The 135,304-nt window shown below is 37.6% G+C and overlaps 2 protein-coding genes and 1 long non-coding RNA gene across 10 annotated transcripts; all 3 read left to right on the top strand.

The window, feature by feature from the left end:
• The first annotated feature begins 7,831 nt into the window (after positions 1 to 7,831).
• LOC136262009 (uncharacterized) lies at positions 7,832 to 9,464 on the top strand. 6 transcript variants are annotated; one of them, XR_010704078.1, is made up of 8 exons: positions 7,838 to 8,076; positions 8,131 to 8,197; positions 8,243 to 8,354; positions 8,403 to 8,503; positions 8,553 to 8,792; positions 8,848 to 8,904; positions 8,960 to 9,021; positions 9,077 to 9,464. It is a non-coding gene; the product is annotated as an uncharacterized lncRNA (long non-coding RNA). The 6 variants fall into 6 exon arrangements; XR_010704079.1 differs by having other exon boundaries at positions 7,832 to 8,081; positions 8,131 to 8,354; XR_010704077.1 differs by having other exon boundaries at positions 7,836 to 8,076; positions 8,131 to 8,354.
• Positions 9,465 to 13,991: 4,527 nt separating this feature from the next.
• On the top strand, positions 13,992 to 62,080 carry LOC136261994 (mucin-5AC-like). 3 transcript variants are annotated; one of them, XM_066056115.1, is made up of 10 exons: positions 13,992 to 14,189; positions 27,004 to 27,264; positions 29,375 to 29,695; positions 31,016 to 31,092; positions 42,302 to 42,512; positions 47,392 to 47,544; positions 51,155 to 51,355; positions 54,266 to 54,316; positions 56,127 to 56,258; positions 61,411 to 62,080. In XM_066056115.1, exons 1-10 carry the CDS (start codon positions 14,090 to 14,092, stop codon positions 61,674 to 61,676), a joined length of 1,773 nt encoding a protein of 590 aa, XP_065912187.1. In that variant the 5' UTR covers positions 13,992 to 14,089; the 3' UTR covers positions 61,677 to 62,080. The 3 variants fall into 3 exon arrangements, with proteins under 3 accessions (XP_065912187.1, XP_065912197.1, XP_065912206.1); XM_066056125.1 differs by having other exon boundaries at positions 27,082 to 27,264; positions 61,411 to 62,079; XM_066056134.1 differs by lacking the exon at positions 27,004 to 27,264 and having other exon boundaries at positions 61,411 to 62,076.
• A 10,356-nt stretch (positions 62,081 to 72,436) lies between these two features.
• On the top strand, positions 72,437 to 122,670 carry LOC136261987 (uncharacterized). The gene is made up of 10 exons (XM_066056102.1): positions 72,437 to 72,584; positions 81,397 to 81,669; positions 92,393 to 92,713; positions 97,659 to 97,735; positions 99,831 to 100,041; positions 100,633 to 100,785; positions 105,610 to 105,813; positions 110,244 to 110,294; positions 113,279 to 113,425; positions 122,039 to 122,670. The coding sequence occupies exons 1-10, from the start codon at positions 72,515 to 72,517 to the stop codon at positions 122,302 to 122,304; spliced, it is 1,773 nt and encodes a 590-aa protein (XP_065912174.1). The 5' UTR covers positions 72,437 to 72,514; the 3' UTR covers positions 122,305 to 122,670.
• The last annotated feature ends 12,634 nt before the right edge of the window (positions 122,671 to 135,304 follow it).

Genomic DNA, 135,304 nt, shown 5'->3' with positions numbered 1-135,304 from the left:
TACAAAGAAACCACCATGTAGAGAATTCAGCTGCAAACAAATCACCCTGTAGAAAATACAGCCACAAACAAATTGCCCTGTAGAAAGATCAGTTAGAAGAAGTTACCTTCTAGAGAGTTCAGCTACAAAGAAACCACCCTGTAGAGAGATCAGCTAGAAGAAGTTACCTTGTAGATCGTTCAGCTACAAACAAATCACCCTGTAGAGAGATCAGCTAGAAGAAGTTACCTTGTAGAGAGTTCAGCTACAAAGAAACCACCATGTAGAGAGTTCAGCTGCAAAGAAATCACCCTGTAGAAAATTCTGCCAAAAACAAATTGCCCTGTAGAAAGATCAGTTAGAAGAAGTTACCTTTTAGAGAGTTCAGCTACAAAGAAACCATTCTGTAAAGAGCTCAGCTGCAAACAAATCACCTGTACAGAATTCATCTACAAACAAATCACCCTGTAAAGAGATCAGCTAGAAGAAGTTAACTTGTAGAGAGTTCAGCTACAAAGAAACCATCATTTAGAAAGTTCAGCTTCAAACAAATCACCTGTAGAGAGTTCAGTTACAAACAAATCTCCCTGTAGAGAGGTCAGCTAGAAGAAGTTACCTTGTAGAGAGTGAAGCTACAAACAATCACCCTATTGAAAGATCAGCTAGAAGAAGTCAACTTGTAGAAAGTTCAGTTACAAAGAAACCACCATGTAGAGAGTTCAGCTACAAACTAGCCACCTTGTAGAGACATCAGCTAGAAAAGTTACCTTGTAGAGAGTTCAGCTACAAAGAAACCATTCTGTAAAGAGCTCAGCTGCAAACAAATCACCTGTACAGAATTCAGCTACAAACAAATCACCCTGTAGAGAGATCAGCTAGAAGAAATTACCTTGCAGATAGTTCAGCTACAAACAAATCTCCCTGTAGAGAGATCAGCTAGAAGAAATTACCTTGTAGAGAGTTCAGCTACAAAGAAACCATTCTGTAAAGAGCTCAGCTGCAAACAAATCACCTGTACAGAATTCAGCTACAAACAAATCGCCCTGTAGAGAGATCAGCTAGAAGATATTACCTTGTAGATAGTTCAGCTACAAACAAATCACCCTGTAGAGAGATCAGTTAGAAGAAGTTACCTTTTAGAGAGTTCAGCTACAAAGAAACCATTTTGTAAAGAGCTCAGCTGCAAACAAATCACCTGTACAGAATTCAGCTACAAATAAATCACCCTGTAGAGAGATCAGCTAGAAGAAATTACCTTGTAGATAGTTCAGCTACAAACAAATCACGCTGTAGAAAGATCAGTTAGAAGAAGTTACTTTGTAGAGAGTTCAGCTACAAAGAAACCATTTTGTAAAGAGCTCAGCTGCAAACAAATCACCTGTACAGAATTCGGCTACGAACAAATCACCCTGTAGAGAGATCAGCTAGAAGAAATTACCTTGTAGATAGTTCAGCTACAAACAAATCTCCCTGTAGAGAGATCAGCTAGAAGAAATTACCTTGTAGAGAGTTCAGCTACAAAGAAACCATTCTGTAAAGAGCTCAGCTGCAAACAAATCACCTGTACAGAATTCAGCTACAAACAAATCGCCCTGTAGAGAGATCAGCTAGAAGATATTACCTTGTAGATAGTTCAGCTACAAACAAATCACCCTGTAGAGAGATCAGTTAGAAGAAGTTACCTTTTAGAGAGTTCAGCTACAAAGAAACCATTTTGTAAAGAGCTCAGCTGCAAACAAATCACCTGTACAGAATTCAGCTACAAATAAATCACCCTGTAGAGAGATCAGCTAGAAGAAATTACCTTGTAGATAGTTCAGCTACAAACAAATCACGCTGTAGAAAGATCAGTTAGAAGAAGTTACTTTGTAGAGAGTTCAGCTACAAAGAAACCATTTTGTAAAGAGCTCAGCTGCAAACAAATCACCTGTACAGAATTCGGCTACGAACAAATCACCCTGTAGAGAGATCAGCTAGAAGAAATTACCTTGTAGATAGTTCAGCTACAAACAAATCTCCCTGTAGAGAGATCAGCTAGAAGAAATTGCCTTTATAGAGAGTTCAGCTACAAAGAAACCATCATGTGGAGAGTTCAGCTGCAAAGAAATCACCACTGCCCAAATTTCAAGGCAATAGCTCTTTCCAATCTGAAGTTATCAATTGTCAAAGTTGGAAAATTGGATGTGTGTGAAAGGCCCCTTTTTGCAAATCCGGTCACATATGTATTATATATATAATTTGTACATTTACTGATAAAATATTTAAAGTATATCTACTTCATCTTTACTTCTTCCTGTAGTAAAGAAAAAAAACATAGGTTAAAAAAGTCCCAAAGCTGGCCATAGGCCGGCTTTGGGGTATACAAATACAAAAAGAAATGAAATCTAATCCAAAACAGCCAAGCTGTAAAAAAAGTGTGCGGCCCTGAGAAAGGCTATGGTGAAAAAAGATGTGAAATCAAAGGTGGCGGCCAAGAAATGGCTGTGATGGTAGGTTAATGGTAAAAATTTTAATAATGACAATTCAGGTGAATTTTTGTGCCGCTTCACAAAATTTACCTGAATTGTCATTATTAAAATTTTTACCATTAACCTACCATCACAGCCATTTCTTGGCCGCCACCTTGGATTTCACATCTTTTTTCACCATAGCCTTTCTGAGGGCCGCACACTTTTTTTACAGCTTGGCTGTTTTGGATTAGATTATATATATGAGCACATATGTGTAATTTAATCCTCTATAAATGGTGGCGGTTGCCACTATTCCCAGGGGTGGCCCCCAGCAACCAACATGTTAATGTACTGTATGATACACTTTAGTAATCAATACCAATATTTATGTGTTATTTGACGAATAATAATGTCTTAAATATTGCACCTGTGGCATATTTCAGCTCTATTCATCCACCAATACGGTTGCATCGTAGCTGTTATACATGTATACCATACAGAATTGGGACAGAATTGGGACAGAATTGGGACAGAATTGGGGTTGTTACTCTAAAAATGCAACTCGTTGCATATTACTTGTTGCTTCGTTGCATATTACTCATTACTTCTAATGCTATAATGATTTCAATTATGTTTCAGTTCATACTAAAGTGATTGAAACATAAAACGATATAGATTTTTTTGTAGCGCAAGTTTTTTTACCCAATATTTTGTTGTTGCAAAATGTATTTTAGAGTTTTTGTGGAAATGGCTGATTTTAACTTGGTGGGTCACACATACACACGTATAATGTATCCATAACTTCCATTAATAATGACTCTCTGTGTCACTAGTAGGAGGTTTCATACATTTTAAATCTTTCATGAGCACTGTATGAAAAATGATGAAAGAGCAATTTCTTACATACAGTACATGCATACAGTACAGTAGCAACATCTGCACATGTACAGTGTATGTGTCACTTATGTGATACAACCAGTATGAGGAATTCTTTAATAAGTGCAATACGTATATACAAATTGGGTTGTCAGTTATTGAGACCAGTTTGTTGCTGCAACACAATGTTTTTATTACATTCTAGGCAGCTTTTAGGTGACTATTAGACTGTTCTATTGTAGTATATTAATGTTTAATGTCAACAAATTGTCTCATTCTTGAACAAGGTTTTCCATATCAATGAATAATGGCTAGTAACTGTAAATTGGAATGGCATCAGGTAAGCCTTTTCAGACAAGGTCCTTGCTTGGTCCTGTTGTACAGTATTTACTGGATATACGTACCAATGCTGCTGTTATGGGAAATAAAATAGCAAATGACAGTAATGGTATAGTCAAAGAGCTTTGCATGTATAAATGATACAGCACCTTTACTTTTAGATTCACTACTGAATAATAAAATAACTGCCATATGCTTTACTCTGTATTTTGTATATATAGTCCGGTAGATATAACTGAAAAAAGGAGTGAACCCGGAAAAAATTCGAAGAAAGCTGAATTTGGTATCATTAGAAAGCAAATTTTTCATACAATAACATATCCAAAATCCTCTAAAATCCACCTCGGGGAAAATTTTTTATAGCCAATTTAGTATTGAGGCATATATGACTGGATTCAGGAAAGTGGATCTTTCATGCATATCCAATTTACCAACTTTGACAACTCATAACTTCAGTTTGGAAAATGGTATTGACTTGAAATTTGATCAGTAGTGAGCACCAGCATCACTTATTAGTTGCAGAAAATTTCAGATTGATATTCAACTTGAACACTAAGTTGTAGTTTCTCAATTGGATGTATTTGCAGACCCATTTTAGCAAATCTGGTCATTTGTAACCAACAAAAATGTGCTATCCTTAAATTATTTTTTCACAAGAAACAGTTTCCTTAGCATTTCTGCAACTCTCTCTTCCACATTTTACAACACACTAATAATCCATGTTTGCAACAAGAGCATAATATTGCTACCACATGGATTTGCAGTAGAAAGCTAGAATTTATATTGTACAGAATTAATTATATGATCTATAGGACTGGTCCCATGTCTATCATCATTGGTTGCTTCTAGTTTCAGGCCTCATATTGAGTTCCCTCCAATGAATAACTTCTTGCATCAGCTAAAACCATTGATCCTGAAAGCTCCATCCAACTGCAAGGGTTAGCACACTTTCATAGCTCGCATATGTAATAACTTTCTGATGCCACCATTACCATGTACTTTGTTTTGTATACCTGAGAATAAATCAGACTGATTTCCATCAAACTCCAACTTTTCCAACATGTGCAATTGTTACATTATATAATCCATCATTAACTTTTCAATTGTTTGTACATCATTTGATTGCTGACTTTACCTAATCAAATGTTGCGGACATTGTATCACAGCCATCCAGGCATGTGAAAAGAGGACCTAAATATGTGCCCAATAACATCATTATTTTTCCAGATCTTCAAATGCTTTACAACCTCTGAATGAAAAGAGATATGTACATATCTCAAAATTAGCTAAAATGAAAGGAAATTCACAGCAGAGGTACCCATTCAACACCACAGAGCTGTACAGCCACATACAGTCATCCCCAGGCTGACCAGAGCTCCATTAAGGCCCCACACCACACGTACGGATCGCAACTGGCACTCAAGTCTAGCTGATTTTGATTGTGGAATTAGATAATTTATTCATGTAGCTTTGTGTCCTGGGTGAAAAATCGAATCTGCTGACATGGGCGATAAGACTGGTTTTCTCAGACTGGGTCACATATGAGAATTAACAAGGTTTCAAGCTGGCTATGCATGGTCACTTTCTTGGAGAGTGAAAATATTTGGATTTCTTTCCCAAATTATGTGCTTAGTGCTGTCTTTTTTCTATAGTTAGCCATGCAAAACATTACAAGTTTCCTATTGGCACTGTAGCCTATTGGCTACATTCAGGAAATGTAACCAGATCAGGAAAAAGGGGTCTTAAAGCCTTTCCAATTGCATGTACTTAACAATCCATAACTTGACTTGTGAGTATGGTACCAGCCTGAAATTTGGTAATTTTACACTCCTAACATAGCACTATAATTCCTGGGTGTAATTATCATTAAGTACGGTAGTACTTAATAAACAGGGATCAGTAAGAAATTATATGGCTTCATATTTTTGCACCTTAAATAGCAGTCTTGCAACACATTTTACCTGAAAAAAAAACACCTGGAATGCACTAGTACTGCTGTAATAATGCTGCACCTTGGTTAAGCAAAGCAAATAGTCGAATGTTTCGATGTACAGTGAATTTTAAAAGCTTTGAAGCATTTTGTCTGCCTGTGATAAGACTTGGTAGCGCTAGGTGTACTGCTCCAGAAAATTCAGACAGCCAAGGTAATGACAGTGGATTCATAAATCTGTTGTTCGATAATGTTTTATCCACTGCACCATGCTGCTCATCATTCCAGCCTTTCTTTTTCTTCACGAAGGATAATTGATAGTTCTGGCACTTGACAGTTGCAGCATGCGTTACTTCCTGAACATGTGATATTTTAATGAACTGTGTCTTAAAGCCAGTCAAGGAGTCGTCTCTAGCATTTATTCATGATATATAGTCATTTTATAGATTTACCAGTTTAGTTATTTGTGAAGTAGCTAATCATGCCTTTCAGGGGTGGATACAGTCTTCTAAAAGGGGAGTTCCACTCTTAATGATAAACTCTCATGCGTTGTTTCACTGTTAAATCTTACCATTTAGGCCTTTAGAAATGTAGTTGAAGCCTTTAACAGTTGCTGTGATGGGTTGAAAGACAAAGACGATAATTATTTTAGAGGCACTTATCACATACGAAAATGAGTGATATTTGTACTATGTATGTGGGAGTGTAAAATAGCTAGCTAGCTAGCTGGGCATAAAAAGTAAACAAACTAGTAAATTTTAAATTTTAAAGGAAGTTGGGATCGATATAATACACATGCTACAAAAAGTAAGGAAACAAGTTCAAAAATGTTACAGCTGAAATGAGAAACGATCCACGCAACAAAAGTAAGGAAACAAGATTAGAAGGCTACTTGCTAAAATGAGACACATTTTATTCCCTAATTAATATCTTGAAATGAGACTATCAAATTAGCCAAAAGTAGGGATTAAAATGTGACTCATTTTAGCAAGTAGCCATCTAATCTTGTTTCCTTACTTTTTGTAGTGTGGATTGTTTCTCATTTCAGCTGTAACATTTTTGAGCTTGTTTCCCTACTTTTTGTAGCACGTGTATTATATCGATCCTACTCCCTTTAAAAATTTTTAAATAGCTAGTAAGATAAAAGGTTAAACACATGATGAGTTATGAGTCATCAAACTTGGAAATTTGTAAAGGCTATATAAGACCCCTGTTTGCAGATCCAGTTACAAATACTGATGGCTATTTTATATAATATAGAGCACACATTTCAGATCACACAAAAATTAGTGCATTATATGGTACTACAATACTTAATGAAGAGTGTTGCATGCCGGTATTGATTATAGCAATGCTTTTAGTCCTGCATACAGAAACTGCTAGAATTATATCATTGTCACTGATATAAGATTATATAGCTACCAGTGCTCTGGAGGGATATTATAATCAGAGAATCTGTGAAGGCTTAAAATCATTAGTTTAAAGTGACAATGGTCTCTCACCTTCATATGATTTGTCATCTCTTTAGAATTTGAATAGTGGAACTGCAATGTATGCACATTATTTTAGTGATCATTATATATAATCAGTGGCGATTCTAGACATGGCCTACAGGGGGGCCAAGTAGGGAACAGCATGACTATTGTTGTATGGCTGTAATATAAAGTAGAATTTTAGAGGGGTCTGGGGGTGCAACCCCCAGAAACTGCAGAATTTTTGCAATTTGAAGGCTTAAAACAGCCTAAAATTTATGCTAAAAACATGAAAAATGCTAAAAATAACAATTCCAGTCTATACTGCAACTTTTCCCCAAGAATTTTAAAAAGGTATTTTCAGCAGGGGGTCCATGCTCCCCCCCTTAGAATCGCCTATGATTATATTAGTGCAATTATAAGGTTGAGCTTGTTTGTAACCCTAAGAAGTGTGAAGGGTCTAGTAAAAAGGCGTTCTGTGTACAGTAGTTAGTCAGTGTAGTGTAAACATAGAAATAAATAACAGGCTGATAATTATTTTGCAAGCCTTTTACAAATAGCCATGTTTAATTTAAGAGATTTTAATTTTTGCTAAATGAATACTTTTGTTTATGCCATGTATCTTTGATACAGAGCCATATTATATTTAAAGTATGTCATGGACTGCTCTCTCACAAATAGTAACTATTAGTCTTGGGAGTGTGTTTATGAAAAAAGATCATTTAGTATATAGTACGTTGGCGTTGAGCTGAATCCTGGGTTGTTGATTAAGAAGCCATACAAGATCAAAGGCTTTAAACATAATGTTTATGACGCATTTATTCGTAAGCCCATGTTACGGGCGCGCACTTAATTGTTGTGAATATGGCGTCCAGTGCACCGTCAGCGAGTGCGGAGAGAACCCCCCTTGGAAAGAAGTTAAACAGCCAAACGAAGTATCTACTTATGAAACTATGTGAGTACTTTAAGCAAGAAGCGAAGAAATGTAAAATTTCTATCAACATCACGGAGAGAATCTAGAAGGCCACCGGTATTGTATGTAATGCCTTCTTTGCTGGGTTTTGGCATACATTACGCCATGCAGGGATTTCAAGGACATCTATTAGAATGGAGCACCGCAAGAAAGGTGGTTTATTTACGCCAAGAAAAAGGTGCAAAATGCACTTTGCACAAGCCCGCTCAATTGTAATCGTCAGGTACAAATGTTCACGAGTCCATGTTGATGCAGACAGTTTTGACCCAGATACTGTCAGACAAGATCCATTCATTGTACGGAAGGAAGGAAATCTATCGCTCTCAAAGATTTTGGTAAGTTAAATTTTGAAACCTGCAACTTTGTCACGTACTCCGTCTTAGACCAAACTTAAGAATGATGGTGTTTTCTCTGGGGGTAGAACATTGCTTTAAAGAGTGTTGAGTGATATGGGATTTAAGTACAAGACGATTAATGACAAGAGGTTAGCATTGAAATTGTTTGTGCTTTAATGTCACTACACGTATATGCAGGGTATGCTATGAGTAGCCCTGCACAGTCCATCAGCATCATAAATATTAAAGACGAACGAGGTGCAACAGAACTGAAGGAAGACCGGTTGTGTATTTGGATGAGACTTGGGTAATGAAGAACTTCTAGAGCAATTCCTCATCCAAATCAGCAGTGATAGTGAAGATGGTGATGGTGGTATTAATGAATCTTCCACTAGCAGCAACGGGTCCAAGTCTTCTTCTGGGCTTACTTCATCTGATGTAAGATTGTTTGATATTTGCAGCATTGGTGTTACAACTTGATTTTGTTCCCCAGGAGTCATCGGGTAGCTGGGATTAAACTCTGTGAAGTACATGAAAATACAGATGAAGTGTAAGTGTGTGCACTTTAATAAAAAATACCATTGCTTTGTTGTGCTATATAGCAGAAGTTGAACATACCATCCCTTGTATATTAAATCAATGCAGGAGTGTTTGGAAGTCACTACAGGTACTATCAGCCCAAATTCATACAAACAGTGTTATTTCATTTGTTGAAATTTTAGAGTTTTTTGGGAATGTAACTTCAAAAACAAAATGCTGGCTTTAAAAACTGTGTACATGTGTCGTGAAGTGATGAGAAAAGGATTAAAATGACAAATTGACTAAATGGGAACAGAAGATGATAGTCAGCTGTGGTGAATGTGAAATAAAATACATGTTGTTTGGCTCATTTGCAGGAACACCAATGCTAAATAACAGATTTTGAGCTGTTATAATTTGGTTTTTTTCTCTTTTGAGGCTGAAGAAGTTTTTTACCTGAATATAAGCAGGCCACTTATCTTCTAAATAGTGCAACAGTGGCCCCAGCTCTTCTACTTATGCAACTCTGTTTTACACACACAAAATCTGTTTTATTTTTCTTGTAAAAGTGTATTACAGCCTCTTACATAACGGATGGTGAAATCATGCGTGTTGAGGGCGGGTGTGTGACGTCTGGCTTGGCCACAAACATGTGTCAACATGACCATCAAAGGGCCGCGCTTTAGAGGCTTCCCCATTGAAAATGTATGGCGAAACTTTACAGTGTCATAACTGGAGTGTCTTACATTCGAATGAAGCGCTTTTAATATATTTTTAGCGGATCGAGAAGCGCTACGTATCGAGCAATACAGGAGGCCCATGCGATGTAGCAATCATAAGTTATTAATCGTTTTTGAGGGTTCAGCTCAACGCGAACGTACTATAGTAAGTGTGGTGGGTTTTAATTTTGTTAATTATCAAAGTTAGCTGTCGTACAAAGGGGTTACCTCCAATAATGTTTACTTTTAATAAGTGATGAGTTCATATGGCAAGTTTATGCTGCTGACCACTTAGTTTCAATGGAAAATGAAATTTTTACTTTTTACCCTGCATGAGTAACTCTCTCACCATTCTACCTGGGCTGATCCAAAAGCTAGATGAAGCTAATCTTTTTCAGAGAAATTATGAACCACGATTTGTTGAGATTGCCACACTCCACAAGTGCAGATTTATGTCAAGTGCTGGCCTAATAGTTGCAATGTTAGATGAATCTATATTGATGGGGTATTGTACTGTTCTACAGTTTGACATGTACAGTGTAGTATTCTTATAAGCTCACTCATTTGTAATGTATGTTTAAAATACAGGGACACACTACATGCATTAGTTTCCAGATTTAAAAAGCCCACTATATCAAGCGTGCATACAAATGTTAAATGTCTTAGAACCCCTAAGAGAAGTATGTATATTAAATCCCCCCAGTGGGTTGTTCAAACAAAAAAAACTGACAGATAATTAAAATGGTTAAAGAAAAAACTGAAACAGATAGTGAACTCTGAGGTATGCTTGGAACAAGATGAAAAATCAAATTATAAAGTTATTGAGAATCACAAGAAAAGAGAAAGATATGATTTCAAAAGAATATTTGGGAACAGCAGGTACACAGGTATTTTAATTGTAATATTTCTGTATGTATATATGATACTCTGAAGGTTGCAGCTAACAAAGATAAGAAGAATGGAATCAGACGGCATCCCTTGTTTATTCATTGGTACCTTTAAACTTTAATTTCAGCCATGCCTTGTATATTATGTACCATAACACATACAACTGCATGCATCATAAAACTGAACTAATAATTATTTAACTCTTCAAATTGTATGCATGATTTGGTTGAAGGTATGTATACCTGATGCTGCAATAGTGAAACCACAGCCCTTATGCATTGCAATGTACAACCACAACGGTTATTGTAAAAGCAATTCATTGCACACAAGAGTATATATTCAAATTTGGTAAGTGACAGCAAATAAACACACATGACTTCAAAGTGTTAATATACAAAAATTATAATATGCGATAGATAAAATTTCAACTTGTCAGTGTTAATGATTTGACTGTTATTTCTTCAATCATGAGTGAGGTATAGATGGAATTTACAGTCAACCTTGCACTGGTATAGCTAGGTCAGTTATACTTCAATTAGACCACGAGTGTCACATGTACACAGCAGGTCAAAAAATATAGGCTACATGTCAAAAACTGTTGGACATGAGAATTCATCTACAAGGTCTAGGACTAATACATTTGTGCTAACAAATATTTGTATACAATCAAGAATAAATTTCTTATTAATGTACTCTTCAATGTCTGTCTTTGTATTATGTATTTTTGCTATATAGACCACATCCCATTGTGTTATGTTATATAGTAAAATTCTGACAGTGACAGGTTTGAAGTCAACAATTCACTTGCACAAATATTCAAAAACATCCCTATAAAATTTTACAGTACTCTGTAGCTACTTTTAGTACAAATTTTAAAGCATTTTAGTCAAAATACTTGTCAATGATTGTCTGGTTAGTCAATATTCCCATGTTAAATATTTGCACTATAGCTATACAGTACCTATACATATAATAGTACCTATACATGTATGTATAAGATAGGCAACATTGATTCACAGTTTAATGCAATGAATAATTGTTGTGCTTTACACTGGCAAGAAATTATGGGAGACTATTTCGTTGACCTAGACTTAAAGGAAGCAATGAATCAAGGTACACACAATACCCATATACAAGAGTTCAGTGATACTTGGGCAACAGTACACACTCATAAGAATTAATGGTAGATATAGTAGGGTATTTGCTGCACTGAGTACCCTTTATACCCTTGAAATATAGACATTTCTTCATGGCTAACAAGCCGCTATTGTATGGTTCCATTTTGGGGAGGTGTGTTACCATATGCGAGTAGCTAGTTTGTTAAAGTTTTACATAGCCACATACAGTAAATGCTATCTTCCCTAGCTAATCATTGTGCAGAAAGATGGTAAAAACTACAGTGGCTACATGTAGCTACAACCATCCCATCCAAACTGATGTTGAATCAAATAAAAAATCACCTCCACTATACACTATAGCTAGTTGATTAGAACTTACAACAAATCTCAACGCATATCTCAGGAAACTCATAAATGCATTTTACGCATATATGCATCAGAAGCTGCCACTGCTCTGACTTCATTTGTGCTTGGCAGCACAAGACTGTCAAGCTAGGCTGCAGGCCTTTGAGAGTGCCCAGATCCTCCATAAATTATCAAGATTCTTCTTTATAGTGCTATACCATTGGTGTAGAAATAACATATGCCAGCTGGTGAAAAAATTATGCCTCACTAGCAGCCAAGATCAAAATTTAAAGAGTTTATGGTGGTGACCTCTGGTGTAATCCATATTACTCAAATTAGAAAATGAGGTAGTCATAGTAACCATTCAATATCTCAGTTGTAGGCCTCGATTAGATCTCCCTTTGACGTCTACAGTACAGTGAATATAAGCCACTGAAGTCTCTCTAGATGAGGGTTCCAGACCTGGATGCAATACTCCAAGTGAGGTCTGACATACATTTTGTACAAAAAAGTCAACAAGTCAACAGAAAAAAAAAGTTGGAGTCAGGAGTCCAGTCTCAGGGTTACCAAGTTATTATAAGTATGGATCTCTGGCAAGACCAAAAAAAAAACTACATACAAAACTAAACAATTATACATGGCTTCTCAACAGGTAAACAGATCAACTACATCCCAAGTAGTGGAAGCACGGGAGTTAAAGATCCTGTATGAACAGGAGATTGCAACACGAGCTGCTTGCTGAAGAATACAACGAATAGTATTCTTCGGTAGATGGCATACATTGCTTAGTTTAGAGACAATCTGTGGCATGAAATGGCCCAAACAGCCAACCTCAATTGTCACAAGATTAACTGAAAATCCAGCCTGTTGAAGGTCAGTCAGTAATGAACCATAGCGATCTTCTTTACGGTTCCGTGCAGCTAAAAGGTGATGTTCAGTATTAGTAAGTTCTAATAATGTAATGGAATCTGTGGAAACTACCACAAGATCAGGTCTACTTAAGGTAGGTGTAATATGAGGTGGAATAGTACTAGGGGGACTAACACTTGCCTGGTAGCCAGGAAGATCTGCATAAATCTTATAACATGGTGGTAAGTCTTTCTTAAAGTTGCAAACAAGAACCTGCAGAACAGCGTCATGACGCCAAGTGTATCTGCCTTGATCAAGTGCAATGGAACAACCAGTTAAAATATGGTTAGTTGTTGGTTGAGTACAGTGACAAAGGGTACAAACTGGACTAGTGATTATATTCCAGCAAGCCAGATTCATAGGTGTTGGTAAGGTGGCACGCAATAAGAAAGAAAGTTGCTTTTCAGGTAAATCATACATTAATCTCTTCCACAAAGGACAATTTTGTTCTAGGGCAACTATATCCAGGAATTTATTCTGTACAGTCGATGGTTCAAGAGTGGAATTCCAATAGGGAAGCACCCTTGTACAGGCTATGCCTTTTGGTGCCACCCTGTCATTTTGACAAATTAGATAAATAATAATAATAATAGCAAACATGAGAGGACCGTAAACTGGTACGAGCCTTGCTTTAAAAGTAGAGGAATGGATGTTAGAAACTGAAGATTTAGCAGCAGAAAGAGCATCAAAAACAACATCTGGTGCATCCTGAAAGACATTAGACAAGAGAGAATGCCGCAATTCAACAATAATTGGGTCAACAGAGCGTTCAACAGCCAGGATATAAGATAGCTTAGCAGATTCCTTGAGATCAGGCAAAAAAGGAAGGTTTAAAACATCAGGATGGAAAACAGTTCCTGGGTTGCAATTACGAGGTAAATTTAGTCACTGTTTCACAAACCTCAGCACAAATGATTGAGCAGATTGAATGGATGACACTGTAAGCCTCTCCACAACAATATGAAAGTGAAGTCTCTTTTTCTTCTTCCACTTTTGTGATTCCAAAGGGTAAGTTGGCGGGACTGTCCAGCAGAACGGAGCAGAGTTACCAATCCGCATCAGCTAGCTTAATACATTTTAATCGCGAAACGCGCATAGTGGCAATGCAGATTATATTGTGGGTATAGGCGCGTAAGAGTTTCCAATCCAAGTGGGGGTATCTATCAATTGGTGTCTATCTATTAATGATTCGAGGGATGATTTGTGACTAGAAAATACTCGTAACATTACAGTAGAGATGGAAATCTCCGGAATCCACGCTAAACTACGCGGACCATGGAGTGCTCCCCTGATCGTGTTAATCTGTTTATTAAGCACCAAACTTAGCGATTCACAAGGTACGGTAGTGACATATAAATCCGTTGTTAGGTGAAGACTGGCGGGAAACTGGCTACAGTACAGTAAACATGTAACTACACTCGTGCACCTAGCAAGGACACTCACTGTAGGTAGATCTGCGACCGCGGTCAAAGTCTTGACCCACCGAAATTTCGCTTTGACCTGTGACTAAGCTCTTTCAGTCTTTATTAAACTGGTAACCTAGCGACGATATTTCAGTACTTTTCAATTGTGGGTTGGAAGTTTTCACCCTTGATCGTTGACTTGGCACGAATTTGGTGGCCTTGACTTTTGACTTGGGCTTTGACCACGGTCGCAGATCTACCTACCGTGAGTGCCTCGGTGTTACCCCCTTGACCTAGTCAGGATCTAGAAAAACACTTTAATACAAGCCTGGCTTGGCCACAAGTTTATTTGTGTGGGTGCTGGAGGTCAGGCCATCTCTCTATTACAAAAGGCCTTACAGCACTGATTAAAGGGTGGTGGTTAAATCATCTGTCCCGGTCAATTCTACAGTTACTGCCCACTAGTATGAATCACAATTATGATTGATGTTGTGTGCCATAGGGTTTTCACTCAAAATAGGACTTCAAAGGTGCCACTTTACATTGTTTCAAATGATTTTCACACACTAGGATAATAACAGTGCTTTTAGCATTTGATCAGGGGCGGACCCAGAGTTTGTAAAGGAGGAGGTCACCACAATAATGGCTACCCTTTACCAAAAATGCATTTACTATAAACTATATATAATCCAAAACAGCCAAGCTGTAAAAAAAGAGTGCAGCCCTCAGAAAGGCTATGGTGAAAAAAGATGTGAAATCCAAGGTGGCGGCCAAGAAATGGCTGTGATGGTAGGTTAATGGTAAAAAAATGTAATAACAACAATTCAGGTAAATTTGGTGCCGCTTAGTCTTGGCACAAAATTCACCTGAATTGTTGTCATTTAATTTTTTACCATTAACCTACCATCACAGCCATTTCTTGGCCGCCACCTTGGATTTCACATCTTTTTTCACCATAGCCTTTCTGAGGGCCACCCTCTTTTTTTACAGCTTGGCTGTTTTGGATTAGATTTCACTTCTTTTTGTATTTGTATACTCCAAAGCCGGCGTATGGCCGGCTTTAGGGCTTTTTAACTTATTTTTTTCTTTACCACAGAAAGAAGAAAAAATGAAGCAGGGTGATTTCTTTGTAGCTGAACTGTCTACAAGGTGATCCTTCTAGCTGATCTTTCTACAGGGTGATTTGTTTGTAGCTGAATTCTCTACAGGGCGATTTGTTTGCAGCTGAACTCTCTATGTGGTAGTTTCTTTGTAGCTGAACTCTCTACAGGGTGACTTGTTCTAGCTCATCTCTCTACAGGGTGACTTCTTTCTAGCTAAACTCTTTACAGGTGATTTGTTTGCAGCTGAACTCTCTTACATGGTGGTTTATTTGTAGCTGAACTCTCTTCAAGGTGACTTCTTCTAGCTGATCTCTACAGGATGACTTGTTTCTAACTGAACTCTCTACAGGGTGATCTGTTCATAGTGGAACTTTCTACTGGGGGATTGTTTGCAGCTGAACTCTCTACACGATGGTTTCTTTGTAACTGAACTCTCTACAAGGTAACTTCTTCTAGCTGATCTCTCGACAAGGCAATTTGTTTGTAGCTGAGTTCTCTATAGGGTGATTTGTTTGCAGCTGAACTCTCTACATGATGGTTTCTTTGTAGTTGAACTCTCTATTAGGTACCTTCTTCTAGCTGATCTGACTACAGGGTGACTTGTTTGTAGCTGAACTCCCTACAGCAATGTAATATAATTCTATAATGGAGTAAATTATAAACGTAGCTGAATGCTCTATTAGGGTGACTGTTCTATTAGAGTATCTCGATCTTGCATATGCTACACGTAGTTAGCTTTGCAATCATAACTCAGGGGTTTGTAATCCGATTCTTCTGTTCTACTGCAAGGACGTTCTATGATAATTATTCCAGCTACACACCGATTTTCAGCTCACTGCTCTGAACGGTTTGCCTGGTAGACATGAAAACTAATAATTTTTTTTTTAATTCATAAAAATTGATCACGTAATTTTGACACAGGTCGGGTTTTGTGTCATATCTCGATGGCCTTTAACTGGATTCCTTTAAAACCACAAAAAGGCACTCCTACGATAGTTATTCCATCTACATAGCAATTTTCAGCTCATTCCTTCAAGCGGTTTACCCTGTGGGCGTGACAGACCTTCGACATAATTTTACGCAAATAATTGGTCATAACTCCGTACATGTTCATCGGATTCCTACCAAACTTGGTACTAAGATTCGCCTTAATTTTTTTTTCGATTGTGGGAATCGTAATGGTCGATTCTCTCCCTGGTTTCCCGGAGAGTCGCTCAACTCTGGAGGCCGTCGACATAGTATGTGGGACTTTGCAAGCGAAGTTGATAACCAAGGAACTGTCCAGTGGCACCAGTCGTTGTGTTCGGCTCAATGGGGACCTTTTGACTCCATGTGACCTTTAACGCAAAGCGGGTAAAGCTTCTTCTAAGAACTGGAAGACAACCATTCGCTACCAAGACCAGCCCATATCGAAGTTTTTGGTGTCTTATCGTGATGAGATGGGCAGGCGTCGTTGCCGTTTTGAACCAAATGCGACACTCCAGGCCAGCTCGAGGGCCAGTTTGGATCCACAGAGTTCAATTCTCCGGGAGGAAAGTCCCTCATCCGTCGCGCAGGTTGACGAGGAGGAAGAACCTAACGCCCCCTGCTTGACTTCTAACAACTCCAACGACATTCTAATGAACAATTCGTCAGTTGTTGACCTACCTGATTTTCAACCTGTAGTTCAGCCTAACTTTCAGTGGGGGAATCTTGATGGAAGCTGTTTTATCTCAGAATTGGATAAAGTTTATTTGGAAGTGATACATTGGAAGAAGAACAGTTTTGCAGTTCCACGGGGTTCAGATGGTAAGGCTTTTGTACTTGAACTGGCTCGTTTGTTTCGTGCTGTAGGTGAGGGTTCTTCCCTGGAATCTGTCGCCCTTAAGGCAATTGTTGTGGTTTGTATATTACTGCTCCAGAAGCCAAGCCGCACATCTAAGGACAAGGATCACACTCTCCTATTGGAGCAGCGGCTGAAACAGTGGAAGGATGGGAATCTACTTGAACTGGTTACTGAGGGAGGAGCTATACAGGGTCGTCTCAAGAGCCATTTACCAAAACTAAGTGAGGCACAACTTGTACGTAACTTTTCTAAGCTAATGTTTGAGGGTAAAACCAAGGCTGCTTTACGATTAGTCTCAGGTTACCAACGTGGTGGAGTTCTAAACTTGGATGAGATAGCTGATTCTGCTTCTCCCGGCCATTGTGTTCGCGATGTTCTGCGGGCTAAACATCCTCCAGCTCAGCCTTTGGATTCTAAGTGTCTTCTACAGCATTGGGCTGACCCACCATCCATACATCCTGTTATATTCTCTTCTCTTAATGCTGCTGTTATCAGGTCTGCTGCTTTGCAAACATCTGGTGCGGCTGGACCCTCTGGGATCGACGCTCGTGGTTGAAATCGACTTTGTACCTCATTCCACTCTGCTTCAGGTGAATTGTGTGTTGCAATGTCCTCATTTGCTCGTCGTTTATGTACTGTTTTCCTCTCCCCAGATTTGCTCTCGCCTTTTTTGGTGTGTCGCCTCATTGCTTTGAATAAAAATCCTGGGTGCGGCCTATTGGTGTGTGCGAGGTTATGAGACGTATTGTTGCTAAGGCTGTGCTGGTCATCCTGCGGGATGACATTCAGGAGGCAGCTGGTTCACACCAACTTTGTGCGGGGCAACTTTCTGGGGCGGAGGCTGTGGTTCATGCTGTCCGAAAGGTTTTTGAGGAAGGAAGCACTGAGGCTGTGTTGCTGGTGGACGCCTCCAATGCCTTTAACTCGCTGAACCGTTTGGTGGCTCTACACAACATCAGACAACTGTGCCCGCCACTTTCCACTATTCTGATCAATATTTATAGGTCTCCAGCCTTTGCTTGTTTCTGGGGAGGTTATTTTATCAGAGGAGGGTACTACACAGGGAGACCCACTAGCTATGCCTATGTATGCCCTTGCTACAGTGCCTTTAATCAATCAACTTCATGGGACAGTGGATCAGGTCTGGTATGCTGATGATGCCTTTGCTTGTGGCAGTATACAGGACTTGCTCATCTGGTGGAACCAGCTCTGTATTAAGGGACCTGCTTTTGGCTATTTTGTGAATGCTCCTAAAACTTGGTTAGTTTCTAAGGAAAGGTTCCATTCAATTGCTACTACTCTGTTCTCAGATATTGATGTTCAAATCACTTCCGCGGGCCATCCCTACCTTGGGGCTGCCATTGGTTCAAACGCCTATGTCCAGGAATTTGTGAGGGACAAGGTTGTTGGTTGGTCAGCAGAGATTACACGGCTTGCCAAGTTCGCACAAGTTCAGCCGCATGCTGCTTATTCCGCTCTCACTCATGGCTTGTCAAGCCATTGGCTCTACCTTTGTCGCACTACTCCAAACATATCAGAGGCTTTACAACCCCTTGAGGACAACATCCGGCTGGTACTTATCCCTACTTTGATGGGTTGCTCTCCACCAAATGACACAATCCGTAAATTATTTGCCCTTCCACCTCGATATGGTGGTTTGGGTATCATAAACCCAACTCTTATTGCAGCTGAGGAGTATTCAGCCTCGTGTCACATTACTGAGCCTCTTTCACAATTCATTCTGGACCGGGGTATCAATTCGGCTATTGTTAAAACAGAACAGCTATCTTGCAAGTCTGCAATCCGCAATTCCAAATCTTCCAACTATTCGGATAGATCTTCCAGTTTGCGTACCCACTTAGATCCCTCCTCTCAACGCGCTTTAGATCTAGCCTCAGCCAAAGGGGCCTCCAACTGGCTTACCACCCGGCCCCTACAGGAACATGGCTTTGCACTGCATAAGTCCGCGTTTCACGATGCCGTGGCACTACGTTATGGGTGGTCTCCTCAGCGGACTCCTGCTCACTGTGCATGTGGGACTTCCTTTTCAGTGGAGCATGCTTTATCCTGTCCCAAGGGTGGCTTACCTTCTATCTGACACAATGAGATCAGAGATCTAACTGCTACCCTGTTGACTGAAGTATGCTCTCAGGTAGCTGTTGAACCAGAGCTCCAGCCGGTTTCACAGCAGGACTACCCTGCTTCTGCCAATATCCAAGATGGTGCTCGTCTTGACATCGCCATGAACGGGTTTTGGGGTGGAAAAAGTGAAAGATGTTTTATGGATGTGCGGGTGTTCAACCCTCTGGCTGCTTCTAATGTGTCCTCATCACTGGCCTCCTGTTATCGGAGGCACGAGAACATTAAGAAACGTGCGTATGCTCAGAGAATTCGTGAGGAGGAGCATGCCTCTTTTACCCCCCTGGTAATGTCTGCCTCTGGTGGTATGGCTCATGAGGCTTCTGTTTTTTATCAACGCTTGGCTCATCAACTTTCAAACAAGTGGGACGATGATTACTCTGTTGTCATGGGGTGGTTAAGGTGCTGTCTATCTTTTTCTCTCTTGCGGTCCTCCATACAATGCATCCGCGGAGCCCGCTCATCCATCGGTCACTATGTTAAGACTCCCCCAATTGTGGAGCTGATTCGGGCAGAGTCTCAGTTTGCCGTGGACTAAGAAAGTCCCGGTTTGTCCAGCACAGGCCATTTATGTGCTGGGGGTAGTAGGCAAGGGCAGTCCATCAAGCCCGGGTTAAAAAAAAAAAAAAAAAAAAAAAAGATTTGCCTTAATGAGCTCTTTACATGTGTCAAATTTCAGCCCGATTGGAACATGCATTCGTGTTTTATGGCAGATTTTGCAAAGTGTGCGAAAAGAAAAAGTAGAAGAAAAAACGAAGAAAAAACCCAAACTTTGGCCACTCGTATCTCGGAAATGGCTGTAGCGATTTTCTTTAAATTTGGAATGTCGACTCCCCTACCTAGTTGGCACTTTTGTAGCAACTTTGGTTTCAATCGGATAAAGAATCGTGGAGCTACAAAGGTGTGAAAATCGCGTTTACTTTCTTCCTGTAAATATACTCACGGTGTGATGCGCCGGCTTCTTGGGCCGCACGACACACTACCATGTGTCTTGATAAAGATCCTTATTCAGATCCTTATCCATAGCTTCATAGTTATCTATACAGCCTCATGAACATTGTGACTGCTTTAGAGTGACTGCTCAATTAGAGTATCTCAATCTTTTATGCAATTTGTTTAGAAAGCTAGGGATGAAGGAAGGGGATGGGGGTGGGGGAGCACGTGCCCCCTGCACCCCCCTCCCAGATCCACAACTGTTCATAATATGTGACCGAATTTTGTAAAATCACCCATATGGGTGCATTTGACACCTAAAATATTTAATGATCAAACCACAAACAATATAGTGCAAATCTGCTTGTTGATGGTTTTAAGCCATTCTCAATACCTTGAATTACAAGAAAATTCTTGAATTATTTTAAAATTTGTTCCCTGCTCTTATTAGCAGCACACTAAACATGAAAATTCTAATTATTTCATGCACGCCCATATGGGTGATTTTCCAAAATTCAGTTAGATATTTATAAGGGAGAGAGTGTCTAACTGCCAGTATGGCCTGTACAAACACACTGTTGCAAGTTCACTTTTGATCATACGTACACCTCTAAGTTGATTCTACTGATGACAGAGAACTGTTGATAGGTAAAGATTAGTGTTGATAAGGTCAAGCCTTCTAAGAGAAACCTGAGGTGTTACTTTCAGCAGTATGTTTGTTGAATGTACTACAGTTAGACACGCTCCCCCCTACAAATACGTATTATGAACTCTTTATATTAGCATTGCATGCATAAAACTAAAAGGTGGTCTCGTGACCAAAAATCCTATAGCTAATAGTTACATTGGGCAATCACATATTACAGGCCAAACTTTTGGTAGCACTCTGTGAAGCCCTTTAAGTGCCACACACTGTTATTATTAAGTGCAGGAAGCACAAGTAAGTTGTGAGGCTTAATGTCCCCTATGGATGATTCAAACACAAACATGTTTGCTTATCCTAATACAAAACCATTAGGAGTAAACACATATTCACCTCTTTGTTATTTGGTGGGCGCTCAGAGGAACGTAAACACGAATGGACTATACCTGTAGTTGGAGCTATAATAGGATTTTTGGTGACATAACCACTGTTTAGATATTTACATATGTTGCTAAAGTCTGTGTGAAAATTAATGAAAAGAGGCACCGTCATATTTTGAGAGGAAATCTTAATGATTGTTATCAGTATAGCGTAATTATTTAGATCAGATTTTAGTACAAAATCTGGTCACATTTGATATGTTTGTCTGATAGTGGTAATACACAACATATCATTGGATACAGAGGCAGTGGAGCAGGCCAAGAGTGAGGGGGCCAACTTTGACAACGAAATTTAAGTTCCAATGCAATTTGAAACATACAAAGGTTTTGTTATTCTTGGGGCCTGAATTTTCATAGTTTAGAAGCCCAGAGAGCCTATTTACTTACTATGCTTTTAACTACTACTTACTACTTGAGAAGCTAATTTTACAGTTTTTAGAGTAACTGACTGCTCTAGTAAAGTATCTTAATCTTTTCTTGCAGGCATTGTCCAAGTGGGGGAACATGCCACCCCCCATTTCCACCACCTAAGCAGAGCTGCATGAACACTACTCTCATTGTGGGAGGAGGAAGTCATGTAGGATGGCTGTCAGTACAAAATATTTTTTAAATCATTAATACAATAGACCTTCAGTTATCTGACCCGTACCATTGTTTATCCGAAATTGGAAATAACTGTTCTATTAGAGTATTTTGAGTATAGATGTATGTTCTACAGTATTAGAGTATTTCAACAGAGCTCTGTATATAAATGTATGCCTTTCAGTTATCCAAACAATTCACTTATCTGAACACTTTTATCATTGTCTGAGAACAAAAGGGTTCAGATAACCAAGGGTTCACTGTAGCATGTAAAGCATACTAATATTAGGGGATCAGGGGCATGCTCCCACAGGAAAATAAAATTGAATGCTTTGTTATTAAATCTGAGAGCATTTTCAGTTGCAGATATGTACTTGAATAGGACACTCCTATAATATTATGGCAATCTTTAAGACACTGTACAAGTAGATACATCAGTAGATAAAGGCATTAGACTTATGCACTTGATTACAATGAAGACATAGTAATAAATTTGTAAATACAAGAACCAACTTATACGTTTCCATTGAATGTTCTATTTGAGTAGTTAGGTGACTGCTCTAATAGGGTATCTTGATGTCGTGTACTCCCAGCACTGATTCATGTAGTTAATATGATCCATTCTTGCATTATCTAGGATTATCTGGAGTAGCCAAATAGGTGGGCCTGAGCCTGTTTTTTTTTGTTTTGTTTTTTTTAGTGATACTCTAACATTTCCCATTTACTGGAGTATGTCAGTCACTCTGCCCTAAGAAGATGCTACAATTTTTAAATTTTACCATTTGTGCTGCTTGATTATTGCAATCTGCTTGCTTTATGTACAGCATTGCATATGTTTTATGTCCTAAAATTGTGCCTACTATACTATGCTCAATACTTTGCTTACCTAATACTCCTGTAATTGTCATGGAGTAATCAGTGCAGGCCTACTAATAAGTGGTGGAACTGTTAAGCATGACAAAGAAATGCACTTTGAATACACATTAGAATGTCAATCAAAGGTCCACAACTTGTTACTTGTCAATTTCCAGAACAAAACCTTAGGGTGCATATAACTTCTCACAAATTTTTAGAGGCTCGAAGAAAACTTTTATAATAGTATCTCATGTTCTAGAGATTGAACAATTGGGAAATCTTATTGAGGTGCATCCATTTTGACACATTTTGTAAGGACAGTTGTACAGCAGAAGACAGTATATTGCTCTGAAATTTGACATGCTTCATAAGCCAATATACAATACAAATTTTAATGGTAAATTTATATAGCTACAAAGCATTACTAGTCTGATTTTCAAAATTAATGTATGGTATCTGTAATCATCTTTGAATCCTCTGAAATAAGGTTGAAGCTACAGTATTTAATGTTGTATACAAGATATGATTGATAAGTGTCTGCAACTTCTTGGAATGTTAAATGTTCAGACTGATAAAACATCATCAGTTTTTTTTTTTTCAGAAACATCAACATGTCGATGTGATTTGAATTTACTGCTACAAACTCCCTTGCATGCTTTTGAAAAGAGGTATGCTGAGAACACAGAGGTGCATGGTGTTGACAAGTACTTCAGTGCTAATACTGAGTGTGTAGTGCTTCTCTTGATCTCTCAAAGGATCATCATGCTTTGGAAAGATGGTCTCCTCTACATAATAACACCTTCCTTGGAGAGTAGCTCCCCAAATAGTTTGAGATTCTTAAATCAAACGATTCTCATAAGTTGTATTACTTTGTTACTGGTACTGGCATGTTCAACAGAAGAAGCTGTAGTGGCTGTTTCAGACTCCACTTCCACGACATCTCCTGCATAAGCTGCTGCAAGCTTTGTTGAGTAGCTGTCCAGTTTCTGACTCTGATTTTCTTTAAACTAGGACCATCCGGAGTGGCAGCAGCTACATTGTGAACACTTTCATTGTACAAAATCTGCCTGCAACTTCATTACCAATGGCATATTCAAAATGAACATAGCTAACGAAATAAGAACAGAGACTGAAAATGTTTCTCAACAGACATTTATCTAGTTGCAGCTTCAAAGGGCTGCAGTACATTGACAGCATTCTTCAGCTGTTGTAATGCAACAGTTGTAATACACATAGCATTTCAATTCAAAAGGTGAAGTGCAGTTGTTATTGCCTGATGTTGCTCCTTCACACTTTCAAGCATACAAAATTTTGAATTCCACCTTGTTTCAGCCTCTTGGATTATCTTGTTTTTGTTCAAACCAATTTGTGACCAGATTTTACAGAACCGATCCAAATCGCACATCAGGCAAAATCAAACTAACGCCACCAGTGGATAGCTACACTATCGTACTACAAGTTTTGACCCTCAACACTACTCAAACTACACGAGGCTGGTTTTTACACACGTCTTTTCTGGGTGGTGTGGAGTGCTCAAATGGCGGTTTCAGGCCTTGTGAAGGACCTGGCTTTGCAAGAGTCAGTGGTTCACTGGTGGACAGCCTTATAATGTTGGCCAGACGTGTTCTCTGTTGATTTTGCTACATATCAGCCACTAAGGAGCCAGCACAGCCCTGTAATCTCGTGTCTGGACTCCAATCGTGGTCTGCCTCCATTTTGAGGTCTAACTTTTGCCCTCCCCGCCACCCCCCAGCCTCCATCCCTTTGTGAGCACTCGTGATACTACTTCGCTCGTCCAACTGCTCAGATTTTCTATCTTATTTGGCGGGAAACTGTACAAGCAGCTACAAGTACTGGAGGTGGCTTGAAAGGTAACAGATTGATGCATCTTTTGTGTAAATTTCATACGCGTGTTTGCTATCCTTGGAGAGTTATGCTGGCTTCAATTCTTTAAAACCGTTTATCTCGGAACTTCTAATGTGCGATTTGGATCGTTTTTCCAAAATCCAGTCACATTTTACTTTAATTGAATTTCTCTTAATTGTTCTGCACCATTAACATTATAGTGATACAATATCTTTACACTTAATCAAAAGCAAAGCTGAATACTGTGCAACCTGTTGGTAAAGCTGTGTATATGTGTTCACCCAGTAATTGTCATAGCTGCCACCATGTTTACTGCATTATCTGTTACATTGTTTCCACCTTGTTCATTATTCTCCACTCATCAATGACCATTTGAAGCTTACCAGAAATATGCTCTGCAGTGTATTCCACACTGAACTTCACTGTTGCAAGAATCCCAGTTTCTACTGTAGCTTCAAAAAGTTAATGAATTTTGTTGTCATGGTTAATCTTTCTGTGATCGTCAATGTCCACATGTCTTTTGCAAGTGTCACATAATTCACCTGTACCAAAACCTGTAGAATATTATGTTGATTTACTTCACCATATTTTGCAGGCAGTATCCTCAACAGTGGGTGTGTTTACCTGAGTAAATCAATTCCCACAATCTTTAATATCTTCCCACATAGCATAATTTTACTTCTGTCCTTAATAACACCAAGCAACACCTTTATGGCTTTTCATGGTGGGACTATCTGTGCTACTCGAGGTACTACTATGGTCCTGTGATAGTTATCTATGACGGTAACTTCAGCCTCTTCATTTTCAGTCATTATCATCATCTCATTGTCTTACCTCATTCAGGATCTCTTCTTATACTATCAACTTGTAGTCCGCCATTAATCATGTGTTGACACTACACATACATGTTTTTGGCAGGTAAATAAAAGTAATATGAATAAATTTTCATGTGATCTCAGAAAGTATCAAACTACTGATTCTTGATAAAAAGTCCTGGATACACAAGTATCGACATACACTGCTCTTATCGATATCAATATTAAATTGTTTGACATGTGTATTTCTCCTATACTCCCTCCTAGGAGGGATATATGTTTGGAAAACATTTTGTTAATGCAATAGTACCTTCTCTTCCCTTTGAGGTGAAGAGTGAAAGTGGTGCATTAATAGTTTTGAGACTATGCTTGTAATATTCAATACTGCAATAAATGTGGAAGATACTGTAATTTTCAATATGTGTACCCTAAACTGTGATAAAATGGCATATCTCCATGAAACTATGTAATTGTATAGGTGCTGTAATCATGTATGTTTGAAGTCATTACCTTGAAAACACTCAGAATTACCAACAATAGACAGTATGTAATTGGAAATAATTTATATCGAAATTTTGAATACCCTAGAATGGAATATGTATATGTTTGATATACTATCTCCATTTGTCATTAATGCATTCCAGGAATTCCCAGAAATCATCAGAGGTCTGTGATTTTCCTAATAGCACATAGTGTGATTTAGCAATTAACATTGAAATAATTAATGCTCACACTTTAGTTTATGTTAGTAAAGTAACTACTTTAATACGCTTAAAAAACAACATTATGAGCTCAAGGTTTTCTTTTCTGTGCTTAATTACACACCTACCCACAATCAAAGTATATATAATGTACAAACTTGTAGCTAGAAGTGGTTACAATTGTTAGATGTTTCATGCTGCTTGTGTCAATTTTGCCATTATTTCCTTGAAATACTAAAGAAAAAATCTGCAACAGTACAGTCAGGGCTGCCCACAGGGGGGGGGGGGGGGGGCAACTGGGGCATTTTGCCCCGGGCCCCAGCCTGAAAGGGGCCCCATGAAGGGCACCCTGAATACCTGTTTAAAAGATCGATATATTCTAATAGAGCAGTCAGATCTAAATACTCTAATAGAGCAGTCACAGTATTCTTCAGAGGAGCAGTGTAGCAAGCTTATAGATAAGGAGATATGGTTGGTGATGGGTAGTTATTGTCATTGCCAGCAGGTTGTGACCTTTTTTTTTTTTTTTGGTCTTCACCTTACAACTTGGGTCAAGAGCCCCACTTTAACTCTTTGCCCTGGGCCCCTTAATTTCTCTGGGCGGCCCTGAATACAGTGAAGTAGCTTATAGGCCCCTACAACTACTGTACTATGGACTCTTGAATGTATTGTTCTATGCATGCCAAAGTAGCTAATTCCAATTTTGGAAAATTGTTTCTGAGATTGCAATGATCTATTCAGCAGATAAAATATCCATTTTTTTCCAAAACTGGACTGGAATTATACCTACTGTAGATACTGTATATAGACCAGTGCTGCGTTACTCAACACAATTTATTTACATAGACATAATAATCTCCTTTACACCTGACACTGCAGTACTATTTCCTGGTGGTAATGTGACTTTCACTTGTAACATCACAGTTGGGAGATTTTGGATCATAAATGATACTGCAACTCGTAAAACCAGTGGTGAACTACCGGATGGAGTAATGGCTGATGGAAACATGTTAATTGTTACTGAATCAGCTAATGATACACTTTATGGATGTGGAGTACTTATCGATCCTAATCCTGTTATTGATACTGGAATAGTGTATTTGGCAGGTACTGTACATACAGTATTTCTCAATACAGTGAAACCTCTATAGTCCGATGCTCATTGGGATAAGAAAATTAGCAAGGATGTCGGATTATTGAAGTTGTAAAAAGTCTCTTTGGTATACAAAACAATGTCAGGTTATAGATGAAGTATTCTGTATTACAGAGGTGTCAAATTAAAGAGAGGTTTCAGTGTATATACTGTACATGTGCTGTACTGTATGTGTAATGCTAGTGATAGTGCAAGGAAATGAAATATGAGTAAAGATCATAGAAGCAAAAAGTAATGAAACAAGGAAGGTTACCTACAATATTAGTATCATACAGTATGGTAGCACTGTTTAGTAGGGATCATGGAGGTTGGGCTTCGTTGCTCAAAAATATTACCCAAAAATCATCCTCACTTTTACTTCATGACAGCTTGGCAGTATTGGTTAGACACAACCAAGCCTATATATGTCTTTGTAGCAAGTCCAACAAATTTCTATGAAATTTTTATTAAATTGAATTTTCTGCTAATTGATTGCTTGACTAACTAACTGTTGTTGCTGTTAGCCGTGTACATCTCCACAATGGTTGAGGCTACAGGTTTGAATTCTTCAATGTTGCTTTTGCCTAAGATGTGCCTTTTTGCCAACCACAGCAGCTATATATGATGCAGGTATCATGATCCTACCTTTGTCCTCCTTTGTGTCCTACACTACTGTGTAGGCGTTGATTTGTGGTAACATGCAGCAGTTGCTTTAGTATTTTATTTTCTGTAGTGTGTCTGGATCGCACTTCTTTTACTGTTCTTTGTTGTGATAATGTATAAAGGTAAGGTACATGGAACAAAGACGAAACTGAAGTGAAATAGCCATATTGTGTTTCGGTACTTCATAGTTGGAGCACTGCTCACTCGTAATTTCCATGACTGGATTGATTGCAGAGGTGCTTCCCATACTGTTCTATGTTTGCAATGCTATAGTACATAATTGAATGTAACTGAAATTGAAGTGTAATGGCCACTCCCGTGTTTCAGTAATTGATAGCTTTAGTCATGCATTGAAATTTTATTTAACTGAGACTGCTTACTAAGGTCAGGAATAATCAATTTTAATGTATTCACACCAACATGTTGTCTGGTGTATCAAATCACTGAACTGTCAGGTATCCTCAGCTCTCCAGTGCAAGTGTGTGCATATGGTGATGCATGACTTTAGCCTAGCTAAATACAATAAAAGCACAGTTATTAGAAGTAAAGTTCTTGCTTGCATCTTGGATGAGTTTCTCCAGACAGTGATCACAAGCAAAGTTTGTGGAGTATACACTGTATGCTCTTATAGGGTCTGATTTTTGCATTTTAAAATTGTTGGATGGTGGTGTCAGTCTTGAACATAACATCACATTAACCTCTCTTGTGATCACCACCTTTTTGTAGAAGATTAGTATTCTTTTAGGTAGCTATTATTATTATTATTATTATGAGTGTGGGATCTTTGAGCTGTACATAATATGTAAACCTAGCAGAATGACTATTTAGACATTTAGTTAATTGGAATTCCAAATCTGAGTAAAGGTAACTCTGAATAATACTGTATGTAGTTGTTAATTCTGGTAATGTGGCAATGTACATTGCCACATTACCAGAATTGGGATGTCCACCTCCTTTGCAAGCTTCAATTCACCTTTCTGTATGCTGCTATGTAGAGGCATGTTTATGATGAGAGGGTGATTGAGGTGCTTTTCTCCTACAATGTGAGTCCATTTGCTATTACAGTTTAGGTTCCATGTTGGCAAACAAATGTTGCATACATTATATTGATGCTTGTTTTGGTTGAGGTGTAGGCTTTACTTTTCACTGTTATGGTCTGCCATCATGTGCTTTAGGGGACATCAGTCCTCTGTGTGTCATGTTTGGTGTTGTCCAGCTTGGACCAACTGATAGCCAGTACTGAGCAACTATCCTGAGAAATATAGAAACTAAAGTGCAAAGCTTCAAAACTACAGCAGTTCTCAGATCCCAGAAGCACTAGTGTACATAAAATGTGTCAAACTGTTTGTTGATAGAACACTTATAAAATATTACATTAATATAATATTGTATGACCTCTGTTCATCTTTGCATTCTTCACAGATGTTCCTAATATGGTTCCTGGTGTGATGTTGGATATGTCTTCTGTCAGTGCCACACCACAGTTCCCAGCACAACCTACACAGTTCAGCTTCACACTCAACTGGGGTGTACCATTTGCTAACTTTGATCCCATACTGAACTATACTATCATTACAAGTTGTAGTGATAACACAGTGTGTCCAGTGACACATGTTACTGGCAGTGATGTTACCACACTTGATATCAGCTACACTGTACCCATCATCACTGTTAACTATACTATATCGATATCTGCTAATAATACTGTTGGATCATCAGATCCTGTGATGAGAATACTTGCTGGTGAGTATACTTAGTGCAATCCAGTAATTTGTGAGTACAAAAGTTTACCACAAGATATGAACTGCAGCAATTTTACTGATTTGCATATTCCATACCATTTGTACTAGTAATAGCATGGGTAGCAGTGAAATTTGGGATAAATATCATGAGTGTTGTATTGGAAATGGGGATAAATTTCACGAGGCGAAGCCGAGTGAAATTTACCATTTCCAATACAACAAGAGTGGTATTTATCCCAAATTTCACTGCTACCCATGCTATTCCCAGTTAATACCATACTCGCTGCATATGCGCATGCTGTGCATTAGCTTTGCTATGTACGCAATTTGTCACTATGTACTAAACATGCGTCGACACTAATTGGCACTACATTGTTAACATAAATTCTAGCCAATGAAATTGCAATTACAACTTTTTCACTGCTGTCAGTGAAATACGGGATAAATTTCACTGGTACTATTGAGACTTTTGTACGGGAAGTGAAACAGGTATGGTATTAACATGCAAATAAAGGTAACACTGTACATACAAGATCTTTTCTTTTAAGATTTCCCGAAAGCTTTATTCTTTAGTTTCACATTCATGAGTAATTAAGGAAACCCCTCCATTAAATTGAAAGTGATTTGTTATTTCTGGTTCAGTACATAGCATACAAAGGCATTTATTATGGTTTTAGGAAGCATTTTGTAAAGCCGATTGCAACCACACTTTAGAAATCCATTTCACATAACATTACTATTAGTCTGGTGTTTGTGTGTATAAGTGCCTACACAGATGTATTTCTTGTCTGCACCCATGAAAATGAAAAGTTGTTATGTTAAAAGGCCAGCTAGTAAATGAAGGTTGTACAAAGGTTGTATGCCTGCATTGTAACTTTACTTCCACATAAGTAAGTTTTCCTCTGAGATAGTTTCAGGTTGAAATAAGCAGTGTATACTCATGACTTGTTAACACTTACCTTTTTGTATAGTCGTCAGATTTGCAATTTCCTTTTGATATGTGTGTTTCTTTATCTACGTACAGTACAGTGTATGTAAAGAACTAAAGGAATGCTCTGGTGAATCTTCATCTTATAGATGATGTTTTGTTTGCGCTTTCATACTAAATTAAATAATGGTAATTGTTTGATTACAAATGATCGATGAACACTGTAAATAATGAAGCCAGAATTAGCTAATTAAACATTATTATGCCACATGTAATTTATAGGTTGTTGATTAAATTCTTGGTTATATTGTATCTAGGGATATTATTAACTGGGCACCTGAGTTTTGAAATAGCACGTCAACTTAAATTTGCTCGTTTTATATTCTGTTACAGCACCCAACCAAGTCCAAAATGTTAGTGTCATGTGTGCTCCTGTGGACCTGGACAATGAATGTACTGTGGCCTGGAATGTAAGTAACTTTGTGTATATACTGGAATATGTACATGTTAACAGACGCTATATACCATCTGTACATACACCATGATCAAATGAAACTTTGAATGAGCCACTGGGTGTACATTAAGACCTCAAACCACCTGAACCGGTGAGTATATAAAGACAGCCACCACGTATACTTATTGCGGTTAGTTATGTAAGTACTAAATGAATGTACTCACCTTTGATGTGTGTTACACTATTTGAAGGCAAACAGCCCACAGTGGGTACCAGTATGATTAGCCAGTGCAGGCTAATGGCTTGTGCCATGCTGGATGACCATTCACCCCAGCCAGGATGGGTTCACCCACTGGATTCATTTTATAGACATGCCTCACGACTTCAATTATCGGTAACAATGCTCCTACATTTGTTGACATGAACAGACAAGTCCTAAATATGGAAGTATGTTTAATAATTCCCACAACTGATTGTCCATTACTATCAAATTCAATCACTAGAAGCCTACGAACAACTCTATTATGCCAAACTATGATGAATTACATTTAAGTTCATTTGTTAAGTTAGTTGATGTGTTTTGTGTAGTGAATGTAAATTACAAGGTATTCTGTATCATATGAACAACGTCTACGTTGATGTATTGCACTTATATACAACTCCTCCTCAGTCATCAGATCTTTACTTTTGATAAACCCCTCACCTTCATCTTGGGGTTTATCAACAATAAACTTTCTTTGACTTCAGGGCGTATATATGTAAGTGTGACCTCATAGTCATGGTTTACATACAGTATTACAAATATGACATGTTGACTGTATGCAAATGTTTCCTTAAAATAGAGTACTTACATGTATATGGGACCCATCCAAAAACAGCTTATAGCTGTAAAAAAGTGCACATCCAAGTAAAGCAGAGTTAACTGCGACAAAAAGTAATGATATCATAATGCGGCCATGTGCGAGGTGTGCAAGTTGTAAAATTAACATTAGCTAATCAGATAATACAATGTTATTGTTAAAGTGTTAATGAGAACTATGTGATGCTGCTAGTTTTTAAGTGTGTGAGCATCTTCATAAATGCCACATAAATTTAATTCTCAATAAAGCAATGTGTATAGATTCTCTGATAGTAATAAATAGTTTGAGTTTGGCCACCTTTCCTTTGTTCGTAGCATTGCTGTATACAGGAAATGCGGCCAAACTCAAACTGTTTATTACTATCAGAGAATCTATACACATTGCTTTATTGAGAATTAAATTTATGTGGCATTTATGAAGATGCTCACACACTTAAAAACTAGCAGCATCACATAGTTCTCATTAACACTTAACAATAACATTGTATTATCTGATTAGCTAATATTAATTCTACAACTTGCACACCTCGCACATGGCCGCATTATGATATCATTACTTTTTGTCGCAGTTAACTCTGCTTTACTTGGACGTGCACTTTTTTTACAGCTATAAGCTGTTTTTGGATGGGATTTCAATACTTTTTGCTAGAATAAGCAATGCACTGTTGATAACAGTAGGTGAGTTTCCATGGTTTTGACAGAAACCCCAGATTACAGTGACAGAATGTTAAAATATAACTGTAATATTAGTGGCCAGGGCCGCCCACATTGGGGGTAACTGGGGTATTTTGCCCCCTACCACAGCCCGAAAGGGGCCACTTGAATACCTGTTTAAAGAAAGATCGATATACTCTAATAGAGCAGTCAGGATCTAGACCCTTCCTTGCCCCTGGGCCCCTCTTTAACTCTTTTCCCTGGGCACTCTAATTTCTCTGGATGGCCCTGTTAGTGGCATGCAACTGCAGTCAACTAACACCCATTTTAACTAGTAAACCCTTAACAACTCTGCCTTTCATCTTGTACTGCATTGAAACGATCAAGATACTCTATTAGAGCAGTCACAAACCAGCTGTAACACAGCAATCAATATTTAGCATAGTTACAACTTCTGCTTAGCATCGGATTGTATAGTTCAAATTACTAGCTACTTACAGACTTTACAATATAAAAATATGGCACTTGTAGAAATGTGACTGTTCTATTAGAGTATCTCGATCTACTTCAAGCATTGACTAATTCAAGTGAAGAAGCTACGCCCCTGCCAAGAGATCTTGTGAAATGAAATGAGTATAGTAAAGAAAAGGCAAGTATGTACAGAGACAATAGAGGGGCGCGTAATTATGTCCTGTTGTAAATAAACGTATATTACTACTAAATAAACGCACCAGAATAGGCTTGTGTGGCTGTTGTCTCCAAGGTTGTCTCATTACTTGTCTTTTCATGTTGAAGGGATTTAGTCGCAATTGGTGAGTTTAACTATACATGTATTTGTGTTGTAAAACTTAATTGTAAAAAGGCGATTATAGCACATATCATGATAAACATGTATTTGTCACAGTAGAGTCTCTCACGAAGTCACGATTATTACGAGACATTGGACCAGGGTAAAACATTTACTGCTACATTTAGAGGTTGTAGCGTTTGTATATCTTAGTATCTTAATAAATATTCCCCCATGATCACTAATCACTAATAGTACAGTGAAAACTAGTCATTATTCAGGCCGTAGGGACAAAATTTTCTGACCTTGCCTTTTAAAGAGGTGGCTGCATTATGCGGCCTTAAAAAAAGGTAAGAAGCATGCTGTTCTAACTGGCTATAGAGATGGATTTAGTGTATGACAGCGTATGAGACAGTGAGTGCTGGCAGCAAGGGGGCAGCCAATCTGTTAGAGCACCAAAAGCACTGCTTCAGACATAGGCAGTTGACTGTCAGCCCCAAGTGTAAAAAGTTTCACTATTGGTCCTTATAAGCTCCTGATGAAGAAAGTGATGAAGTCAGTATCCATAGGATATATTTTTCAGAGTATCCATTTCAGTTCTACAATATAGTAGCCAAGCATAAGATGAACATAACACAGCATTCCAGTAGTTTAGTGGTGACCACAACACTGCCTGAGTTAAACTGTGGTGAGATTTGAGACTACCAGAAGCCCTGGAATGTCTTCAACACATGAAATACCAAATATCTAATGCCTGGCTTTCATCCACAGTGGACCTGTCTTGGTGGCCACTTGTACAGAAGGGAAACAGCTGCCACACAGTCTTGCGAGCGAAACAGCTAGTTGCCACACCCCTTAATTATCAATTTGTAAAATCTTTAGCAAAATTGTGCGTTCGAGCAAGTGCGATGTGGCAGTGCCGTGTATATGGTTGCTGCCTAGCAGTGACACATCACGAGTATTGAAGTCACAATGCGTTACTGTATCATCCATCTAAATACAATCTCTGAATGTGTCATTTTGTGTAGAGAGCAATCTTCCACAAGAAGTGACCTGCAGGTTTCAGTGTACATTGTTAACCATTAATATTGTTCACAATATTGTGAACTATATGTACAGTGAAACCTCACTTAGTGGCCACCTCTTTAATAAGACCACCTCATTATATTGGCCACCTCTAGTAGGTCCCAAATATAGCTAAGCATTACTTATGACCTCATTAATAAGGCCACCTTGTTATTCAGGCCAAATTTTTGGGTTCCACAGCCTGCCATATTAATGAGGTTTCATTGTACTTATGTGAATTTTTTATTTTTCGTAACTTTTCTTCAGGTTTACTGATGGGCACTATGAAGCATTGTTGACTGGTACGTGCATAATGTGGTGACTTGAAATGCTAAAACAGTACGTAGCATGTCTTGTATGTACATGTAATGTGTTGTAATGTGTCCACACATCCACACATCTTAGAAATAAATATAATTGTATTTTCTATAAAATAGTCAGTTCCATTGTGCCACTGGGTCATAAGTTGGTTGAGTATGGATCATCCAGGGCACTTGAGTCACATTTTGTCCTGGCCAAGTGGATCTCATCCACTGACGAGAATATACAGGATCAGATAACGTGTATAAATTACGGTGGAACTTGTTTATTGCCACCTTCACTCATTCAGCAGGTAACAGTGTATGTACCACTCTGCGTGGGCAGTTCAAAGGCACCGCCAGTGCCATAATTCGTATATTGCACTGCTGCAGACCGCAGCGAGTGCATTATAACTTATAACGCACTGGTTGCAGTTTTGTAGACCACAACAAGTGCATTATAAGTTATAATGCACTGACCGCAGTGCAATATACAGATATTGCACTGGCTGCGGTTTTGTGCAGCATAACACAAGTGCCGGTGGCGAAGACTACTACGACACCTCACCTAATAGGTGGAAAGACACTTCACAGATCACTCGAATTCTTTTATAGCCTGACATGTAAAGGTCGATTGTGGGCCATAAAGTCACCAATACGTATAATGTTTACAAGCAGCCAATGGCGATCGAAAAAGCCAACGCGGGTGGCCACAACTCTAGTCTACATATATAAAAACGTACTTATACACCTTACTAGTCTGGTGCCATCTTAGCACAGATTAAACTGTAGTCCACTTCGACAATGACTCAATAAAACAAATATATTCTAAATAATACTAACCTTTACGTTCGATTGTGGTAACCAGTTTTCTCATGCCACCAGATTCGAGTTTAGCCAGTGTGAATAGTAAGAATTAGACTAGCATCGTTTAGTAGTTAGGTTTTGTTTACTTAAACCGTCTATTTAGCTGCTTTTTTCGCTCGAGAGAATCACTATGGTGATTAGTCTGGTGCTTAGTCTATATGGCGCGCTGGCATGCTGAGCACTACATGATGAGAGTCGAACAGCGAATGCAAGTTAGTGATATAATTATCCCATAGCGTACTAACTTTCAATATCTCAGGTGGCTGCAGTACTGCAGGGGGGACGTCATCGCAACGTCCAGCTTGGTTACCCACAATCGATGTTAGAAACCTGGCCTTTATAAGTGTTACAGCTGTCTTGTCAGACTCTCCCCACCTATTAGGTGAGTGGTACATAACAGTTATACAACGTGCACTCGTGCTATGCCTGTATAAACGCACTTGCCTTCGGCCTGACGGCCCTCAGGCTCTTGCGTTTATATCAGGCAGAGCACTCGTGGCCGTTGTATAACTATATAATAAATTCTCAATTGGAATTGACTTTTCAAGAGTGGTTGTCTTTCTATACTGGTGGCCATTAAGATAGGTTGTACTGATAGAGTGTACATACTAGAGATGCAACAATATCCTCCACTTAGTGTCATTTGATAGTGATGCAATGGAGACTATGTATTATTGCATTTAAATACTATACTATTATATTGCAACTCTAGCACGTATTTATAACAGGAATGTTTGTTAACTGTTTAGACATACTGGAGCCACACCCACTCATCTGGATTCTACAAATGGAGTCATGCCAACTTGTTGTCATCATACTTACTCGTTACTCCCATTGTGTTTGGATGAATATACATGCCGTCATGTGAGACTTGCTACCATGGCGGGCCACTGGAAAACATTTGTATAGCAGTTATATTACAGTTATTATTGTACAATTCTTACATTATTGTTGTGAAAAGTGTTTGGTATTCATGTGTCTCCTCTGTATGTTGTAATTACATGTGTAATTTTGTGTGGGGGTGCTATAAAATGCAATAATGCATAGTGACAATTGTATTAGGCGATTTTGCACACTTCCTTTTAAGCTAGCTACATGTGCTAATTACTCACAGCTTGTGTCAACAACTGGTAACCGCAGTTGTACTCTTGTGTCATTCTTTAAGCTGCGCCCTTAGAGGACAAATTATGTGGGGCGACTAATTTCAAAACGAAGGATGGTAGCGTAAGTGACCGATTATCGAACGGTACCTATTATCGAACATAAAAATCACGTAACGTATTCGGAAGTTTACAATTATATTCCGCATACTCGTAAGGTGTTTATATGGAGAATTCCAATAGTGTAGCCTATTCTTACTGAGTATTCCATCCTTTAGAGTTTATGTGTGGACATTACAACAGTCTTGATACTCATCACCACTGACGGAGAAATGAAGAAAAAGAACACAGAAATTGCCGTGAAAGAACTACAACTCGAGGGTGACTTTGGCGGCGGAATTGGCCGACTGTTCACGTTTTTCTGAGTAAAAGATATATCTACGAAGACTGTACAGAAGGGGTTGCTGTAAGCAAAGATGATAAGACTGTGTTATTGTTCGTAATGTGCTGATTTTTCACTGTACGTATTTAACACTAAACGACTCGCCGTTGTAACTCACAAGTGAATGCTTGTATCAAAACTATTTCAGTTACAGTATCATGGTACTTCAGATAATACGTTGATACAATAATCAAGAGTGTATAGGTTGCACTGAGGTTACCAGAGAAGAAAAGGTGCAAAACGTTCGATAATTGATTAACGGAAATTAATGGGCCGGGGGGCGTTCGATAATAGGTATCGGTGTTCGATAATTCATATTTTACGGAATGCAGAAATCCACTCATAACACGGACACTAATCGGATACTATTGCTCCAGCTTACGTGAGGTATTCTACGAGAAAGGCGCTACCTCCTGCTGAAATTTCCAGGTTGATACTTTCCTGGAGACATTTATGAAGTAAAGTATAAACCTTGTTCGATAATCGGTCACTTACGCTATGCAGCACCATAGATTATATCTATGGACTATAATCTATGGCAGCACACTTCTTGGTGGCTATATGTACTGATTAACTACATAGAGCGCCAGTTCATCGATACCCAGTGACCGCAGTTGTGCTCTGCGTCATTCTTTAAATTCCGAGTAAAATTCTTAGAGAGCAAATTACGTTGGGGCGACTGAATTCAAATTTCAAACTAGCCATTCTCGAAAACAAATGTTTCAATCTGAACGAAACTTTCAGAACAGTTTAAAGACACATTGCCCTACATGCCAAGCGAGTATTGCGGAAAACAACAATCTGGGATTTGTATTTGGCCTCTAGGTCGACTGAGGACGACTGTAACTTCGTTTGGTGCTGAAATCACGACTGTAGGGTAATCATGTATAGTGAAATCGATGATGTGAATCTTGAGGTGATTGAGTGAATACTGAAGCGATAACAGGGCGATCAATGTTCGGAATGCACAGAGGAACGCAAGGCATACACCTGCGGCTGCGTCTAACCGCATGCGATAAAAAAAATGAAACTTCCCCTTTGATGTCGGCAACCTCGATCGCGAAACAATCAGCATGGATTTGCTTCACTGCTTGTGTGGTAGTTACTAGTGACACGATGAGTTCAACTGCAGAGTTTCAGAGGGATAGCGTAAGTGACGGGTGGATTACAGGAAGGCCGAATTTGACAACGTTCGTTCTTGTAAAATCCTCACGTAGTGGACGCGTCATTTATTGTCTGCTGCGCGCGTTTCTGCTTTACTGGCCGCGCGACTCACTACCGTGAGTCTTGATAACACTGTAAGTACGCTGTACTCCTGTATCATCTACACTACATTATGTACAGTGTACAGTGTACGCAATTGTTGGAAATTTCAATGAGCATTGCTCAGTAATTTAATTTACGTAAGTTGCTACAAAATTTTGTAAAAAGATTATTTAATGGAATTTTCTACTGCCTGCATGCCTGCCTGCTTGCCCAACTGATACATTCAGTCATCCATAGCAGAAAACTGGCTACAGCTACTGTACAACCCTACTTGTCTCACAGAAATGTTTCCAATTCAGTTACGTAAGAAGAAATATTTGACTTATCGATAAGTATCCAATACCGTATTTCTATAAATATAAGCTGTGAGAAATTTTCACTAGTTTAATTTTCATGTTAAAATATTTTCACCTGTGTCCTCAAGCGACGAAAAAATTTTAACAATGAATTACGTAACTTTATTAATTCTCTACAGCCTTTTTTGCATATACGTAGGAGAATGACAAGCAGCGAAACTGAAGTGTGGTGTCTATGTTCCATGGAGGCTGCACTCCAATTCAGAAGTTGTCCATCACAAGTCACTGAACTCGCAATCAAGCAATGGACTGGAGTGGAATTTCTGTAGCTAGAAGCTCATTCCATGCAACTTGCATATTTGTACATATGTGACCGGATTTCACATAACAAGGCTTCCACACACACAAAATCAAACTTACATTTTTACCAGAAATGGATTGCTGGCCTAATACACTATCATATTCCACACTGTACTTCCTTCAGGACTGGCAAGTCTGGTTTCTGTGGCAGCTTTCTTCCGGCCCTGTCAAAGCCACGAGTGGGAGATTGGTGCCATTGAATGGCCATGGCTTTGTGATAATAGTGTGTAGTGAGCTGGGACTTCACAGAGAGCTCGCCAATAGTGTTCTCACTCAATTTGGAGTGATTTGAGGGCCATGGAGGGCCATGGAGAGCCCAAACTTGGCCTCTGGATTCCAATCGTCTTCTTGCTTCATTTTATACCCCTATATTAAGCCCACGCACCGCCCCCCACCCTCCCACCCTCCCACCCTCCCACCCTATTACTACCACCTGTGATATTATTAGCCGTTCGAGAAAAGCTGCCCAAAACAGGGCTAATTTTGGGTATCAGAAATGTATACACCCACTCAGTGATAGCTAGTAAATAGATGCATACTTGGTGCAAATTTTGTTTGCACAGCTGTAGGCACTGGGAAGTTATTACACAATGATTACTTAAAATCGCCATATATCCTAACGAAGCTTTGTGCATCGAATCCGGGTTTTGTCAAATTCAGTCACATATATACTTCATTTAATGTGTCCTGTAGTAGCTGTCTATCAGGGAATGGCTTCATTAGCTACCAATGTGCGATGAAATAGACGAATACAGCTCCCCTCTCTCCTAGAATGAGGGAGGCCTTTGTTTTTAAAAGACTGCAGCGAAGACATATGCTTTACACACCAATAGCCAAGCCTCGATCCAGGTGGCCAGAAAGCAGTTAACTGAATCCATTCAACTTTTCGAATATTACGTTGGTAAAAATTTTCCGCGTAATTGGTTTTCGTCAGATGCTAGCTTTGATGAAATATTTTTAACAGTTTATAATATAGAAATACGGTACATGCATACATGCACAATTTCCTTTACAATGTCAAGCATGGCATGGCTTCCAGCAACAGGTATACATGTTACAAAACATTTTTGCACCAACAAATTAGAGTACACGTGTTTCCATTGATATCCCCTGCCACCAGGAAATGGGCTGCTTAAAGAACAGTATGCACTAAAACTTATGCTTGAAGTACTGTCAACTAGGATGTGGCAAACCCATGGCAATGGCATGTATAGGTGAACATATGTAGTTTAGTGATTTGCAGCTACTGTATGTGCCATTAAACACTTGTTAGTCAATGACTGCTTGCATTTTCTAGACACAGTTTTTGGAGTAAGTAGGATTCTAGAAAAACGAGAACAGGACGAGAATGGAAAGTGGGAACGGGAACAAGCAAGTGGAGCAACAGAAAGGGTCATCACATCAATAAACAGGCTTGGTTTTACAGCACAATGTTTCTATGCAACATTGTAGTATCCTTCACTAAAACAATCGAAACACTCTATTAGAGCAATCACCTGCATTAAAACACTCTAACAGAGCAGTCAAGAATGTTGGTTAACTATCTCACCAGGGACCTGTATTGAAAGTCTGTGAATTGATGGACTATATAGCTGGCATAGATTAAGTATACATACTAGCTAACTCATCAACACTAAAAGTTAGCTACTCCTTTTAAAATGTTCCATTAAGCAGTAACATTAAAACGTGCTGTTTGTGCATCTAACTACTGTAGCTAAAACCTACACACTGCTGTTTATGCAGCTTATAGAATCTATAAACCTATTGTAAAACTAACTAATCTTCATGTCCAGTCAGCAACTGACTGACCGCCAACTTCAATTTCCTAGCACACGGAAGCTCTCCACACTGCAAGTCCCTTAGTTGGCAATACTTCTTTCCTGCTATACATTGTTCTCTGCCAGTCCTCCTGCTGATGGTCTATAACTTCAGACTTGGCTTGCACTCTAATATGTTCAAGACATTACGTGCCCACAACATGTAACAAATAAACAAACCATTCATCAGGTAAATATACATCAACAATATTCACAGTTTGTGCTAACCTGACACATGTATAACATGGCTACTCAAGTTTAGCAGCTGCTGCCTTGTAATATGTCTCAACCGACCATTTGAACAGTCCTTTGCCATTTCACTCCCACCATTTCAACCATGCATCACATGCGCAATTGATCACATGATGCAATAGATATAATTTGTAATGGTTCAGTATTAATGTGATGTGACCCTCAAGAGGAGCACCAGTGGGCAATTAGCTACTGGAGAGCTCCTGGGCTGTAAGATTTGGTGTGATTTTTAATTTTAAAAATCTACCTCTGAAAGGGGGGTTTGTCCAAACCATCTGAACCCCCTGCCTACACCCCTGAGGCGGTACAACTTCCCACTTTATATGCAGGCACTGTCAGTTTATTATAATATATATAGAAACCTCTTCATGTACTGCAGTGGTAGAATCTTTCAAAATATTTAAGAGAGTAGCTAGTTTTCAAGAGTAGCTAGTTTTCAGTGCTGATGGCTTACTGTAGCTAGCTAGTTAGTATATCTAATCTATACCAGCTATATTCAAATGCATGCAGATCCCTTGTGGGATAGTTAACAAAACATTCTTGACTGCTCTATTAGAGTGTTTCAGTTGTTTAGCGAAAGGATACAACAATGCTGCAAAGAAGCATCGTGCTGTAAAATCCAGTCTTTACATTGGCATGCTGACCTTTATCAGGCATTTCCATTGGTCGCTCCTGTTCTTTCTTTCCGTACCTGTTTTCCTAGAATTCTACTTAACCCATCTTTTGCTGAGACCAACACTAACCATTTATTTGTTGCATGATTGTGGTATACAAGGGTATAAGATGTCAGTATAAGAATAATCAGGAATTTTAAACTAGAGTAGAGACAATATTTATACCCAACAAAAAGCACTTTAGCAAGCTGTATCAAAATAGTACGACATTAAGAAGCAAATGTCCCTACTCAACATTTGTAAAATCTCTGCGGTACAGTAGGGATAGTCACTTTTTATTGTTTTACAGTAACATTACGTACTACTAACTTGTTTCAATACTTTTTATCGAGGTATTATAATTATTGTTCCTTAAAATTACACTTGTTATGTGCATAATTTATTTCATTTGTTTACTACTCATGTCTGTATGCGCATACATAATCTATACTTCTGTTTATAATTAAAAACAACTGTATACACTTGTAATCTCTTTTTCATTTACCAGGATCTAGCCTATGGTCCTAATGCAGTACCACTACCTATACTTTATGAGGTTTCATATTCTGGAATTAACATAACAGCTGATAGTGATACAGTTGTGTCTAGTCCCCATGTTATTACACTACCAGCAGTAGATGGTTCTGTTATTGTTAGTGTAACAGCTTACAATGACTTTGGATCAGGAGGAACTAGTCTGGGAGTTCAAGATGCTATTAGTAAGTCACAAACATGCATACTGTAGTCTATGTAGCTTGGAGCTTGTGTACTATGAGAAAACTTGTAACTTATTCTTAACCCACATTGTCCAGAAAACTGGATTTAAACTTAATAATATATGCATGTCTTACACAAAACACTTTAACTGTCAAAGCAATGGCTACACAATTTATGTCATTCTACTCAATGATGTAACAAGTATTAAAACAAATACAAAAAGAAATGAAATCTAATCCAAAACAGCCAAGCTGTAAAAAAAGTGTGCGGCCCTCAGAAAGGCTATGGTGAAAAAAGATGTGAAATCCAAGGTGGCGGCCAAGAAATGGCTGTGATGGTAGATTAATGGTAAAAATTTTAATAATGACAATTCAGGTAAATTTTGTGAAGCGGCACAAAAATTCACCTGAATTGTCGTTATTAAAATTTTTACCATTAACCTACCATCACAGCCATTTCTTGGCCGCCACCTTGGATTTCACATCTTTTTTCACCATAGCCTTTCTGAGGGCCGCACACTTTTTTTACAGCTTGGCTGTTTTGGATTAGATTTCATTTCTTTTTGTATTTGTATACCCCAAAGCCGGCCTATGGCCAGCTTTGGGACTTTTTTAACCTATGTTTTTTTTCTTTACTACAGGAAGAAGTAAAGATGAAGTAGATATACTTTAAATATTTTATCAGTAAATGTACAAATTATATATATAATACATATGTGACCGGATTTGCAAAAAGGGGCCTTCCACACACATCCAATTTGCCAACTTTGACAATTGATAATTTCAGATTGGAAAGAGCTATTGCCTTGAAATTTGGGCAGTGGTGATTTCTTTGCAGCTGAACTCTCCACATGATGGTTTCTTTGTAGCTGAACTCTCTACAAAGGCAATTTCTTCTAGCTGATCTCTCTACAGGGAGATTTGTTTGTAGCTGAACTATCTACAAGGTAACTTCTTCTAGCTGATCTCTCTACAGGGTGATTTGTTGGTAGCCGAATTCTGTACAGGCGATGTGTTTGCAGCTGAGCTCTTTACAAAATGGTTTCTTTGTAGCTGAACTCTCTACAAAGTAACTTCTTCTAACTGATCTTTCTACAGCGTGATTTGTTTGTAGCTGAACTATCTACAAGGTAATTTCTTCTAGCTGATCTCTCTACAGGGTGATTTATTGGTAGCTGAATTCTGTACAGGTGATTTGTTTGCAGCTGAGCTCTTTACAAAATGGTTTCTTTGTAGCTGAACTCTCTAAAAGGTAACTTCTTCTAACTGATCTTTCTACAGGGTGATTTGTTTGTAGCTGAACTATCTACAAGGTAATATCTTCTAGCTGATCTCTCTACAGGGTGATTTGTTTGTAGCTGAATTCTGTACAGGTGATTTGTTTGCAGCTGAGCTCTTTACAGAATGGTTTCTTTGTAGCTGAACTCTCTACAAGGTAATTTCTTCTAGCTGATCTCTCTACAGGGAGATTTGTTTGTAGCTGAACTATCTGCAAGGTAATTTCTTCTAGCTGATCTCTCTACAGGGTGATTTGTTTGTAGCTGAATTCTGTACAGGTGATTTGTTTGCAGCGGAGCTCTTTACAGAATGGTTTCTTTGTAGCTGAACTCTCTACAAGGTAATTTCTTCTAGCTGATCTCTCTACAGGGAGATTTGTTTGTAGCTGAACTATCTGCAAGGTAATTTCTTCTAGCTGATCTCTCTACAGGGTGATTTGTTTGTAGCTGAATTCTGTACAGGTGATTTGTTTGCAGCTGAGCTCTTTACAGAATGGTTTCTTTGTAGCTGAACTCTCTACAAGGTAATTTCTTCTAGCTGATCTCTCTACAGGGAGATTTGTTTGTAGCTGAACTCTCTACAAGGTAATTTCTTCTAGCTGATCTCTCTACAGGGAGATTTGTTTGTAGCTGAACTATCTGCAAGGTAATTTCTTCTAGCTGATCTCTCTACAGGGTGATTTGTTTGTAGCTGAATTCTGTACAGGTGATTTGTTTGCAGCTGAGCTCTTTACAGAATGGTTTCTTTGTAGCTGAACTCTCTAAAAGGTAACTTCTTCTAACTGATCTTTCTACAGGGCAATTTGTTTTTGGCAGAATTTTCTACAGGGTGATTTCTTTGCAGCTGAACTCTCTACATGGTGGTTTCTTTGTAGCTGAACTCTCTACAAGTTAACTTCTTCTAGCTGATCTCTCTACATGGTGATTTGTTTGTAGCTGAATTCTGTATAGGTGATTTGTTTGCAGCTGAGCTCTTTAAATAATGGTTTCTTTGTAGCTGAACTCTCTCAAGGTAACTTCTTCTAGCTGATGTCTTTACAGGGTCACTAGTTTGTAGCTGAATTCTCTACATGGTGGTTTCTTTGTAACTGAACTCTCTACAAGGTAACTTTTTCTAGCTCATCTTTCTACAGGGTGATTTATTTGTAGCTGAATTCTTTACAGGTGATTTGTTTGCAGCTGAGCTCTTTAAAGAATGGTTTCTTTGTAGCTGAACTCTCTACAAGGTACCTTCTTCTAGCTGATGTCTCTACAAGGTCACTAGTTTGTAGCTGAGCTCTCTACATGGTGGTTTTTTTTGTAACTGAACTCTCTACAAGGTGACCTCTTCTAGCTGATCTTTCTACAGTGTGATTTGTTTGAAACCGAACTCTCTACAAGGTAACTTCTTCTAGCTGATCTCTCTACAGGGAGATTTGTTTGTAGCTGAACTCTCTACATGATGGTTTCTTTGTAGCTGAACTCTCTACAAGGTAACTTCTTCTAGCTAATCTCTCTACAGGGAGATTTGTTTGTAGCTGAACTCTCTACATGATGGTTTCTTTGTAGCTGAACTCTTTGCAAGGTAACTTCTTCTATTGATCTCTCCACAGGGCGATTTGTTTGTAGCTAAACTCTCTACATGGTGGTTTCTTTGTAGCTGAACAATACAAGGTGATTTTTTCTAGCTGAACTATCTCTTTTCATAGTTGCATGAACTCCCTACAAGGTAACTTCTTCTAGCTGATCTCTCTACAGGGTGACTTTTGTGTAGCTGATCTCTATACAGGTTTCTTATTTCTAGCTGATCTCTTGAATTCTCTTCAGGGTGACTGCTCTATTAGGATGACTGCTCTATTAGAGTATCTCGATCTCGCACTTGCCGCACCAAGTTGGATTTCGTGTTATAACTCCGTGGCTTTAAGTCTTATTCTTCTACACCATTGATGAGCCTTTCTAAGATGATTACTCCATCTGTACAACGATTTTCAAAGCATTACCCTAAGCGGTTTATCTGGTAGGCGTGGCAAGCAGTCGTTTTTTTATTAGCTATCTCGATTGCGTAATTGTTACACACTGTTGGTTTTTTCGTTGTATCTTCCTGGTTTTTAGCTCGATTTCTTTCAAACCACAAAAGGTTTGAGGTTCAATAGTTAACCTATTCACCCACCGATTTTCAGCTTCTTCCCATACGCGGTTTACCCTGTAGGCGTGACAACATATTGGTGTTATTTTTCGTGAATAATCGCTCATAACTCTTTGCCTGTTTATCGTATTCCAGCCAAAGTTGGTACCGAGATGCGCCTTTATATCTCCCTTCTGTGTGCCAAATTTCAAGGCAATCGGATAACGCGTTCGCGTTTTATAGCAGTTTTTGTAAGTGTGCGACAAGAAAAAGAAAAATAAGAAGAAAAAAAAACCAAGAAACTGAGCCAATTTTTGAAGTCGCATATCTCGGGAACGCGCGAAGCGATTTCGCTCAAATTTGGAATGTGGAGTGCTGCAGTTGGAGGGAATGTCCACAGCAAAAATCGTCTTGTTTCATCAAGGAAGCACAGAGCTACGGAGGTGCGAAAATTGCGTTTTCTTTCTTCCTGTCAATATACTCACGGGTGTTACGCGCCGGCTTCTTGGGCCGCACGACACACTACCGTGTGTCTTGATGACACCTAGGATTTTATCCTTGATGATACCTAAGGTTTTACCCTGATGCTAAATGGTGAGGCGATATAAATAACTTTTTGATAAGGAAACACACAAACCCTTTACATATACTGTACCTTTATATAACTCGATGGTAGTTGCTCCTTTCAACTTGCAACAAGTTCCATTCACTTCAGAACTTCCATAAATTTCTATCACATCGTATATGACTCACATAGACCACAATCAAAATTAAACAGATGGCAAGAATTTTGAAACACAGAAATGCAAGTCACTATTCTTCATCACTTTGTAATACAGTAAGTAAGCTGCTGTAGTTACAGCATTCATTTAATTTAAACTCCAACTAGTCCAGTGAACACACTTTCGATGAATGTGTAGTTTTGGGTATAGGAGCTATAAAGTTAAAAAGTGAATGAATTTGATAGGTCGAAATCTTGTGCACGTGATTTCACTTGTTATTGTTGTCATACAAAACTTCTGCTTTTAATTTGTTGATGCACAAGAACTATTAGAACCTGTGTACAAACAGAGATCTGCACAATGACCATTTGAGTATTTGTATCATGGGTTGTGTAATGGTGGTGTTAGAAATTAATGACCCCTTATTACCATGCACATTAGTAATCGATGCTGGTTTACCGTGACAGAATGTTTGTTACAAAAATACAATTATATCACCTCGACACTGTATATGTATTGTTTGTACATGTTTAGGACCTTCAATTTGGTGCATGCTACGTACATGTAGTTTTGTATCCATCTTAATAATGCAAATGACTTTGAATTAAGATATAATGTATATCTCATCCATAGGGCATATGATGGCTCTTACCACATGTGACTTTCCTAATAAGGGCAAAAATCATTTAAGGGGAATTTAAGGAAAGTAAAATGCTTCCATTACACAGAATCACACATGTACTGTACATACGCACACTGAATGTCTATTTTTTCCACAGTGTTCTCTGTAGTAGAAGCAACCACATCAACGGTGCTTGAAGGAAATACTCCAGCAATGACTTATAGTGCAGAAGTTGAATGTGATGTTAGCCCTAGTAGTACAGCTGATTATTGTGAAGTAATTGCTCGTAATGATGACAGTACCGTTTCAGGTAATGTTTATACATTGTATTTACAAGGTATACAGGTATATGCAGTACTTACAGTATGTACATGTGTCTACAATCACTAACAAGTGTTGAAGTACAGTATGTGTATTTGGCATATACAGTGTGTGTGGTCTAAAGTCAAGTTATACTTATACGCAACAGTTTTCTACCATACGTATATGTTACACAGCATGGATACATACATGTTATACGTAATTATGAGCTTTACAGTGTTTAAATAATAAACCACATCTACTGTTTGTGCTATATAAGTACGTATGTGTATAGACCATGTGCGCGCTAAGGTATGGAACTTTATTACATCATCAAAATAATGCAACCACCATTTTTTGAGGGCAAAAAACGTATGCTTTCTATGCCTACAAAAATTTTTTTATGCTAATACGAAGGAATCGTGCTAAAAGATAGAGTAGCGCTGGTATAAAGTAAGTTACTAGGTAAAAGTGTATCCACACAAAAACAGCCAAGCTGTAAAAAAATGGCGTGGCCTTAAAAAGCCTGGGTGAAAAAGTTGTGAAATCAAAGGTGACAGCCAAGAAATGGCTGCAATGATGTTAATGCTAATAAATTTTAACAATGGCTGTGTGGATTTCACTTCTTTTTGTACTTTCAGTTACAAAGCCCCAAAACCAGCCCATGGCTGACTTTGAGGTTTGTTTTTACTCCCACATCTTCTTTTCTATTTAGATACAATGATGATTATTGAAGACAGACTTATAAATTTATTCATTGCATGATTTAATATAATACTCTAATAGAGTGCACATTTTTGAGGACTTCTAATAGAATATACATAGAATGTTCTAGAACAATCTAGTACTTCTATTGGTAGATATATGAAATTACAAATGTTTGATTATAAGCAGATTTCAACTAGAAATTTCATTTATAAAGCAGAAATTAAGTGAGGTAATCAGCCAAGGTAGCAGTGGTTCAGTGGTTAAGGATGCAGGTGTTAGGTATGGAGGTCCCTGGTTCGAACTCTGGTAAGCTTTTTTTATTGCAATTTTTTGCACACTTTTTTACCCCGCAGTGACTGCTCTATTGGAGTATCTCAATCCCACGATTTTACACTTGCTTGGTTTTTGCTTTATAACTTTGTCGCTGTAACACTATTGCTATTCAGACTATCAAAAGGCACTGCTAGCCCATCTACACACCAATTTTTAAGTTATTTCTATACTTGGTTTACCCTGTAGCCGTGACAGAAATTTAATCATTTTTTATGTGAATAAACGCTCATACATATAACTCCTGGAAAGTTCCTCAGATTCACAACAAACTTGGTATGTGAATCCACCATTACACGCTCTTCATTTGTACCAAAGATCGAGGCAATAGAGTTACACGTTTGCATTTTATAACAAGTTTTGCAAAGTGTGCGAAAAGAAATCGAAGCCCCCATAGTTCCCGTACAGCATAAGAAAAAAAAAACAAAGAAATTTAAATGAAACTTTGGATGCTCATATCTTGCAAATGGCTGTTGCGAATTTAATCAAATTTGCTGTGTGGCGTACCCCACCTGGGGGACAGCTATAACGCAAAAATGGTGTGCTTTGGAGTAGGAGCCATGGAGCTATGCATGCATGAAAAAGCAGTTTTCTTTCTTCCTTTAAATATATTCATGGTGTGGTCGCCAGCTTTCTTGGCCGCATGACATACCGTGTGTCTTGATAACATATTTGCTGCATGTCGAGTTATTCCGCCTAGGGAAGGTTTTTGCAATAGAATGTTCGATACTTTGCCCTCACTTTTCTCGTAAACTATCGTGAAACTTGAAGCCGTACCAACTTTTTCCTGTTTTTTGCCAGACCATGCCTTGGCACGCACAAGGTCTATACAGCATATTTTGATTCCCTAAATCTTGTACGTAATTCGTATATTTAAATGTACATATGCATAAAATGATTTGATCTTTGGAAGATAATGAGGCCTTCAAAATCCACTAAAAGACCTCCTTGTGGGCTCTTAAAATGTTTCAAACCTTGCCAGCAGAAATATCTCAGGAATTGCAAATCTCAGTTTCGATCATTGATTTGTTACACTCTCCTAAACATATTGCAGGCTAATATTATAGCCTAAAGTCACCCAAACTAACATGAGTTTCACCACTCCATTCATTTTATAACATGCCTAAAGCATTTCAATTATGAGAGGTACAGTTTAATGTTGTAACTATGTTTATCAGGATGAATGAAGAAGTCTAGAAAATATCGGTTTCAGGTATGTTCAACCACACAATTGGCTATTTCCAGAAAACTCAGCTTTATACAGCTTTGGCAAAACCATTATATTGCCAGTTTTGATGAAGTGCCAATTTTAGCAAAACTTTTTTTACCTGCAATTATATTTCAAACTTAATTTCATTATTGCCAATTTTGGTAATATCACTCAAACCCTTGTTATAAATATTTTGCTTGAGGGATTTGGTATCCTATTAGGAGATCGGACTAGGGAATCAGGATCTACGGATTAGGGGATTGGGTACAGGAGTTAGAGTTAAGAATAGGGCTAGGATTAGGCAATAGTTTAATCTATGTCAAATTTAGAATTGAGGACTTTAGGTATGTAAGGTTCTTATTCACCATCTTTCTCTTGATTCTTAGGGATAAAGTTGTCGTTTCGGTAACTTATGCAAAACAATATTTGCCAAATTTGAAATTTTATCTGGTTGATAGAACCTAAATTGGCAAACATATTCTTCCAGGTTTGGCAAGTATGGTGTATTAATCCCACAAGCAAACAGTTTATGAGCTATTATAAAAAGGATTGCTCAAACTAACCAAATTGATATCTTTGTAGAGCATTTTTTAAACTGAAGTTGCTATGCCTGATATTGTATGCATTGGCGATGATAATAAGACCTTTTACTTGTGTGTCAGAAATTTCCATTGGTGGAAACTTTAAGGTGACTCCTCCCAAGAGTTGCCAAAATTGGCAACTTCTACAAGCATTGGTACCAGAACATACCTCGTTTAGCACTCATCTGTTTTCCCAAGTATTTCAAGCATATTTCGTCTTCAAATAAACTGCAAATGGACTTTACCAAATACCTATGTAGATGGATAAGCTTCCTGGTAGAATGGCTATTTTGTGTTGTGGGTGTGTTTCGTATGCAAAACTGTGCCTGGTCTTTGTACTGCTGTTACACCATAAACAATTTTTGACAACTTGTTGCCATTGTAATCGCTCTTGCTGTGTCTTTAAACTGTTTTATAATTCATACACCTGTACCTCATGCTGCTGTGATGCCATAACACATGCAATGGCAGTAACTGGTCAGTTTCCTTGTCAACATGGTTATCTTCACTAATGTCCATCTCAGGAAGCAATGGTAAGGTGTGAACTTCAACCAGCTCTTTAATGAAAACATGTTCAGTCTTCCATACTCATGTTAAGATTTGCCTTAGATCTCTATCCTACCCAAAGTGTACATACCGGGCTTGGGGTGATGTAACTTTTACAGTGAAGTACCCTCAGAAGTGTGCTGTTCATATATTTTAGTACAAGATACTTATGTATTTCACCTCATGTCTGGTACATGTATGACCTACAGTGTACTGTTACTAAATTTATATTATCACTTCTTCAGCTTCAGCCACTATTATGAATGATATGGCTACAGTGACAGTTAGTGGTCTAGTATGTAAGGAGACATACTCAATCATAGCTGGAGGGATAATCACAAATGGTGTAATGATGGACCGAACATTGGATGGACCCAGATTTCAGACAGAAACTATTCTTGCCCCAGCTTGTCCAGTAGTTATAACAACTACAACAATGACAATTGGTAAGAGAGTTATTTATCACTATTAGCTGTACTGATATTTTGCTTGATATGTATGGTGAATACCTTTGTGACCCAGTCTGGGAAAACTGGTCTTATCGCCTATTTAAAAATATCGAGAAATGCCAGTTTTAAATATTCAGTGTGTTGTAGCTTGCCAATGGATGAAGCTATGTTTACCAAATTTAAACTGAGGTTGACTGTATCAGGCAAACTCCAAAAGTGGTGAGAGGCGGGAGCTGGAGGAGGCCAAGGGGCTGTTTTTAAAAAAGCAATTAAAGAGGAAGGCTTAGAGATGAATTAGGCCAATTTATAGGCCATTCAGGTTTCAAAATTGGCCTAAATGAATGTACATTTATAGCAGAGGTCTTTATTCAACACCACAGAGCTGTACCGCTACATACATACAGCCAACCCCAGGTTGGCTAAAGCTCCATTACAGCTCCAAGCTGCTTGTTCAAATCACCACTATGCATGGGAAAATCAGCCAGCAAAAGCAGACCACTAAAATTTGGCTGATTTTTGAAATTTGATAGTTTCTTCATGTACTGTAGCTTGTGTTCTTCGTGAAAATCAAATGTGCGGTCATGGGCAATAAGACCAGTTTTTCAGACCCCATTACATTTTAAAGTACTATACTGACTCCCAGACAACTTTAACACATCATGTGGTGCAGATAAGGTTTTATATGTAATAGTTATACCACAGGCAAGAATGCTTTGCCTGATATATATGCACAAGCATGAGGGCTGTAGGCCTGAGTGTGAGTGCGTATATACAGGCAAAGCACGAGTGCTCATGGTATAACTAATATGTTCTACTTTAGCATGCAGACTCATGTAATTGACAAAATCTTCAGTTACTATACCCTTCTCTTATATATGTGGAACCAAATAAGCTGTAATTGTGGGATTGAATTTTGCCAAACAAACTGTGATAGTGGGATTCAATTTTAATACATCAAACAGTAGTTTGATTTTACTTTTGCTAATATAGTAATTTTAAGAGACTAGTGTTAATTATGTTACTTTAATTACTACATTTACTAAAGTAAAAAGCAAACTACTGTTGATGTATTAAAATTGAATCCCAGAATCACAGGCTGTTTGCAAAATTCAATCCCACAATCACAATTTATTTGATTCCCTATATAATAGAAGAGAGATGACAGTATAACATCAAGAAATCTAATGATTTCTGGATATAGTGTGCACTCCTATTAGGTGTGCAATGTCTCGAGTTAACGAGATATATTGTACTTTATATGGGATGATCAAAGCGATGTTGTGTATCGTATTGTCCATACAGTACTAATCAGCTGCATAACTGTACTGAATGAGTCGTGCAGTACAGTTATGCTGCTAACAATACAGTTATGTGCTTAATTGGGCAAATACAGTACAGTTATACGGAGAATTTATTTGAGGAATGTTAGGAAATCCATAAAGATACCAATTAATAACACTCTATTAGATGCCCAGGCATTGGTCTTGATTGGAAATTATGGTAACAGTGCTATTTTTTTTTGTCATGATAAACAGCAATGTGTTCACATATATTCAGTTTTTATTAGTGTTGTTTTAGTTCTAAGGAACTAGAACTAAATCTAGTTTTAGTACAGCAATTTATACTAGAACTAAACTAAAATTGTGGTCTATTTTAGTTCTAAAACTAAAACTAAACTAAAATTCTTTCAAGTTTTGGTTAAAAAACTAGAACTAAACCAAAACCTTTAAAACTTTTAGTTCAAGAACTAGAGCTAACTAAAAGGTTTCTCAAGCAATCCTACATAAAAGGGTGTTGTACACTATAACCACTTAACACTTTTCTTTGAAGATGGTGATGCCTGAAAATGCCTGCAAATGCCTGCAAATGCTACCATAAACATTGTCAGAGGAGGTTGGACATGCACACATGAGTGCATACATTTTGTATTGAAAGTTTACCAAGCGTCCACGGAAGTTTTCACAAATACCATTCGAGAGTGCACTTCAAGTTTAGTCTATTCAGCCTGTCAACACCATTCAACCCCACTACTCCAGGCACGTAAATTTCTCTTGAAATCTACAGGATCATGTGTGTAAGCATTCGCTGGATGGAATCCACGTGTAATACTATAGGAACGCCTTATGTACGTGTATTTAAACACAATGATTGTCGAAGAAAGCAATGTACATGCTAACAAAGCCTCTCAGAGTATTGAAAAAGAAGAGCGGACGCCGCTAGTTTGGCCTTACAGAGAATCGAAAAGAGAATTAGAAACTCACACACCCGCCTTGCAATAAGAATTTGCTGTTCATCTTAAGAAGCACAAGGTAACATGATGTGGATATTGCATGCTAAACATTTCTTCTATCACTTACTCCTTGTCATATATAAGAATTATGCAATTAACAGAAATAAATTTCAGAAGTGTTTGTATCGTGTCCAACCTCCTCTAAAACATTGCTATTCAACATTAATTCTGCCTATTTAGGTTATTTAAGCTCAGTTCTATTAGAGCATTAATTTTGTTCATTTGTGCACAATGGTAAGTGGAAATAGTGCTGAACATCAAAACACCAAATCTAAAGTTTCTGTAAGTTTAGGGGGTGCTACCAAGGTTAGTATATGTGAAGATATCTAACACTAAAACTAACACTAACTAAAATGAAACTAATACTAACTAAATTACAGAAATATGGGGTACCAGAACTAATACTAACTAAAACTTTGGTGGAATTGGGGCACTAGAACTAAAACTAACTAAAACTATGGTAGAATTGGGATACTAGAACTAAAACTAACTAAAACTATGACAGAATTGGAGTACTAGAACTAGAACTAAACTAAAATGAATTTGCTGTACTAAAACAACACTAGTTTTTATGCAATGAAGTTTTCAAATACAAATGTTTCATTTTTACACTATAGCAGCACCAACTGTAACAATAGCAGTGCTACCCACAATAACACCTACTACTGGTATGTAAGTGTGATTATCTGGTATGTAAGTGTTTGTGTGTATATGTGTGTATCTTAATTACTAACACCAACTTAGGGTACACATCTTAGGATCCTGATCTGCTTTTCACAAAAAGTGTATTTCATATTAACTAACTTTCATGAATGCATATACGTAGATTAAAATTACAGATAGAGGTGCACCAATATTGATATTGGTATTGGTATATATTGGTACCGATATAGCAATATCGGTATTGGGGAAAAGTTGACTTTTTAGCATACGTATGTGAGCAGGTATTACACATAAGCACTATAATTGTCCAAAGTATAGTATGTTATGGTTGACTAATGGTTAAAGTGTGAGTGTGAAGTTGGAAGAGTGTCATGATGGCCAGGGCTCAAGTCCTCAGTTGGTCACACTTTACACACCTTTTTATCACTACCTTTTTCACAATTCTTTATGTAGGTTTAGTGACCACCTTTTAAGCTTTTTGGCTAAATGCTTATTGTAGTGTCCATTCTGAAAACCTTTTCTTTTCAGATATCTGTATCAGTATCGGAATTGGTAATTTTTGTAGCCAATATATCGGTTATTGGTGTATTGGAAAATTTCCAAATTTGTGCACCTCTAATTACAGATACTCATGCATTCATGTACAGTATACATGGCCGTGTACAGATGTATATTAAGATCATGGAGGTTTGGGTTTCTCAACATCACCCAAAAACCAGCTTCACACTGGCTATCCTGAAGCTTTGGCAGTATAACCAAGCCCAAAAGTGCTGTCAGTATGAGCCTAAATGCTTCCAATAGATTGTTACAAAATTTCAATTTTGTTATTCAATGGAAATTTCTACTGACTTACTGCTTGCCTGATGCCTTCAGGCAAGCATACATAACTTGATAACAGCTAGGGCTGCTGGCTTGATTTTTCACTGTTCTGTGTCACTTCATCCTGAGACGTGCCTTTTGACATACCACAGCACATACAATGCACGTATCATGGACTTACATTTGTTCTCCTTTGTGTCCCATTTCTTTTTGCTGACAGTCCAAGGTGTTGATTCATGGTAGTGCAGCGCATGGCTTCCCTATGTTTATAAATAGGAATCATCTGTGTGTTTTCCTTGGTGATTGGATTAATTGCAGAGGTACGTCTCCTACTGTTCTTGGGTTGTAGCACTGTGTAACAGGCTGCACCTACAGTAACTGAAAGCAAAGTGTAATTAGCCACTTCACTTTCAACCCAGTAATTGATAATTGAGGGCACACATTCAGACAAAGACATTATCTCTGGCACAGTCCTTTCTTTTGATGCGGTATGTGTAGTCATATTAATGTTACAAAAAAGTAAACAAATAAGCATCAGGAAAAAATTTGCATTTAAAGTTTGATTAGGGATCATAGAAAAGGGTAAAGAAACAAGGGAGGTCTGTTGATATACGCATTAGTGAACATTTAATCCCTACTTCATCAGACTGAATTAAGGATTACATGTTCACTAGCTAATTGTAGGTGAAGGTGACCTCCCTTGGACTTGGTTCCTTGTTTTTTTTTTCTAATTGAACTTTAAATCCATTATTATCCTTATATGACTTACATATGTTCATATGATTTCTAGACATATCAGCCAATTTTGAATTTTAAAGAAAGATAGTTGATAATTGTTTATGTTATTTATGCTTTGTTGTTGACTTCTTTGATACTGCATTGTTTGGCTGTCCATGTTTCTACAACATGAATTATACACTTGACCTTGTTCAAATAGCACTTGCACAATACTACAGACTTGAGACTATTATATGTATGTGTGTCATTGTATTACAGGAGGATCAAGTGATGACAACACTGGAATTATTATAGGAGTAATAGTTGGAGGAATATGTGGAGCTATTGTAGTAGTAGTGGTGATTATTATAGTAATCTACTGTTGCTGCTGCAGAAAGGATAATAAGAAAAGTAGGATGAGTTAACTGTTTATGCTGTATACAGTATGTGTGACCTGCTGAGCAAAAACCTGTCTTGTTTGCATAATTGTATTTTTTTAATAAAACTTGTTGAATATTGTACATTTAGGGCAACAGATGTGCGCTACAGAAAGAATTGCACCTCTTAATGGTTTTATTTCAACCTCTGTACTGCATACCAGTACTGCATGTATATGTACAAATTTTCAAAGGATGTTATTTTCACGGTTGCTTAGCTGTCCACAAACATTTTATCATTGAAAATCAAGATTAGCTATGCTATAAACAGGCAAGTTTATCAGTAATTCATGAAATATAACCTGAAATTTGTTAATCCACAAAAGGTATGCACCTCAAAATTTTTATATTTACAACAGTTCATGGTGAATAAAATATCTTAGTATCATTTCTGTACCATTAATGACACACGAGTTATGTGTTGTTGTTGTTGCTTTTTTTTGTTTGTTTGTTTCTAAGCGCAATTTCCTTCTAGCTTGTATTGTATATACTCATGGGTGGACATAGTGCAAACCTTAATGTTATACTGACACATGGTACACTTGATGAATTGACCATGCACAATCAGTAGGTTTGAGCCAATTATGCTTTAAGAATAACCTATTATACTTTTGAGCAATACTTAAAGGTTAAGCTCATTGTGCTGAATATTATGCTTTCAAACCCAAGATTATGCTTATTAAAGGCTGACTGTTTTATTAGAGTATATCAGTATTTCCTGACTGATACATTAGAATAAGTGATTGCTCTATTAGAGTATTTTGATTTTTCTGCATTACCTACATTTCTTTTATATGAATTGCAATAGCAATTAATGTGCAGTGTATTCTTCTATTGTGCATGTAAATTCCACATTTTTATTGAAAATATAGTATGTTAATATCATTTTTATTACTGTATGATGGTATATTTATTATCATTAGTCTATTAATTATGCAAAACATTGCAGGGATATTAAATTCAAACCTGGCAATGAGGCAAGTCCCAACTCTGCTGGCAGTTGTACACCTGAATTAAATAAGTGCTTGCGTGTACTATGAGTATAGTTGGTTTACAAATTGATTGTTTTGCTGTTTCTACCATATAATGCTGTATGTAACTCCAGCTGAAATTGTTTCTTTAGCTGTGTAGACAACAAAGAAAGCATAAAAGAAATTCAAAACATGCCAACAAGTTAGGCTTTGACTTAGCAGGTCACATAATATTTGTTACCAAAAAGTCTGTGTAGGTGTTTTGCTCATCGTGCCATTTGTACTTTTACACCCCTGAAATGAGAAGTCTCTCTACATGTATATTCCATTATTATCACTTGGTACTGTGCATGAATTGATAGCTCATTTAACAAGACATGTCTTCTTGTGCATGGCAATTATAAGTGGGGTTTTCAAAAGGAAGGGGCTATCTGTCTGGTTCTGTATGTAATAAAAAAACTTAGACAGAAAAAAATAATTGGAAAAAATTAAAATAAATAAATAAATGTGAGGCTCGAACCTGACCACCAGTGTCAAAGGCCAGTGTGTTACATGTACCAACTGTGTTACTGCTGCCAGCTACATCTCTTACTTTTCTATCTTATAAATGTGATTCAATAAGTAACCTGTATATAGTAAGAAGGCTGAAGTCGCCTTAAGTTTGCCTGTTAAGCATAATGAAGATGTCTTTCACTGTCTGTGTAAGTTTTTGGTAAGTTTGATCCAAGATAGACTGGCCCGGATTTTCTGGAATGTTTGCTTTGCTCGCTCCAACCCTAGCTCACCTCAAACTCACTAAAAACTTACCTTCATACCACTAGTGTGCTTGATGCATGTACTAGAGTTATGATGGGTGAGTGCTGGATGAATAGCCTGTATAAGTAGATGTCCGGAATTGAATGAATTGTCACTACCTTTCAAAAATTGTGCATATTTATAGCTACATACAGTATGTGATGCTGAGGGGAGGTTTTTAGCAGGAAAGTATTCCTCAACTTGTTTCACTAGCGAATCTTATCATTTTGACATCTTAAAATTTGATTGCAAATACTTTAGAATTTAACATTTGCAAGATTAACTTTAGATATTAACTGGTGTTTAATAGTAGGGCTGAAATGATAGATAATGAGTGCTCTATAGTGTTAACAATTGTGTACTCATCATATATACTCATTAGCTAATCCTAAAATTAGTGTGTGGACACAAAGTCAGATACTGTGTTTATTATTGTTCAAGGAGGCAGTGGCTACATTCAGGGGCAACATTACAGGGGTTTTGAGGTTTCCAGAAACTGGTCAAGTATATTCAGGCAAATGTTCAAATTGAGATACAGCAGTCAAAACAGATTGAGATTAGTGTAAAACCCTATCTCACAGTGTTTATAATCTGAAATCTTTACTGGGGGCATTCCTTTACATCCCCAGAATGGCATCCATGGATGCTGCATGCTTCAATCTCACATTGCTCCAGTTCTTTAACTTTAGCCCTGCTCCATCAGTACCATCACCCCTGATATCATTCCAGCACAGGTAGTCATTAAGTTCTTATACTGTACCTCCAGATCTCTCTAGATTTAGCATGCTATAAGTGTGCTTACAGCAGGAAGTTTTGAAACCAGTCTCCGTAATTGTTAGAGCCACCCATGTACAGCATCACATAGGCAAGCAAGACCCTACAGGATTGTTTACACAATGTGGACAGATTGGCACTCACATATAGTTTTAATTCTAACACTGTGTAGCAAACATTTCTCCAAACTTTATAATAGATTTTGTGCGAAAAGGAAATGATTTAGACACATAAATCAAAATTTAAAGCAATGAAGTATTAATTTTATCATTTATCCGTGTGTCCTAAAAGTTGGACACCTTACCATATGCTTGGATGGCTTCCCTTAATAATTACTTACAAGAATAAGGACTCACCAGAGACACTAAATGTGGATGAAGAGTGCTTTATAGCCTTAATCTACACTAGATCGTAGTCAGACCCTGTACATGAACGACAGTAGCACACACTACTGTAAATTTATTGTAACATGGCCTCTATAGTATATGGAACTTCTAGCAATAATGGAAACTAGAACTTAGAAATTTATTAAAGTGAAGGCTTGTTACCATATTAGTTTATTAATACAATAGGCTGTCAGCATGGCTACATAGATTTTATATTCTAAAAAAGTGGATTACTTAGGCCGTACATCTGTGAAATGGAATAATAATAATAATATGAATACAGTAGGACCTCCATTATCCGAACACCTGTGTGTCAGCTGAATCACAAAAGTGTTCAGATAAGTGAATTTGTTCGGATAAATGAAGGCCATTTATTTATATACAGAGCTCTGTTGAACTACTCTAATAGAACATACACCTGTGACAAAATACTCTAATAGAACAGTCACCGCTACTGTTCAGATAATCGAGGGTTCAGATAGTCGAAGTTTGGATAATCGAGGTCCTACTGTACATTGGAACCTGTACTCAGGACACTTGAAAATGATGATACATGCATAATCTGAACAGTTGGTAATGATCCCAGAGTATCCTTTCTGTGTAAGTTGGCCTTAATACAAAGGTTTCACTGCACCATCATTTTATCTAAAAGTACCATTTTCTTTTCAGTTGACACTCACCAGTTCACTGATTCTGTATATTCTCTTTACAAAGAGTGGCCAAAAGATAATTTTGAGTTGAAGAATGCTTTTCAAATAGGTGTTTTTCTTTGGTGTGCTTCTATTATGATTTTTGCAAAGAACACATTGGGTGATCCCTATTATGAACCCACCATGATATCATGGTTCCTGATTAAAGTACCTATTATAAGATTGATGTCCCTGACAAGCAAAGTGCAAAATTTCATTCTAATGCCTTCATGGCGTCTTTTCTGGATGACAAATGCATCACATTATACACTAGCAGAAATGAATCTAGAGATTTAAACAAATACTGGAGTGCTAATTTTACTAACCAAATCATGAGTATTTTGTGTTTTCCTTATTTTGTATGCATGAAGGTACTGGGGAGGCTGCCTCGGAGTGAATGTAGCAGTTGCATAGCCTGCCACCTGTGATTTTCAACAATAATAAAATATCCAGACATGTATGTTAAAGTGTTTCACTACTCAGACTGCATGATAATTTATGTACAAAGGTTTAGTGTTTGGCTGTGTAAGAACAAGTTACCAGGCAGCCGGCATGTAATATAAGTTATCCACAAAAATATGTTATGGAAACCACCGTCCCACCCCCATTATATCATATTTTACTGTTTCTTAACTTATTAAACAACTCTTAAAAATAACACTTTGCAAAGTATGTATTAGACGTATATACGTATTTGTCCACAAGCTTGCAGTACATACAAGGTGTACATAATACAAGGTGTATGTTCATTTTACAACTCTGAAACTTCAAACGGTTTTAGATATTACTACTTTGCACCACTAAAATAAATATAGCCATTACCTTAAATTGCTTTCAAGTTAGTAATATAATATGGTTGCTTAGTTTAGACATTACTCAAAGAAATTTATAACCTATTGTGGTTAAATTTGGGAATGTCTAAATACGTGTATTATGAATCCTTTTCATGTTTATTTCCTACACTAATACTACAGTGCTTGCATGTAACTGCAGTAAAATTTGATGTAATAGACTTGTTTCTACCTTTCAAAGCTATATTTCTGCATTGCAAGCAGCTGTCAAAAAACAACTACTGACCTATCTATCTGACACCTCTATAATCCAGAATATTTCTATAATCTGACTCTGTTTGCCACTCCAATTAAATTTTTGTTCTATATATTACTACCTCAGTAATGCACCATCTTTACTAATTTGACACAATTTTTGAGCTCCAGCGAACATCATTATAGAGATTTCACTGTGTAGGACTTCAGACTAGACCTGTCTAGCAGCATCTGAGTGAAACAAAAGCACCACAGCATACAGCTTTTAGGTTATTAAATTATGGATGTAGATCCCAGTGATCTGTAGTTTGACTAGTAATTAGCATTTAATGAAACTACCACAGTGCACTGTATGTGTACTGTATGGTATACTAGTAAAATACAAATCTGTATTGGGAAACTCTGAATTGGGATCTGTAGTAATGGTGCTCTGTGCAAGAGCTTATTACCTCTATTCTCTGATAGGTTATTCAGTACCAATGCACATTGTTCCTCCAACATATGAAAATCTACAACCTCCATCATCTGATAAGGTACAAATGGACACCAATCCAGCCTATACAGTGCCAACAACTGGTACAATAAAGATGGAGGACAACCCAGCATATCAAACTATGACAACTAACCCTGGAGGAGGAGGAGGAGCTGGTAGTGGAGTTAACTGTTACGAAGATATCACTGTTGATAGAAAAATGAAAATGACTCAAAATCCTGCATATGCTGTACCTTGACATAAGATAATATGATAGAAAGAACAAAGGCATATAGGAAAGTAATTTTGAACTTTGTAGTATACATGCATTTATGTAGATACTGTAGCTACTGGATTACATGTTTGTAGTCACACCTATGCAGCCTTTCTATTTCACAGATAAATTAGCCTGGAGATACAAATTTGAACAGTTACATAATTATAGCCTTTTTAATGTTTGTATAAGTTTAGACCTGAACAGATGACAAGTCTCTCACAACAATTCAGTCATTGTATAAATTCCCAATAATAGTCATTGCATGCGTTTACTGTATGTGATGTCATACTGTACAATGATGCTGTCACACATGCATATATTTTTAGTTCTGCATACTACATTACTTTTGGCATTGCATAGCATTGCTAAACCAAAAGTTGCAGTACCATAATTTGATTTTTTTGTGTAAAATAATTTTTGTATTCAAAACTTGCAGTCTACGAAAATTGCTTGCATGAAAGTTTTTACACAAGATCAAATTACTCTAATAGAACAGTCTTTTACATAATCATACAAAAATATTTTTACATGAATGTTTTCATGAAAATTATTTGCATAAAAATGAAACAAATTACAGTTTTTAAGGCCACTGAATTATTAATTTCTCATCTCCATGATTGTACTTACTGTATCAATGAATTTTAGAACCATGAGTGTTGATTACGTGCAGCAGAGTAAGCAAATGTTTAGGCTTAAGAAAATTGTATTCTGAGTCATGTGAGCTATTCTATCAAGACACACGGTAGTGTGTCCTGCGCCCAAGAAGCCGGCGCGTAACACCCGTGAGTATATTGACAGGAAGAAACAAAACGCAATTTTCGCACCTCCATAGCTCTGTGCTGCCTTGATGAAACAAGACGATTTTTGCTGTGGACACTCCCTCCACCTTCAGCACTCCACATTCCAAATTTGAGCGAAATCGCTTCAGGCGTTCCCGAGATATGCGACTTCAAAAATTGGCTTAGTTTCTTCGTTTTTTTTCTTCCTCTTTTCGCACACTTACAAAAACTGCTATAAAACGCGAACGCCATATCCGATCGCCTTGAAATTTGGCACACAGAAGGGAGGTATAAAGGCGCATCTCTGTACCAACTTTGGCTGGAATACGATAAACAGGCAAAGAGTTATGAGCGATTAATCACGAAAAATAACACCAATATGTTGTCACGCCTACAGGGTAAACCGCGTTTGGGAAGAAGCTGAACATCGGTGGATGAATAGGTTAACTATTGAACCTAAAACCTTTTGTGGTTTGAAAGAAATCGAGCTAAAAACCAGGAAGATACAACGAAAAACCAACAGTGTGTAACAATTACGCAATCGAGATTAGCTAATAAAAAATGACTGCTTGCCACGACTACCAGGTAAACCGCTTGGGGTAATGCTTTGAAAATCGCTGTACAGATGGAGTTATCATCTTAGAAAGGCTCTTCAATGGTGTAGAAGAATCAGACTTAAAGCCACGGAGTTATAACACGAAATCCAACTTGGTGTAGCAGGTGCGAGATCGAGATACTCTAATAGAGCAGTCATCCTAATAGAGCAGTCACCCGAAGAGAATTCAAGAAATCAGTTAGAAACAAGTAATATAACCTGTATAGAGATCAGCTACAAACAAGTCACCCTGTAGAGAGATCAGCCACAAACATTTCACCCTGTAGAGAGATCAGCTAGAAGAAATTATCTTGTAGGGAATTCATGCAACTATATAGAAGAAATCACCTTGTAGAGTTCAGCTGCAAAGAAACCACAATGTAGAGAATTCAGCTACAAACAAATCGCCCTGTAGAGAGATCAGCTAGAAGAAGTTACCTTGTAGAGAGTTCAGCTACAAAGAAACCATCATGTAGTGAGTTCAGCTGCAAACAAATCACCTGTAGAAAGTTCAGCTACAAACAAATCTCCCTGTAGAGAAATCAGCTAGGAGAAGTTTCCTTGTAGAGAGTTCAGTTACAAAGAAACCACCATGTAGAGAATTCATTTACAAACTAGTGACCCTGTAGAGACATCAACTAGAAGAAGTTACCTTGTAAAGAGTTCAGCTACATAGAAACCATTCTGTGAAGAGCTCAGCTGCAAACAAATCACCTGTACAGAATTCATGCAGCTACAAACAAATCACCCTGTAGAGACATCAGCTAGAAGAAGTTACCTTGTTGATAGTTCAGCTACAAACAAATCACCCTGTAGAGAGATCAGCTAGAAGAAGTTACCTTGTAGAGAGTTCAGCTACAAAGAAACCATCATGTAGAGAGTTCAGCTGCAAACAAATCACCTGTAGAGAGTTCAGCTACAAACAAATCTCCCTGTAGAGAGATCACCTAGAAGAAGTTTCCTTGTAGAGAGTTCAGCTACAAACAAATCATCCTGTAGAAAGATCAGCTAGAAGAAGTTACCTTGTGGAGAGTTCAGCCACAAAGAAATGTTCAGCTGTAAACAAATCACCTGTAGAGAGTTAAGCTACAAACAAATCTCCCTGTAGAGAGATCAGCTAGAAGAAGTTTCCTTGTAGAGAGTTCAGCTACAAACAAATCACCCTCTAGAAAGATCAGCTAGAAGAAGTCACCTTGTAGAGAGTTCAGTTACAAAGAAACCACCACGTAGAGAGTTCAGCTACAAACTAGTGACCTTGTAGAGACATCAGTTACCTTGTAGAGAGTTAAGCTACAAAGAAACCATCATGTAGAGAGTTCAGCTGCAAACAAATCACCTGTAGAGAGTTCAGCTACAATCAAATCACCGTGTAGAAAGATCAGCTAGAAGAAATTACCTTGTAGAGAGTTCGGTTACAAAGAAACCATCATGTAAAGAGTTCAGCTACAAACAAATCTCCCTGTAGAAAGATCAGCTAGAAAAAGTCACCTTGTAGAGAGTTCAGCTACAAAGAAAGCATCATGTAGAGAGTTCAGCTGCAAACAAATCACCTGTAGAGAGTTCAGCTACAAACAAATCACCCTGTAGAAAGATCAGCTAGAAGAAGTCACCTTGTAGAGAGTTATGCTACAAAGAACCATCATGTAGAGAGATCAGCTGCAAAGAAATCACCTGTAGAGAGTTCAGCTACAAACAAATCTCTCTGTAGAGAGATCAGCTAGAAGAGGTTTCCTTGTAGAGTGTTCAGCTACAAACAAATCTCCCTGTAGAAAGATCATGATCAGCTAGAAGAAGTCACCTTGTAGAGAGTTCAGCTACAAAGAAAGCATCATGTAGAGAGTTCAGCTGCAAACAAATCACCTGTAGAGAGTTCAGCTACAAACAAATCTCCCTGTAGAGAGATCAGCTAGAAGAAGTTTCCTTGTAGAGAGTTCAGCTACAAACAAATCACCCTGTAGAAAGATCAGCTAGAAGAAGTTACCTTGTAGAGAGTTCAGCTACAAAGAAACCATCATGTAGAGAGTTCAGCTGCAAACAAATCACCTGTAGAGAGTTCAGCTACAAACAAATCTCCCTGTAGAGAGATCAGCTAGAAGAAAGTACCTTGTAGAGAGTTCAGTTACAAAGAAACCATCATGTAGAGAGTTCAGCTGCAAACAAATCACCTGTAGAGAGTTCAGCTACAAACAAATCTCCCTGTAGAAAGATCAGCTAGAAGAAGTCACCTTGTAGAGAGTTCAGCTACAAAGAAAGCATCATGTAGAGAGTTCAGCTGCAAACAAATCACCTGTAGAGAGTTCAGCTACAAACAAATCACCCTGTAGAAAGATCAGCTAGAAGAAGTCACCTTGTAGAGAGTTAAGCTACAAAGAACCATCATGTAGAGAGATCAGCTGCAAAGAAATCACCTGTAGAGAGTTCAGCTACAAACAAATCTCTCTGTAGAGAGATCAGCTAGAAGAAGTTTCCTTGTAGAGTGTTCAGCTACAAAGAAATCTCCCTGTAGAAAGATCAGCTAGAAGAAGTCACCTTGTAGAGAGTTCAGCTACAAAGAAAGCATCATGTAGAGAGTTCAGCTGCAAACAAATCACCTGTAGAGAGTTCAGCTACAAACAAATCACCCTGTAGAAAGATCAGCTAGGAGAAGTCATCTTGTAGAGAGTTAAGCTACAAAGAACCATCATGTAGAGAGATCAGCTAGAAGAAGTTACCTTGTAGATTATTCAGCTACAAACATTCACCCTGTTGAGAGAGCAGCAAGAAGAAGTCACCTTGTAGAGTGTTCAGTTACAAAGAAACCACCATGGAGAGTTCTATGATAAATATATGTATTATATATATAATTTGTACATTTACTGATAAAATCAGAAATATTTAAAGTACATCTGCTTCACCTTTTCTTCTTCCTGTAGTAAAGAAAAAAAGACAGGTTAAAAAAGTCCCAAAGCTGGCCATAGGCCGGCTTTGGGGTATACAAATACAAAAAGAAATGAAATCTAATCCAAAACAGCCAAGCTGTAAAAAAACAGTGCGGCCCTCAAAAAGGCTATGGTGAAAAAAGATGTGAAATCCAAGGTGGCGGCCAACAAATGGCTGTGATGGTAGGTTAATGGTAAAAATTTTAATAACGACAATTCAAGTGAATTTTTGTGCCACTTGGTCTTGGCAAAAAAATTCACCTAAATTGCCGTTATTACAATTTTTACCATTAACCTACCATCACGGTCATTTCTTTGCCGCCACCTTGGATTTCACATCTTTTTTCACCATAGCCTTTTTGAGGGCCGCACTGTTTTTTTACAGCTTGGCTGTTTTGGATTAGATATACTTATGATTATGATTAAATATGGGTAAAGGCAAAGCCTATATACCCAATCAATACATTAACATTATACAAAAGTAAATCTAAAATCTTCCCTTTCACTGATGTCTCTCAAACTTTAAAAATTTCCTTAAGCCAGCTGGCCCTCTCCTGTCACCAATTCTCTTATGTCATTGTGCCATATGGTTTTTGAACTATGATGAGACTGAAAAGTATAGCTATTAAAATGTCAGGATGTAAAATCAGCAGCAACAAATGATAATTTGTTATGGCTATGGGCTATAACATCTGGCAATTAACTGTCCCCAAATATGCTATAATGCAGCACACAATTAGATTATGGTTACACATTGAGTGACTACACCAACTGCAGAAATATCCAAGTAACTTGATTTTAATTATCTCATTCACCACACATACTTACCATATAATAGTAGCCACGAATGTAATTTAAATAGTAAACATTATGGTGTCTGGTTCCTTTAACTGCAGCAGCACTACTGAAAATTAATGTTTTTTTATGTTAATTGATAAATCCACCCATTCAGTTGATCTTTATAGAATATACAATGTAATAATATACCTTCTAGCAGGTGGCTCTGCACACATGTCCACAACAGCAATTTCCTTAGTTAGACTGACTGGTCTTTTCCTGTCATCATGCAGTGTGTTTTTCTTTCTTTGTGGAAACATTACATTGATTAATAATTTTGCTGGGACTGGTATTCTTTATATGTGACCAGATTTTTGAAAACGATTTTTAATGTGACATTATGTGTTACCCCTAAAGCACTTTGTGCCGGATAAAATATTTCATAGAATTTGTTGTAATTCAAGGTATTGCAGCTGACTAGTGATTCTAATCAGTGTAAAGGTGATTGAAAGCAAGTTTGGAATGTCTTATTTTAATTGTAACTTCGTAAGTGCATATATTTGACTTGTAAAATGTGCAGCTGATTTCTCAATTAACATCCAGTTTATATCAATCAGCAGAAACAATTGACATGCAATTACCAACTAATTTTTTCTACAATGTCTATTCTAGTATTTCAGTTTAAATACCAGTTTTTTTTTTACACAACCATGGTGTACTTAGTTCACGCTAGAATAAAACAGGTCTATATAGCTGGCACTTACTTAAGCTGCATTGCTATAAAGGTACGTTGACTGTCTCACCCAATTGTAAGTGCAATAATTTTGATGCATAAAAAATGATGCACTCTTAGATGTCTATGTATTGCATTGCCAAACTATTTTGATGGGGAATTTTTTTGAGGTCTTCATGGCTACCATATTTACTTGATGTACCTTCAACAGTAGCCACACTTGAATGGTTCTTCAATCATAAACTGAAAAGTATCTAGCAACAACATCAAGGCAAGCACCCATCTAAAACCATCAATAATAAAAGGTAAAAGTGCACAAATTATGTCATACAGAATGTATGATAGTCCTCAGTTACATATGACCACGTGTATGGTCCTAAGGAAGAAACTGCGTGGGCATAGCAAAGGTGTCAATATCAAAGAAGCAAATAAATATAATTAACTAACACTAGTCACATCAAGCCACTCTAGGCTTACAATCCAGTGGAGGGCTCAACACCAACAACATTTTAACCTTTCTCAGTAGACTATAGCTAGCAGTTAAATCTTGTGGTGAATTTATGACAGCAGAAAGCCACCACATTGCAATAGAATGCTCCATACCATACTTGGTTTTTTAAAAGCTACGTCCACCTTATAATCAAGACACACAGTAGTATGTCATGCGGCCTAAGAACCTGGCAAGTAATTATTGACAGAATGAAAGAAAACGTGATTTTCGCACATGTGTAGCTCCATGACCTCTTGTCTGATCCTAACCAAATTTTGTACAGAAGTGCCTGGCAACCATGTAGGGGAGTCTACATACAACATTTGAAGAAAAATTCCCCAGTCATTTCCAACCAATCGACAAGTGGCCAAATTAAAGTTTCAATTTTTCTCTTCGTTTTTTTCTTCTTTTCGTACACTTTGCAATATCTGCAATAACATGCAAACATGTGATCCAATCAAGCTGAAATTTGGCACACTTAATTAGGGCTCATTATAGCATATCTCAGTATCAAGTGTGGTATAGGAATCAGATGAACAATCACAGAGTTATGGCTGATTATTTGCTTAAAATAAGATCAAACTTCTGTCACCCCCACAGGGTAAACCCCTTGAAGGAATAAGCTAAAAATATCTGTGTAGATGGAATAACCATCGTAGGAGTGCATCTTGCTGTTTGAAAGGAATCTAGATTAAAATCATGGAGATATGTCACAAAACCCAACCTGTTTCATAATTACATGGTCAAGTTTTATGAATAAAGAAAACTATTAGTTTTCACACATACTAGGCAAACTGTAGAGAGTTCAGGTACAAAGAAGTCACACAGTAGAGAACTCAGTTACAAACAAATCACCCTGTGGAGAGTTCAGCTACAAACAAGTAGCTCTATAGAGAGTTTAGCTACAAGCTAGACTCAATAGAAAATTCAGCTACAAATAAATCAACCTGTTGAGAGTTTAGCTACAAAAAAAGCCATCCTGTAGAGAGATCAGCCAGAAAGAAGTCACCTGTAGAGTTCACCTGCAAACAGGTCACCCAGTTGAGAGTTCAGCTACAAACATGCAAGTGAGTTCAGCTACAAGCTAGTCACTCAGTAAAGAATTCAGCTACAAACAAGTCAGCTGGTAGTGAATTCAGGTAGAAACAAGTCACCTGTAAATAGCTCAGGTCACCTGGTAGAGTGTTTACCTGCAAAGTAGAGAGTTCAATGAATAACAAATCACAGCTACAAACAAATCACCCTATTGAGAGTCAGCTACAAACAAGTGAGTTCAGCTACAAGGTAGTCACTTGATAGAGAATTCAGATATAATACAAACAAGTAACCTGGTAGAGAATTCAGCTAAAAACAAGTCACCTGTAAGTCATTTAATAGAGCATTCACCTGCAAACAGGTCACCCAATAGAGGGTTCACTTACAAACAAACCACTCTGTGGAGAGATAAGCTACAGTGCAGTGTACAACCAAATCACCCTGTTGAGAGTCAGCTACAAACAATTTACCCTGTAAGGTTCAGCTATATACAAGCTAGTCGTCCGTTAGAGATGGAATTTAGCTACAAACAATTCACCGGCCGTAGAGAGTTCAGCTATAAACAGATCACCCTGTAGAGAATTCAGTACATATCAACCAGTAGAGAGCTCAACTATAAGCAAATAACCTTGTGGAGATTTCAACTACAAACAAATTTCCTTGGAGAGAGTTCAGCTACAAGCAAATCACCCTGTGGAGAGTTCAGCTACAAATAATCCATCCTGTAAGTTTTTAGAGAATTCAACTGGAAATAAGTCTGCTGGTAGAGAATTTAGCTATAAATAGGCACCAGCCTATTATGCTTTTAATTTTGCCTATTATGCCATGCTGCAGTGCTCTAAATTTTTGCCTATTATGCTCATAATTATGCTCAAAATTTTCTGCAGTTCCCATGTTTTGTTACTTTCCAATGGATAATGATAAACGTTTGCTTATGAACAATTGGTTAAATGTAAAAGTTAACGCTCGTTGTGCATTAAGAATTTGGCTGCATTGTAAACTGTAATACTAGTCATGTCAAATAACTATGTTCCACTGCAGCATCACTGTACTGTCCACCTTTTTCATTTTTGCTTACAGTATGACATAATTATTTTGCCTATTATGCTAGCATTATGCTTGATGCTTTCAGGCACCTATTATGCTCAAAATTATGCCAGCATAATATAGGCTGGTGCCTAGCTATAAACTATCATTCTGTGGAGAGTTCAGCTGCAAAGAAATCACAAGTCTGGCTGCAACAGACCATCCTGTAGAGAATTCAGCTATGAGAAAGTCATCCAGTAGAGAATTCAGCTACAAACAAGCTACCTGTAGAGGGTTCAGCTGCAAACAAGTCACACAGTAGAGTTCAGCTACAAACATTCACCCTGTAGAGAGTTCAGCTACAAACAAGTCATCCCGTAGGGTGTTCAGCTACAAACAACCCCCCCCCCCCCTCTAGAGAGTTCAGCTACAAAATGACTTACCTGCAGAGAGTTCAGCTACAAACAGGTCACCTAGTAGAGAGTTCATCTACAAACAATTCATCTTGTGGAAAATTCAACTACAAGCAAGCCATCATGTAGAGACATCAGCTACAAACAAATCACCCTGTGAAGAGTCCAGTTACAAGTAATCCTGTATGGAGTCCAGTTATATACACCTGTAGACTACAGAAGTCACCCAGTAGAGCATTCAGCTACAAATAAGGTACCTTTAGAGAGTTCCACTACAAACAATTGCAAGCTACCCAGTAGAAAGTTCAGCTACACTAGTCACCACAGCTACAAATGAATCACCCTGTGGAGAGTCAGTTACAAACAAATCACCCTATAAAAAGTTCAGCTATAAGCTATAGTAGTCACCTGGTAGAGAACACAAGCAACCCAGTAGAGAGTTCAACTACTTTTGTAACTAAGTTATGTAGTAGTTTAAAGAAACTATAATAATATAACTAGTTACATAGCAGTTTGTAAGAAGGATTAATTTACTGTCCAAAGTTGTAACAAGCTGGACAGTTACATACTGTTAGCCTGTTGAAAAAAGTTGATTATATAACAATTCGCACAATTATAAAAGATGTATGTTAAAAATTAATCCTTTGCATCTCATTACTCCTTCTTGTAGTAAAGAAGAAAATACAGGTAAACAGAGGCCCCAAAGCTAACCTATGGCCTGCTTTGGAGTACAAAAGTGCAAAAAGAAGTCCAAAACAGCCAAGCTGTAAAAAAAGGGTGTGACCCCCAAACAGCCATGGTGAAAAGATGTGAAATCCAAGTTGGCGGCCAAGAAATGGCTGTGATGGTAAATAAATGGCAGAAAATTTAATAATGACAATTCAGGTTAATTTGTTGCATAGTCCTAGTGGAGGAGGCAGTACAAATTCATGTCGTTATTAGATTTTTTGCCATTTACCTACCATAATAGCCATATCTTGGCTGCCACCTTGGATTTCACATCTTTTTCACGATAGCTATTTGAGGGCCACACCCTTTTTTTACAACTTGGCTGTTTTGGATTTTGGATTAGATATTCATTTAGCATCCAACTTTACATGTAGTCTCTGCTTTTGCAAGTTCTCATACTGCTGCAGCGGCGGAGGAATTCGAAGTAGTTGATATGAGGGGGGGCTGGGCTAACCCAGACTTATTTCTATAGTTTGGTAAGGTGAGACCAAAAAAAAAAGGTCACAACCAACTGACAAGAGCTTTCCACCTCACCAGCTACCATTTCTAGCTGATAAACTACATAAAAATCCTTACATAGCTCGCTACACACTGACTACTTTATTAGAGTGACTGCTCTATTAGAGTATCTCGATCTTTATCACGGTTTTCAGCCCCACTCCAAGAAAAATAATTTCGTTGTGATATCATTCTGAGGGGGGGGATTTAGCCCCCTAGCCCCCCCCCCCCCCCCCCTTTCCGCCGCCTATGTACTGCTGTATGGCTGTTTAGCTACTTTGCAAGTTCTCATGCTGTTGTATGGATAATTTTTTTGACTCAAAATACATGGAATAGTCCATAGAACCTTTACAGCTTCTATGAATGGAGTAATTGACGAATCATGGCCCAGTACAAAATTGAAGTCCCATGAACAACAGTATCTGAGTGCAGTAATTTTTAATAACCTTAATAAGATAATGGGACACTAAGTGTCCCATTATCTTAAAATAGAAACACTTAATAATAATAATAATACCCTAGTAGCTATACTGTACAACAGGGAATATATTAATATTGATGAACAAATGAGTTTAATGAATCATCATAATTAATTTTATCAAACATTGATAAATTTTTTATTGCTACAAGAGAAATGATAAATGCTGCATGTTCACTACATTTAGTTTTGGAGCTATCAAGTTAGTTTATTTTTATATATAAACAGTTCCTAGCTAAGCGCTATGAATTTCTAAAGCTATGGTAATACATTTTAGTAGCGCTTTCACTGGTATGACAAACGTTCCTGATCGCCAACAAGTCAGCTTTGATTCATCGTTGTCGCCCTTATGATGCTCAGAGAAAGTGTATCTTGCCTGTGGCTATTTGTAATTGCAGTGGAGATTTGTCAGGTTCGAGGTAAGTTATGTACTACGTACCGTAGCTAAATAAAAACAAAGTAAGTTACATTAAAATCTACAAAGCACAGTACCGAATAAATTTTCAGAGGGGGTTTTAGGTTTAGGAATCTTTCAATAACTGTTAGGCCACTCCAAATAAATTCTCTGTTTCCCGTCCACCGCCTGCATCTGGTTACTGTCAGTTGTAAACATTCCATTATTCCGGTTATTCTTGCATACTGACAGGTGTACTTGAACAGTGTCAGCTCACGAGTCAGCAGTGCTATCAAGTTGGCACAAACTCAACGTTTGTGTTATCAAGAGTACATAATAATAGAGTAGGGAGGAGAGTGTCTAACTTCAGTGGATTCACCAAACTCACTGCGCTCAGACCTTGCGCAATCAACTATAGCCACCAAAGGTGACAAATGGCTTGCTCTATGAAGGAGGTTGTAGCACTTCTACTGCTTCAATTAGGAAATATCAACAGTCTTCTGTTCACTTAAAGGTATTGATTTATTACTAGAAGTTTTATGGATTGAAGTAGGAGGGTTTGAGCACAGTGTGTTTGTATGGAGTATATTGAGAGTTAGACACTCTCCTCCCTCTTCTATTATTATGCACTCTTGGTGTTATTTTTGCAACTTACGAAGGAGGGTACCAGCTTAAGCATGCTTTTATGCAGCTTTTTATGGTTGTGCCAGGCAAATATGGCTTGAAACGCTGCACAACATTGTTTCACAGTTGAATCTTACCAACCCAGGATTTAGCAGAGAGTTTTGAACCAAAACAGCATTTGTATTCATTAAAACCATAATAATATTTTAGAGGCGCTTAACACACTTAAATGCCGTAATGGCAATTTCAGTGATTTCAAAGGAAAAACTATAAAGTTTGGCCAGTACAAGAAGTCCCAATATAATACACTATGTATAACTCTTGTTTTATCACCCACATGAATCGTATATAAATTTGGGGTCTTCATCAAAGAATCTCACACCTACAATGTAAAAAAGCTTGCTTGTTTGTGGTTTTCATTTTATGTGCCTCCTCCTCCACCTGATTTGCTACAGGGTGTATGTATCTAAATAATTTCCATCTTCGGTGTTGCCAATAATGAAAACTGCTACATACAATACTACAATAAGGTTTGTAGTATGGTGCATGGGCAGATCAAAGGCTTCCGCCAGTGTTACAAATCAGTTGTACACCAATTTACAAGTAATTGTAACATGGTGTGCTATTTACATTACATGTACAGTAGGTATCCAGCTAACAGTATGGTCCTAATCACTGTCACTGTCACTGCTGTCACTGTCACTCCCGGTCATTTCTGAATCTTTGTCTACTCTAACTTCGTTACACTCAGCTTCTTCATCATCTTCAAATGGATCAATGTCTCCATCATTATCCTCCAATCGCTGCAAAAGTTGGTGTGATTTCTCATCTAGTAGCAACTTTCCATCTGAACATGGTTGCCCTTCCTTGAAACAATGAATGGCATCAGCTTCAGTACCATCAATGTTTGTGTTGTAATCGCACATGACTTAAAGGAAGCCTTAATCATTTCATTAGAAATCTTTCCACAACAAGCTTTTATTCATTCACAAGGCAATACTCTAGAAGGAGCCTTCAAGTTACCGACACATGTAAATCGGTGACCATTTGAACCAGCCATCCAAGTATCGTACTGACTTCTAAATTTACTCTTGAAAACTGAATTCCATACCATATCAGGAGCTTGGATGTACTTTGTACAACCACCTGGCATATTTGCAGTTTTAAACCCTAAATGTGAAGCCTCTGCCTTGACAGTATTGCTGATGTGGCACTTGTACGAGTCCCACACTAGGAGCCTCTGAACAAAGCTAAATGTGCCAACAACGCTTTGCAAATAGTCGACTGTAAGATTATCATTCATCCAGCCATTTGCACTGACTCAGATGACAATACCAGGGATCTTTTCTAGCTCTCGAATCAATCTGGTACTTCCCCCTTAAAAATTATAAGTGGCTTCAACTTCATACCATTATCTCTAGCTGATAGTGCAACCATGAAAATGGTTCTCCTCATTGCCAGTGGTCTTCAGAGGCATAGAATGCAAACCAGATAACATGACAGTGGTCTCTGACGGCATGTCCATCCAGGATGCAGTCTCATCCATGGCAATTATATTATCTTCCCTGAAACTGGATCTTATCATAAGATGTCTTGAACACAGGACAAAATAGGGATGTAGTCAGCTGATGTTGACTGAGCCAAAGTAGTTCACCTCCTCAATGATAAACTCTTCCTCTTCAACACAACCATCCATGACTTGCTTAAAGAAATCAGAGCTGGACAATTCCTTGGCCTTCAGCTATATCATCCGCAATGAAACCCTAAGATCTTACCCGCACATTTCAACTACCTAATTGAAAAACTCTTTTCATTCATTGTCATCAGCTTTCAGACTTCCTCACGCTAGTCTTTTTCTAGAGCTCTTGCCTTCTTGGGTTTTTTAAATACGTGTTTTTGCTTCACCGTTCCCATATTCGTTTTATGTCAACATTGAAGTGCTGTGCAACACCTTCCTTGCTGTGATCTTCAGCATATGTGACCCAGTCTGGGAAAACCGGGTTTATTGCCTATTTAAAAGTATCGAGAAACGCCAGTTTTAAGTATTTAGTGTGTTGTAGTTCACCAATGGTTGAAGCTATGCGTACCAAATTTTCACACGTTTTATACCAATTCCTTACCTTCCAGAGCATCCACTGTGCAAGTAGCCAATAACTAAGTTTCCTGCCATTTTAGATAATTTTAAAACCAAAATGTATCAGGGGAGCTGCAAATTGGGTGGGAGGCGGGGGGCCTGGAAGGTGGGCAAGATGGTGTTCACAAATTGAAAAGGAAGGCCAAGCGATGAATTAGGCCAAGTTTTGGGCCATTGAGGTCTCAAAACTGGCTAAAATGAAAGGAAATTCACAGCAGAGGCACTTTTTCAACACCACAGAGCTGTACAGCCACATACAGTCATCCCCAGGCTGGCCAGAACTCCATTAAGGCCCCACACCACACGTGCAGGTCGCCACTGGGCTTGGGTAAAGCAGCCAGCAAACCCAGACCACTCAAGTCTAGCTGATTTTGATTGTGGAATTAGATAGTTTATTCATGTAGCTTTGTGTCCTGGGTGAAAAATCGAATCTGCTGACATGAGCGATAAGACCGGTTTTCTCAGACTGGGTCACATATTTCACTGCTTTTTAGCTTGAAGATAATATCATAAAAAACTTTTTACCTTATCATTACGAACACAAGGTGCAGCATGTGGCACTGCACAGAATTATTGGAAAATAAATCTGATGCACCCAGTGTTTACTTGAGATCCTGGCGTTTACTTGACACCCCAGCATTTATTTCTGTTGTGATACTTTCAACCCCCGTGACTAAATGAAGCAAGGCTTTTATACCAGACCGGCCATAGTTTGGGCAATAGAGTACTTTATAAACTCTTCATGAAATATCATCATACAGTACGATAGTAACTGTATAGTAGGGACCACAAAGGAGTAGGCGTGGCCCACAAAATATTATCACCCAAAAACCAGCCTCGATTTTCCCTGACGACAATGAGGCAGTATTGGTGAGGTAAAACTATGCCCAAACATGCTTTCAGATCCACCCAAAACACTTTCAACAAGTTGCTACGGAATTTGGAAAAAAATTTATTTGATGGAATTTTCTACTGACTGAGTAAGTAACTGACTGACTGATGCCTTTAGACAAGTGTAACTCGATAACGGCTAAGGCTACGGGCTTGATTTTTTCACTGTTTGACGTCACTTTTTGGCCTGACAGGTGCCTTTTGGTATACTGCAGTACGTACAATGTATTCTTCATGGACTTACCAGTGTCCTCCTTTGTGTCTCATTCATCTTTGCTGACAGCAAAAGGTGTCGATTTGGCGGTAGCACGTGATGGCTTCCCTTCATAACGGAAATTGTCTGTATTTTTTAAAGTGGCTATTTTGATTGCAAAGGCACTTTTCAAGCAGTTCTTGATTCGTATTGCTGTGTAACGGGTTGAACATAGCCAACAACGAAGTGTAATGGGTTTTGTGTTGTTTTTTTTGACAAATGAATAAATACAAATACAAAGAGAAAAACAAGAACAAACACTATATGACAGTCACCATTTAGAAAGCTGGCAATTTAGTCTCAACCTGGATAAGATCAATTGGTGCTGTTATGGATACTTAACTTTTCAGACGATCATTAATATATTTGGGGCGCTCGGTACTACTGTATTTCTTTCTTTTGGTATGTGTGGATTGTAGAGGTGCTTTTCAAGCAGTTCTTGATTTGAAATACTGTGTAACGGGTTGAACATAGCTGACAAGAAGCGTAATGGGTACTTCACTTTTCAGACGATATTTGATATAGCTGGGACATGCGGTGCCATTTCAGATGCGGTATGCGTGGGTTCACCAGTCATAATAAAATCATTTACAAAAAAAAGTTAACAAACAAGTACACAGAAAAATTTGGAATTTTCAACTAGAGTAGGGACAATAGCACATCGATAAAAAGCACTGAAACAAGTTGGAGTAGTCCATGGTATTAAATCACCATAAAACAATAAGAAGTGTTATATCCCTACTGTGCATTTCCATTCTGGTATCTTGAGCACAGTAGGGATATAACACGTCTTATTGTTTACGGTGATTTAATACCATGGACTACTCCAACTTGTTTCAGTACTTTTTATCGATGTGCTATGGTCCCTACTCTAGTTGAAAATTCTTGTAGACATCTGTTACATATGTATTATAACACAACAATTGACTGGGAAGCATGTGATGCATCAGAGTTGTTATATTTATCATCACATTTGGATTGCTGCAAACGAGATGAAATGTTGCTCAAGATGTCTTTCACCATCAATTCTAAAAAAATATTCCTGAATTTTGTGCGAAGTGTACCTACAACTCTTCTTCTGCATCCATTGAGATATCAACAGATCATCACTTGTAGCAGTTGTAATTAATGTTCGTAGTCTTCTGATCCATCACTTATCTGGCTAAGAAATGGAGTAACCACAACAATTGGTTGCACGTTTATTCAAAATAACTGCTACATTTCCTAGTTTGAAAATCCTTTCAAAACCTACTCGTATGGGTACATACATTTTACATACCTAGGTATTAGCATTTATCATGCATAGCAACACTAATAATTATTTTAAGTGGTAGCTAGTTTAGCTACAGTAAAAACTAGCTACAGCATCTACTGTCTACATACTGTTACAAAAGGCATTTTTATTGCCTTACGAATGCAGCATCAGCATGAGGACTTTTATTTTCTTTTCCTTAAATTCTGTGACACACATATGCCAGTGCAGTGTGTCATTGGATTCATTGCACCAGAGGAATGGTCATTGTTGAAACCACAACAGCTGAAACGATTGATACACCACCTTGGTTTAACCAAAGCATCTTTGCCAGAAAAACTAGATTGGTTGGTGTGGCACTAAGGGAATATTTACAAAATCAAACTGTGAGTCCGTTGACAATGAAAAATTCTTAGAATAAGTAAAACTAGTTGTATGAAGGGAAGAATCAGGATGAGTTGGAGGTGAGCTAGGGTTAAAGGGAGGCCAACCCTAGTTTGCCTTGAACTCAACCTGAAACTTTTCTTCTTACAGATGGTGAAACACATTATTAGCCGAACAGGTGAACCTCACAGTTAGCATTACAGTTAGGGTTAGGCTCAGCATATGTAAGTTTCTTCTTTACTCTGTGGGTACTATGGTTTCTATGTATAGCTTATTTCTTGCCTGACATTTATACATTTATCATACAGTATGGTAGTTACTGTATAGTAGGGACCACAAAGGAGTAGGCATGGCCCACAGAATAATATCACCCAAAAGCCAGCATCAATTTTCCCTGACGACGATGAAGCAGTATTGGTTAGATAAAACTAGGCCAAACAAACTTTCAGATCGACCCGAAATGCTTTCAACAAGTTGCTATGGAATTTTTAAAATAATTTATTTAACGGAATTTTCTATTGACTGATTGACTGACTGACTGACTGACTGCCTGATGCCTTCAGACAAGCATAGCACGATAATGGCTAAGGCTACGGGCTTGATTTTTTCACTGTTCGACATTGCTTCGGCCTGACTGGTGCCTTTTGGCATACTGCAGTATGTACAATGCATTCTTCATGGACTTACCAGTGTCCTCCTTTGTGTCTCATTCATCTTTGCTGACAGCGAAAAGTGTCGATTTGGTGGTAGCACGTGATGGCTTCCCTTCGTAATGGAAATCGTCCGTATTTTTCGTAGTGGCTATTTTGATTGCAGAGGTGCTTTTCGAACAGTTCTTGATTCATACTGCTGTGTAACATGCTGAACATAGCAGACAATGAAGTGTAATGAATACTTCACTTTTCAGATGATAATTAATATAACAGGGGCGCGCGGCACCATTTCTTTCTTTTAGTATATGTGTGGATTGCAGAGGTGCTTTTTGAGCAGTTCTTGATCTGAAATGCTGTGTAACCGGTTGAACATAGCTGACAACGAAGCGTAATGGATACTTTACTTTTTAGACGATAATTGATATAGCTGGGGCACACGGCACCATTTCAGATGTGGTGTGCGTGGGTTCACAATTCATAATAATTATTTCCAAAAAAAGTTAACAAACACGTACACAGAAAAATTTGGAATTTTCAACTAGAGTAGGGACCATAGCACATTGACAAAAAGTACTGAAACAAGTTGGAGTAGGCATGATATTAAATCACAGTAAAACAATAAGAAGTGTTATATCCCTACTGTGCTCAAGATACCGTAATGGAAATGCACAGTAGGGATATAACACTTATTGTTTTACTGTGATTTAATATCATGGACTACTCCAACTTGTTTCAGTACTTTTTATCGATGTGCTATGGTCCCTACTCTAGTTGAAAATTTCAAATTTTTCTGTGTATAAGTTTCTGGGGTGGGTAGCTGATAGTGGCATAGCATAGTGGTTAGCACTCTGGACTCACACCCTAGAAGTGCTGAGTGCAATTCCTAAAAATTTAGCAGTTTTTTGTTTGTTTGTTTGTTTCAGTACCCTTTTATCTATAGGTTTTATTTGGGGATTTACATTTAGAGTGTGCTAAAATCAGCTTGCTAAAATTATGCATTAATTTTGTGCTCTTTAGCAATTTCTCAGCAAAGTGTGTGAACAGTTGAAACAGAAGTAGAAGAAAAGGAATGGAGAAAAAAAGCCCCTAAAGCTTTGGTTACTAGTATCTTAGGATTGGCTAAGGCAGTTTTCTTCAAATTTGGGATGTATAAACTACCATAACCAGGCAGGAAACTTCATAGTAAAGTTCGTTCCACTTAGATGAAGGATCACAGAACTACAAATGTGTAAAATTTGTGTTTTCTTTTTCCTGTCAATATACTCATGGTGTTCCCACATGCCTAATTTTTGTAGACCAAGTCACATACATGTAGCCTATGAGCTGTAGTGCATGTTCTTTAATACCATATTTGACAACTTGACAAACATAGTTAAATACTGCAAAATTGCAATTGCAAATTGAACTACAATTAATATAACATAAAAACTGTGTGCTTGTATTGTTGGTTGAAGTAAGCCCAATATTTTAAAATTGACTGGTTGAGAAAATAGTTAAGATTGATATGCTTTTAGAATAGAACAGTCAGCAAAGCAAATCTGAAGCTTAAATAACTTTATTGTTAAATGTACTACCTATTGTTAGTGATCACAATGTATGGGGCACAACATAAATTTAATGTACTGTAGTAGTATGTTTTCCCACATCCAGCAAACTTCTGATTTCAATCCACTCTGGAATGACTGAGTTTACATCACCTATAGGCCTACTGATAAAAGCAGATTTTCCAGAATAGATACGTACCAGGGACTTTCAAAAATGGGGATTCCACTCTGTAACATGGTAAATTCCAGTAGCTTCGGTGGCAGCAGATCCAGATATTTAAAAGATGCAATTTACACTCTGAGGCATAGCATAGATAGTCTATAAATAACTATCAACCATTTCAGGCCTTTACAAAATGATTTGAAGTATTAACAAAATTATTAAAATGATAATTAATTTTTAGTGAAGTTTAGTGCACTTGAAGCCACTGAAGAAACAATGCTGCAACAATAGGAAATAATTTATGAGGCTCATGCATATCATGCAGATTCATAACTGCCGCTTCTAGAGACTGGTATTGAATACTTTTAACACGCATGTAATCACTTACAATGGTTATTCAACAAAAACGGTACCAATTAAACCAAATTCAATCTCAGAAGGCTAATTTTAAAAATTTTCCTGTGGGGGGCATGCTCCCAGACCCCCCTATTTGGAGCATGCAATGCACACTTGTATGCCCATGTAACCAAATTTGCCCCTGTTGCCTAATTCTGAAAATTTCTTGATCCACCACTGCCAGACATGGTTGATATATAAACATACAGTGTGTCATAAGCACATACGGCTCTACGTATGTAGCTACAAGTAAGTATAGTAAAGCATTGTGTTTGTGCACACACACCCTGTGACTTCTAATGTAACTGCACTCTCTACAGGGTGACTTGTACAGCAGCTGAGCTCTCTACAGGGAGACTTCTAATGTAGCTGAACTCTTTACAGGTTGACTTGTTGTAGCTGAACTCTCTACTGGGTACCATACGAGGGGAAAACTTGAAGTGTATTCAGTTTGTTGTGCAGTGATGTGTGCATGGTAATAGCGGTACGTATGTGTGAGGTGTTTTGTTTGTGCTACATATATAAACTTTTTCTTATACGTAGGTGTTGAAATATTGGAAAGACCATCTGATTTTATTGTAATTCCACCAGCAAATGAAGCTGTGTTTACATGTAATGTTTCTGAGGGTGCTCTACCATCATGGCGTATAAATGGGACAACATATCTTCGTGCTCAACAGTACCCTACTGGTCATGTTCTGGATGGGATTCATTTGAATGTTACCATGCCTGCTAATGGCAGTGAGTATATTTGTTTGATCGTATTTCTTAATGGAACCACAGTTGATAGTGATCCAGGATTCCTTCTTATAGCCGGTATGTATGTACGTACAGTAGGTTGCAGAAAAAAAGTTAACGTTTCATAATTTTAATTACGCTGTAGTAGCATAATTACAAAGCGTAATTACGAATTATGCTCTATTGGTAACTATGAGTATATTGTATATATGGCTGGTGAAAAACTACTTTTTTGCATAATTACGGATTACGGTCAAAATGTAATTACAGTACAAACATGGTAATTACTTAGTAATCGCACCGTAATTACAATTACGAAACGTAAACTTTATTTTGCAACCTACTGTAAATTGTACCTGTAGATTAGTGCTGAGTGATATTATTTTTCATAAATGGTATGGTAATATTTGTGGTATAACTAAATTAGTGGTATACCTTAGTTTAATACTGTTTAAGATGTATGATTCTAGATACACACACACACACACACACACACACACACACACACACACACACACACACACACACACACACACACACACACACACACACACACACACACACACACACACACACACACACACACACACACACATGCACACCAGGGCCAGAAGAAGCGGTCTGGCCAGCCAGGCCATAGCCTGACCAATTTTTCAGCATTAATTTTAAAAATATGTATCCGAGTCACTGATAGGCACTGGCCAATTATGCTAGTGTGTTTTTGGGAATGATAGATGATAAAGCATCATGCAAGCATTGTGTGATATAATGTCAGTAGAGTACTTACATCATGCTGTTAAATTCTTCCCTATGACAACTAGTCAGTCATGGAAAAGATTGAAACACTCTAATAGAACATTCACCCTAATAGAACACTCATGTATTCAGTACTGATTTATTTATCAACCGATGAAGCAAATATGAAATATAAATAGCTTTGCAAGGAAGTGTGCATAAATTGGATGAATATATGAGCACTGTAGCATAGCATGATAGAGTAATATTAAGCATATAACTTAGTGCATAGCTAGCTATTCATGCACTGAAGTTTGACTTCAAAGGGAACACTGTATTTACATGTGTTACAGCTGTATAATGTAAGAAATTAGCTAATGTGGACAAATGATGTTGCAACATGCAGTGAGTTTAACACACATGTGTTATAGCTAGTCAGTACTTTGCTAGGAAATCTACAGCTGAAAATAGTCCCTAATGAAACATACCTCAAGATCCCCTATTGCATTCACACAGCAAAGTACTCAGTATTTTAAAATTTTTTTTTGCTGGTACATGTTGCCCACAGGCCATTAATGCAGGCTTAATCTGCATTAAAAAGCATTTAAAATAGGTCAACTCTTTTGCTGACTTCTACAAAAGATCAGAAACTGATATATTATAATCACAGCCAAATGCTCATGTTTTCTCATCAACTGCTGTCTCCATGTTGCCATGGATGTAGGCTTTGCATGCTTCCCAAAATTTTCATATTAACTTAGCTGCCCTTTGTTGTGATGCTAAAGGTCAATCACAGCATTAATGTCTTTAAACTCAATTGCCTGTCTTACAAGTTCATTAATATTATGGCTATCAGTTTCACATATGTTGTAAGGTAAGTAAGTACCTTTTATTTCGTGCCTCCATAAACTTTAAATAATTTTGAAGTGATTCAGCAAAATCTTCACTTTTCTTCCATGCCTGCCATTTGAAATGGATAATCATCTCATAAAACAATGGATAAATCCTTTTTTTATAGCACAAGTAACATATAGTTACTTGTTGTAGTATACTGAACAGTGTCCGTGACATAATGTAATATAATATCTAATCCAAAACAGCCAAGCTGTAAAAAAAGTGTGCGGCCCTCAGAAAGGCTATGGTGAAAAAAGATGTGAAATCCAAGGTGGCGGCCAAGAAATGGCTGTGATGGTAGGTTAATGGTAAAAATTTTAATAATGACAATTCAGGTAAATTTTGTGAAGCGGCACAAAAATTCACCTGAATTGTCGTTATTAAAATTTTTACCATTAACCTACCATCACAGCCATTTCTTGGCCGCCACCTTGGATTTCACATCTTTTTTCACCATAGCCTTTCTGAGGGCCGCACACTTTTTTTACAGCTTGGTTGTTTTGGATTAGATTTCATTTCTTTTTGTATTTGTATACCCCAAAGCCGGCCTATGGCCAGCTTTGGGACTTTTTTAACCGATGTTTTTTTTCTTTACTACAGGAAGAAGTAAAGATGAAGTAGATATACTTTAAATATTTTATCAGTAAATGTACAAATTATATATATAATACATATGTGACCGGATTTGCAAAAAGGGGCCTTCCACACACATCCAATTTGCCAACTTTGACAATTGATAACTTCAGATTGGAAAGAGCTATTGCCTTGAAATTTGGGCAGTGGTGATTTCTTTGCAGCTGAACTCTCCACATGATGGTTTCTTTGTAGCTGAACTCTCTATAAAGGCAATTTCTTCTAGCTGATCTCTTTACAGGGAGATTTGTTTGTAGCTGAACTATCTACAAGGTAACTTCTTCTAGCTGATCTCTCTACAGGGTGATTTGTTGGTAGCCGAATTCTGTACAGGCGATGTGTTTGCAGCTGAGCTCTTTACAAAATGGTTTCTTTGTAGCTGAACTCTCTACAAAGTAACTTCTTCTAACTGATCTTTCTACAGCGTGATTTGTTTGTAGCTGAACTATCTACAAGGTAATTTCTTCTAGCTGATCTCTCTACAGGGTGATTTATTTGTAGCTGAATTCTGTACAGGTGATTTGTTTGCAGCTGAGCTCTTTACAAAATGGTTTCTTTGTAGCTGAACTCTCTAAAAGGTAACTTCTTCTAACTGATCTTTCTACAGGGTGATTTGTTTGTAGCTGAACTATCTACAAGGTAATATCTTCTAGCTGATCTCTCTATAGGGCGATTTGTTTGTAGCTTTATTCTGTACAGGTGATTTGTTTGCAGCTGAGCTCTTTACAGAATGGTTTCTTTGTAGCTGAACTCTCTACAAGGTAATTTCTTCTAGCTGATCTCTCTACAGGGAGATTTGTTTGTAGCTGAACTATCTGCAAGGTAATTTCTTCTAGCTGATCTCTCTACAGGGTGATTTGTTTGTAGCTGAATTCTGTACAGGTGATTTGTTTGCAGCTGAGCTCTTTACAGAATGGTTTCTTTGTAGCTGAACTCTCTACAAGGTAACTTTTCTAGCTGATGTCTCTACAAGGTGGCTAGTTTGTAGCTGAACTCTCTACATGGTGGTTTCTTTGTAACTGAACTTTCTACAAGTTGACTTCTTCTAGCTGATCTTTCAATAGGGTGATTTGTTTGTAGCTTCACTCTCTACAAGGTAACTTCTTCTAGCTGATCTCTCTACAGGGAGATTTGTTTGTAACTGAACTCTCTACAGGTGATTTGTTTGAAGCTGAACTTTCTAAATGATGGTTTCTTTGTAGCTGAACTCTCTACTAAGTAATTTCTTCTAGCTGATCTCTCTACAGGGTGATTTGTTTGTAGCTGAATTCTGTACAGGTGATTTGTTTGCAGCTGAGCTCTTTACAGAATGGTTTCTTTGTAGCTGAACTCTCTACAAGGTAACTTCTTCTAACTGATCTTTCTACAGGGCAATTTGTTCGTGGCAGAATTTTATACAGGGTAATTTCTTTGCAGCTGAACTCTCTACATGGTGGTTTCTTTGTAGCTGAACTCTCTACAAGGTAACTTCTTCTAACTGATCTCTCTACAGGGTGATTTGTTTGTAGCTGAACGATCTACAAGGTAACTTCTTCTAGCTGATCTCTCTACAGGGAGATTTGTTTGTAGCTGAACTCTCTACAGGTGATTTGTTTGAAGCTGAACTCTCTAAATGATGGTTTCTTTGTAGCTGAACTCTCTACAAGTTAACTTCTTCTAGCTGATCTCTCTACATGGTGATTTGTTTGTAGCTGAATTCTGTATAGGTGATTTGTTTGCAGCTGAGCTCTTTAAATAATGGTTTCTTTGTAGCTGAACTCTCTCAAGGTAACTTCTTCTAGCTGATGTCTTTACAGGGTCACTAGTTTGTAGCTGAATTCTCTACATGGTGGTTTCTTTGTAACTGAACTCTCTACAAGGTAACTTTTTCTAGCTCATCTTTCTACAGGGTGATTTATTTGTAGCTGAATTCTTTACAGGTGATTTGTTTGCAGCTGAGCTCTTTAAAGAATGGTTTCTTTGTAGCTGAACTCTCTACAAGGTACCTTCTTCTAGCTGATGTCTCTACAAGGTCACTAGTTTGTAGCTGAGCTCTCTACATGGTGGTTTTTTTTGTAACTGAACTCTCTACAAGGTGACCTCTTCTAGCTGATCTTTCTACAGTGTGATTTGTTTGAAACCGAACTCTCTACAAGGTAACTTCTTCTAGCTGATCTCTCTACAGGGAGATTTGTTTGTAGCTGAACTCTCTACATGATGGTTTCTTTGTAGCTGAACTCTCTACAAGGTAACTTCTTCTAGCTAATCTCTCTACAGGGAGATTTGTTTGTAGCTGAACTCTCTACATGATGGTTTCTTTGTAGCTGAACTCTTTGCAAGGTAACTTCTTCTATTGATCTCTCCACAGGGCGATTTGTTTGTAGCTCAACTCTCTACATGGTGGTTTCTTTGTAGCTGAACTCTACAAGGTGATTTTTTCTAGCTGAACTATCTCTTTTCATAGTTGCATGAACTCCCTACAAGGTAACTTCTTCTAGCTGATCTCTCTACAGGGTGACTTGTGTGTAGCTGATCTCTATACAGGTTTCTTATTTCTAGCTGATCTCTTGAATTCTCTTCAGGGTGACTGCTCTATTAGGATGACTGCTCTATTAGAGTATCTCGATCTCGCACTTGCTGCACCAAGTTGGATTTCGTGTTATAACTCCGTGGCTTTAAGTCTGATTCTTCTACACCATTGATGAGCCTTTCTAAGATGATTACTCCATCTGTACAACGATTTTCAAAGCATTACCCTAGGCGGTTTATCTGGTAGGCGTGGCAAGCAGTCGTTTTTTATTAGCTGATCTCGATTGCGTAATTGTTACACACTGTTGGTTTTTTCGTTGTATCTTCCTGGTTTTTAGCTCGATTTCTTTCAAACCACAAAAGGTTTGAGGTTCAATAGTTAACCTATTCACCCACCGATTTTCAGCTTCTTCCCATACGCGGTTTACCCTGTAGGCGTGACAACATATTGGTGTTATTTTTTGTGAATAATCGCTCATAACTCTTTGCCTGTTTATCGTATTCCAGCCAAAGTTGGTACTGAGATGCGCCTTTATATCCCCCTTCTGTGTGCCAAATTTCAAGGCAATCGGATAACGCGTTCGCGTTTTATAGCAGTTTTTGTAAGTGTGCGACAAGAAAAAGAAAAATAAGAAGAAGAAGAAAAAAAAAACGAAGAAACTGAGCCAATTTTTGAAGTCGCATATCTCGGGAACGCGCGAAGCGATTTCGCTCAAATTTGGAATGTGGAGTGCTGCAGTTGGAGGGAATGTCCACAGCAAAAATCGTCTTGTTTCATCAAGGAAGCACAGAGCTACGGAGGTGCGAAAATTGCGTTTTGTTTCTTCCTGTCAATATACTCATGGGTGTTACGCGCCGGCTTCTTTGGCCGCACGACACACTACCGTGTGTCTTGATATATACGTAGTAACAACCAACTCACTCCTTAAATTCACACCTGTACATTTCTGGATCATTGTACGTAATTTTGAATATTTCAGAGGTGGCGCAATACTGTGCACCTAGCTTCTCATGATGGCCATCCAATTGCCATAGAATATCTACATTGAGACACAAACAGTGTCACTTGTGATAGAATGTTATCCTTCGTCCACCTGATCTTGTTTTTTTTTGTTTTTTTTCTGCAGCAGATTAATGGCCTCATTGTAGAGATTTTGATTGTTGTTCCTACGAATTATATTGACTTTATTGAGGCACACAAGTTTGCCAGTTCTTTCATCAATACAGTAAATGCATTCCTTGTCTCATAATGGCTAATGCTACGAACCACTTTTATGTAGATGTCACTTTTAATGGAAGGGAACCATCTGCTTGCTGTGAGTACAATGTGTAATGTAGTGTGTCACTGTTTCAGCCCGACAAGGCATACCACAGTACGTACAATGTCTGCATTATGGACTTACCTGTACAGTATCTTCCTTTGTATCCTGCAGTATTTCGTTTTCCAGACAGCACAAGGTGTAGTTGCTAGTGCATGATGGCTTCCCTACTTTTGTAACAAAGTTGCCTGTATTTTCCGTAGTGACTGGATTAATTGCAGAGGTGCTTCTCTAATGTTCTTTGCTTGTAACTCAGGCTGAATGTTGCTGAAAATGTAGCATAATGGCTTCTTCACTTTTCCAGTAATTAATAGTTGGGGTGTGTGCTGATTCATCAGTTATAATTATATTACAAAAAGTAAACAAGTAGAAGGAAAATTACAATTTTTTAAAGATTGATTAGTGATCATAGCCATAGATAGTAATGAAACAAGAGAGACTGCCTACACTTTCCGATATACTAGTGGACATTTAGTCCCTAATTCAGTCATGGGTATAGACTGAATTAGGGATTAAATATCCACTATTATATCTGCAAGTGTAGGCAGTCTCCCTTGTTTCATTATTTTTATGGCTATGATCCCTGAGCATACAGTGTGGTAGTACTGTATATTTTAGGATCATGAAAATTTGGGCTTTTCTGGCTAAAAATATCACCATAAAATCAGCCTCACAATGCCTTCATGGTTCCTTGGCAGTATTGGTTAGGTATAACCAAGCTCAAACGTGCCTTCAGTATGACCTGAAATGCTTCCAAACAGTTACTGTGGGTTTAAAATACTCATTGGAATTTCTACTGCTTGGCTGACTACTGACTCACTAATTCCTTCAGACAAGCGTAAATCGATAAAGGCTAAGGATTTTTTCACTGTTTGACATTGTTTTAGCCTGACACATGCATTTTGGCATACCACAGTACGTATGTACAATGTGCACATCATGGACTTACTTTTGTCCTCCTTTCTTTTTGCTGGCAGCCCAAGGTGTTGATTTGCAGTAGTACAATGGCTACCCTATGTTTGTAAACATGTATTTCTGTGGAGACTGGATTGATTGCAGAGGTGCTTCTCTTACCATTCTTGGTTTGTAATACTGTGAACATAGCTGAAAGCAAAGCATAACGCCCACTTCACTTTCGAGTCAGTAATTGATAGTTAAGGTGTGCAAATCGTTGTATTTTTCATGATGACTGGATTGACTCCAGAATTGCTTCTCCTACTGCTCTTTTGTAGTGCTGTGTAACTAGCTGAACACAGTGGTGTAACCAAGGGTGGGCCTGGGTGGGCACATTCCCACCCAAATTTCCCTAGGAGAGTGGCACCCACTTGCTTTGTTATTTTGTACAAGAGACAAGTAGTGCTTTCCTTGGCAGTGCAATATTTTCATTGTAAATCTGCAGTTGATATTGATATAATCTCAATAATTAGATCACGTGATCCAAATAGTTTCGGTGCTTTCTATCTTACACACATCATCACGCAATCCAAATTTTAGGCAGGGAGAGACGAACATGAGGAAGGAGGATTTTAGTAACAGCACAGATTTCTTTTGACAAACATGAGGAAGGAGGATTTTAGTATGGTGCGTGCATCCATAAATGCCCAAGACTTACGCATTAGATTTTACACCATTCCATTCAAACTCTTATAACTCGACACTCACTTGCACTATTTCCACAAATCAAATACCATTTTATTCCTTATAGATTGGCGATCGCGATGGTACCAAAGATTTCTTTCGTCAACAGTAGCGAGGTGTTAATACATCACTTTAAAACTAAATTCTTCGTTTATACTTAGAAAACCTACTGTAACTTTGTCCCCGTTTACACTGGGATAAAGATCAAAAGACTCATCACGTCATGGCACATCATGCGGTATGTAGTATCACGTGATTGCAACTTAATAAAATTTTGGAGCAAAGCAAAAACATGATCGATGCAAAATGAATTTTGTCAATTACGTGTGTGATGGATGAGGAAAAAAGACCTTTCAAACTTCATGGAATTACTTCTATACTGCTGTTTTGTGTTAGATAAATATCTTCTGTCAGATTCAAGAAAATTTTACTGAAATTCTTGTGATCTTTATTGTAAGTCAATAGCTTTTATATGCTGCTTGAAATTTCTTTTTATAAAAATGATGTGAATGTGACTGAAACTGTTATAAATCAAGGATACTGTTCTGTATGTAAAATATCTTCTGTGAAAAGTTGTATGATATGAAGGAGAATCTGTGCAAGAAAGGATAGCACCTTGAGATAAATGGTAACACGGAAAATTCTCAAAACGTATATTTGATGTTTAATCAACCACACCTCCAGGGGGTGTGTCATGACCTCACCCTTCAAGTATATTATACGTCAAGTCAGTTTCCACTTGGTGTCCAAAAATGATGTACTAATCTTTATCTAGAAGAAAATTTTAAACCAAATGTATGTATAGGGTTCACTTAGGTTGGACTCGTAGTTTGTTCTAGTTAAATGCATGGGGTGAAATATGTGGGTGAGTGTGCCCACCCATCCATGGAGGTCTGGCTACACCACTGGCTGAACATAAGTGTAATGTAACTTAACTTTCCAGTTGGTGATTGATAGTTGGGCACATGTTCAGACAAAAATGTTGACTCAGGTGCCATTCTTTCTTTTGGTGCAGTATACCAGTCATAATAATGTAAACAAACAAGTACGTATGAGGAAAATTAGGAATTTTAAATTCAATTAGGGATCATAAATAAAAAGTAGGGAAACAAGGGAGATTGCCTACATCTGCATATATACGTACTAGTAGACATTTAATTCTTGATTCAGTTATACAGTAATTAAATATCCACTAGATAATGTACAAGTGTATGCGACCTCCCTTGTTTCCCTACTTTTTCTATAATCCCTAATCGAACTTAAAATCAAGACACACGGTAGTGTATTGTGCTGCCCAAGAAGCTGGCGCACAACACCCGTGAGTATATTGACAGGAAGAACGAAAATGCAATTTTTGCACCTCCATAGCTCTGTGCTGCCTTGATGAAACAAGACGATTTTTGCTGTGGACACTCCCTCCAACTTCAGTACTCCACATTCCAAATTTGAGCGAATCGCTTCAAGCGTTCCCGTGATATGCAACTTCACAAATTGGCTTAGTTTCTTCAGTTTTTTCTTCTTATTTTTCTTCCTCTTTTTGCACACTTACAAAAACCACTATAAAACACGAACGCCATATCCGATTGCCTTGAAATGTGGCACACAGAAGGGGGCTATAACGGTGCATCTCTGTACCAAATTTGGCTGGTATATGATAAACAGGCAAAGAGTTATTAGCGATTATTCACGAAAAAATTACACCAATATGTTGTCACGCCTACAGGGTAAACTGCTTACGGGAAGAAGCTGAAAATCGGTGGGTGAATAGGTTAACTATTGAACCTCAAACCATTTGTGGTTTGAAAGAAATTGAGCTAAAAACCAGGAAGATGCAATGAAAAAACCAACAGTGTGTAACAATTATGCAATCGAGATTAACTAATAAAAAAATGACTACTTTCCATGCCCACCAGAAAAACTGCTTGGGATAATGCTTTGAACTTCGCTGTACAGATGGAGTAATCATCTTAGAAAGGATCTTCAATGGTGTAGAAGAATCAGACTTAAAGCCACGAAGTTATAACACGAAATCAAAACTTGGTGTAGCAAGTGCGAGATCGAGATACTCTAATAGAGCAGCCACCCTGAAAAGAATTCAAAAGATCAGCTAGAAACTAGTAACCTGTACAGAGATAAGCTACAAACAATTCACCCTGTAGAGATATCAGCTAGAAGAAGTTACCTTGTAGGGAGTTAAACTACGTAATTCAGTTAGAAGAAGTCACCTTGTAGAGAGTTCAGCTACTAACTAGTGACCCTGTAGAGACATCAGCTAGAAGAAGTTACCTTGTAGAGAGTTCAGTTACAAACAGTTCACCCTGTAGAGAGATCAGCTAGAAGGACTCACCTTGTAGAGTGTTCAGTTGCAAAGAACCATGCACCATGTAGAGTTCTGTAATAAATATATGTATTATATATATATATAATATATATAATTTGTACATTTATTGATAAAATCAGTAATATTTAAAGTATTCATCTGCTTCATCTTCTCTTCTTTCCTGTGGAAAAGAAAAAAAGGTAAGTTAAAAAAGCTCCGAAGCTGGCCATAGGCCGGCTTTGGGGTATACAAATACAAAAAGAAGTGAAATCTAATCCAAAACAGCCAAGCTGTAAAAAAAGAGTGCGGCCCTCAAAAAGGCTATTGTGAAAAAAGATGTGAAATCCAAGGTGGCAGCCAAGAAATGCCTGTGATGGTAGGTTAATGGTAAAAAATTTAATAACAACAATTCAGGTGAATTTTTGTGCCGCTTGGTCTTGGCACAAAATTCACCTGAATTGTCGTTATTAAAATTTTTACCATTAACCTACCGTCACAGCCATTTCTTGGCCGCCACCTTGGATTTCACATCTTTTTTCACCATAGCCTTTTTGAGGGCCGCACTTTTTTTTACAGCTTGGCTGTTTTGGATTAGATTCCTTATACTTGTCGAACTTAAAACTCCTGATTTTCTCTTCTACTAATGTATTAAAATGCATGTTTGTTAACAGAACACCAGTTGCTGTATTACATTATTGTATAGACGTATTGTAAAGTATGTCTTTTGTTCATCTTTGCATTCTTATCTACTCAGATGTCCCTGATATGGTTCCTGGTGTGATGGTGGATATTTCTTCTATCAGTGCCACACCACAGTTCCCAGCACAACCTACACAATTCAGCTTCACACTCAACTGGGGTATACCATTTGCTAACTTTGATCCCATACTAAACTATACTATCATTACAAGTTGTAGTGATAACACAGTGTGTCCAGTGACACATGTTACTGGTAGTGATGTTACCACACTTGATATCAGCTACACTTTACCCATCATCACTGTTAACTATACTATATCAATAACTGCTAATAACACTGTGGGGTCATCAGATCCTGTGATGAGAATATTTGCTGGTGAGTAGTTTTAGTACATTACGTTTGCAAACAGTAACTTGTGAATACACAATTTTACTGTACTGCAACTATTTTACTGTTGGTTATACTTGCATAAAATCATGTAATTTTATAGTTACAGGGGGTGTGCGTGAAATAAAAAGGCCATGGTGTATATATATATTCTTACTTACCCTTGTGGTGTTAAGAGAACATTTTTCTACTTAATTATGTTGCCTGCATAGCAATTATATACACAATTAAGGGACCTGGAAAACCACTATGTGACTGAATCTTTAGAAATCCAACTTTTCTATGATTTTTCAAATCAATAAGAAACTATGTTACTATGTACAGCTTTAAATTTGGTAAGAAGAGAGCTTATCTATTCAGTTTTATTAGTGGTGGTCTTACATTTTCTAGTGTATAGCACATGTATACATCAAGACTCATGGGGTGAGTCGCATGGCCAAGGAAAGTAGAGCGCATGACTACCACGTGTTATTTACACACATGAATGACTTCAATAACTCTAATAGAATGCTCACCCAAAACTTTAAATCTATTCTCATGCAATAACCACTTCACGATACAACACAACCTTTGGTACATGTAATGCTATTATATCTCATTAAGCATGTTAGTAAGTAAATAAATCCCTCTCATATTTTATTAATGCCCCATGACATTTTGCACAAAACGTTGTATTTTCCTCCTCCTTCGCATACTTGTTAGCGCAAGAGGCCCCGCCCCGTGAGGCCAAAATCTGTGATGCTTATGTTTTATACTGTGTTTGTTATGTTTGTTCCACAGCCTTGGATTTACTAACACACGTTCTTTGGCTAGTTAAGTTTCTTCAATACAAATCTTCGAGCTCCACCTCTCTTGCGAGAGCTACCCTAAGCCATTTCCCACATTTTGATTCAGTCACTCTTGTGCTTCATGGGACAACAATCTTTGATATGTAATTAACCATATGGAGTAGTTTTGCTTGATTCTCACCTGCTGTTTTTCTGCAAAGTAGTGAGGTAATTTTCTTCCATCACTGCACTAATAACATAATAATGTCACCTACACTAATTGCTGACTTATTTGCAGTCTTTTACAACCCTATCTTTAATTTAAGACATGCACTTCTAAAATACGTAGCGTTTACTCGATTTGCAGTCAATGCTAGTTGTTATAGTTTGCTGAACTCAGTGCAATTCCCATAAGCATCTGTTTGCAGTCACACTAGGTGAATCAGTGTGGTGAATTCAGTGAGCTTGCTAATTGGTGCAAAATATTCTGTAAGTGTGACTATGTTTGTTTACGATAATGCTAAGGGTCTGAAAGTAATGCTGAAATACTTACTTTGTCTTTGTGTTTCAAGGGATAATCCAGTTTAACACTTTGCAAACATAAGAAGTTGGGGCACATTCTCACCTGGGAAATGGTGATAAACAAAACCAGCTTCTGTTGATGGTTTAGTGGTGCATACTCTAAATAACTATTGTAGTATGATACGTGGGTGAATCAAAGGCTGCCGCCAGTGTTACAAATCAGTTGTATACTGGTTTGTAGCATGGCTAAGGACCACCTTTAGGCCAGAGTCTGGCCACTAATTAGCTCAAAGACTTCAAACGAAACCAAACACCAGACCAACACAGGAAGTCACAATACAAGGCTAATAATGTCCAGGACTGACAAGGAGGTAAATCGCTCTGGAACGAATGAACACACAACACTGCATTTGTCTGAATGAATGGGAAGCAGTACAACCACTGAGCTGAGCCTGGTAATCTACCACATGCTCGTTCGCCAATAAATTAAACTAACCAAGACTATTATAGCTCTGCACCACTGAACAATGAATATCAGACACTTCATTTACACCCGTCTAAATGATTCGGAAGCTGTACAATGGCTGGAGTGATTGGCATTGATGATGGCACCTCACGCTGGTGCATACCAAATGTGCTACCAATGAATAAACTAGCTAACAATGAATTAACTAACCATCAAGACAGTAATTAATGAGTACAATCGTTCCTTGTATACAGCGCTCAGCGGTGGCCAATATTAGCCTTGCGTTCATGCTCCTTCCGCGTTACAAATGGGTGCCTTTGATCTGCGCACGCCCCCTACCACAAATCAGTTAGAACACACCCATTCGGTTTGTATCTGATTTGTAAACACTCCACCCTCCGGCCTGCGACCCTCGGGTGTCGTGTTTACAAATCAGATACAAACCGCATGGATATGTTACAACTATTACTTGAGGTTGTCGTACCACACTACACTCTTTGCCACTTCATATCCCAAGCTATGATGCAATACTCACGGTAACAAGCTGTTGTGATAAGCAAAGGCGCATGGCTAGAATAAACTAAGCGTTAGTTTTTTGTCTTGGTTTTAGTGACAAAAATGTGTGATATCCTAAAACAAAAACAGCCTTGGGGCTGTAAAAAAGGGTGCTGCCAAGCAAAGTAGAATCAATCAAACAAGCTTATTCAACATGACTAGTTTTAAAGTTTCCAAACATGCCCTAAGGCAATGATTTTGATGTTTTTATCTCAAAGTGAACAATTTCATCAATGTTTTTAATTAGCCACTCTACTATAGTGCAAGTATAGAATATTGTGAAGTGTATATGGGTCCACTGTTTTATCTACCCTGTAAAAGGTACTTGACACCTGGTAGATACTTGTATCTTCACAGTAGGTTTGGCACCACGCCCATTATATGATCTTGGTTTATTAATACCAATTGAGTGCAGAGACCACACCTCTTAATCAAGTTACTCAAGCATGATGACCTAGCTCTCTTATTGATTAAATTGTATTTATAATGCTAGCATAGTGAAAATAAAGAATATTGTGTCCTTGTCCTTGGTAGGTGAAAAGCTGACTCAAGATATACTCTAATACAGCAGTCATCCTAAAGAACAGTCACATGTATATAGCTGTATGCTATAGCAAAAAAATTAACCCTAGTATATTAATGAAGTAGGGATCGAAGTGATATAAAGTAGTGAAATAAGTGATAAATGATGGTATGTATTACAGCTTAGCTTGGTGGGAAAATCCCTACTTTGGCATTGAACACAAAATAATTGCTATACCATGCCAAAGTAGGGATTTCCCACTGAGCTATGCTGTAATACCATCATTCATCTCTTGTTTTGCTACTTTTTATTGCTTGTATCCCTACCTCATTTTAAAATTAATGAGTATCATTTGCACTCTGTGTATACCCATTGCCAACTTTCAATGGTCATGAGGCTATAATCCAAGAGGTATTGGAGACATATGGGAATGTAAATATAAGGTAACATAGCATTGTAGTGAATAGACTGATGCTACCGGGTAACCTCAAAAGTTATTAGCCACCTAATATTATCTGATTTAACATTAGAAAAGTAGAATATCTGTGCTGTTTACCCTGGCGATTTAATTAATAAAAAAACACTATATTTCCAATACAATTTGTATGGGTTAAAGCAATAATAGAACATTTCTTATAGGCAAACATATTTCAACCTCAGAATAACCTCTAATCCATACAGTGGTCACTTAAACATCAAATAATACTTGAATTTGGCTGATTTGATAATGACGTAGGCCGGAAATTTTTAGTTACAGGTACTTAATTTTTAAAGCGACAATTTTCAATTAACATAATCAACCCTGGATAAAGCCTTGATACATTACAAAAGAAGACGTTTTACACTTTCCAAGTTAGATCAAGGTTGTAATCAGCTTATGCACAAAATAATCAGGACAATTCCCTGAATTTAACCACACACTCTCTCACACACTAGCTAGCAGTCTTGCTCGCTTGCTTGTTCCTTCCCTTCCACTCTCTTTCTCTCACTCACTCCCTCCCTCCTTCCCTTACTTTAATCACTGACTGACCGACCGACCGACCGACTGACTCACTGACTGACTTACTGACTCAATCACTGACAGACTGACTGATTCACTCGCTCACTCACACACTCACTCACTCACTCACTCACACACACACACACACACACACACACACACACACACACACACACACACACACACACACACACACACACACACACACACACACACACACACACACATACACACACCCACACACCCACACGCACACACAGAGTACATAACATCACAGTACAGCATGGCAAAGCAAACTATAATGTGCAGGCAAAGATTATGCAAAGGCATGTGTTACTCATATTTATCATTGTACACCCAAATTTGGTAATGCATATATGTACAAATTTATGAGGGACGTATTTCTAAATAACAGATAACCTGAGTGAAAAATGAGTGATCCACAAAAATATAAAAATATTTAAAAAAAGGTTAATCCACAACATATCTCAAAAATTTTAGAGGTGTGGTCTCAAATAGTTGAATTCCTTTTGACACTGTACATTTCTATGTATGTAAAGAACTAAAGAAATTCTCTGGTGAAGGTATAGGCAATGTTTTGTTTATGCTTCCGTACTGAAACAAATGATATTGATTGATAATTAATGAATTGTCATAATGCATAATATAAATTGAATAAAGTGTTAATTAACTACAGTAAGTAAACATGCTTACGTATATGGTGCATAAGTGCTTTAGTGGTGACACATATAAGTGTAGATTTCTATGTATTTCACCTGTGATACATTAAGGCTGATTTTCCAGAATCCGGTCACATACCTGCAAAAATGTTTCACGGAATTTCTTGTAGTTCAGGGTGCTGACTACTAAAATGCTGAGTAGAAGTTCACACTGCCTTACATTTATCATGAAATTAATATTTCGGTTTTAAAGTGTGACATTAAGGCTGATTTTCCAAAATCCAGTCACATAATTATTATGTATTTGATAGATTGTTAATTAAATTTTAATTAGCTGTATAGGGATTTTATTTACTTGATACCTAGTATTAGAATCAACTTAAATTTGCTCTTACAATATTATACTGTACTTTGTTACAGCTCCCAATCAGGTTCAAAATGTTAGTGTCGCATGTGCTCCTGTGGACCTAGTCAATGAGTGTACTGTGGCCTGGAATGTGAGAAACTTTGTATTATACACTGTAATGTGTACATATGTTTATATGTACAGTACATGTTGATTGTATACATACGTATATTTCCTTAATTAAGTACACTGTGCAAAATAATACATGCTGTATGTAAGTATACATGTATCACCTACACTGTAATACCAAATTGTGAAAAATTTCCACTTACATTGCACTGATCCTGTATGTAGCAGTCAAGTAAATGCATGGGAAAACAAATCGGGCACTTACACACTAGTGATGGTAAGATGACAACTTCACTGTACACTTTACAATGGTTGATAATACGTATTCTTCAAAGTACAGTAATAATGCTAATAATACAAAAAAATAAGGTTAGAGGTTATAGTGGCATACTGCTATACTCACTCATCTTAGAGTGTGGCTTCGTGTGCATACAGTAATAATTGTTTAAACATCTATTTACCATGAAACCACCTAACGTCAAAGGCAAATTTCAGGGTACATATCTCATAAACCCTGGCTTTCCATGGTACATTTAAGTTAAACCATGGCTGGCCATGGTTTAACATAAATGTACCATGGCCTTGATATGTGTTGAGGTAAAGTTGTTTGTTTTTATAAGAATCCTGGCAGTATTCGATTGTGGGAGTTTATTATTGCTCACATGATGAAAACCATGAACCCGATTTTGCATTCTACAGCACTCAGACGGAGGCGATTCGACACCCTTACCACCCTATGAGTTGACGAACAGAAGTTTAAAGTGAGAACTAGTGTCATGGTTAATTTACAATCGCGTGTCCGCGTGTTTGATTACATACCATGCCCACTTTTCGTATATAATGAGGTAGCCACTCTACAGTGAAGTTTACCCCTGTGGATGTTTAGAAACGTTGTAAACAGTGGTTAAACGATGTAGCAACATTGAAACACTTGTTAAATCGCAAAATTGAGTGTTACCGTAATATTCATAGAATTTTCCCGTTTATGTTAACAAACATAACTGCAGTGTTACTTGCTGCTGACCCATAATCGAATTTTACAAGACTGTCTATATAATAAATCCAGCGGGTTGCCTTGTATTGGCTTGGGTGATTAGTCGCCCACCACATAATAGCGTACATGGTACAAATCAGTTGTATCACATGCCCTAGTGATTGTCCTGATATGTACACCCACGCTTTCTGGCCTAATGGCCCTCAAGCTTGGGTGTACATATCCGGCAAATCACTCGGGTACATGATACAACTATTACAAAAACCATACTTTGGGGAAATAACTTCAATTATGTAGTGATTAAAATTCTCATTGTATTGTTAAGTTGTGATTCTATACATGCAGTATAAATGCAACCAAATATTGCGCTTTGAAGTTGTTACATAAAGTAGGGTTATGCTTGCATTAAAGTATGGAAAAGACAGACGTAGGTAACAGAAAACTGAATCCTCAGAAGTGGATAAAGAGAAAACACAAGAAAGAAAATCTTTATGACATCAAAATCCTCTAATAGAACAATCAGAACTATTTTAGTAGTAGAACAGCGATAGTGGTCCATAACTGAATACTTGGCAAGAAGAATGATTAGATCAGAACCTTTATTGAATTTTCCATTTTCAGTTGGAGAAGTTTGACGTGTGTTTAAATCTAGATCTGCACTAACGCCCATACCTATTTTCTCGCTGGATCCATCATTAATCTTAATTAAAAATGATTTATGTCATCCATGGAATTGTAAATCTAGGAAATTTTAGACCATCTTAATATTCAAACTTTCAGTGGAGACCCCTCCATCTGTGACTTGATCACTTCCAAACCTGGAAATCGTATTTGAGAAACTCTGTAATGTAGTGGAGATTTTACACATTTGGTGGTGAATGATATACACACATACATTCTTGTACCATTTGCAGTGACTACTGAACATTACCGTGAGAAATGGTTGCATGTGTAGGAGAAACCTTGTATGTACTTTTATTTTTGTAATGCAGAATCTATTTCATTTGTACATGTACTAATTATATTATAATATCTGTACCTGTATGTGCACACATAATCTATGTTTTTTCTGTTTGTTTAAATAATTGTAAACTAGTTTTTTTTGTTTTTTTTTATTTACAAGCCTCTAGCCTATGACACTAATGCAGTACTACTATCTATTCTCTTTGAGGTTTCATATTCTGGAATAATCATTACATCTGGAAGGAATACTGTTATGTCTAGTCCCCATGTTATTACACTACCACCAGTAGATGGTTCTGTTATTGTTAGTGTAACAGCTTACAATGACTTTGGATCAGGAGGAACTAGTCTGGGAGTTCAGGATACTATTAGTAAGTCACAACATGCATTCTGTAATTTATGTAAGTAGCTTGGAGCTTGTACATATATACTATGAGGAAACTTAATTGTAACTTAGTTTTAGAATTGTACAGCTAGTGTATACATAGCTGTTTTCTTGAAATAATGTAATAAATGTGAATCACTGGTCATATGAATGTTTTCATATGAATGTATTTGATGATACATAGTCATTCTGTACTGTACATACAAGTATGTGCACAGTGGTATCATGGGTTAAGTAATGGTGATGTTAAAAATCATTCACTCCTTATTACTAGATATTATTGCAGTTTAGTAATTTATTGTACATGTATATCACAGCTATTGTTTATTGTATGTAAAGGACCTTCAGATTGGCTGCATGGCTATGTAATTTTGTATCTACTTTAATGACTTAACAGAGAAATGGTTGCATATGTAGTTATCTTAAGCTAGTACTATATATGATGCCGCTTAACATATTACTATCCCAGTAAGGGAAAAATCATCTGAAGGAAAGCTAAATACCCAACTACACCTCCCAGCATATGTATGTACTGTACTGTATACATACACTGTACGTACATCTGTCTGTTCTACAGTGTCCCCTGTAGTACAAGGCACCACATCAATGTTACTAGAAGGGGATACCCCAGCAGAGAGTTATAATGTAGAAGTTGAATGTGATATTAGACCTAGTAGTACAGCTGATTATTGTGAAGTGATTGCTTGTAATGATGACAGTACTCTTTCAGGTATTTACATATGTTATCATGTACGTACATGTACATATGCAGTACTATGTACATGCAGGGTGAAAGTTAGCAATTGAGTGTTGAAGTATTCATATGTGACACATTGTACAGTGTATCATACAGTACAATAGTAACTGTACAGTAGGCACCACAAAGGAGTAGGCGTGGCCCACAAAATAATATCACCCAAAAATCAGCCTCAATTTTCCCTTACGATGATGACGCAGTATTGGTGAGGTAAAACTAAGCCCAAACAAACTTTCAGATCAACCCAAAACGCTTTCAACAAGTTGCTACAGAATTTTAACTTTTTTTATTCAACCGAATTTTCTACTGACTGACTGAGTATGTAAGTAAGTAAGTAACTGACTGATTCCTTCAGACAAGCGTAATTCAGTAACGGTTAAGGCTATGGACTTGATTTTTTCACTGTTCAATGTTGCTTCGGCCCGACAAGTGCTGTTTGGCATACCACAGTATGTACAATGCATCCTTCATGGATTTACCAGTGTCCTCCTTTGTGTCCCATTCATCTTTGCTGGCATGGAAAGGTGTTGATTTGGGGCAAGCATGTGATGGCTTCCCTTCGAAACGGAAATTGTCTGTATTTTTCATAGTGGCTATTTTGATTGCAGAGGTGCTTTTCAAACAGTTCTTGATTCATATTGCTGTGTAACGGGTTGAACATAGCCGACAGCGAAATGTAATGGACACTTCACTTTTCAGACGATAATTAATAAAATTGGGGCATGGCACCATTTCTTTTGGTATGCGTAGATTGTAGAGGTGCTTCCGGGAAAGTACTTAATTCGTAATACTGTGTAACAGGTTGAACTTAGCTGACAACAAAGTGTAATGGATGCTTCACTTTTCAGACGAAAATTGATATAGCTGGGGCGCATGGGCACACGGTGCCTTTTTAGATGCGGTATGTGTGGGTTCACCAGTCATAATAAATTGTTTACAAAAAAAGTTAACAAACAAGTACACAAAAAAATTGAAATTTTCAACTAGAGTAGGGACCATAGAACATCGATAAAAAATACTGAAACAAGTTGGAGTAGTCCATGATATTAAATCACGGTAAAACAATAAGAAGTGTTATATCCACTGTATCACGGTAAAGCAATAAGAAGTGTTATATCCCTACTGTGCTCACAGTAGAGATATAACACTTCTAATTGTTTTACCGTGATTTAATATCATGGACTACTCCAACTTGTTTCAGTACTTTTTATCGATGTGCTATGGTCCCTACTCTAGTTGAAATTTCCAATTTTTTTTGTGTACTTGTGTAGTATAAGTCAAGTTAGTACCATTTACATGTAATACATGGATATGTAACATGGTTACATGTGTATAAATACAAGCTTTACAGTGCTTAAATCAAGATACACGGTAGTGTGTCGTGCAGCCCAAGAAGCTGGCACACAACACCCACGAGTATATTGACAGGAAGAGCAATAACGCATTTTTGCACCTCTGTAGCTCTGTGCTGCCTTGATGAAACAAGATGATCTTTGCTGTTGACATGCCTGTCAACTTCAGTACTCCACATACCAAATTTTAGCGAAATCGCTTCTAGTGTTTCTGAGATATGCGACTTCAAAAATTGGCTTAGTTTCTTCGTTTTTTTTCTTTCTTCTTTATCTTCTTATTTTTCTTCCTCTTTTCGCACACTTACAAAAACTGCTATAAGATGCAAACACCTTATCCAATTGCCTTGGAATTTGGCACACAGAAGGGGGTATAAAGGCACATTTCGGTACCAACTTTGGCTGGAATACGATAAACGGGCAAAGAATTATTAGCGATTATTCGCAAAAATTAACACCAATATGTTGTCACACCTACAGGATAAACTGCTTATGGGAAGAAGCTGAAAATCGGTGGGTGAATCGGTTACATAATTATTGAACCTCAAATCTTTTGTGGTTTGAAAGAAATTAAGCTAAAAACCAGGAAGATACAACGAAAAAACCAACAGTGTGTTACAATTATGCAATTGAGATTAGCTAATAAAAAAACGACTACTTACCATGCCTACCAGATAAACCACTTGGGGTAATGCTTTGAAAATCGCTGTACAGATGGAGTAATCATCTTAGAAAGGCTCTTCAATGTTGTAGAAGAATCAGACTTAAAGCCACGGATTTATAACATAAAATCCAACTTGGTGTAGAAAGTACGAGATCGAGACACTCTAATAGAGCAGTCATCCTATTAGAGCAGTTACCCTGATGAGAAATCAAAGGATCAGCTAGAAACAAGTAACCTGTATAGAGATCAGCTACAAAAAAATCATCCTGTAGAGAGTTCAGCTACAAACAATTCACCCTGCAGAGAGATCAGCGAGAAGAGTTACCTTGTAGGGAGTTCAACTACAGAAGGAGATAGTTCAGCTAGAAAGAGTCATCTTGTAGAGAGTTCAGCTACAAAGAAACCACCATGTAGAGAGTTCAGCTACAAACAAATTGCCCTGTAGAGAGATCAGCTAGAAGAAGTTACCTTGTAGAGGGTTCGGCTACAAAGAAACCATCATGTAGAGAGTTCAGCTGCAAACAAATCACCTGTAGAGAGTTCAACTACAAACAAATCATCCTATAGAGAGATCAGCTAGAAGAAGTCACCTTGTAGAGAGTTCAGCTACAAAGAAACCATCATGTAGAAAGTTCAGCTACAAACAAATTGCCCTGTAGAGAGATCAGCTAGAAGAAATTACCTTGTAGATAGTTCAGCTACAAACAATTCACCCTGTAGAGAGATAAGCTAGGAGAAGTCACCTTTAGAGTGTTCAGTTACAAAGAAACCTCCATGTAAAGAGTTCTGTAATAAATATAATTATGTATTATATATATAATTTGTACATTTATTGATAAAATCAGAAATATTTAAGGGGTGGTCCACAATTTTCTGCTTTTTCATGAGCGTACAAAGAGTACTCTTTTTTCTAACCCCCTCTCCCCAGCCCAAAGCGTACTGTATAAATGTTGACACATGGATCTATTGTATAGCAGAACAAACCCATGAATACCTTTTTAATAATGCAAAATTCATGTACGGTATTTGTTTTGTCTTTTGGGCATCTTATCATTTTGACCCTGAAAGAAATATTCCTACACACAGCAGGCATTAGTACCTCTTGCACATTTGCAAATGTGTACATACACATCATAGAAACAGTTCTTGACTATCTTCAATGTGTTCATACAAAACCATCCCCAACACTGGCAGTAGCAACAGTAGTACTAGTTTGTTGTGTATTCGCCATAGTCTGGAGTCAGGAGTTGTGGGTACACTTTGCAGAGACAGGTTTTCTCTATAGGCAACCCACAACTACCACAAATATGTAGTGTAAACAAATTTAGACAAGGGCATGTCAAGAATGCTTTGATATTTGCGAAGTATGCAGGGTTTTTATTCTAGTAAGACACCTGTAAACAAGTGGAACCTAGTAAGACACCTAGCCACAAACTTCAACAAACAAATTGCATACTTTGTAGGTTCATAACAAAATTCCAGTCACCACAGGCCATTGTCTAAATTACTAAGACATGCAGTGCTAGGATTCTTCGGTGGATAAACACCCCTCAGGAATGATGTAATAATCACCTCTTCTCCGCCTCGGTGATTATTACATCATTCCTTCGGGTTGTTTATCCACTGAAGACTCCTAGCAATACATGTCTTACCTATACTAGCTACAAGCTATTCAGTTGTAACTGTTTATCAATGTTAATTGCTAGGCTAAGACTAATGAGAAAGAAAAGTAAATGCTGGTATAAAGCCTGTAGTATGTGTTATCACACTGATAACCGTCTTACCTGTAGATTCAATGAGCTTTATCTTTCCTTTAGCTTATACAGCTTCCTGGCTAGCTACACTTGGCTTGGGCCCATGCATTAACAGCATCAGCTTGCTTTAGTCCACCGTTTATAATTGGACACTGAATAAGTAGCAGTAGATGTTTACTACTAGAGCCTAATCACTACATTTGGATTTCTCGCCAACTCACGTGATCGACATTTTTAAAAAGCGTGCATGCGATTTTACCCCCTCCCCCCTAGCGTACGGTTTGTACACTCGCGAAAAAGCAGAAAATAGTGGACCACTCCTAAGTATTTTTAACATCTGCTTCGTCTTCTTCCTGTGGTAAAGAAAAAAAGATAGGTTAAAAAAGCCCCAAAGCCGGCCTATTTTGGGGTATACAAATACAAAAAGAAGTGAAATCTAATCCAAAACAGCCAAGCTGTAAAAAAAGAGTGTGGCCCTCATAAAGGCTATGGTGAAAAAAGATGTGAAATCCAAGATGGCAGCCAAGCAATAGCTGTGATGGTAGGTTAATGGTAAAAAATTTAATAACAACAATTCAGGTAAATTTTGTGCCAAGACCAAGCAGCACCAAGATTCACCTGAATTGTTATTAAAATTTCTACCATTGACCTACCATCACAGCCATTTCTGGCCACCACCTTGGAATTCACATCTTTTTTCACTGTAGCCTTTTTGAGGGCCATACTCTTTTTTACAGCTTGGCTGTTTTGGATTAGATAATAATTCCAAAAATGTCTATTATTTTGCTACTCAAGAATTTATAATGTATGTGTATACAACATACTATTTTTGATGTCCTAACTCTTGTACATAGCTCATGTATATACAGTGTAAGTGTACATCCATACACGTACATATGAGGCATAGGGTGTTTACATTTTAAGGTAAAGTATAGTGTATGCAATACCCTTATGTATTAATACAAGATACTCATGTCTGGTACATGTATATCTACAGTGTACTGTTACTAAATGTACATTATCACTTCAGCTTCAGCCATTATTACGGATGATATGGCTACAGTGACAGTTACTGGTCTAGTATGTGAGAAGACGTACTCAATCGTAGCCGGTGGGATAATTACAAATGATGTAATGATGGATCAAATGTTGGATGGGCCCAGATTTCATACAGAAATTATTCTTGCCTCAGCTTGTCCGTTAGTTATAACAACTACTACAACAATGACAACTGGTAAGGGAGTTATTTAATTTTCTTGATGTGTGGTGGATGCATTTAGAGTAGTATAGTGCACGGTACTTGTACATGGAATTCTTAGTTAGCTGGTAAGTTGGTACACTCTCAGACAAATTTGATAAATCACATGATTCAGACATGGGTTTCATTTAAAAATGATGTATTAAGACACACGGTAGTCGGTCGTGCGGCCAAGAAAGCCGGCGACCACACCGTGAGTATATTTACAGGAATAAAGAAAACAGCTTTTTCATGCGTGCATAGCTTCATGGCCCCTTCTCCAAAACACACCAGTTTTGCATTATACTGTAGCTGTTCCCCAGTAGGGTACGCCACACAGCAAATCTGATTAAATTCGCAATAGCCATTTGCGGGATATGGGTGTTCAAAATTTCGTTTTAATTTCTTCGTTTTTTTCTTCTTATGCCATACGGGGGCTAAAGGTGCTTTGATTTCTTTTCGCACACTTTGCAAAAATTGCTATAAAATGCAAACGTGTAATTCGATTGCCTTGATCTTTGGCACAAATGAAGAGCTTGTTGTGAATCTGAGTAATATTCAAGGAATTATGAGCATTTGTTCACGTAAAAAAAGATCAAACTTCTGTCACAGCTACAGGGTAAACCAAGTGTAGAAATAACTTGAAAATTGGTGTGTAGGTAGGCTGATCATCGTAGCAGTGCCTTTTGATAGTTTCAATAGTAATAGAGTTACAGTGACAAAGTTATAAAGCAAAAACTAAGCAAATATAAAATTGCGCAATTGAGATACTCTAATAGAACAGTCACCATGGTGGTAAAAAAAGTGTGCAAAAAATGTCGAAAAAAAACTACCAGAGTTCGAACCAGGGACCTCCATACCTAACACCTGCATCCTTAACCACTGAACCACTGCTACCTTGGCTGACCACCTCACTTAATTTCTGCTTTATAAATGAAATTTCTAGCTGAAATCTGCTTATAATCATGCAAACGTTTGTAATTTCATAGATCTACCAATAGAAGTACCAGATTGTTCTAGAACATTCTATGTATGTTCTATTAGAAGTCCTCAAAAAATGTGCACTCTATTAGAGTATTAAAATAATATTATCAAATATTGAATTAAATCATGCAATGAAATACATTTATAAGTCTGTCTTCAATAATCATCATTATATCTACATAGAAAAGAAGTAAAAAACAAACCTCAAAGTCAGCCATAGGCTAGTTTTGGGGCCTTATAAAGTACAAAAAGATGTGAAATCCACACAAAAACAGCCAAGCTGTGAAAAAATGGTTCAGCCTTATAAAGCCTGGGTGAAAATAGTTGTGAAATCAAAGGTGGCTGCCAAGAAATGGCTGCAATGATGTTGATGCTAAAAAATTTTAAATAATGGCTGTGTGCATTGTTAAAATTTATTAGCATTAACATCATTGCAGCCATTTCTTGGCCGCCACCTTTGATTTCACAACTTTTTTCACCCAGGCTTTTTAAGGCTGCACCATTTTTTCACAGCTTGGCTGTTTTTGTGTGGATATATTATACTGTTCTGTTTTAAGTAGGAATGCATGCCACAGTCACAAGGCCGGAGGCCAAATGAAGCACTGTACGACTACCATTTTATGCCACAATAATACACTCACCAGTGGGATGAGTGATTTGGGGTTCTGATGAGTGTGTGCCATCTGCACCTTGTCTTCCCCTTTTTATTTTCAATCAGTCTTCATGATGTAATGAAACCATATCAAGATACGTATATATTAATTTTCCCTATCAACACTTTCCTTGAGCAGCATATATAGATGCCACATACGTACTTATTTAAGCCCTTAAACTTGGTAGATAGCTACCTGTAATTTCACAATACCAGTAGGTTCAATGCAACGTGATCTTGGTTGATTAACAACGATCAAGCGCCGAGAACCCCTTTTAACAGTCTATCATGATGATACATACTGTTATTATTGGCTTAGTTGTATTCATAATACTAGCATGATGAAATAGTGAAAAGCCTGATTCAAGGTGCTCTAATACAGCAGTCACCCTAATAGAACAGTGACACATGTATAGCTTTATGCTATAACAAATAAACAAACTAGTATATTTAAAATTATTAATTTAAAAATGGATCCAAGCGATAAATAGTAGTGAAACAAGAAACGAATGATGGTATTACAGCATAGCTCTGTGGGAAAATTCCTACTACTAGTATTATATAGTATGATAGTTCTGTATACTGGGGATCACAAAGGTTTGAGCATGGGTACCCTTGAGCATGGCCCATAAAAAGACATCACTCAAAAATCAGTCTCGCTTTTCCATGACGATGATGAGGCAGCATTGGTTAGGTAAAATTAAGCCCAAACAAGACTTCAGATCAACCTGAAAGATTGCTATGGAATTTAAAAATAATATATGAAACAGAATTTTCTACTGAATGACTGAGATTCCTTCAGCTAGACAAGTGTAACTCGATACAGGGCTAAGGTTTGACTTTTCACTGTTTGACATCACTTCAGCTGGACACATGACTTTAGACATATCGAAGTATCAGGTACGTACAATGCTTTCTTCATAGACTTACCATTTCCCTCCTTTGTGTCCCATTTGTTTTTTGCTGACAGCAAAAGGTAAGAAAAAAAGTCAACGAACAAGTACACTAAAAATCTGGAATTTTCAACTAGAGTAGGGACCATAGCATATCAATAAAAGTACTGAAGCAAGCTGGAGTAGTGTACAATATTAAATCACAGTAAAACAATAAGAAGTGTTATATCCCTACTGTAGATTTTTATAATGGTGTCTTGAGCACAGTAGGGATATAACACTTCTTATTCTTATGCGTATCATGGAATACTCCAACTTGTTTCAGTGCTTTTTATTGATGTGCTATGGTCCCTACTCTAGTTGAAAATTCCATTTTTTGTGTACTTACATGTATATATATTGTATAATATTATACTCTGATAATGTTGACTTTGCAATTGTAGGTTTAAATTATAACTATCACAATAGTAAGTAATAAGAATGGCAATATTAATTGTGACCAGATTTTGCAAAACTGATCCAAAGTACATATCAGGCAAACACCACCAGTGGATAGCTACACTTATCGTACTGCTAGCTTTCACCCTCAGTACTACATAAACTACTTTGAGGTTGGTTTTAACAGGTATTATTTCTGAGTGGTGTGGAATGCTTGAATGATAGTTGGCCTTGTGAGGGGCCTGGCTTTGGAAGAATAAGTAGTTTACTGGCAGATGTCTTGATAATGTTAGCAAAACTTTTTTTTCCTGCTGATATTTCTGCATATCAGCCACTAAGAATTCAGCACTGCCCTGTAATCTCATGTCTGGACTTCAGTCGTGGTCTGTCTCCATTTTGAAGTCTATCGCTTGCCCACCCCTCCACCCTTTGTGAGCACTCGTGATATTACTTTGCTTATCCAACTGCCCAGATTTTCTATATTATTAGGTGGGAAACTCTACAATCAGCCACAAGAATGGAAGTGGTCTGAAAGGTACATAGTAGATTCATGTATCTCTTATGTAAATTTCATACACATGCTTGTTATCCTTGGCAAGTTATGCTGACTTGAATTCTTTATTTCAAAACTACTAATGTGCAATTTGGATCGTTTTTCAAATATCCTATCACAATTGTAATTTTGATAATTTGGATTATCAGTTACTTGTACATAACTATGCTGCTGAGCTGATACTGGCCTATGTTTTGTTTTTTTAATTTCATCATGCACATACAGGTACCTCAAAAAATTGAGTGTTGTGTGTATATACAGAATGTCACAAACTTAAAACTATGTTTTAGCATGCACCTAAGCTGACAATGCAATTAATGCACACCCCAAAGTTAGTCTTGTGCCCAGACCGCTTTTTTTCTTTTTGTGTGGGGGCAGAGAAAAAAGGGTTTAGTGGATCTCCAATACTTTTTTGTGCAGTCGGATTTACAACTTTTGGGGATCGTTGATTAGTGGTGATGAATAGCAAAGACCTGTTATCGAAGCAACAATAAAAAATATGGCGCGTGTGCCCAAGGATGCAGCCTTGCCAAACAAATGCACGCCATCTTTCCTATTGTTGCTTCATTGACAGGCCTTTGCTATTCATCACCACTAATCAACGATCCCCAAAAGTTGTAGATCTGGCTGCACAAAAAAAAGTATTGGAGATCCACCAGACCCTTTTTTTCTCCGCCCTCACACAAAAAGAAAAAAATCGGTCTGGGAACGAGACTACCCCAAAGTGGCAATCCATGTATATACTGACTAATTTTAACACCCGTATTAAATTCCAAAACTTGATTGTAAATGATGAATAAATACCTGGTACCAATGTTTCTTTCCTCATGATAGACAGCAATGCATTTACATGTATTCAGCAATGCAATGAAATTTCAAATACTGATCTTTTGTTCTTACACTGCAGCAGCACCAACTGTAACAATGATGATAACACCCACAAGATCATCTACTACTGGTATGTAAATAATGTTATCTGCATTTTATAAATACTGATTTTTAGGGTACACATCTTAGGATCCTGATCCTTTACTAGCATTTTTTACAAAAGTGTTGCACCAATAACCAAATTAGCAATAACTGATTTTAAGCAACACAATTAGCCAATACTGATAACCGATTCAATGTACTCTAATATAACACTAAACACTCAACCTCATCATTTTTAAATGCATCATATTAGTGGCATAATCAATTATATACAACACATTCTGGTAAAGTTAGATGTATGCCACAAGTCATGTTGACAAAGTTTTAAGTATATTTTGCCACTGCTATACAGTTGAGATAAGTGGCTGGTACTACATGGAAGCCTAAAACCTCAGTTTACTGTGGGCATGGCCTAAAACAGGTAAGTAGAATTTGAGGAAAGTGGGAATGGGACGGGAACGGAAAGTGGGAATGGGACGGGAACGGAAAGTGGGAATGAGACGGGAACGGAAAGTGGGAATGGAAACGACCTACAGAAAATACCTGATAAAGGTCATCATGCAATATACATGTTGGCTATAGGTTATATTTTACAGCGCAATGTTTCTTTGCAGCATTGTTTGGATCCTTTTGCTAAATGATCGAAACACTCTAATAGAGCATTCACCTGCCATAAAATACTCTAATAGAGCAGTCAAGAATGTTTTACTAACTATTCCACTATCCAACTAAGGACCTGCATTACATAAAAGCCTGGTAATTGATGAATTATAGCTGTCATAGATGCTATATAAGTTATCAACATTGAAAGTTAACTACTCCCTTAAAGCCATGCATATAACATTTAACATGAATAGGTTTACAAAGGATTCTACAGTGCCTGCATTTAGATGCGGAAAGTTGTACCTGCAACCTGAGGAAAGTAAAGGGTATTTATGCGGTAGCTGCTGTATTTGTAGGTGCATGGCTCCAATGGGAAAGGATAACATGACCAGTCATGGGAATAATGACCAATCATGTGGACCTCTCTCTTGTCAGCTTGACAAGCATACCAGTGCTGCATGCATACTCCCATCATATGACTTCTTACCTGGAAACAGTATAGGTGCAGTTTTATCTAGAGGTGTACTGATATACCGATATATATTGTATTGGTGGCCGATATAGAAGTTTTGACTATATCGGTGGCTGATATAGAAGTTTTGACTAGATCGGTGGGAGCCGATATTGCTGCTAAAACCAATATGATACACCAATGTACAACTGAACTATCTTGAGGATACTGTCCAATGATCAAGCCACATTATAAATCCTATTATTTTTAGCTTAACAAAGGTGGGAAACAGTAGTTATTTCCTTGTCTAAAAGCGATACTCTATGCTAAGCCATCTAAGTACATTCATAGCTACTGTTTTGTTGTCACAATACTTACTAATCATACAATAAACACTCTTAGTGGTGAGCCTGGGGAAACAGCAATGAAATGAACCAAGAGCACAGCATAAAACAACCAGCCATTTCTACAAGCCATTAAAATGTGGAGTAATCCGGACTAATCTTGGCAGGGGCATATATTAAAATATTTGTGGTGCCTTATAGTCTGAGCTGTGAATAGAGGCCACACCACCATGGGTAACCAAGCATAGCCAATAATCATAAGACACTCTTTAGTAGTTTCTTCAGTAGTTAAAATAAAGTTGAACATGTCATATGTGTTTCCTCAAATATAAATAGCTACACTTAGTTATATTGGTATATCGGATTGGTATCGGTATCGGTATCGTATCGGTTTCAAAATGATTAATCTTATAATCGGATCGGTATCGGATCAGTTTAGTTTTCTTATATTGGTACACCTCTAGTTTTATCCCACTTGTATTTTCAGCATGTGGTGGTATGGGTCATGCTGCTGCCGTATTTACAGAAGACTTGCTTTCCCTGTCTCTCTTCGAAAGGAGTTGTCATATAGTTCTGTGATGTCATAGTTGCATTGTAGGATTAGTTATTCTTTGTTACACTCTGCTAGTATGTGTTTGATAGGAGCTAGATCAGGGTTGTCTGCTTTCGCTGGGAGCAGTTGACCTTGCACTAGCTGAGGGTCAGATGGCCCCAGCTCATTAATTGAAATTTTCCCAACTCATTGGTTGAAATTTGATCTCAGTGTATGTCTGCTACTTTTTAACATCTTTAGTGCTAGGGGTGGTGGAAAGGGTGCTGGTAACCCTGGAAAAAATAGGTACAGTTTTCAATGCCTATACTCTAGGCCGGCATACGCATATCAGTTAACTAGAATGTTTGATTGGTACAGTAGCACCATTTAAGTAGGGATCGCCCTGAAATTTCACATGCCGCCCATAATTCCACCTTTTAAAAATCATCCGAGACATACTTTATGCGACAAAAATCACCTTTATGGAATGGTACTAGTCCATATAATGTGTAAAATATATTAAATATAACAAAACTCTTACAGGTGGTTGGATAATATATAATTTTTTTTAAATTGCCATCAACACATACGTAACTTAATTAAAATCCCAAATAACTTATGTCTAGCCTCCCTAACATCAATATACTACTACACTGTGCAGTGGAGATTAACAATGGCTTTGATTTAAGCAAAACTGATTAATCAGCTAGTAGTCAATATTGGCCCGATACCAATTGTTGAAACAATTATTGGTGCAACACTACTACAGATAGACTAAAATTCCACATATTCATGTATTCATGATGCTGTACAGTGTACAGGTACACATACACATGAAAAAACTTGAAGCATGATTATGTGACCAGATTTGAAAAATCCGGGCTTGCACACACATCCACCTTTATGACTTTAAAGGGCCATAATTTAATGAATGAGTATGCTATCACTTTCACACTTTGTCTGTTATTGATGTGCAATGCAATGAAAGAATTTTCTTATTCAAATGCTACTTGCACATTTGTTAATGCTATACAGACTTGAAACCGTTGTGAATTAATTATATGTGTGTAATTGTATTACAGGAGAATCAAGTGGATCAGATGGTAGTGATGACATCACTGAAGCTACTATAGGAGCATTGATTGGCGGAATATGTGGAGCTATTGTAGTAGTAGTAGTGATTATTATAGTGATCTATTGTTGTTGCTGTAGAAAGGACAATAAGAAAAGTAGGATGAGTTAACTGTTTGTACAGTGTACATATGTTACCCACTGAACAGAAACCTGCCTTGTTTGATTTTGTAATAAAATGTATTAAGATACGTGTACTGTGTGCATTCAAGGGTAAAAAATCTGTGCTACAGAATAAATGCAACCTTTTAAATTGTTTTGTTGCGTAGTGAAACTACATTGTTAAAATGAAGAGTAACCACAACTCTCAAGGAGTTCCCAGTGTAGGGAGGATTTAACACCCCTGGAGAGTAACCATTACTCCAAAGGAGTAACTGGGGAGTAACACATGCTCTGAAGGTGGTGTCACTTACTCTTCAGAGTAATGGTTATTCTCTTCAGAGTGTTGGTTACTCTCCATGGGGTGTTAAATCCTCCCTACAGTGGGAACTCTCAGAGTGGTGGTTACTCTTTATTTTTAACAGTGTATTAATACTGAAAGTATGGAAACTTGTGTACTGTATGTACCTGTATCACTGATTTGCTAGTGTGTACCATACGTATACTGTACATAAAATTTTTTTGAGGGGCATGATTTTCACTGATTTCATGGTTGCTTAGCTGTCCGCAAAGTTTTCATCCTCATAAATAGTGTTAAGAGTGTTTGTTTATATTGTGACAAAATGCGACTTTTTGTCTAGTACGCTGTAATATACCGGTAGTACCGTTTATCGTGATAAATTATCATAACCAATTATCATACGGTGACAACCTTTCATAACTGATATATCGGAATACTGGTATATCAATGAATACCAGTATAGGATTGCTTTTAACCCAGCCTTTGGTGTTTAATTACCCAATTTGTTGATGGTTTAGCAGACACGTCCTAAACAAAAACTTGAGGTTCCCACATTACAGCACTGTCTACTTGTACTGAACTACATATACTTTTGGTTTTTGAGATGATGTCGCTTCTTACTAGGCCCAAGAAATGATGCAATAGTTACAAAAACAAGCTAACCATATACCAATATACCGCGATATTTTCTTGTTACTAATACCGTGTATTTAAATTTCAATACCGCCCAGCGTCATTGTTTCTTAGCATTGTTGCCTTCTTGCTTATATGCATGGGTGGATGTAGTACAAACCAGTATTATGAATTTTCCATGTAATGTTGATTTCGAAGCACGATCAGCAGATTTTGAGCCAATTATGATTTGAAATAGTCTATAATGTTTTGGGAAGTGCTAAAAAAATCAAACTTATTATGCTCAAAATCAACTCAACAGCTGACTGTTTTGTTAGTATTTCCTGACTGTTGTATTATAACAAGAGAATGCTCTATTAGAGTTCATAATTTCATGTGTTACATATATTTTTCCTTGATATGAATTACTGTACAGTAACAATTAATGTGCAGTGTATTCTGTATCTATACAAAAACAGCCAAGCTGTGAACAAAGGGTGCAGCCCCCAAAAATTCCAGGGTGAAAAAAGATGTGAAATCAAGGTGGTGGCTAATAAATGACTGTGATGATAGGTTAATGGCAAAAATTTAGTGACGACAATTCAGGTGAATTTGGTGCTGAATCCTAGTTGGAGGAGGCAACTCTAACTCACCTGAATTGTCGTTATTAAATTTTGCCATCAACCTACCATCACGACCGTTTCTTGGCCGCCACTTTAGATTTCACATCTTTTATTCACCTTGGCTTTTTTAGGGGCCTTGAATTTTTTTTCACAGCATGGCTTTTTTTGTATAGATATCACTACTTTTTGTATTTGAATACTCCATAGTTGGCCTGTGGCCAGCTTTGGAGTTTCTTTTACGTGTAGTTTTCTTTACTGCAAAAAGGAGGAAGCCATCAAAAGCTGAAGTAATTCTCTGGATTTTTTTATAATGATACATTTACTTACAAAAATTAATACTGTGTGACATTTCCTCTATCCTAGGTAGACTAGCTTATAGCAGAAATCTATACAAGGTAAAATGTTTGTAGCTGAACTTGCTACAGAGTGACTTGTTGTAGCTGAGCTATCTAAAAAGGCGACTTGTTTGTTGCTGAATGCTCTACAGGATGTTTGTTTGTAGCTAAACTTTCCACAGTGGGTCCTGTTTGTAGCTGAACTCTCTTCACAATGACTTGTTTGTAATCACTCTGCTGGTACTGGGTGCCTTTTTGTAGTTGAACTCTCTACACGGTGACTTATTTATTACTGAACTATCCGCAGGGTGATTTTTTGTAGCTGAACTCTCTACTGGAGGACTTTTTGAAGCTCTACAGGTGACTTATTTGTGACTGAACTCTCCACAGGTTATTCATAGCTGATCTCTCTATAGGGTGATTTGTTTGTAGCTGCACAGTGACTTGTTTGTAGCTGAACACTCTACTGGGTAACTTATTAGCTGAACTCTACAAGTGACTTATTTGTGGCTAACCTCCATGACTTGTTTGTGGCTGAACTCTCCACAGGGTGACTTTTTTGTGACTGAACACTCTGCAGGGTGATGTATTTGTGATTTGTTTGTAGCTACACTCTCTACAAGGTGACTTGCTCATAGTGAAACTCTACATGGTGATTTGATTGTAGCTGAACGCTCCAGTAAAGTGACTTACTATGTAGCTGAATGTTCTGTTAGGGTGTCTGCACTATTAGAGTATCTCGATTGAGCACTTGTTACACCTAGTTGACTTTTGTAGTGTAACTCAGTGGTTTGTAATTCGATTCCTTGTGAACTACTGAAAGATCATTCTAAAATAATTAATCTACCTATTCACCTGTTTTCAAGTGATACCATTAGCTAGTTTGCCTGGTAGGTATGGCAAGTAATAACACCTTTTTACCAATAAAACTCGATCATGCATTTTTCACATGGTTGGGAGAGAGAGACATCTTATTTTGTTAAGGCAGTTACAACATAAGTACAAGGGTCTAGACTCTGGGGTGCCATGCACTGGGTGGATAGTACAGGAGCCCCCATTTTTTGTTGTAACTCCATGACTGTTAGTGCGATATCTTTCAAATCACAAACGTTTTGCACTACAATAGTTACTCCATGTACAGACCGATTTCAAATTGTTCTGTTAAGTAATTTACCCTGTAGGCATGACAACAAATCGTCTTTGGATTTTTTGAAAAAACACACATAAATAACTCCCTTGTTCTTTGTCTGATCTGTACCAAAACTGGACTGTACATGAGCGGTATTATGCTCTTACTGTCCTCCAAATTTTAACTAGATCAACCAAAGCACGTGTGAGTTTTATAATTTTTCTAAAGTGTACAAAAAGAATAAGAAGATTAAGAAGACGAAGTTTGAAGGCTCGTATCTCAGTGATTGATGGGCAAATTCACTTCAGATTTGGAATGGAGGTACCCTACTTCAAAGATGTTCCCACAGCAAACATGGTTAATTTCCATCCAGCCATTATTGAGATATGGATGCATGAAAATGGCATTTTCTTGGTTCCTGTAAAATGCACACTTGTGTCTGTCTCACGCCTGCACTGGCTGTACTTGGCTGCATGACACAATATCGTCACTTAACTTGTGTCTTGATCTATACCAAAAACAGCTGAGCTGTGAAAAGGAGGCAGTCCCCATGATGAAAAAAATCAAAGGTGGCAGCCATAATGTCATTATAAATGACATGACATAGATCCTTTACACCCTGTGTAAAGAATCTATGTTAATGATGAGTGACTATTAAAAATGATTGATATAGCATTGTTGCAGCTGCCATCTTGATTTCACTATTTTTTTTCACCCTGGTCATTTTAGCGGCACACTCTTTTTCACAACTTGGCTGTTTTCAGTATTATATCTTTGTAATTATAATTCCTAAACATCAGCCAGCTTTGGGATTGACTTTTCATTAGGTTTTTCTAATTTAAACTGTTTGTTGTTAATTGTAATTGTAAATATTCTCCACATAAAAACAGCCAAGCTGTGAAAAAATGATGTGACCTAAAACGCCTGAGTGAAAAAAAAAGTTGTGAAATCAAAGGTGGTGGCCAACAAATGGCTGTAATGACTGCACGACACACTACTGTATGTCTTGATCATGTATCAAAAGGGAAATTTAGTATACGTAGCTCCTGCAGAACTCTATTTGTCCACCAAATTGCCATACATATGTTAATTTTGCAACTCTGAAACTTCAGACAGATTTATGTATAATTGCTGCTTTGCACCACTTACAATTATGTAATAAATATATTATAACCATTACCTTAAACGTTAATGATACTTCAATGAAGTCATGGTAGCAACTTAGTTTAGGCATTACTCAAAGGGGTGTGTAAATGCATGTATTATGGATCCTTTTCATTTTTATTTTCTACACTAACATTACAATATTTGTATGTAATTGCAATAAAATGTGGTGCAATTGCAATAAAATGTGGTGTAATAGATTTGCTTACATTTTTCAAAGCTACTGTATTATTTCTGCATTACAAGCAGCTGTCAAAGAACAACCGCTGCAAACTCTCTTATCTGATACCTTCTATAACCCAGGACATTTCTATAATCTAACACTGTTTGTGACTCCAATTTGTATTACTAGCTTGATTATCTACTGTCTTCACCAATGTGACACAATTTTTGAGCTCCAACAAACATCAATTTAACTGTGTAGGACTTCATGTATTAGCACCTGAGTGAAACAAAGACACCACAATACACAGCATTTAGATTACTTAATTATGATATGTAGTAGTGCTGGGACGAATGTGAAAGATTCGAAGCTTCGTCCGAATGTTACGTAATTCGAATAGAGATACACGTGATTCGAATCCATTATGAGTCACGTGCGCATTGTTTACAACTGAGTAAAACGCCATGGCATCTGGTTCAGGCGCCGGCTTGGATTTAGGTGACTCTTCCCGGCGTAATAGGTCGGATGTGTGGTAGTACTTTAAGAAGGACGGGAGCAGAAATGTTATTTGTACTCTTTGTAAGGGCAAGTTTGCTTACCATGGCGGCACGTCAAATTTACGGGACCACCTACAAAGAAGCCATTCCACTGTGTACGCTCGTGATTCTGGACAGCCCAAGATTGATTCAATAATGAAAGTACAGAAGTGTAGCCCAGCGCGTGCGAAGATTCTAGACAACCTGATAGTTGGACTGACCGTTCACGATTTACGACCAGCGAGAATGGTTGAAGGACGGGGATTTCAAGAGCTAATGGAGTACTGCGAGCCTGGATACACTGTACCATCACGGAAACATATCAGTAAGCTTATGTTCGATCGATACACAAGTGGAAAAGCATTACTCACTGACAAACTTCAATCAGACGCGTTCTCACTCTCCCTCACCACCGATATATGGACGAGCAGTTCTACAGAAGCTTACATTTCACTTACTTGTCATTTCCTTACTTCACAGTGGGAATACGTTGATTGTGTACTTGCTACAAGATCATTTCCTGACCACCACACAGGAGAGAACATTCTTCTACTATAAAGGAGGTGCTAGAATCTTATGAAATTGCTGACCGTACAGTCAGTAGTATTGTACGTGATCAAGGATCAAACATGAGATGGGCCACTGATCTGTTGCAAACTGAAAAAGGATGGGCTGGAGTGAATTGTTCAGCTCACATCCTGCAACTTTGCATTAGTGATGGATTTATAAATAGTACATCTATTGATAGAGCTCTTGGTGCTGCCCGTAAATTAGTAGGCCATTTCCATCACAGCACATTGGCAACAGCTGAATTATACAAGCAACAGTCTCAAATGAATATGAATCAACAAAAACTCAAAATAGATTGTACAACGAGATGGAATAGTACTCTATATATGATTCAGCGTTTAGTAGCTAACAGGTGGCCAGTCTCTGCTGTACTTTCAGATACTACCATTACAAAAAGGCAAGACCGTACCCTCGATCTCACAGCTCATCAGTGGGTTTTACTGGAAGAGTTAGCTAAATTGCTTGAACCATTGGAAGTAGCAACCGTTTTCTTTTGTACAGAAAGAAAGGTGTCAATATCTTGCATTTTGCCAATAATGCATAATGTGTTTACTAGCATGGACAGTGAGGAAGGTGATTCAGCAAGTATCATTGCATTCAAGACAGCTGTTAGAGAATCCATCATGAGAAGGTGGAGCTTGGATGGAATTGAACCGGATTCACCACTTGTGTTAGCTGCTGCATTAGATCCTCGATTCAAGAGCTTGAAATTTCTTACAGATGACTTGAAACAATCAGTCAGAGAAGAGCTGTTGCAACGGAAGGATGCTGATTGTGGAAACCCCACTTTTCAGTGTGTTGCTGTCAAAGAGAAGGCGCCATCTGAAACTCCACCTGCAAAAAAGAAAAAAAACAGCATTGGATATATTGTTAGGAGATGACAATGACTCAGAGGGCTCTGAAAATGATACAGAACTTGAAGAATTTTTGCTTGAGAAGTCACTACCTCGTAATTCTGATGTAATGGTTTGGTGGAATATGAATGAGCACAGGTTTCCAAACCTAGCTAAACTTGCTAAGGTTTACCTTGGCATACCTGCTACATCTGCCTCTTCGGAGAGATTGTTTTCTAAAGCAGGAATCATAACAGCTAAGTACCGAAATTGTTTAAAAGCCAAGAATGTTGAAGCCATTGTTTTCTTGAACAAAAACTCAAAGTTTCTTAACCAGTAGGCAGTAGTTACTTATTAGTTAGCTGTATTCTTCAAGTTCTTAAGTTGTAATTATGTATAGTTTTGTATAGTACCCTTGACTCACTTACAGCTTTGAAACAGTTTTAAAAGTGTTTTGTTATATGAAATGTAAGAAACAAATAATTCGAACATTCATTTACTTTATTTATAGAATATTCGAATGTAGAAAATTGACATTCGTCCCAGCACTAATATGTAGACCCAGTGGCCTGTAGTCTGACTATTACTTAGCACCTACTGAATCTGCTGCAGTGCATATTACTTCTTACAAGTATATTGTTTTACAGTATCTGGACATTGTGTACTACTCTGATCCAGCTTGTTTCAGTACTAACTTTTTATTGCAGCAATACTACATTGTCCCTACTCTAGATTCTTAATTTTTCTTATAATTGTTTGAACTTTTTATCAATTCATCACAGTGGCATAGGGGCCTGGGTGGGCACATGCCCATCCAACATTTCCTTAGGAGAGTGGCACCCACTTCATATTTCCATTACAAACAAGAGACAAGTAGTGCATACCTTGGAAGCACGACATTTTGTTTTAAATCAACAGCTGATATTGAGATAAGTTCAATACTTACAGTACTTCACATCATCCAAGTAGTTTCAGTACTTTCTATTTAACACACAGCATCACATGATCCAAATATTTGGTGGGGAAGAGAGGAACATAAGGAAGAGGGATCCAGTCTATTCTTTATACTGAGTTGTGAGTAACAGCATGGATTCTTTTGTTGGTTGGGTGAAGTGACTTAATTAAAGTGATAGACAAAAAGTAAATTCTTTAGTATTATGTCAAAAAATTGTGATTGGTGGCTGAATCAAGCCATAAAATAATCTCAGGAGTCAGGCTGGAGTATAATGAGTTGTGTACAAGTACAGATGGGTTAAAAGAGAACAAGACAAGGAGGTGTTATAAGTTAGTTTTCATTTCTAGCTTTTATATCATTCATGCAGTAGCACTGGACTAGTGAAATAAGTTGCAGAAACAGCAGTGTAGCATATTATTAACTAGCTAGATATACATTTATGCACTTTTGAAACAGTTTTTAAACCAAATGTACATAAGGTTCACTAAGGATGGGCTCACATTTTGTGCTAGTTACAGTTGCATGGGAGTGAAATGTGTGGGTAAGTGTGCCCACCCATCCCTGAAAGCCATGCTGTGCCACTGATTCATCATCACCACTATTAAGTAGCTACTTTCCGTCACATACAGTATGTAATACAGTTCTAGCTTTAAACATATTCATGAGTGAGGTTGTGATCTGCAGTGATTATGCCAATTATACAAAGGGCTGTCCACTTACATTCTATCGGCACTGGTCTACTACTGATACGTATATACACACCAAGTACCAGACTAATTCACTTACAACTGTAGTCTACTTTCATACATTATGTTTTGTGTGTACCATTCTACAAGCAGTCCATTTCCTGGTGGCAGGCGACTTCTCATCTACAATGGAGCATAGCTCACTGAACTACCTTCTGGAACCAAGACACATGTATTCCAATATGTAGGTGCAATAACATTGTGAAAATGCATGCCCAGAGATCAAAGTTGTACAGTGCCATGGCTGCTATAGTATATGGAAAGATAAAAGTGAGACAATAGCACACGTATCGTATCGTATGGCTATCAATATACCAATGGTTTCTTCTTAGGTGAATTCGAAACGTTTCTGTGAAAGAAGTAGAGATTTTGAGTTGTCTGAAGAACTTTTTGGGCTAGATTTTATCTGACCAATACTGCCATGTCGTCATGAGGGGAAGTCGAGGCAGGTTTTGGGTGATCTTTTATCATGGACCACACCCACACCTTCATTGCCCCTACTATACAGTACTATCATACTGTATATATGTATAATGCAAATCTGTAAATATATGAAAACTTCAAATTGTGGTCTGTAGTAATGTCACTCTATGCAAGAGCTTACTGTATTGCTCATAACATTCATCTCTATTCTCTGATACTTAGGTTATACAGTAGAGATGCATGTTGTTGGTCCAAGACGTGGAACTGTGCAACCTCCATTATCTGATGAAGTACAAATGGACACCAATCCAGCCTATGCAATCTCAACAGCTGGTACAATAAAGATGGAGGACAACCCAGCATATCAAACTATGACAACTAACCCTGGAGGAGGAGGAGGAGCTGGTAGTGGAGTTAACTATTATGAAGATGTCATTGTTGATAGAAAAGTGAAAATGACTCAAAATCCTGCATATGCTGTACCTTGACATACTGTTAACATTCTTTCATATGATACCTGTAGAACAAAGTGTATAGGAAAGTTATTTGAATTTTATTTTTGTATTCTTTAGTATACATGCTTTATGTAGATACTGTATTATAGCCACTGGATTATATGTTTATAGTTACAGATACAGTGCCATGCAGCCTCTCTATTTCACAGAAAAATTAGCCTGGAGAGATACAAATTTGAACAACCAATTGTAATTGCATTTATAGAGTATAAAGGTAGCAAGTCATTCAGTGTTTTTTTTTTTGTAAAACTCAAACGGATAACAAACTGTCACAACAACTGAATCACTGTATAGATACCAGACTTAATATTGTATAATTATATAGTTGTTGCATATATGGCTCTATAATTATGGTACATGATGCAATGTTATGCAGTTACTGACGTATGTGATGTCATACAATGATTGCTGCCACACATGCACAAGTGTTAGAAGTTGATTACATTTGTTAATAGTTTTACACACTGCTGTACATTTGGCATTGAAGTAATTGTATTGCATTGCTAAACCAAAATGTTACAGGTTCTTCATGTTTAAATAATTTTTTTAGCCTCAAGGTGATGACTTAAACTTAATTGTTTAGGAACTTTCCTTTGTATTTTTTCTTGATGTATATACTATAAATACCAAAAATGCTTAAGGGGTTTGCCTAATAATTTATGTACATACAATAGACCTGATGCCCAAGGGTGCACAGCACCTGAGGGCAAGGGCGTATTCCCAAGCATGTTTACATTTCCTAGTTAATTGACTTCCTTCTACACACAGCCTGCAATTTACTTGTAAATGTACAGGGTGTACATCATACTTCATTTCCATCTTATGTGATAGGAGTGTTTCCTCTCCCCTCCTCTTATCTTGTCGTATAGGGCACCTCAACCAAACATTTTACCCACAGATCTAGAAAACTATGGCCAGCAAACACAGGCAAAGTTTTTTTTCATCAAGAAAAGGTACCGCTTTGTTTTTTTTTGTAGTTATACACTAGCTACTAGCAGTCTAGCATATTTTTCATCATGATATTGTTGATTTTCATTCCTATTAACATGCTGTTGCATGTATACATCATTTCTCCAATTAAATGGTAGCAAAGTATTAAGACCAATAGAAATAATGCTGTTAGTTTTTTTTAGTTTTTTTTGAAAAAGGGTAATGTAGTATCGTGATGAAAAGGGACTAGACACACATTGCATGAGCATTAGTAAAACTTAGAAATTACGTAATGTAGCTAATATAAAATTGAAATACGGTATATTGTAAAACTTAACATTTTCCTCCCTAGCTATGAACTATTGATAGACATCCAATTATGCTTTTAATTTTACCTATTGCATTATAATTATTATTATGCTGCATTGCTAAGCATTCAGACTATTATGCTCATCATTATGGTGTCTATTATGGTTATTGACAGACTGTTATATTGTAGCATGTCAATATTCCATGATATCATTTTCATGGACCAGATTTACAGTATGACATTATTCTTCCTATTATGCTTGATATGCTTCATGTTTACTGTAAGCTCAGAATTACACCAGCATAATAGATTACATTTTTGGGGGTAATGATATTTCTTTTGACTGTTCTGTAAAATATGACTCTGGTGGTTAAATAAATTTTGCACAATTTTATAGAGAGTAAAATAACTTAATATAGTTAAAGTTAGGGCAAGCCATAGCTAATGAGCTCCATGCACCATAATTGTGAGAATACTAGTACTGTAACTGTGATGGATTCACATTGGTTGCTTAAATGTTTGCTTGAGTGCTATGAATGTATTTTTCCATAGATTTATCTATAAAGGCTATGGTTATCTGGCTTTAATATAATATATTACAACCACTAAGCCATCTAAGTGCTAACTATACACTTAATAATACTGATCTGGTATATAATTATGTAACATTAAATATACAGTATTTGTATGTGGCAGTATGTCATGCTCCTACCTGTAAGTATTGTATGTAGCTACAGGCAGGTCTATGAAGCATACATTGAACATTATGTTGGTATGCCAAAATTCATCTGTCAGGCTGAAGCAACGTCAAAAATCAAGCCCATAACCTTAGCTGTTATTGAGTTACTCTATCTTGTCTGAAGGCATCAATCAGGTGATCAGTCAGTCAGTCAGTCAGTCAGTAAAAATTCCACTGAATAAATTTTGGAAAGGTTTCAGATCGTACTGAACATACTTTTTGGCTTGTGTCGTAGGGCTAGCCAAACCCAAAAATACAATTATATGCTATTTAGTGAAGATAGATAAACACCCAGTAAAACAGAAAATTGACCAATGTGCCAAAAAGGTAGGTTTTCCAAGATCAGGTCACAATTACTATGACATGCAGAATACAGACATAATTGTTATCATACAGGACAGTAATATACTGTTTTGAGGTTTGGGCTTGTCTGGCTAAAAAAATATCTGTTATGACTAGCTATGAATGTGCTAGTTTACATTGTAAAATGTCTAAACTGTCATAAGTCATCTACTATCCTTGCGAATGAATATACAATAAAACTTGAATATTCAGATTGTATAACCCATCAAATTTTGGCTAGCTAGCTATTATTTTGAAGTTTAAATTTAATGATAGATTTCTCTGTGTTCATGATAACTATTAAGTAACTTTTCTATAATATACAGTCAGAGCCGCCCAGAGAAATCAAGGGGGCCCAGGGCAAAGAGTTAAAAGTGGGGCCCCAGGTGCAGCCAACCTGTAAGTTGAAGACCAAAAAAAAAGGTCATTACATGCTGACAATGACAATAGCTACCCCTCACCAACCATATCTCTTTATTTTTAAGCTTGCTACACTGCTCCTCTGAAGAATATATACTGTGACTCTATTAGAGTATTTAGATCTGAGTATCTCGATCTTTAAACAGGTATTCAAGGGGCCTTTCATGGGGCCTCCTGGGGCCCCTTTCAGGCTGGGGCCCAGGGCAAAATTCCCCAGTTGCCCCCCCTCCCTTCCCCCCTGTGGGCGGTTAAGCAACAAATTTTGATGAAATCGTTCACTTTATGATAAAAGCACCAACTTTTCAGTGGAAATTGAGTAAGGTATATTAAGTCATTTGAAATATGGTGCCACTTCAAAATCATTGCCTTAGTGCATGCATGTTTTTAAACTAGGGTATAAGCCCATTTCTAGCTACTCAGGAAACCATACAAGTGCACCCAAAATCTTTGTTCTTGTGAATGTATCTCAAATTTACAGGTGTAATCAGAAATGTCGTAAAATAACCTGTTTTTAATGCAGCCAATATTTCAGTGTTAAAAGTACAGGCCAGATCCAATAGAGATAATGTATTGTATATCTATGGCTTCATATGCAATGGCCCTCTGTGTAGGTGCTGATACAGGATTATTTAGAGGAGAGTGGCTAGGAGCTTTGGCAATTCATAGCTTTGACATTCCACTAAAATAATATTGATAATATTTGTGAAGTTTTCAAAAGAAAACATCCAAGGAAAATGTGCAGTCCTTCTATTCTGTATGATTAGATTTGGTTACCTTGGTTTTGTAAAAGACTATCTGATCCAAAGCAGCCAAGCTGTAAAAAGAGTGCGGCCCTCAAAAAGGCTATAGTGAAAAAAGATGTGAAACCCAAGGTGGTGACCAAGAAATGGCTGTGATGGTAGCTTAATGGGAAAAATTTTAATTACGACAATTTAGGCGAATTTGCATTGCCTCCTTCACTAGGATTCGGCACCAAATTCACCTGAATTGTCGTAATTAAATTTTTTGCCATTAACCAACCATTAGGGATGCGGCGATTATGCTGGCATAATTTCGGGCATAATAGGTATGTGTGGAAATCAGGAATTATGCTAGCATTTTGAGGTGATTATAAAGCTTTAACAGTAGGAAAATCTGCAGATTGCACAATTCCGTTAAAAAAGATCGAGATACTCTAATAGAGCAGTCAGAAACTCTAATAGAACAGTCATTGAATATTATTTACTCTAATAAAGCAGTCATATTGAAATGAAATTCTCTAATACAGTAACCAGCTAAAGAATTCAAGACTATTTGAAGCCTAAACATCAATGAAAATGGTCTGATACAGCAATAAACTGGCATTATTAGCCAATTATGGTGGCATAATTTTGGGAATAATGGGCAATTCTCAAAAGCATAATAGGTGATTTTTTGAGCACTGCTCAAAAGCATAATGCTCAATTTTTGGAGCATAATAGCCTCATGCCTACCAACCATCACAGCCATTTCTTGGCCACCACCTTGGATTTCACATACTTTTTTCACTATAGCCTTTTTGAGGGTCGCACTCTTTTTTTACAGCTTAGCTATTTTGGCTGTTTTGAATTAGATTTCACTTCTTTTTGTATTTGTATACCCCAAAGCTGGCCTATGGCCAGCTTTTTTAACCTATCTTTTTCTTCTTTTCCATAGGAAGAAGAAAAGATGAAGCAGATGAATACTTCAAATATTTCTCATTTTATCAATAAATGTACAAATTATATAATATAATACATATATTTATTACAGAACTTTACATGGTGGTTTCTTTGTAACTGAACACTCTACAAGGTGAGTTCTTCTAGCTGATCTCTCTACAGGGTGAATTGTTTGTAGCTGAACTACAGTGTATCTACAAGGCAGCGGCGGAGGAAGTAGTTGATATGAGGGGGGGCTGGGCTGACCCAGACTTATTTCTATAGTTTGGTAAGGTGAGACCAAAAAAAAAAAAAAGGTCACAACCAACTGACAAGAGCTTTCCACCTCACCAGCTACCATTTTCTAGCTGAACTCTCTCTAGGGTGATTACTTCACAGCTGAACCCTCTACAAGGTGGCTTCTTCTGTCTGATCTCTCTACAGTGTGATTTGTTTGTAGCTGAACTCTCTACAAGGTGACGTTTTCTAGCTGAGCTCTCTCTTATTTCTAGCTAATCTCTCTACAGAGTAACTTGCTAGTCTAGCTGAAGTCTTTACATGGATGAAGAAGAAAAAAAACGAAGAAAAAAAATCGAAACTTTGGCAGCTTGTATCTCGGAAATGGCTGGCGCGATTTCCTTCAAATGTGGAATGTAGACTCCCCTAGCTGGCGGGCAACTCTGTAGCAAATTTGGTTCCAATCGGTTAAGGGATTACCGAGATACAAAAGTGTGAAAATGACGTTTTCTTTCTTCCTGTCAATATACCCACGGTGTGCGCGCCGGCTTCCTGGCTTGATATACATGTGCATGCAAGAATGAAAAATTACATAATGTATATGGCTATGTATGTACAAGCAAACAATACAGAAAAGAAAAGATACAAAAAAAGGATTAAAACAGAATAACAGGATAATCATGGATACTAATCATTAGCCATTCTCAGGGAGGGGGTGGCTAGCTACCCTATCCACTCCCCCTGGATCAGCCCCTGCTGTGCTTCTTAACATGGCAAGCTAATGACCTGGATGGACACCCCCCTTGATCAGCTTTTGGATATGGCTATCCCTTGCTTGTCTATGCAAATGCAAAGTTTCAGTATGTTTACTATTGAGCCAGCTCAGAGCATTTTATAGCTTCCCCTATACATTTTCTACTGATTTTACATTTTCAGGTGCTTTGTATTATATTATTATTATTATATTTGTTACTGTGCAGAAATCAAAAAGATTGTTGTGCACAGGTGTGATCATAATGAATGTTCAGGTTAGTACAAAACTCATCTAAGGTAGGGGAGTGAATTACAAAGGGGGGGAGTGTGTTCCAGAGTCTGATTGTAGAAGGGAAAAAGGAAAATTTATAAGAATCAATCATAGTGTCAAGCTGTTTATAATAACCTTCCCTTGATGGACGATGATTAGGTATTAGATCATTTGTGAGCATGATATGATGGGTAATTTTAATGGCACAGTACAGGGGCGGATCCAGGAGCTGGCAAGGGGAGGGGCACAAATAGGCTATAATTTGTAGGTGGTTGGGGAGAGCCAGATTCTCTTATCAGTTGCTGAAACAGCAAAATTAATAATTATCTTTTTAGTGTCTCACTCTTAATTTTTGCCCTTTTGGCTTCTGCAAGATGGTTGTAAAGTCTTAAAAGCTGTTTAAACGGCTCTGAGTGCTTTAACATCAGCAACACGATAATTATTTTAGAGGCGCTTATTACGTACGAAGGTGCTGGGTGACAATTTCACAGTTAGTTGTACTCTAATATCTATGGTTTGACTTTAGTTCGTTTTGGTTTGCTAGTAAAATTTACATATTTTCATGAATTTTATAGTTAGCTAAGCTGATCTTGGCCTGACAAAGTAAATCATTTTAATCAGAAGCATGGCTGGCTCCTCCACAGGTGAGGGGGGGGGGGGGGGGGGGGGGGCATAAATGCCCCATCCTGGATCCGCCATTGCCGTATCTAATATGAAATACCGTAATTAGCTTTTTTTTTCGTTGTAAAATAATTTTCGCATGCAAGATTTGTACGAAAATTTTCATACAAGATCGAGCACAGTCATTTACGTAAATCATACGAAACTATTTTTACACGAAAATTTTTTGCACGAAAATAAAGCGAATTACGGTAGCATGAATTAAGCAAAATTAATGTACGGTGCTTTTTTATTGAAAAGAGAACGATTTTTTTTCACTTAGCCGCTCTACTTAGCTAGCTACGTGTTTATGTAAAATATCCTTCAGTTAGCCAGCTAGCCATACAGAAAAGGTGATAAATAATAAAATTAAATAATAATAAAAATCATAGCTAGTGGTCACATTAATAGTCTCGTGGGCGCTTATTTATATGATAAGTCTATATTATAGATCTGCGAGTCTTAACGCGTGCGCCACGATTATAGATGATTTGTCTGTTCGCCGGTGAAGACCCTCGTTATAATATTACTGTAGGTGGAAATCTTCTGTGAATACTATGACGCCAGATGACACTGTAATGGAGTATGAAGTAGCTACTTTTCTGATCGTGCTAGTCTGTTTATTAAGCAGAGCCAGCATTTCACAAGGTATACTTATTGTACGAAGTAACTTGTATAGTGATCGTCGCACAACTATATACACGTACAGTAGCTACAATATTGGGCATGGCCCTAAAGCTAGATGTACAAGTCTCGTCCTACTTCTTCAGGGCGGGATCGTCGGCAGGGTTTGGAAAGGGAAACGAGAAATGTTAGCTAATCAAAATGAATTTTCACAATGCAATGTATCACATGCATAAACCTCGCCCAAACAAAAGATAGAGTCCTATTTCCACTCATTGTTGCTAGCTACTGTAGAGCTACTTCACAAGTACAAAGCAAAAACGGAAAATGACGCAATGTAACTTGCCAGTCATTTCCATTATTTGTGACCAGATTGACAAAACCAGGCTTCCACATAAATCCAGCCTTCCACAGTGCCACACCCACATCCAGATTTGCGACTTTAAAGGAGCATAACTCAGTGTAGGAGTAAGCTATCACTTTCAAATTTTGACCTGTTATGCAATGAAAGACTTTAGTGAAAATGGTAGGTCGATAGCCTACTAACAGGTCAGATTACAAGCAGTTAAAGTCAAAGAATTGGATATGTGTGGAAGCCTGGTTTTGTCAAATCCGGTCACATTTTATAAAAACACAAACTTGCATACTATATTCTTCAAAATCTCTACAGCAACCTATACTATAAAACAAAGCTCTTACTATGGTCTATTGAGAAATTTGTTTGCTGCTATTGGAATAGTGCAATTTTGCAGATATATTCATACAGTTAACTTACTCTGTATTATTAATATCACTAACATGCCAGAAATAATAATCTGCCCAAAACTACACAGTAAAAACAAACTAATGAAGGTCACTACTAAATGTAGTGATGTCACTACTAATGTCTGCCACTATACTCACTATTTTTGTGTAGTGACGTTCACTAGTAATTTTGTAGTGATGGTCACTACAAAAGTAGTGAACATCACTACATGAGTATTGTGGCAGAAATTACTAGTGAAATTCACTACTAATTTTTTATAGTGTAATTGATAAACACAAAGTTACAAAATGAAATTTAAAAGTTATGTTTTCTTGTAGACAGTAACATGTGTTGGACATATACACAAAACCATGCAAATGCCATAAAACTGATGTATGGTTGACTTGACAAATAAAAAAAAATTGAACATGTTTATGTTTCAGGATAGAAATTTTTTGTGTAGACATTTCATGCACAGAAATGTTTAAATCTCAGTGATGAATTACAGTATGCTTTCTAAGTAGTAGTCAGATCAGTGGCAGTCATGAATAGTTCAGTTACACATTTGAAGAATGGCATATACACAGTGTTGGGAGTAACGCGTTACATAAGTAATGCGTTACGTAATATTATTACTTTTGTGGTAACTAAGTAATATAACAAAATACGCTATAAAAATGGATAATATAACTCAAGTTACTTTACTTACAAATGTAACGCATTACCTAAGTAATATGGTTATTGTAACGAGTCTAATATTATGTAGTATTATTACTACAAGTAACGACGTTACTAATCTCGTTAGTTATCCTCTGAGTAATGCTTAAGTAACGAGGCCTACTGAATGAAGCTTATTCACCAGTTTCTTACTTATAACCAAGATTTGCACATTGTCCAACAATGTAATCATGTCACGTGATAAAGTGGTAATTTCACATGTGACAGCTTAAGGCTGTGGACACAAAGTAATATAATATGTAATATTATTATAGTTACTTTATTTTATGGGTAATATGTAATATGTAACTAGTTACTTTTAAAAAGTAACTTGCCCAACACTGCATATACGTACAAAGACCATGTATATTTTGTTTGTAGAAGATTCCTAGCAGGCTAAATATGCCCATGGGACAGTGTTGCAGATGTAAGTTTGCATACTCAGTGACTGTGGATGATTATTAATGGTGTTATATGTGGTGACTGTTCTATTAGAGTATCTTGATATTGTATAAAGTGCACATTTCTCTGTTACGAGCAGCTGTCAAGAGTCCTAAGGTATGTACAGCAACTACATAAAGGGTCTATAAAAGTTAGGGGGAAGGTACTGTGCTCAGCCCCCCTGATCCACCACCGCTACTGTTGCAATTTGTGCTGTAAATAAAAGCAGCCTAGACGTGAGATTAGGCCAAGGCTCTTACTGGGAATCAGGGGGTGGTACTTAATGGTTTATGGTTGGTTTGCTTCACCCGAGTCCCCACCAAAGCAGTCCTATCAAAGAGGTGAACATACCAACATTTTTGGAACAGGCATGTTTTCTTGATGAATCATCCATACTAATTGTCTGGGATAATTTTAAAGCCTCATGCATATCTCATTTGTTCTTTCTTGTATCAAAGTGCTTTTATGATAAACATTTTGTCATCTTCATAGTACTATTAAGCAGTTGGCCCATGTAAATAAACAAATGCTCAGGTGAACACTATAGCAGAAAATAGTCGGTGTATATCCCTTTTTTGTTGTTCTGTTGAGTTATATGTGCTAAGATGCATAATTTTGTTCACGTCTTTTGAGTGTATATGCATGTCCATCAGCATTGTTGATTTAAACCATCATAATTGTTACTGTACTGCAGGTATATGTGACTGTCTGAACAAAAACTGGCCATTTTCACACATTTCTCAAGTTCCATTTTCTGTTGTCTATACTAACTAAGCAGTGGACTGGTAAAGTCTCAGTCTGTTATGGCGCATAGTCTTGGAGTCGTAGTGCTAGACACTTGGAACAGCAAGAATTTTGATTTGTACAGCAACAATACGGTGAACAAATTATAGGTGCTTAAAAAATCAATCATAAATCATGACTGAAACAAGCTATGAAGATGGGGCTTGGCTCAATGTGTTCACAATGAACTGGCAAACCCATCAAGCCTTCCTTGTACTACTCCCTGTGTGCAAAGACGAAGGCCATTTCAACAAAGGAATCATGATGGTAAATTGTAAATATGTTAAGTGTGTCCATTACTCATCTGTCTTTTGTTGTATGAATATAAGTAAACATTTTCTTACTCTCCATGAACAGGCGAATCCACTGGTGTATAGGTTTTTGGTGTTTATACCTAAGCAATTGAAACATGCATAATTTTTTATGTGGCATGTGTACAGACCCAGTGCCATAATTGAATTTTGCAAAAATGGTTAATTTTTGCTCATCCAGTCACATAATGTTATGTTGGGCACAGTCATAATAATATTGTTAAACATGCTCCAATTTGTACCACAATACAAATCTGGCTACATACAGTAGTTTAGCAATTAATGAATTGTTAACGCATGATTGTTATAGAGCCTTGGATATGTAGCTCTAAGATAACTAATACAACTTTAATTTTTAAATTGAATTTATGTAGTATATAAGTTGACGGAAGAGTATGGAAATATAATACTGTAGAATATAAAACTAATAGCTGTGAGTGGGTAGACAGGAGACATTGGAGTAGTCTAATGAGAGATGTAACTGCTAATCAAAAAATATAGTGTGTGCAATTATACTTCAGAAGGTGCATGGGAGTTGCTAATAGATAGTCCATAACTTATCACTCTTCAGAACTAAAGAAGGCTACTAGTCTGAGAGCCTTTTCATGGTGATTTCTACTATCACCCTCGTAGGATTGGTCAGGTTTTGCTGGGATCATTTACAACCTAGGGTAGGGTATGACAAATTCTCTATGGCAAAATATGAGCAAAAATTGGCCGTTTTCATAATTAATTCTATTCTGCTATGATTATATTAAAATAAAACAAAGCTACAATGCACCATCAGATTTGCTTGTTTGAGGAGAATAAAATTTTTGATGTACAGGTAGAAATAGAGTTTGCTACGATAGGGTTTCTGATGTAAAAAATTGACATCTTCAAAACTATTTGTTAAGTTCTGTTACATGTTGGGCTAACTCTCACTTGAATACAGCTACAGTGGCAATACCTAGCTTCTTGCGGTAGAAATCAATTGAAATATCTGCAAAATGCAAGATTAAAAGCTGTAACTCTCAGTAGCCTTAATCCTTTGTCACAGTACTGGGGTTCAACCTTCCTCTGTGAGATAACCTAATAAGTATAGCTAATAGCAGGCTATTGTCACTGCAATTCAGCTGCAAAAGTACTTAGGCCGATATCCAATCAGGCTCATGTGACTAGGCTTGAGTGTGGTCAGTAATGATACACTGCCTACATGTAGTTCTGCTAATCTTTGTACTGAGGGATAAAATCACAGTGGAGATACACACTGCGCAAGACATCAAGTGTTTCAGTTGATCACAGAGATTATGGTGGAAATCACGTGAGCTTAATTGTATTTGTCCATTTAGTTTTATTTACAGTTCACTGCAGTGAGAGTTAGTGCAACATGTAACATAGCTTAGCAAATTATTTGAAGATATTGATTTTGTACAATGGAAAACCCTACCTATGATCATTGTCCTTCGTTGAAGTGACCTTCTTTATTGTGTACATGGAGGAATATAGGAAAAGTCAATACCATTGTGGCAAGGGCCTCATGGGCTAGTGGTTGCTTGCCATTGAAGGAACGTGTTTGTTGATGGCTTTAGCTCATTTGATAAAAGTACAACTGTACAACACAAATGGTTGCTAAGTGATACACAATATGAAAGTCATGTGATATTGAAAAAGCTAGATGGCTTCTGTTGGTATAGTTCTGTGGTCTACAGGGACTTTTGTTGAATGATAGCTGCTGGCCTCTGCTGGTGCTACAGTACAATAGTGAACAATGTAATCTGAAAAGAGTGTGAAGGAGCAGTATCAGCAGGACGAGATGCCAATGATGAACTATGGTTTCCTTAACCATAGAAGTCAGCACTAGTCTCCACATACAGGCGTGAATGCAACTTCACTTCAGCTTCTAAGTGTTTTCTTGTTTTTAATGCTGTATTAGATGGACTAATGTTATTCCATAAAAGTGATTTTCATCAAGTAAGATGTTTTTAGTGTGGGTCAGTCAGCAGCACACAAGTGACTGGTTGATTGAGTGCAGTGGCCACCTCTACCTGGTTGGCTGGGACTGGTTAATTGGGTTGTTGATGAGTAGGCTGCAGGAGCTGTCAAACAGACCAGGAGCAGATTGACACATCTAGATCTCAGTTGAGATAATCTTTTCTGCTGTTCATGGAAGTGGGCAACTGAGTGAGTTCAGAAGTGAGCTGGCTAGGTGTCGGCAAGTGGTGACAGCTGGCAGCATGGACTGCAGCTTTGCTTCAACAGTCTAGAGACATGTTGTGCAAACTAGTTGCTTTAAGCAATGAGCTTGTTGCTGGATGCGCTGTGGTTGACTACTGGTAGCTAGTGTCCAGTGAGTGACAGTGGTGGGGAACTGTGACATCGGTAGTGGTCAGGAGGAGGGTCAACATGTGGAAAAGTGTCGGCTGCAGGTGGGATGCAAAGGATAGATACACTTTACACTGTAATTGTATGTTTGCAGAGAGGTGGGTACTCAGTGAGCAGCAGCTGAAATTGTATTGAGTCCTCAGTACCAAATGTCAGCAGCGTATGTTGAATTAGCTAGTCCTTAGTTATGGGTAGCTAGTCCAATTCTGCTTTCCAATATAGCTGGCTGTTCATTGTACAGGTCACCAATTGTAGGTAAAAATGTGGCAAGGGCCACATGGGTGAGTGGCTACTCAGAGCATGTTCATTGTTGACTGGGAAACCACTTTAGTGCAACTTGAGCACATCCGATAAAAGTACAGCTGTACATTCAACATATTTGTACACAAATGGTTGCTACAGGTAAGTGATACACAAATTAAAGGACTTTTGTAGGCTAGTAGCTTTTGGCTTCTGCTGGTGCTGCTACATGTATATACACTGTAATGGATTTGCTAGTTCATGGTGATCAGATTGAGCCTAATCCCATCTTTGCTGCTTGTTTCAGTCATGAATTGTGATTAATCACCTGTACTGTGGCTTATTTGCTGTATTGTTGCTGCATGTAATTTATCAAATTTCTTGCTGTGCCAAATTACTGTCTAGTGTTATAACTCCAAGACTATTCA

Source organism: Dysidea avara, chromosome 1 (genome assembly GCF_963678975.1).
Source record: "Dysidea avara chromosome 1, odDysAvar1.4, whole genome shotgun sequence".
NCBI lineage: Eukaryota > Metazoa > Porifera > Demospongiae > Dictyoceratida > Dysideidae > Dysidea > Dysidea avara.
The sequence above is the reverse complement of the archived record's forward strand: the minus strand, read 5'-3'. Positions and strand labels throughout refer to the sequence as shown.

What these genes read in the sequence shown, in the direction of transcription:
- LOC136261994 (XM_066056115.1), top strand. Translation starts at nt 14,090, where the DNA reads ATGGAAATCTCCGGAATCCACGCTAAACTACGCGGACCATGGAGTGCT. An exon ending in TGGAATAGTGTATTTGGCAG is followed by an intron (nt 27,265 to 29,374) that starts GTACTGTACATA and finishes CATTCTTCACAG; the next exon opens with ATGTTCCTAATATGGTTCCT. An exon ending in CACAATAACACCTACTACTG is followed by an intron (nt 54,317 to 56,126) that starts GTATGTAAGTGT and finishes ATTGTATTACAG; the next exon opens with GAGGATCAAGTGATGACAAC.
- LOC136261987 (XM_066056102.1), top strand. Translation starts at nt 72,515, where the DNA reads ATGATGCTCAGAGAAAGTGTATCTTGCCTGTGGCTATTTGTAATTGCA. An exon ending in GGAGATTTGTCAGGTTCGAG is followed by an intron (nt 72,585 to 81,396) that starts GTAAGTTATGTA and finishes TCTTATACGTAG; the next exon opens with GTGTTGAAATATTGGAAAGA. An exon ending in TGTGATGAGAATATTTGCTG is followed by an intron (nt 92,714 to 97,658) that starts GTGAGTAGTTTT and finishes ACTTTGTTACAG; the next exon opens with CTCCCAATCAGGTTCAAAAT.